This window comes from Centropristis striata, chromosome 9, assembly GCF_030273125.1.
Source record: "Centropristis striata isolate RG_2023a ecotype Rhode Island chromosome 9, C.striata_1.0, whole genome shotgun sequence".
Taxonomy (NCBI): domain Eukaryota; kingdom Metazoa; phylum Chordata; class Actinopteri; order Perciformes; family Serranidae; genus Centropristis; species Centropristis striata.
Window position 1 is genome coordinate 33,886,364 of NC_081525.1, and position 144,179 is coordinate 34,030,542.

The window sequence follows — 144,179 nt, forward strand, 5'->3', positions numbered from 1 at the left end:
TTCATCATCATTTCAGTAATGATTATCATTATCATACCACCATTAAGGTCTCTCCGACTGCATCATATTTGGCTGACTTCCTTCCCGGTCAGGAGTAAAAAAAAACTTATATGGGTATAACAGGAGGATAGATTGGGAATGGGTGGTGGTGAGGCATGTGGAAGAACATGGAAAGGTGGTTTGGAGGCCAATGGAAAAAACATTTAGCCAAGCACTGCTGTTCCCTGACTCGAATCATTTAAGGTAATGTTATGACAGAATCTGCCACCTGTAGAGTGTTAGCACTCTTTGTGCTTGCCCGTCCCTTATCATTATCAAATACATGATAATTGATTCAGCTTATTATCTGTTGTCATCATTCTCCCCACAGAGACATTACCACTGCTTATCACCAGCTGTTGCTTTGATTCCCCTTTCCTCTACCTTCTCTTATTTGTCCTTTTGGGTTTGAAGTGGTAGGCAAGGCAATTACATGCCACGACTTTTACATTATCTCATGTTTTACAAGCCCAGCCTTTGTTCAAGTAGGTAATGACCATGTTGTTTTCACAATGGGCTGCCCTGACCACTCACAATGATAGGAATGGCCACTCCATAGCAGCACTCTTATCTTGCATCAGCAATGACAGTTGGGAATGTGTTGTAGCAGTTACAAACCTACTGCATTGTTTTCATAGCCCTGCTATAAGCTAGCAAGGGGAAAGGGCTGCTATTACTTACTGATAGTTATCGTCATGGAAATAGTCATTGTTTTTCTGCACACCCTAAAGAATGGTGCAAACATAGAAATAGAGTAAGACCAGAGCGGACATTCCTAGGATTGTCAGAGTGGCAGCCATTTTTATCTGCACTGTTGCCATTGCAATCCATGTTAACGGAGTAACTTTTGGATAAACGTATGTGTCGACCGTTTTGCAGTAATGACCAAACAACCAGTGGAGCAGCAGTAAACATGGAGAGCCAGAGCCAAATGACTGAAACTTGATGCTCCACCCACAGTATTGTTACAGTGTAGGAAAACACATTGCTAGTTATTCATAAAAAGCATCTAGCAGCTTATTGGGACTGTCAGGGGGTAAAGTAAAGTATATAAGTGTGCCTTATTCCCATGCATGTTGATGAGACATCACAACATCACAGGGTCTCTCACAGCCACGTCACCAATATTCAAATTAGCATACGGCATCATCTGGTGACTTTAAGCATCTTTTGGAGCTATTGCTAGCTACTTTCATTGGACAAGATTTGGTACCACTGGTACACGCTCTATCAGGTGTGCCACCGGGGTGCCCCTCACTTTATGTTTCTTTCTTTTTTTTTTAAAGATAGTTTTTTGGCCATTTTCAAGGCTTTATTGATAGCGAGAGACAGAGTGAAGGGGGGAGACAGAGGGGAAGACATGCGAGTCGGATTCGAACCCGGGCCGCCCACTCACGAGGACGGTGCCTCTATGGTACACGCTCTAGCAGGTGTGCCACCGGGGCGCCCCTCACTTTATGTTTCTACTGGGCTGGCCGTGGCCTAGAGGTTAGAGAATCAGGCTTGTAACCTGGACTGGTAGGTCAAGCCCTTGAGCAAGGCACCTAACCCAAGGAATGTACTTCCCACTGCTCCTGTGTAAAGGATGGGTTAATTGCAGAGGACAAATTACTCCTTTGGTATGCAAAAATAATCTTAATTTCATCAGATGTGTGTCATCACACTACGTACCAGCCTAATGACCCTGGTGTACAGGGCAATGATCTACTCTTATTCTTTTTCTATGGCTGTCAAACTATTTGTATGACTAACCATTTGTTTGGCATAAAATCCAGCTACATGTGTTATCTATAAAACCCTAATCTGTATCTTGAATGAGGTCGAGCTGTGACATTGCTTCCCATGGTGAAAATGTACTGTAAGACATCTAGGACAAAAGCCAAACTGCATACATGAATGACATATGTTACATTTCAATCTGATCACTGTGACCACAGTATAAAGCAGAGGTACTCAACAGACTGTTTCCATGAACTGGCCCTGCGATCCCTGCTGAGGTCTTATGTCAACAAGACTTTGGAGATTTTAAACACTGTAAAACCTCACACCTCTCAGAGAAAACCCTGGCCTTGGAAATGACTCTTGCTCTGTGTGGTTTTTTCCTTGTTCTGTCTCATCTTGTTGATACATCTCTCCTCATCTCTTCTCAGTGTTTACTCCTTCTTCCCCAGTGATGTCTTTGATTGTTGTCATGAAAACACATATATCCCCTTCCAACACCAAATCCAAGGATGAATTAGGTCTTTACATTTCCTTTCCTTTGTTTGCACCAATTCCAGGTTCTTATCTCCTCATCTCCTCTCCCCTACCCTTGCTTCATCCCTCCCCTCTTGTTGGCTCCTGACCCCTGCTGTGTGTATGAAACTTGACTGGTCCTGGTCAGGAATTTGCCCTATATCACCAGAGTTGGGGCCCGTAGCTGTAAATCACATGACCAGTATGTGGGAATGGCCATAATGAAGATGGACGGGCTGCAGAGAGAGCTGACAGAGCTGAATGCATTCCTCAGGCTGGTCCTCCGATTACGATGATCACACAGACACACACAGACACGCACACACACACACACACCACACACTCGCCATACCATGTTATTTCAAACCTTACCATAACCTAATATAATATTCCTAAATTTAATGTAAAACATTTTAATCATTATGCAAGCCCTCAATTAAAGTCACCAACCTCTTCCAATCTCTCCTCCACACATACAAGGAGACATATAAACACTAGCTATTACCCTTTTTCAACCAAGGAAGTTCCAGAGCAGCACCAACTCTTTGCTCGTCTTAAACCACGGACTACTTACGTCAGCGGCTGGGGGTGGGATTATCGTGACCAGCAAGACCAACTAAAACGTGTATCATTTTATTTGTTTGACTATGATGTGATTGATACGGGCTAGCGTTAGCTTACAACAAAGTCTAACATTAACATCTTACGATCAGTGTATTAACAACGTAATCGCCATCCACAGCGATCAAGACGAACAGCACAAATGTTTTTTACCAGTCGTTTTTGGATGCCAATGTAGCAAAGCCATGAGCAACATTTAAAGAGATGATGTAATCTGCAACTTGCTGAGAGAGCAGAGACATATACAGATGTGTGATGCAATTACATGTTTATAGATCCTGTGGAAGAGCAAACAGGTTCTGAGACTCGTCTTGTAGACAATAATGTTTCAACTCTTTCGTTCTATTATTATTATCATATTCCCACCATATATTGTTAAATTTAACAAAGCCAAGCTTACAGACAAATATCTACTCCTTCTAAAAGACAATTTATGATTTCTTATGACTTATTGACAGACATTAATTACTTCATTCAGCTAAAAAAATCTGTATTAATTTTGGCTCTATGTAAAGAGAATAAACCTGATGTTTCCCAGATTAACTTTATCCACTCAGTTTACACAATTTTATAATTGCTGATTTATTAAATCGGAGTTACGCTGAATTTAATAGGCAAGGTTCTAATGGATGTATTAGCCGACTATCTTATAAGTAGAACACATCTGGTACCTGCACAAAGTAATGGGCAGAAACTAGCATGCCGACCTGGGTTTCATATTTCCATCAGTGCTGATTGGAGCTAGATGACGAATAACCATGACTACTGTCACTGTCATTTGTCCCGCATATTAAATGGGAACCTTTCTCACAAAAACAAAAGCCAGATGGTTTGGGGTGTTTTGTCCACTGGGACATTTTCATGGAAATTTAAAAGGGGACTTCTGCTGACAAACATGCATCATCTGCTTCACTGCTCTCCAATATCTATGCTCACATGTGGAGTCTTTAATTTATTTGGTGACACGAAATAGAGAAAAGTGTGCTAATCAAGTCAAAGACACTTTTAAACTATTCAGAGCACATTCAAACCACCAGACTTCAACTCATACCAGATGCGGAGACCATGTTATAGAAAGCCTTACACACACTTCCTCTGTGAGACCACACACCTACACAGTCACATCTCAGCTCTTTTCACTTCCAAGTAACATTACAGGAAGTCTCGGGAAATTGATGGCCAAGTTTACTCTGTATTAAGGACCCATTTTGGAAGTGTTTTTCACAGCTTTGGAGGGGCAAGAATTCAAAGAACCACAAATATGATAAACTGGCAGCTCGGCGGCCTCACAGGCTCTCTCAAGAGTTCACTGAGTCTACCACCGACTCAACCAGACACGCAAAGCAACAAATATTGACTCTGCCAGATCCTGTGTCTTTTCTTGGTGTTGGGCTGGCAGAGCAAACAGCTGGACTGCTACAGCACCGCCTTTCATCCTGACAAAAAACCCCCTCCCACCCCCAGGCCTCTGTCTGCTCGTACACCTACAGTGCTGCTTTCTCCATGTGGGGGGCCCTCGACACTTCAAAGCGCCCCGTGTGGGAGCTCCAGTGGGGTGACAAGCAGCCACAGCCCAGCTGAGCAGGATCGCACTTGTCAATGCCAAGCAAACACATGTTGGAGACTTGGTGTGAGGGACTTCTGGTTTTGACTGAGTAAGTGAAACAGACTCATGCACATTAAAAATATAGGTCTCTGTGTGTATTCAGGTTGAGGCAGGAAGTGCATCTTTGTGATGCGTTTATCAACCCCTCTAAAAAAAAAATCATCTGACATCATTATCAGCTCGAGCAGCGAGTTCACTATGTGTTCTAAGGCTCTTTTAGCTTTTTTTAGTCTCATAAATAAACAAAACAAACTCTTAATTAAATGAGTAAAATCATCCAAAATGTCCAACTTGTGATGCTCAGCTACTTTTTCCTCCCTCTAAATTTTCCTTTGTGTTGTTTAATTGATAATTGACAAAAGAAAATGTTATAGGATAATTCTCTATTCTGAGATTTTTCCATGCATACATTTACACTTAAAACTAATACATTGTTGGCCAATTAAAACAGGTATTGCCAGTGGAAATCGAGCTTTGCCTTCGGAAAGAGCCAGGCCAGCGATGTCCTTATGTTTCCAGTCTTTATGCTAAGCTAACTTAATTGGTTCCTGGTTGTCATATGTTGTCGTCTCAGCCTTTTCATTAAACTCTTGTCATGAAAGTGAATACATGTAGGTCCCAAAATGTTAAACTATTCCTTTAAAACACAGTACGTATGTAATGACAGTAATTAGCCAAGCCTACTTCATGTTTTTCCAGGAAAAGAAACACTTGATAACACGACTGGTAACAATTAAAGTGAGGAAACTATTCAGTATGAAAGACGAAGAGGCATTTGAGGAAACGTGGCTGTACGGATGCATTCGTCCTTCAGAGCAACAAGGACGCTGTGACCTAGACAGACTAAATTAGACAAATGAGCTCAAAATAATTGTGTGCATGAGTAAGAAACAGAAACGGGCGGTAGTATCACAATGCAGCAAACACAGCTGGCCACCTGATGCTTTCAACCCAAACTGACCTTCAGAAAAACCAATGTAGTAGTGACCACGCAGACTTGTTTTGCTTACGCGTGTGTGCATGCAAGCATATGTGTGGGGACCATTTGTATATATTAACAGTTGAGAGCGTGAAAATTGTCTCATCATCTCTTTAGATCTTCGCTCTTGTCACAACGTATGCTCTACCCTAAGCCTCCCCTTTTTTTGGTTTGTGTAAAACTCTTGGGTGGTCCATTGATACGCGGCTTTAATAGGCCTCAGAGCATATGCGTGTCTTACAGCAATAGAGGTCTGACCCTAAACAAATGTGTCACAGACAGTCATAGGGAACAACAGGGTCTGTTTGTGTTGATAGCGGGACATGACTTCAGTTTCCCATAAAGAGGATGAGAGAAGCATTTTCTAGATTTGTTTTATTGGATCACAGAGTATGTTTTGTTTTTGTTGTATGCAGCACAAAGTGACGATTTCTTAGAAGAATTCATCTCTTGAAATATTTTTATCCAGGGAGGCTCACAGACATTTGGTGGGGCTGTTGTTCAAACCTGAAAACAAGGCAACCGCTCCCTTCACACTAGCTTTTTCTTTTTTAGAAAAAGTCCCATTAAGTGCAAACAGCAAAGCAGCAAACATGACACAGAGAAGTTGGTTCAACTTGAGAAACCACTTCAATTCATTTTTGTTAAAAATAAATGTATGTATCTGAAATGTATCTCTACAAGAAGTACACTTAACATTATCATTGTGATGGAGGAGTTTAGGTGACCTATAATATAAGCCAATATTACAAGCTGCACATTTTGTAGAACTGTATGTAGAGATATTTATTTACAGGGCATCCTGTTGACTATCCCATTGTCATTTATAATTTTCCTCATTTCTATAACTTAAAACGTTGTGTCCCTTGAGGACCTCAGGCCCAATGCACATCAGAAAGCAATTAAAAGTTTGAATGAAATGGTTATTTAATTTAGTCTATGTTTACACTAAAATAAATGAAGCTATGCCAAAGAGGGCAAAGGGCCTTTGCTTTAGCAACTTTAGCCCATTTTTACCAGACTTTCCCTCCCCTCCCTCTTGTTTTCGCTGTCTCCACACACACTTACATCACAGATTGGTCCCTCCTGCACTTTCCTCGTCACCTCTGTGACTCCCCGTGAAAAACAGCTGCAGCCCCACAAGAAGCGAGCGTGAGATAACGGCAGGAAGGACTGGAGGGATGGATGGAAGGTGGAAGGAATGCTGATAGGCAGGTAGGTTAAGAGGATGTTCCAAGTATCTTAGCATCTGTTGCCCAAACCTCTAATGATCACAGTGCAGCAGCAGCAGGGCAGAGCGGGCAGCAGGCTGGCTGCTAGCTGGACGTCCTGTTCTCCCATTTGTCCGAAGTACACCTGCTTTACTAGAGTTTCACACTCATAAAAAGCTTTTTGTGGCTTTTCCAACCCCACACACACTGACAACACGCAGACACACACTTGTACCCCTACTTGTATGTGCACAAACACATGCAGAAGCTAACGTACATGCACACACATAAGTGAATGCACAGATGCCTGGCAGTGTGTTGTTGTGCTCTGGCAAAGCAGGATGAAGGAGGAATTTAATGGTATTCGGTTTGATTATAAATTATTGGCTTAGTGGGTTGGAACGATACTAAAAACGAGAACATGGTTCAAACTGCTTGAAGGAAATCGCATTATGTTCAATCCTTTGGCTTTGATGATCAGATTCCCCGCCGCTATCTTCACCTGTTCTGCAGACGGCGAACTAACATTTATGGGTAAACATTTATTCTTAGCTGACAGAGATGGAAACGTGTTTGTAATGGGAGACGTCCAGTATCCAGATGGAGGAAATTGGTCAGTCTCGCCTGTTCTTATTTTAAGGGTGATGTGTTTGGACCGAAATTTTACTTTGATTGAGTATTTTCTTGGGTTGAAACCTCTAAAGACATCCAGGAATTTTGCCAGTTCCCTCTTAGAGTAGTTGGATCTCCTGCACTATCGCAACTTACTCTGTCATTAACTTATTTCATGTTCCATTGTCTACATTGAGATCTACGATCCACTAAAGTACTGCGCTTAAGTAAAGTACAAGTACCTAAAAATGAACCTGAGCATTTCAAGTTTATGCAACGTCTTACTTCTACTCCAGTTTTACAAGTTGCTTTAGATTTAGACCAGTATCTGAATACTTCTTCCACCACTGGAGATGTTATGCATGCATAGAATTGGAAATTAAATACTGAATGTTGACTGTTGGTGAATTTTCTTTTTTAGTTAAAGAAAGTAAAGCAAAAATTTGCATGTGTAAGTTCAGTGGGTGCATCAGGGTGCAGGTCAGATGTGTTTATGTAAGAAATCGAGGAACAACTGGGACACATCTGTCTGTGTTGTTCATGTTAACAATTTGCACACCACTACAATCTACAAAAGTTGCACCGGGGTCTTTACAATAACACACTAGCGCAGACACTTGACATGCTGCAATTTGACAGCCAGGCATGACTCACTTTTTCTCAACTGGAAAATCTTGCAATGTTTGTCTTGCTATTACTATTGGTATTATTATTGATGTTATTGCTATGTGTTCTCACACATAGCAATCATTTGCAGTTCAATGGAACAAGTTCAGCCATGTTCTGTGGAAAGTGTCAAAAGGCATTCAGGGAAAATGTGATATATCAATACTTAACATAGCACATGAGTAAGGTATCGGGGCAAAGTTCACATCGCTAAAATGGATAAGTTACAACATTGCATGACAGAATAACATCACTGGATGAGGATATTTAATGCTTATGGTGTAAAAGGGTTATCTCTAATCCTTGTGAATGCAAAATCCTCCGTGAGTAAATCTTGAGTTTTTAAATGTTAACATAAATTTAAGCCTCTTAAACATAAGACTACTGTAAATTTCAATCCATACAGGTATATTTGTAGTTCAGCACAGGGCAAATTACAGCTCCACTGGAATGGAGATGACAAGTTTATGGCATACCAAAGTGCAAACATTTTAAGAGGAGGGGAGAAAGGAGATATCAGAGTTGTTATACTCACTTTCTGCCTGACAGATTGTTTCAAAATCCAGACGCCATTTCCTACGGTGCTGCTGCCCAACCCCCCAAACCCCTCCAAGAGTCAACGAGAGGGGGCGAAGAAGGATTAGGCTTCATTTTTCACTGTTTTCCTTTTTAACTCAGTGGCGTAAGTGATTTTAAGAGGACCACACCTCAGTATGGACTGCCTTTTGCTCACCACAAAGGCTGGAGTTGGGGAAAATTCTTGGAGGGTCTATTAGAAATGGCATAAAACATAGCTTAGTTATTGAATTTAAAGTAAAGTAGGCTACACACTGTCCTGATGCAATCCCAATGCTGCCAAATGCCATATAAGCATATACTTTCATTTCATATTGGAACCATAAGTGATGATGAATTTCTGGGCTATGAAGCATTGAATATGTTTATTTGGTAGAGAGGCAAACATGGCTTTGTGGTAAGGACACAGGGAGGTATTTTATGTTGAATACAACTGCGTCTGTCAGAGAAAATGTCTAAATTTCGGGGAAAAAAGAAACCATGTGACTCTTTCTAAAATGTTCTTGGAGCTGAGGATGGCACAAGGTTCATATGAGTGTCCGGAAAAGTCTGATAGCGATTTTTCCCCCCTTGTCATACAACAACCTCTCTTTTTGTCAGAGAATGACTCTCCATCCATCTGTCCTACATCATGTTGGGAAATGTGCTTATTTACTTTCTGGGGGGTGGAAAACACCAACTTGAGCTTTAAGTGGGTGTTTGTCCCCAATGGCAGCAAGACACCCTTTAGCGTGTTTATGAAACGTAAGTTTTCCATTGTAATGTCAACCCCTTCGCGGCAGTGTTATACGCTTTGGGTAAATTAGGTAATATAAGTAGCATGAAGCTTTGCTTAGGGCGTTAGAAAGATGGATGGTTTAAACAAATCCCAGACTTTGACCCAGGAGACCAGTGTTCGTGTCCCATGTAAAACCAAGGATTAGCATTGTATTTTGGTGTCAACTGCATCCAATAGTTAAGAGCAGAAGTTGGAATACATCAGTTTATCTTGAAAAGCGACAAAGCATGTAACTAGCGGTAAGTGAAACATTGTAACAGACATGTCCAAAATTTAAGCAAAGTTGAGAAAGCGTTGCCACACTACAAGATTTGAAAGTAATAGGACATCATGCAATACAGGATGTGATTAAAACTACCACACGTGATCTCAGAGGTGAGTAGATGTAAAGAAAATGGAGACATGGTGCAACAGCTTGCTGTCTTACTGCTTTGCTGTGAGAGAAAAAACAAAAGTAGATGGCTTAACAAGTCTGAATGAGAAAAATATTGGAGAATACGAGGACAACACAGGTTGTATATTCTACAAAAAGAACTGGAAGTGAGATTTACCTGTCAGTTGTAATATTTGTTAACAGTAGTCGACTGATTAATGTTAGCCTCGAGGGCTAGAACAACATCATCAGCTACTCCAGCTTGTCTCTCTTATTGGGTATTTTGGTCCCTGTTGGAAAGTACACTGATGTGATCATCTCCTAAATATCAAACAAGTTTGATCATCTTCAGGGCGGCCCCATTGAGTCTGTGAACTGTTCCGAGGTTTAAAACTGGATCTGTAAACCCCTCGCATTACCAGATAATCTGGGCCAAACATTGGTTCTGACCCAGGTCCCAGACTAGATTTTTCCTCTGATTGTTGGGAGGGGTTAATCAGGGATAAATCGGCTCCAAACTCCTGTCGTCTGAGCCAGGCTTTAGTTGTCAGTTGCGAGTTGCATAGAAACCAGCAGAGATTCCAGGACGTTACTGGTCCATGCCAAAAAAAGGTCCAGCACATACTCTTAAACGGTTTGGTCTTAATATGTCAGTTTTTGTACAGATGCAACAAATGAGATATAACCTGTTAGTGAGTGCTGGTAGATGATTTTTTTCATCATTAGAAACAGCAAGAATAGCTGTTTCATGCATTTGCATTCATACTTAGCTAAGCCAACCAGCTGCTGGCTGCAGGCGTATGTTTATTGGACAGATACGAGAGTACTATCGACCTTCTCATTTTTACAGTACATGTTATTGACTGAAATGACATTATAATGGTGTTATAAACTGTCTGATAAATGGAGTCGCTGGTCTGTGATGGAGCAATCATAACACATGTGACTTAGAGTGGACAGGGAAACTACAGCACCCCCCACCTCCCACCCTCTGCAGTCAACTTTACAGTTGGAGCGAGAAATGACCTCACCTCGTCCAAGTCCCAGCTCCCCCAAGGTTTGAACAGGAAATAGGGAAAACACCACCCCCGCCCAGCCCAAGCTTCGCACCCATTACCGCACTCCCAGAGAGAAAACTTTAACATCATAGAAAAGTAAAGAAATCAAAAATGAAAAAGATGAAGATTTAAAAAAAAAAAAAATTAAGCCTGTCTGTAGATGTTAAACACATAATAGTTGAAACATGAACGAACATGAGATAAACATTTAGTTCTAACCGCTGCTGTGAATTTTCAGTCTGTGAATTCCTGCCGTTGTTTGGATTCCTCTGAGAGGGAATGTTTTATGCTCCTTTGAAAATACAAAAGACGTCGCGCACATCTGAAAGCCATTAGGCCCTCAAACTGTTAGCAAGCAGTCTGAGGATTCTTTCCGCTCTCTTGGAATCTTGCTACATTTCTCTCTTTGCCTCTCTCCTCTTTTCATTTCTTTCTTTTTTTTCAGGGGCCCCAATATCTGTCTTGTGCAGTTACAAGGGTTATGGAATTTCAAAACTCTTCTCCAGAAAGTCTCACTCCATGGCCCACTAAAACCCAAGTCCTGCAAACTCCAGCGTATCATACACATCAACCTCTCTCCATCCCTCTCTCCACTGTATGTTTTAACAGTCATTTAACCGTGGCTGAGCGAGCTGTGCAGAGTTACAATGTGCTCTATCCCTGGGGAACAACATCACGTGTATACCCGCCTCTTCCTCTTCTGGTATCCCACAAAGCAGGCAGGGGACATGTGAGGCAGGTCTTCCCTCCTCCTCACCATCCTCTGCAGCCTAACCTCGCATAAATGGACCAATGTGTTTGTGTGCTGTTTTATGAGATCACATATTCTCATCCTTCCTTGAACACTGCCATTCTTTGTCTCTGCTAGTGTTTTACTTTGAAGTTCTGCATTCCTCTCCCACTGCATCACCGTGGCAGCACAGCTGCACAAGGCCAGGTCTTAACAGAGCTGAGCAGAGCAGCGCTCCGGGTAAGGTGAGGCAAGAAATGCCTGCCTGGTACGTAAATGATGGAAAGAAAGATGGAAGATGTGGTGGGGGCAATATTTACGCCTCTGTGACATTTCGTATTCAGTCTGAATGTCCCAGAGGCGTAATGGGGGGACCTAGTGATCGTGCCTCTGTACCCCCTTTGGAGGTAGTAACGGGTTGCATTGGCGAGACTGTTTGAGATGGGATCGATGTGAACCGGCAGTGCAGGCCAGATGGAAAATATGTGACGTACGTTATTTGCGTGACCAACACAACAGGTAATAAGAAAGGAAGTGGACCGTATCATCACAAACACGCCTCTCACTTGAGTCCAACAGTAATCACATCATGTTCAGCAAAATGCAGAACAACTCTGCTAGAGTCTGTAGAATCGCGACAGCAAAAAACAGCACAACGGGCAGTTCTTCCACCATTAGAGCATGAAAAGGGCCACAGGCAGAGCGGCCGAACAGAGGAAATTGGAAAAGGAGAAGGATCTATCCATCTATCCATCAATGCACAGACAGTTTGTTGCAGTTTCCCACTTTATGTGGTCTTGCGTGTGTTTGTTTATGTCTGTGTGTTTTCATGTGTCTTTATGTGTGTGGTGCAGCGATCATATTTTCATCCACCCAGGGAAAAACCGCCAGCGGACCACAGGATTCCCAGCTGGGATCATCTCTAGACCCAGTCACACTCCACCCTGACCCCACAGGCTCCAACCACAAACCCCAAGACCATGATGACACTACGAAACCAAACTCAAATCCCTCAGCCCCACCTTACCACACACACACACTATGTATGCACACACACACACACACACACACACACACCTCCACGCTCCCATGACCTTAAGGTTACCCTGCGCCAAAACATACTATGTGCTAGAGAAACCGAGAGTGAATACATGCAGTGTGGAAAATGGGAACTAGGACAGGCAGTGATGTACACAAACAAGAGGATTTCGTTTTTTTTCCACTACTTGAAGCTCCAGTAAGCCTCGTCATCATTGCCTCATTTGACTTTCTCAGCATACAAAGAATGAAAAGAAATCCTGAAAGCAATCCCCTATTTTTCCTCCAATGTGTTTTTCTTTAAAGGGGCTGTAGAAAACATTCAAATCAATATCACAGTAATCAACTTTAGCTCTGGTGTCCTGGCCAGAAAATGAAGTCACTCTCCTTGTATGTTTGGTGTCCCCACTGTTGCCATTATTAGGACTGTTCTCAGCCACCACCATGTTGAGAACCATGTAAAGGCAATCCATATGCTCTGCATTCTGTGCACAGCCACTTTAACCCCCAAAAAATCAACACAAACTTTACCTAAACACAAACATGCAGTGTCGGAAACTTGTCTGTAAAGACTCAGTATTCAGGAAATAAACACATACAAAGCACTGATGGGCTGAGGGACAAACAATATATTGTACACAGAAATGTCTCCATTTTCCCTGTCTCTCTAGAGTAGTGGTTCCCAACAGTTTCATGTCAACAGTGGTGAAAAAAGTGTTCACATCTTTTACTTAACTTAAAGTCTGCGAGCTCACTTAGCAGAGAAAAGTGAAAGTGATTTCAGAAAGCTGTATATTGATGCATTAATATGTACATTACTTTGGTTTTGCTTAATTTTTAAGTCAAACTACTGGGCATCTTGTGAATTTCACCAATAGATTTTGGTCTTTATCCATAATTATACAGCATAATTTACAAGATCATTTATATCTTGTATTATTAATCTGAATCTGCAAGTTATCAGACAAATGTAGAAGAGTAAAACGTGCAGTATTTTCCTCTGAGATGTAATGAACTTGACATATAAAGTAGAATAAAATGGAAATACTTAAGTAAAGTACAAGTACCTCATAATCATTACTTTCCACCAGTATATGTCAAGGACCCTAAATTGACCCAGATTAGGTCACAGACCCCCATGTGATATAATTTAGCTTTAGGGACCTTGATCTAAAAAGATGTTGGTTTTACGATATGATTAAGACCAGAATTCTGTAATTCTTAACTACAGAGATAGCTACAGAGGAAATTAAACTTAGCAGAATACTCTCTTATGACTCTTACTCACATGGGGCTCATTTCTATTCTGAATGAACAGTGAAACCCCTGGTTGAGAACAACTGATCCAGAGCAAGAGAGTCAGTATTCTTGTTATATACTTACCTCAGAAGTCTTAAATGATTGGCACCCGACTAGTTACAGCACTGTAACAATGGAGAATATAGCAATACATGATATTTTTTAACATTTCATGCTAATTTACTTTCACAATGTCTCACTTCAACACGTCATTATATCTCCACTGCAAATCTCAAAGATGCATAAGGTCCACTGACAGCTGATTTCCCACCATCAAGTCAAACCACAAGCTAACACTAGCCAAGCTCAAACATAGTTTCTTTGGTGCACATCCAGCTTCACCACTTGTGTAAAGACGTGTGATTTCCAAAAAAAGTCTACATGGAATATCTTGCATCAGACCTGAGGCAAGCCATTTTAGAGTTACTGCACATCTGAACACCTCATAAAAGTACAAACATTCTCTGCGTTCATATCATTTTACGTCTTTTTTTAGAGTGGTCAACCTTGTATCTTTTAATGCGCTTGTTGAAACCTTTTTTGTCAAGCTAAATTTTATGCTTATATGCCTGTGGGAACATGTACACTGAATGAATAATGACCTTTAGCTGTGTTGTATTTTACATCATGAAAGAGAATATAGCGTTGTGTATGTAATTCATGTTTGTTGCCCTTTAGGGATAACCAGAGCTGTAATACATAGAAATATAGAGACGTTAGTTATGGAAACAAATTAAATCCTTTAACATAAACTCCTCTGTCCCAGTTCTTCCTCCAATGACCCCCATATGCACCGGTTCACCCCTGAGGACAGCGGTACAGTATGACTAATTCTGGCCATGAATTTCTCCCTGCTGAGAGCCTGTCATGGAAGTGATTTGGCTCAGCGAAGGCTCTCCTGGCTGGGCTAAAGACAGTCTGAAAGCCCCATCAGGCTCTGGTGGTCTCCCCTGGTTCTTTCTTTCAACGCTGGGAGAGATCAGGCAGCGCTTCAAGAATTCCACCAATATACAAGTACAAGTGTTGAAAAAAAAAGTATCATCTTAGTTTGCACGCACTCACATGCAAATAAGACACAGTAGCATTATGTCATATAGGATCTGCATTAGGGGTGGGATTTAAAGGTTGGGCTGCTTTTATGTGTGTAAATGTGTCTAACTATGTGTTCATGTAAGGACAACGCAATCGTCATCTGGTTTCTGCACTGGCTCGTCATCTTTATACCATGTGAGATCCAAGAGGGACCCCAAGCTTGACCGAGCCCTCACATTCCTGCTCCTACTGGGCTGTACACATGCAATAATGATGCAGTCTGGGGCGCATAAGAGAAATAGCTTTAGCCTTTAACAACTTGAGCCTATGAAGTCACCACTTCACCAAGCACAAGTTTCTCTTTTTTTCATGGACTAACAAGAACAAACCTTGACATTACAACTTCTTATCTAAAATGCGCTATACACTAGGAGATTACTATAACAGTAAAAAACTTTTTATGAAAAGATATAGTGGCGTTATGGCGTCCTGAACAAAGAATTTACAGTATTAAAATGTCTTCCCAGAACCTCGAGGGAGCTTTACGATATCTGAAAAAGTAACTCTGATGATGTCTTTAGGGTTATCTTTAGTTAGGCTTGAGACTTCAAATGTGTGACTGACAACCTCTGTTATAAAATAATGAGGACGAGGAGTTGAGGGCATTTAATCGGAGTGAAGGTCTAAAGAAGCAGGCCATTGATTTGCATAATGACATGCTTGGGAATAAAAGTAAGAAAATCCCTTAAAGGTTCTATAACAGGCATTCAGAACATCAGTATAGCAGCAAACAACAATACTTTTGTAAAGGTATAGTGGGGTAATGGTCACCCTGCTGTTAGCTCTATCAACTCTGATATAGATGTTAGCACTGCTGATAATGCCACCCGAACCACGTTGGCACTACCGTGGTATCAGCCAGGTTAATTCTTTTAGCTCCGTTAGTACGGCAAGCATTACTAGCTGCCGCCATTTCGGGCATTTTGGTTTAGCCAGCTCTGTGTTTGCTGTGTCACATCAGGTGAGAGCCATGTGCAACCAGTCTCACCTCGGACTGAATTTCATTGTTAATGTCATGTGAAGCAACTTTAAAAGCTTGTGTTCTTCTTGTTCCTCTAAACATGAATCCAGTGCACAAACAAAAACTTCTCTAATAAGAGACATCACAGGCATACACTGCTCTTGGGTCGTTTAGGCAGCTGGCGTTTCAAGCCATATCTATTTATCGTAGGTCGACATATGGTGTGTCAGAGATTATATATACATGTATACAAATGTGTGCGCTGTAAAGAAAGAGATGGGAGACAAGTGAGTGAGGAGAAAAAGGGGAAAGGGAGGGCTAGTAAAAGTATTTCCCCGGGCTCTGAAAGTACAATGCACACAGACAGTGGTGTGTTTTCACTGTAGCCAGATCACTGCTTGGCGAAATGTGGTTCTATTTAGAGGTGGAGAGGGAGGGACTGCTGGAAGAGAGAGCGAGGCAAGACAGAAAAAAGGGGGGACACACATACACACACACACACACACACACACACACACACACACACACACATAAATGAGCCCAAAACTCCTTCAGGGTCCAATTCTTTGTTTCCATCTATCCTAGTCTTTCATGGTGTCAGTGTGAGACTGTGAGACTCTCTAAGAGGTTCTGCAGCCCACCACAGATCATCCTGCAGGATTCTGCTGCATGTTGAAGGCTGGTCCTACAGCACGCTACATGTTCCACAATACAACGAATCGCCATGTTCAACAGGAAGAAGTGAGCAGTGGTACAAATGTGCAGTCGTTTGTGTGCGCAAGCGTGCGTGTCTGTGTTTATGCTCAAGAAAACAATGTAACAATGCTAAAATTTGATTTCATGGGAGTTTCCCTGGTTAGTTTCAATCATGCTGTGGCAGCAAAGTCGAACAGTCATTTATCAATGAACACAATGTGGAAATGTTCAGGTTTTCAAGTAAAAATTTTAATGCTTCCCCTGATGATTAAAAGCGGTTTTACATCATCTCTTCTCCGGAAATCCGAATCCCCCACATTGACTCTGGTATATTAACGTAATGCCAGGTCCTGTCGAGACAAAAACTATTATGCACATGGTTGTAATTACTCAACTTTGTTAATTCTTATCTGGAAAACTGGCCGAAGACAGCACAACATGCATGCCCTTTAAAACTCAGCAGAGGGTGTTGATAAATAAGGTTATTTATCCAGGTAGCCTTCAGGTCTACATAAAACTCTATTGTGTAAAAAAAGTATTTATGACCCTTACGAAACCTCTGTGTGTGTGCATGTGTGCGTGTGTGTGTGTGTGTGTGTGTGTGTGTGTGCGTGTTTGTGTGTGTGTGTGTGAACAAAGAGGAGACAATTCAAGTGTCGCTGTCTCTGGCAAACAGTGTCACACAAGGTCAGTCAAACAAAGGCTCTGCACTCCGGTCCCTCTTTGCTCCAATCATTAGTTGATTCTTTTGCTATCAATCCTGATTTTTTATTGAGAACTTGTTGAGTATTTATGGTAATATAAGTGATGAACAACAACTTGTGTTGTTAAATGCACGATTGGTTTTAAAGGTTTTTTTCATATTGAAAATTTAGAGATGTTTATTATTTTTATTGGGAATATTTGTAGGGTCAAAACATGGACTGTATATGAAGATGGAGGATGAGGTTTATGCCACTGTACAAAAATGAAGCAGAAATATCTCAGATACCGACCATTTAGTGCTGTTAACATCATTTGGAGACTGACTCTGCACAGTAGTGGAGCTGCTATATAGAGGTCCGGCCCACACATCTACCGGACAAAATGCAAGTCTATCACAGCTGTCAATCATCATACCCCTGTCTCACAGCATCAGATTGCTAGCAGCAATAGCATCAGAAAAATGAAGACATGAACACACATCAGCGTTATAGTTGCAACCAAAAATGACAGAAATCATCTTTGGGAAAAATATATGTTTGCAGTGTACCGTCATTTTTTTTAGTTTGGCTGATGTCCCATCCGCTAGCATGGAGGGGAGGGACTTCTATGTGACCCGGACTGTTTGGCATCACTTTTGGGAAGCTGCTGTGTCCTCCATCTTTATATACAGTCTAGGGGTCACGGATCAAATATGCCAAGTCAGGGTCTTAAAACAGACCGACTTAACTCAAATATTTATGGTGCCTGCTCAAGCAGCATATTAAGTTTGATATTAGCTGGCAACCTCTACCTCTGTCCATAGTAGCAACTAATGATAGTAGCAGAAGGAAGTCAGGTGACATTGTATAAAGAGCAACAAACTCCATTTGGGGACAAGGTTTGGGGGGATGGATGGTCAAACAAATACAGGACTTTCACCCAGAAGACTGCTGTTCATGTCCTGTGTGAAACCAAAAGTCAACATTTTTTAAAAGTCGATTTTCAATTACATAGGTAACATTAGTACATAACCACATCCATAGTTACATCACATATGTAACTGTATCACAACTGTATTACCTTATTTTAGCCCAAACAACAGTCTTTATCTCAACTTATCCAAGTAGTTTTGGCTCCGACCCTAACCAAGTAGTTCTGTTACACCATGTCATACACCACCACTTTAAATGCTATATGTCATGGTCAAACAACCTATTCTGCCATTTAGATATGTAGTCAATGTCGCATTATTGTCAGATGTCCCTCTTCCTATATTCTCTCGTCAAATACCAAATAGTAGTGGTCCTTCTTCCAGGAAAGTAACTTAAATTTGTTGATAGATGTCACACTTAAAATGCTATAGCAACAATTTTGTGATGGATATGGTCAGATTAAGATAACTTTCATATGAAATATGAAAGTATTCATATTTCCATAGACCATAGGCATTAGCCTACGTCTTCAATGAAATAATTAATTAACCTACATTTGCTATTGTAATTGTAACAATGAATCTGCATCCAGAGCAGGCACCTTTCTTCAACCTCTGCTGTCTTGTTTAATTCAAGCTAAAGCGTCTAGAGCTTTTTGTTGAGCGTGGCGAAATCAGCACAGTGGGCAGAAACATTTGAGATGTGCTCAGCTGTCCTCACCAATATACCACCCAGATGGCCACTCTCCCAATGTTCACTTCCTATCAGCACTTGTGGCAACAAAGCACGAGGATGTGTCAATCACAAGCACCAGTGGGCTGGGGCAGTAAATAGCAGGCCTATTTGAATAGCAAGAGTAATTTTGACACACTGTGACAGATCAACATGCTCTTTAAGCTTTGTTGGTAACTCGTATTGAGCCAAATTAGACTTCACTAATAATTTCTCATAGTTAATTACCATAAAATATGACAAGTAATTACAGTGTATTTAATATATTTACTCCCAGACCATTACTACCTCTTTACCTTTCAATGGATAATGCTAGTTATCATTTTGATTTGTCATTGTTGGCTCACTTCCCACAGCCTAATGTTAATGCAAATGACACTGAGCAATTATCAGAGATAATCTGGCCTGGTGAGACCCTTATCTCATCACTGAGGGGTAGCCTGAAGGAGAGTTTTTTGTAGAGTGATGATAGTGAAGCCCTGTTAGCCGCAGTGTGAAGGTTTAGCTGCTTGGCCCCTGTTATAACAACTCTAGGAGTCTTGAGGAATGTGGGTTTGTCCTGCAGTCCGTTACTACCCCCTCTCTCTCTCTGTCTCTGCCTCACTCTTGTGTCCCCTCCCCTCTCCCAAACAGGGCATTTCCCTAACTTTTCTCTTTTTCTCACAAGGCTATAGTTCAATATTCCATTGTGGGGCACATATCCTGTCTCTAATTCCGACTGTGGGCTCCTCGACGCCAAGGCACTCCAATTGTTGCAAGGTATTGTGTGCATTAGTGATCTGTTGCCTGCAGTTCAATGGAGTTATCAATGGCTTTGATTGTGACTATTGTTTAAGAAGCCCGTTGTTTCACGGTGGATTATCTATTTATGCATGTCTGTTAGATAGACAGGGGTCAAATTATAAGAGTAAGATGCAGAAAGGTCGGATAAAAAGTTTAGCATTTGTTACTACGCGGGTAGATTTGCACTTTTTTACCGGCTTTTGAGAAGCTGCATGGAAAAAAAACCGACAGGCAAATCACGTTTTACAGTTTGATTGCTCGCCTTGATGGAGTTTTCATACTCTGGGATAAGCTTTCCTGGCAAGTAAAGTGGAATAATACGTGTGTTTCAGTGAGTAGAAGCTGATGTTGCGTTTTTCTCCATTCATAAAGTTGCGGTGACCCGCAGGGCTCGTTTCAGCGCTGCAATATTGTGAAAACCAATAGTTGTCTGTCATCTTGCAACTGCATCAGTGGCTGTTCAAAAACTTTTCATGTGTGGCAGATGGAAATGTAGAAGTGTGTTTCTCAGTGTTGCATTTTCAGGAAACTTAACATGTAGCCTAACTGGTTGTGCATCTGTCTATTCATTTAGGATTGCAAAGTTGTGATTTTTCCTTCTTAAAATCACTCTGCGATTGCAAGAAATATTTTGTCAGTCAGATTTTATGGAAATGATGCGCACCAACGACAAGCTGGTTAATGGATAATACAGACTGGATGCTTTACCTGCGTTATTTTGACAGCACGCTTGAAGAAGTCCTCAGCAGAGCTCCTTCTCTGTAATTGATCAGGCATTTCTTTTGTTCGGCATTGATCCCGCCTCCATTCACTTTACTTGCTGCAAGCAGCTAAAGCCAACTTTTTTTTTTTGTCGTGTTTGAGTGGAAAAATCTTTTGTTTTTGGAATAACCACAAGAAGCTTAATATCTATGGAGTGTCCTCCTAATAATTTACAAAAGGCCACCACAAAGTTATTGTGCCAGGCATGCACATTTAAATACTTGTTGTTTTTGCCTTAAAAATGTGAAATATGAGATAATTACATGCAATTATATTAACATTAGTATATCTTAATTTCCATCTTTTCTATTTCCTGTCTTGCCATTACTTTCCTCCCTCTTTTTTCTCTGCATGCTTGAGTGACCTCACTGCTCATCTATCTCTCATCTTCCTTTCAAATTAATCTGAGTCAGTGAGATGCATATTTATTTTCTTTCCTTTGTCAGATATAATGTGGCTGGTTGGGTCTGCTGAGGTTATATATCACCAGGGGGCCCACAGTTGACTCTTAAACCTGTGGTCTATAATGAGGTGGAGAAGAGAAAATAAACCCCATGGCTGTCCAATTCAGTTGAACTCTGAATGTTTTTCAGTTTGAGATAGACTAATGCAGTTACGACATGCTTGTAAGACTATATAAGCTATGTATGGGGTTAGAAAATCCACAATAATTAGATTTGGAAAGCCAGACTCCATAAATCAGATAATGAACAATAATGGGAGTAATTTAATTTTGTGCCTTTATATTGGTCTTTGCTAACAATTAAATATCCCCACTCTTCTCTCCAATTGTGGTATGTGTGATGGAGAGGGAACATTTTGAGTTGATTGATCATCTTCACCTCACTATTTAAATCTCTCTCTGGCTCCCTCTAGGCAAAAGGCTCTGATTTACGGCTGTAATTTCCAACCTTTTTTGCTCCTGACCTTCTAAACTGAAGCAATGTCCATTTATGACCTCTTGACACTGTATCATGTATGACATGAAAGAGATGTTCCCCTCCTGGACTTTTTTTTTCTTTTATCAAAGTTTTCACAGACCAAAGGACGTAGGGCATAGCAGTTGATTAGAATATGGTTTATTTTTTACAATCATTATTTTCATCCTATTTAACAACATTAGACAATTAATATTCAACATAACTGGATCTCTGACACTGAGCATGTCTCTCTAATCAGTTTATGACTTCTCTCTCTGTAGTGTGTAGTCACTACATACAGTATCTGGTGTCTGTGGAGTGATAAACCACTTATGAGACTGCTTTGAAGTGCAGTATAGTGAAAACAGATTGCTGGAAGTCAGGATTTAAGTGTGTCTCTCTCCTATTTCCTTGCATGCTCTTTTTTATTCACCCACCCACTCATATGTTTCCTCTTTTCTCAATATAACCACCAAGCATGTCACAAACAGAAAAATTGAATCAATTCCATTGCAAACCATTTCACAAGAGAATTGAACGGTGTCTTGTTCACAAATGTTTAAGGTTGGAAAATGTATGAGAATGATTTTCGCTGTATTGCCAGGGTAAAATTGTTTTGTTCCGTTTGATCAGTGATTTCGAACCAACCAGGGATACTTTTAGCCTAAAGGTACTTCTGCAAGAGGCATGTGAGAAGCTTAGCTTATTAGAACTACATTTGTTACAATCAGTCAGACGAAACACATTAAAATCATGTGTGGCAAATTGAGAGTGCATTAAAACTAGTTACCAAGTAAGAAGAGACGCTGAAATTGTTAGCTAGCTAAAATTAATAAATGAATAGTTGAAACTCAGCCTGGAAACCAGACTAATCTGCTGAGCTTAATTTTATTTGCTCTGGCAGATAAGTCTGGTCACTTTCCCATTCAGACTGCTTTCCAGCCGCTGTCAACAGGTTTGATAAGATCACTGACGTCAAACGCAGCTCGCTAAAATCAGATCAAACCGTCAAACTAGGCAGCGCTGGTCAAATATGTATCAAGATTCTGTTCCTGCACGGCCAATTTTGGGCCTCAAATGTTTCAGAAACACATTTAAGTGTACTGTTTACCTGTAATTTGTTTCGTTCCTCTGGTCAGTTGTAGACCTATTAAGAAAAGTAATGGATAAATAGTTGAAATAATTAGCTAAGAGTAATAAATAAATAGTTCAATTGGTTATCAAGCCTTCCTTAAAAGTTATAAACGAACCGCTGGAATAGACACCAATCATTTGCTTTGAGTAATGGATAAACAGCTGCAGTAGTTAGCGAGGTAAAAGTAATTAATTAACCGCAGAAATCGCCAGCTAGCTAAAAATAATGGCAAAACAGCTTAAGTAGCTCAATAGCTATGAGCTTCTTGGCCGGATGAAACAGTTGAAATGACGTCTGTAAGCTGCCTTGGCTAAAAAGATTCAATGGATAAACAGTTGAAATAGTTATTCAGCTTAAAGTAAAGTTACGTAATGTTGGATATGCTAGCTAAAATTAATGTGTAAACAGTAATGGATAAAAACTTGTAATAGTTATCTAATGCTTGCTAAAATTAATAATTTAACCATTAAAATAGTTAGCTAGTAGGGTTTGGTCGGTTTTAAAATGTTCCAACCTGTTTGATGATAACACCAAACACCGGAAGGGACCGGTATACTGAATTCAGAAGAAGAGGAATAAGAAGAAGAAGAAGAAGAAGAAGAAAACCAAAAGATCCAGTTTATACTTTATTTACATTTGATGAGTAGGGCTGCGAGGGTCAGAAAGAAAAGGCCGGGGACCACTGTGTCAGATTAGATGAGCTGAACCACTTTAACCTTCAGTGTAAGTTTGAAAAGTACCAATGTGTTTAAAAGTGTTTCTGAGCTCTTATCTTCTTTCTCCCTCTGCCCAGCCCCTATTGTGGAGTGCACACCAGGACTTTTGATCTGGATCCAGGTCTAGATCCCTCTGCTCAGCCTGGTTCCATACAGTGAACCAGAAGAAGAATCAGGAAGAGTGAGCGATAACACGGACATACTTCAATAGGAGGATAGTCAGACTGACCAATGGGATCAGGGAAGCTGGCCCAGGTGCTGCTGGGATGTCTTGCGGCGTTCCATGTCGCTTATGGTGAAACTGGAAATGGATCGTACCAAGCCAGTCGCTTCACTGGCACTGTGGACCAGAGAGAAGTGCAGCGCGTTCGACGTCGGGGCCAGGAGACTCTGAGAGGGTAAGGATGACAATCTGTGTGTGTGTGTCACTCACTTTGGCAAATCCCAAATGAGCAGCGTGAGACCTCTTGGCATTGATTTTTTATACTGTAGAAGCATTCATTAGAAGATAGCTTGGAGAAACTTGCATAAAGTTTGCTTTTTTGCACACAGAACTCAAGAGCATTTGTAGCTGTATCTGGAGAAAGTTTAAAATATAAATGACTTTCCCCTCTCTGCTTTCCTGGCAGCTCACTTTCAACTGCTGTGCTTTCTGGGCTAAGGCCAAGCTCGCCTTATACCAAATTATGCTGCTGAATACTACCACATTGTTTTCTCAAAAACAGCACATGTTCGACCTTAACAGGCTGCTTGCCACACTGCAATCTCCAAGTGTATTTACAGCAAATTGACATTTTCATGGGAAAGAAAAGGGAAAAGCAGCTTTCTATACATCTCATAAGGGGATGATGAATGAAAAGCATGACCCAAATTCCACTGAGTGTATTAGTTAAGCTGGAGAAAGTAGTTCAGGACTGCTGCGGGGAGATCGCTGGCCCTGGTGTCTTAAGTTGAGGCAGGAAAATGGTGTGTGTGGGTACATATGAAGATGCGAATGTATGTTTTTAAAGGTGTTGTTCATTTGGGTGTGTGTATGTGGGCCGTATCCAGTGGAATGAACTACAGGGATCCCCTCCCTCCATCCTTTCTCTCTCCTGCTGTCCAACTCTTTCACTGTGTTACCTAAACATCATGACTGACTGGGTGTGGGATGTATGTCAGTGCAGCAATGACTTTTCACTGTATATTTAGCCACTTCTTGAAAAACAAAGGATGTTTTGTTGGAGCCCCTTTTCAGTGTCTGCATCAGTTATTCCAATCAGACTCCCGTCTGTCCAAGCTTATGGTTCCCCCGGTGCCAAGCCACAGGAAATGAGGTATTCGTATCACCCGAGGGGGGTATGAAAAGGGGCATTTGTTTCACTGCTGTAGGTGACAAAGCAAAAGAGAGAATAACAGAGGGCAGGGAAAGTATGAAAGAAAGAGCGTACGTGAAGAAATGAGAGATGAGATGAAAAAGAAATAGCGATAGTTAGCGATGGTGAGAGAGATGGAGAGAAATAACTAACCCAGTGAATTGTATAAAGTGTGGCTTATTAATAGTGCAGGGCAAAGCTCACATTGAGTCCTGGAACTGGTGTTTTCTCTGAAAACATATTCAGTGACGACCCCTGCTGCGTAATAGAAATAGATTTGTCTGCCTTGTCACTCATTTTAGTTAATATGGAAGGCATTTTTCCATGTTAAATAAAGAAAATCCCCCCCTGGATTTAGACATATTTTAAAGGATACGTTTTATACCAGACTTTGAGCGAGCATGGCAGTCCTTTAACCTCTCAAAACCCACCTGCCCATACAGGATTAGACCAAATTTTTTGAGCAAAAGCTTATATTTGATATAAATATAAAATGCATTTATGAGGTGTCATTTTAAAGGTGACATCTTCTAGTTTATGAATATTTGCTGTTAAGACTGAAACACAACCTACCTTCAGTTCAAACTATAGACTGACTGTATATAAAGATGGAACGCCACTTCCTTCGACTGAACAAAAGTGAAGCCTAAATATCCCAATATGGCTGCTGCCATCTTGTGCTGGTGATCTTGTTTGGAGTATGGGCATTAATCGTGAGCTGTCAATCGTGACGTTATACCGCCATTTTATAGCTTCAAATAAAACCAATCTAATGAGAACGGTGAATGAAGAATCCAAAAAGGGAGAAAACCTGAAGAAAATGGGGCTGCATTTGACATTTGACAAGTTTTCTTCAAGAATTCAAGGTAACATGGGTAAGTAATGGATACACAAATGATCTTTTTGGGGGTGAAGAATTCCTTAAACATTTGGTCTAATGTCCATTGTACTATTTACAGCCGCCATGACAGTTATCCTCTCTGACCCATCAAGTGTTCACTGAACCACAGATGAGGTCATTGGCGTTGAACCCAAAACATTAAATATATGATGTGACTGGACAATAATTCACGTTCACAGTTTGACTAACAGACAGTGAGCAGCCAGAGGAGAGAGTCGGGAATCCAAACCTTGCACAATAGCATATTATTCCCATCAAGTTGTGTGTGATTTCATGAGAACATGTAACGAAAGCCTGCAGACTTTTTCCATTACATTGTTAAGTTCTGGAAACACTGCCGTGTTAGAAAGGAAATGCTCGTGTAGTGATAGTTTTGTGCACTAAAGTAAATTAGTGATGAGATTAAACAGCATCTCTGAAACTCAGGGTATGTCTAAAGAGCTCTCTTTGAACGCTGGGCTCCTGGCCAACATCTGTGCCACAAAGAAGAGTTATTTGACAAAGTGTTTGAGATCGTTTTGATTATTTTTATTGGATTTCTGGGTGTTGTCTGGTAACTGTCACTTGAATTACTTTGAACCTTTAAATCACCTCCCATGTGCCGTGGCAGGCTGGCCAAAGCAAATAAGTCTAATGTGTTGACTTTATTTTCATTCACTGTTTGAGTGTCGTTGGCTGAAAAAGATCACAGTTAATCTGGGGTCGGTTAAAATTAGTCATCTACATGTGAACACGTTGCATCTGACCTCTGGGCAGTAGCCATAGGGTGAAGACATCACATGGTGAGCAAGAAATGTGTGAGTAAGGAACTGTTGAACTTCACTACAACACGTTCACCCCAACAAATCCATGCAAACCCAGACTTTAATGCTTTCATCGGAGAGTTGCAGCAATCACAGTGGACTGTCAGTGACTCAGTATGGGTTTCACAGATTCTCTGTGTGGGAGACGGAGAGAGGTTGGGTTAATGATGGTCATTATGCTGGCCTTGGGCTGGGGTGCTGTGTTTATTTGCTGGCTAGAACTCCATATCCCCTGGTCTGTCTCTGGTAGCGCTGGGTCTGATGCTCACTGACTCTGATTTATTGGCTCCTACCGCACACTGCAGCCTGGCATCAGTCCACTCAAGGGCGGTATCTGATCAGACCTGAGGCTAGCTGGCTGGCCTGCGTTACTAGATTGGTGATTGACCGTCTGGTAGAATGAGAGAAGGAAAGTGTGAGACAGATTTTGCTTTTGATTTCTCTCTCCTGTTTTCAAATGCCCTACCAACTAAAACAGTTGCATATTTATAGTTTAATAAGATCTCTTGTATGTTAGAGTTGAAAAATCCAGCCAAGTTGGGTTTTTTTTGTTGCAGCCACCCAGCTTATTAACTTAGCCCAGCTTGGCCCAGCTCTGCTCAGGGGAGACGCCTTGGATGCTGGCTTACTTGGCAGACAGTCAGCCCCAAAGCAGAGAATTACTTTCAGCCACTCAAGTCCCTTCCAGGATAATGTCAATACCACCCCGATGGCCTGGATGGGGTCCTCTATTTACAGTCTGCATTGGCTTATGCCTAATTTAAAAGAGGATGGATGTCAGAGGAGAAACCTCTTTAGCTCAAACCTGCAGCGTTTTCAGGACAGAGGAAGGAACAAAAAGCCCCACAAAAAGAAGAATTTATATTTGGGACGAGTGAACAATTGCCAGTTTCCCTTTCTGTTTTATGTGCATTAGGGTTCCATTTTAGGTTTTTATGTGTCTGCATTTTTTGCGTACTGTATGTGACGGCTAAGACTGAGCTGTAAAGACAGGATTATCTGGAGCAGCTGATTGGCATGTGGTCAGTATATAAAGTGGTTTCTACTTAATGTCAGACTGTATGAAAAGATTTAGCCATTAGTTTACTTACCAGATTTGACGTCTCTGCCCACAATGTCATACACATAATAAATAACATTTTACATTGACGCTCATAAAGGCGTTGTTGGAGCCTATTTATGTACAGAGCTGATTTACGATTACTTTTAGTGAAACAACGCATCATTATAACGCAACAATAAACAAATGTCCTCTCTGGGGTTTGTGTGGTTCACCACGGTTGAAGTTATTGGGCTATACAACTGTTTCTCCTGTTGTCTGTCAATCATAAGGGTCATCATAAAGCAATAAAGTATTTAGTGATTTAGTCATTTACTGTGAGTGACTGCCAACAATCTCTCACTCATTTTGTCTTTATCTCTGTTTCTCATGTAAATTATATTTAAATTATTCAGTGAGTTTGGCAAGACAATACTGCTAAGATTACCCATCTATCTTGTCTTGTCACTCTCTTTTTCCATCCCTTAGAAGTGGAAAGTACATTTACTGGAGTACAGTTTAGATCTACTCATATGTTAATACATTCACTTTTACTTCACCATATTTCATACTGATCACACTGATTATAAATATAATATATATACACATTTATCTGATGGGTAGAGCTAGTCTTCAGATTGGGATTTTACAGTGTACTATTACCTTTTACATTTTACAACTGTTTTGAGTAAATCTCCCACCACTTATTGATATCCATTTGCTTAACCATCATCTGTAATGAGGTGATTTTCTACGTACTAATTCCTCTAAAACTGGAGGCGCGCCATCTGCCATCTACTGTAGTAATGCACAGACTATAGATAAGTAACAAAAAAGTCAGAACTATCCCTTTAACATCCCCACTCCTAGATCTGATAGGAGAGCAACAGGCCCAGGTGTTGCTAGAGGCAACAGTACGTAAGAGTTTTCCTGAGGGAGGTCAGATACCAGGCAGTTGACCTTTGACCTATGACCAGTACACTGACACACACATACACCGACATGGACACCTGACCTGGAGCCTTAGCAACTGTGAACTTCTGCTCCGTCTGAAGCAGACTGTTCGTAGTCATTCTCCATGCCTGCCCTTCCTTCTAGGTCAGCGGAGGCCGGCTGCTCTGAACTGCATTGACCTTTGACCCCTGTGGATTCTTGCATGGCAAGACAACCCTCAGGCTACAGCTGCATGACTTGTTGATTTTGCTTTTCTAATTTTATAACTCTCGATAAAACCCAAGGTAACAACAAAAAACACAAACAAATTTTAAAAATTAGCTCAAATTAACTGTTCATATTTTCATCGACCCATCAAATCCAGTTATTTTCATGATTAATTGATTAAATGTTTTGTCTTTTGACAAAAAAGTAGCAAAATATTTCTAGAATTTTCCAGAATTCATGACTTATACACCTCACTAACAGTCCAAATCCAAAAAATCCGCAAGTTCCCACATTGTAAAAGTAGAAATCAGAAGAAAGTTGGGCATATTCACTTAATAGTTATAGTAATAATAGATAAAATAGTTTATTTTAGATACATTTTCTCTATGCATTCATTGACTAATCTTTAACACTCTAAAAACAAATCTTATTAGTCAAAGTTCTCGAAGTCATATATTGTGAAACCACAGGCCAACACAGCTTGTTGGTGGAAAAAAATTTGCCTCCCCCTTTGACTTTGAAGTCAGACTACAGTATCCTTTTGCTTTCTTTCTCCATATTTCCCCTCAGATGAGCTGGCAGCCATTTTCCTTTTATTTCTATTAATGGCAGTTAACGAGCGATCCACGGGCCGGTAGGCGACTTCAAAGGCGACATGGCCGCAGAAGAGTTAATCTCCTTTAGATTGAGCCCTGAGAACAGTGGGACATTTCAATATTGAGGAAAACCCCTGGGGCTTAAACTCCTTTTTTTATGGCTGTCTTTCATTCTGTTTTACTTCAGTTCATCCTTTTAAAGCCTCTGCTCTGTGATAGGAGACCAGGCATTGACCTGGAGGAAAGACACAGAGAGAGAGAGACGTAGAGAGAGAGGGAAAGAATAACAAACTAGAGCACCTCAGGGTCAAACCCCTATAATCCTTCATATATTGACATCCCCTAGGTCTGTAACAGTGGAAAATCTTCAACGCTTTGCAGAGAACTAGATCGGGAAAGAAGTCGGGTTCACTGCTCATTAAGTGTTGGAATGCTTATGTCTCGCTCCGTGCATTTCTCAAGTTTTTTCACTTTGGTTTGTGTGTTTGCCCCAGAAATTCAACCCCCACCGAGGGTCTTGCTTTTGCTGCTCTCTCTCTTCGTTTCCATATCTCTGTTTTCCGCTCCCCACTCCTCCTCCTTCCTCGCTTCCTCCTCTTCTCAACATAAACTTGTTTTGCTTTCCCTCCCACTGATCCGCTGTTCCTTTCCCACCATCCTGTGTCTTGCCTCCTCCTAACCACCATTCCGCTCACTCTCTTCACACTTTCCCTCTGAAACCGACCCTCACGTTTCAGTTTCTGTGAATCTTCTCTCCTGTTTCTGTTTTATTTTTATCTTTGTCTGAGCACTAATTCTACCTACGTAAATATCTCTCGTCTGCTTGCCCACCTGTTTGTCTGTCGCTCTGTGTCCCTGTGCCATCTGGTAATGTGTTTGGAGGTGTGCTCTGCACTCCATCCATCAGAGATTCAAACCCCAGCTGTCATCTCCCTGGTGACAGCCGCAGGGTTACTACGGATACCGTCTGGTAAGGAGGAGAGGAAGGTCATTTGTTTCACGCAGGAGAAACTTGAGATGTTCATGAGGGCTAAAAACTTTAGCTCCAGTTTTAGACCCAATATCCAACCAAAAGCTGAACATTTCTGTTGCAGTCTGTTGGACGTGAAACATAATACATAAATGTGAACTTGTGATGAAGTTTGATGATGTCAACAGGGTTGAGAATGTTTGACAGAGACTTTCAAAGCATGCAATATAAAATTGAGACATGAAGGTATTTAACAGGCAGTGAAGGTCTAATGAAACAGGCTATTGAGTTGCAAATGTCATACTCAGTGGTGGAAGAGGTATTCAGATCCACACTGCAGAATTACTCCACTATAAGTAAAAGTCCTGCATTCAAAACTTACCTCAGTAAAAACAAAAGCATCAGTATCAAAAGTAAAAGTACTTGTTATGCAGAATGGACCCACTCAGATTGTTATATATATTCTAAACACATTATTAGAATATTTGTATTGATGCATTAATGTAAGCAGCATTTTCATTTTGTAAAGATAGGGCTCATTTTAACTGCTTAATATACTGGTATGAGGTTTAATAAAGAAAAATTGTAATCATTTTAAATTGATCATAATTTTTATGTTGAATATTTACCTCAAAATGTGGAGTAGAAGTATAAAATACATACAATGGAAATACTCAAGTAAAGTACACCTCAGATTCCACCACTGGTCATACTTCAAACAATTTTACAACGTGATTCTGTTTAGAGTAGAATCTTGCTTGTACAGCACACGTTTTTTACAATACATATAGGTGTTATAAATAAAGTTATTTGAAAGACAACGCTACAAGCGGTAGTGCTTTGAGGCTCTTTTTCTGTAATCAGTGTAGCATGAAAGCATGGTGGATTTAGCAAGCTAACTAGAAATGGAAATATAGAGCCTTTAATTTTTTAACGAAATATGGAGCACTGCTCCTCATTTGGTATCTTTGAGACACAAAGAGTAGTACAAGAAATATAATTCAGGCAGTAAACACAATAAAAAGGCAATAATTCAAAAATATCTGAAGTGCACAGTGGGTTTAGAGTTCTATGCATTGCTATATTCAGGATTTTAGGAGGATATATAAGCCTACAGGAGAAAATGTGCAAAAACTGGGATGATGAATAAATTGTGGCATTGCTATTTCAGCTAATTACCCAGATGCTAACTAAATATAATTTAACTTAATGTGACATCCACACACTCTTGTCACAGTGTAGAAAAGCACAGATGAATGACAACTTTGTGTGGGTAGTTTTCTCTAATCAGTGTATCATTAAAAAGTGCTACAGGCAGTAGAAGCAACGAAAATAAAACATGTTACATGCTGTGTACGGATCCATTTGGGAGAATAACTATATATTCTAGTATATCTATAAGCTTTAGTGTGACCATTTCAGCCAAACAACCTCCATGTTTGCTTGTGATGTCAGAGGTGAGAGCTGTCTGCAGCTAATCCTGGCCAAGACTCGTATTTCATATGGTATCTTTAAAGAATAAGTCTTCTTTAAATCTGTTTCTTAACTTTAAGAACACAGATCCCTGGTTTAAGTCTTACTTTACTTTTCCTGGTCTTGTTTAAAGCACATTTGGTAAGCTAGCGTTACTTTAAACAGTCGTAAATTATGTCCTGGGGGCAGATATTGTCTGGCCTGAAGAGATGTGATTCCTGTGGCAAATGACTTTACCATGAGCGTCTGGATCCGGCTTTACCCCAATGTACCAAACTGTGGTCCCTCAATTCTTAGTCATGCCATCGGCAAATGCAAACAACCAACCAACCACCGACACAGAGGACCACAGATATACCCATCATTATACGCTTTGGAAGGTCACTAAGGATATCATTAGTACCACCACACAGTTGGAATCCTTTCAGCTTGTTAAACAGCTTTATGCAGCGTCCTGGAGTGTTTCACTTGAGTGCACACACTGACTCACGCACACGTCTTTATAGTATATGGATTTTGGTTTTTGGATTGATGCATGTTGGGACTTTTACTCCATTTCTAAATAAACCGAGTTAAAAGTAGGTGTGTAATTATTCACGGAAGATAAAAACCGAAGTGTTCTTTGCATTAGTTTGTGAGGCAGTTGCAGACCTCAGTCCGGCTGCCTGTTTGTGTGTGTGTGTGTGTGTGTGTGTGTGTGTGTGTGTGTATGTTTGTGTGAGCGGAGGCCAGTCATCTCTAGATGTGGTTTAGCCATCTCCTCAGAGGAAATCTTTGTGGTTAACCTGTCATGCTAATCAAGTGCTCCATGAGCTGTGATGGCTCTTACATCTGTCGGTCAGGGTCAAAGGTCACTGCATGCTCTGCACCAGTAAGAATCTGAGCTGAGTGAAAGGGGCGGGCGGCGGCGGGGAGCAGCGCTGGATATTTGCCAGAGAACAGGACAGCCAGGCATGGAATTTGCGAGAAAGGAGGACTTTATACATCCTGTCCTTTCCGAGTTTAAATTCAGCCTTGAATCAAAAACAAAATGCTGCTCTTCACGCTGTAGGCCCCTCGCATTTCCTTCCTCTCCTCCTCCCTCTCCGAAAATACCTCCATCCATCTCTCAGGGAGGCTTTGTATCAAAGTTTGTTTTGTTTACTCAAAAACTGAGGCCATGCAGGTCTTGGGGAGCTCATGAAAATCACTCTTATCTGTGTCTATTTGTTTAGGAGTTTAAGTCAAATGTGTTTGGGAGGTCTGGGTGAGTAGTGAGTTTGTTTGTTCTTTCTTTTGTATCTCTCTCAGGCCCAATGTGTGTGGCTCTCGCTTCCATTCATATTGTTGTCCAGGCTGGAAGACTCTGCCGGGAGGGAACCAGTGTATTGTTCGTAAGTTCCTCCATCCTTAAATCCTCTTTAATATGATACCACAAAGCCTAGAAGAGGAGAAGATAACAAATAGGCATGGGATAAAGACTTGAAAATGAATGAACCAATGAAGTTCACTCTCCTTTCCTCACCTCTCCTCTATGTCTCTCCAGCAATTTGCAGGAACTCTTGTGGCGATGGCTTCTGTTCCAGACCCAACATGTGTACCTGTTCAAATGGCCAGCTTTCTTCCAGCTGTGGAGCAGGAGGAGGAGGTCAGTAACAGTGCTTACAGCCACCCATCACACACATACAGCAACTGAAACTTTCTCAAACAAACTCCATCATAACAATGTAACAGACGAATATAACATCATATATTCATGTGACAGTTTTATCAGAAGCGACTTACAACAAAAACAAATCATGCTTTGTGCTTGCAAAGGCACTTACAAACATAATTTTGCATAACTTTCTGATTGACTGACATGCAACACAAGTTCCATAAAACTTTTTGAGCTTAACTTTATCGAAATATAGTTTGACATAGTGACAATAAACATTAGGCTTCTTTAAGACTTTAAGTTTTTTAGTTTGGTAGCTTATAAAAATGTAGTATACTTCCTTTAATCTGTTGTTGGTGCATCCCACCACACAGCAGCTTTGAGTCATTTTTCTGTTGTTTGCTAGCTGACAGAACTGACAAGGAGGTACCTTTGTGCAATATAAAGTCAATGGGAATTGTGAATTTTTCCCCTTCTGGTGTGGGAGGGACCTAATTGCACTCGCTCTATACAAATCCCTCTATTTTCCATCGATGTAAGTCCAATATTTGAATCCTGAAGACAACTGGAGCAGCAGGATTGCAAAGAGATTAGACTGGCTTTCCTTTAACTGTGTTCCCAGATTGAAGCTTTTTGCTGCAGAGCATTTGTTCTGTTGGTCACCTTATCCTATTTCTTACTGTACACAAGGGTTTTTAAAATTAGCCAATAGATCACAAGTATAGAAATAGTATCCCCATCATTCTTCTAAATGACCTTAAGCCTGACTTCGCTTCACTGTGTGATCCTGCTAAGTGGACCAAACTACTGATGAAATGATTTTGGATGTTACACTGAGCAGTTTCAGTTCCTAATCATCCAATTGCTCGCCTATTTTCCAAATGTAATGGTTCCACCCTTCCCTCACGGGAGCCAGCATAGTACTGTAGCCAGTGTAATATTATTGTATAGAGTCCCAGGCCTGCTCTACAGCCTGCAGGTCACAGGGTTTGTCAGGATTAAAGTAGGGAGTCTGGCTGCCCCAGCTCAGTCTGCTGGGCTTAGTTACAGACCACTCAGGATGTGTGTGTGTGTGTTTGGAGCGGAGCGAGGTGTTTTACTGCACATGCAGAGTGTGTGAAATCACGTTTGTCTTAGTGAGATTAGTGCACTGTGTGCAGGGTTTAAATATGAAGTTAATATGTGCCGGACATGCACAAAACATTGTCGTTAAGCACCACTTTGGGAGCATGCAAAGTATGTGTCGATGTGTGTATTAAGTAGCGTGCAATGTGTTCAGCCTCACTGCTTTAGTCGGCCAAAGTCAGCTCGTCAGTCACGCCTGGCCCCTGCCAGACCCTTTACACATGCTCACATTCCTTTAAGCCCGCTAACACACACATTTTCACTTGCACAACTGCACACACTGACAGATATACAGACACTCATTTTCTTATATTAACAGACAGACAAAAACATACTAACACAGTGAGCATCATTTGGCTGTGACCCAGAGGTGTAAAACAGGATCTGTTCCAGCCGTAAGCAAGGACGACCCTTAGAGGAAGGGCATGGAGGGCGGGCTGGAGGAAAAACAGCCTCTGACCTGTATGGCAGGATATGCACAGATCTCCTGCAGAGTCAGTGCTTTGGCAAGAGCGATGAAGTCATGTTCCTTAGGGGCAGAAATGGCGCTCGAAAGTGAAGTGATAAATTAGAGTGAAAGCTTAGCAGAGCTGGACCGAACTGATCGTCACACTTGGTGATTCTCAGCTTTCCTCAGCAGGGATTTATGGGGGCTTTTCTACAGGTTTACAGGCAGAGGGGAGGCAGGAATGAAAGCTACTGAGATACAGTATGATCTGACTAATCAGAGACAGCTTTATTGTTCTATGATTAGTACATGGGACACAACGTAGGAGTGCTTGGCTGTGAAAGATCCTCCTCTGGCCTCTCTAGCAGCTTTCATGGAAGTCAGAGGTCAAACAGCTTTATGGCCTGAGATAAACATACATCCATCGGTGAATGCTGTGGACTGACCCCAAGTCACCATGGAGGTCGCCACATTTAGCCGTCTCTTCTCTAATAAATGCAAGCAGAAGCTATAATTCCACTAAACTATAAAAAGTAACTTTTAATTTCCTCACTGTCATGCATGTACCTACTCCCGAATTCTACTGTGTTTATTATATTTGGGGGAGTTGTTTCCAGATATCTTCGCTCCATTAATATTTAATAATAAAGCTTTGTTTTGATTTGAATTCCCACAGAGCAATACTCACTGTCTGAGGCACGTTTAACAAATTATTAAGGTGAAAACTGTTTTCACAACATTATCTGTCTCGGAGGCTTTAGTCCATGCCAAGAAAAGGCAAACACTCCTCATCGTAGATCTTGTCTTCTCCAAACGACTCCCAAATTCAGCTTTTGGAGAGATTCCACCATTTAACAGGATAATTCAGTGCAGTTGGAAACAAATTGCAGTCCTATGGAGATCCGTTTGGAAACGCCAATTTCCTCTGCCTTAATTACACAGCCTGATTCTAGCACCCTGGTTCGCTGGGTTATAGATAGCATCTTTATGTCTCACATCTTGCCTTTGGAATGCAGAGGTTTGAATAAATCAGTAACACATTTGTGATTTTCAACATGTAATCCATGTGTCTGTGCTTATTGTTGGTTCCACACAGATGGTTCTCTATGATTTCTTTTATGAGTCTTCCTGGAATCCTTGCTGTTTGCCAATGAACAAGACAAGCGTGTGTTTCTGTGGAAAGCCTGGCAGGCCTTTTCAAAATTTTAGGGCCACCCCATCTTAGTCGGCTAATTAGCCCTGTTGGTCATTGTCGACTAAGATGCCTTTAGTCAATTAGTCATTTTGTGCAGAATGACTCAATTCCAAGAAACTTTTCTGTTAAACACAAGATTTAAAGTGGCACTGCCGATTCAATCAACTTGGAATAATACTTTCTTTAGTTGAGGACAGCATTTCCAGAAATATAAAAGAAAAAAAGCTAAGCAAAGGGTGCTCCTTAACGGCATAATAACCTGCAGTTATATGTCAGTTCCCAGACAACAAGGGTTCACACTGTAAGTCACCCTTGTAATAAACACACTGACAGTTTAGGGCAGAGCAGCTGTGCGGAGGATCGTAGAGGGTCATCTTTATAACCTTGTGCTCCCATAACCATAATTACGAATTCATTACCGCGGACGTTCTTGCCCTAATGCTGAGAAACAGCTGTCTGACATACTGACAGGCTTCCATTGGCCATTGACTGGGAGCACTAGTGACTGCTGGGAATGCAGAGAGAGGCCTTCTTAATTAGAAGCCATGCCCCTTAAACGTGGGCCATCTTGACCGCAAAGTAATGCTCTGTAGGCATGATGTCTGTAAGCAAATAAATGGGTTTAATTTAAACTGAAAATTGATGATGTGTCTGAGATATTAAGTTGGAGGACTGTGAATTTCCTAGAATGGAAAGAAATCCTTGTATTTCACTCTCAACTTGCGACTGTTTCACAACATTGAATAGATTTGTCATATTTCGTAAGATATGATACAAACCCCATTCATGTGAATACATTTCCAGACACTGCCATCCCTGGTGAAACTGAAGCTGACTTGTCACTGGTCCCATGAGTGTGTGTAAATGAGGACAAAACACAGCTATAAGCTCCTCAGTTTTCCATCAGACACACACACGCACACACTCAACACACAAGCCTGGACTTCCTGTGTTTCGCAGGCTCTCGTAAAAAACACCCAGATGTGAGCAGCTCACCGACGACACTACCAGAGTACAGAGGTGCATTGTGGTGCCGCAGAGCTACACCCAACTCCCTTTGCTCAACGTCTGGAAGACACACACACACACACACACACACACATATGCACATCCCCCTACCCTGTCGCTCTGCACGTGCAGCTTTCCAGGCACGGGTCACTGGAGCAAACCATCTCTCTTCACCTGCGAGGGATGAAGTGCCATGAGGAGGGGGAGCGAGAGGCGAGGTTAAACAATGAGATCATCTCCTTCTGTCTCCAAACGTGCTTGTTTGCTTCCTCCTCCTCCTCCTCCCGTCTAGTTCCCATTGCAGAAAAAACACATGGCACCTGGTACACATGGCACCTCCAATGTCTCTCCAGCACCTGTCCCATCATCCGTCCTGAGGGCAGAGAATTTCCCACTGCAACATCTCCTTCCTTGCCAGCCCCAGCCAAAATCTCATCCCATATGTTCTTGACCTATTTAGAACAACAAGTATTCCAAACCATATGAGCGCATTGTTTGTTCCTGCTCTCTAAGCGCTCACATATGCTCAACATTAGATACGTAAACCGACAGAGCCTTCTGACCGTACTCTGTGGTCATTTCATCCGTAATGGTGCATGTTTTCTGTAAGCTATCAGACACAGATGAAATGGAACAGTGCCATTGAAAACCATGGGGGCAGCGAGCAAATAGTTCAGAATATTTTACTGAAAAAAAATGATCTGTCCACGTGTAACCATGTATTCAAAGACCCTCAACATTGCCTCCACGTTTGACTTTAAAGGTACTACAAAAGTACTTTAGGGGGTAAAACTACAGGGTAGGAATTAGGAGAAGATAGTTCAGCCTAAAATAAATGGCCACCCAAAAGTTTGACCAGTAGTTCAATTTGTGATAAAACGCATTGGTTATGCAAGGAAGTTGCACATAACTGTAACCCCTTTCAGTCTGACGTTTCAAGCCGAGATATGGAGAATTAAAGGACAAAAAATACAGTATGTGTCGTACGTTATTTGTCTCACTTGAGTCGGACAGGAATCAAACATGTTCAGCAAAATGCAGAACAACTCTTCTTGAGTTTGTAGAATCTCTTCAGCGAGAAACAGCTCGACGTGCAGTTGTTTTGAATGTACTCAACGCTGTCATCGCTTATTGTACACTGTTTCCACTGCTCTGTTACTCAGCATGACTGTCTCCTCCCACTTCATTCCTCGATGCTGGATTGCAATGTGAATGGACGCCAATATTACGCCATTGCAGAATCAGTATGAATGACTGCAGATCTTGTTATGGCACTTTTGTGGCACTATTGCAGAAACACAGTATGAAAAGGGCTTTATAATAACGACTTTTAGTTTCATACGGGACATGAACACCGGCCTCCTGGTTGAAGGAAAGATGTTACTTGTTTTTGAGTCAACCCAAGCAGCCCTCAGCTTTGGAGGGTTTTGCATTTCAGCACACTTGAACGATTTTCTCCACTGTTCGTTCCATGGCAGGGAAAATTGAAAAATCACTCACTGCGATCATTATACAAGCTTCACATCACTACTTCTATTGTCGGCCTTGAAGGAGGAAAGAGAGTCAGTACAGCGCTAACCTCATGTCTTAAGCTGAGGTTGAAACCTGAGTGGAAGACCTGACCCCGTAGGAGTGAATGAGAAGAATGAAGAGAAAGAGAGACACAGCACACTAGTACACTGACCTACAAACACAACCTTCCCCAGAGTCCCAAACTATTTGCTTTAATTTATCACCATATGTTGCTATGAGACACAATCCAGACAAAAAGTTGTGTCTGCCAAATCTGTACAAGGAGTCTGCCAAGTGTTGCACATGAGAAAGTTAACTGAAATTCCTTCAAGACTTTAGATGCATTGAATAGATTGAGCGAATTAAAGCTCTGTTGAAAAATGTCAGTAAATTACACCTCTGCCTTTGCATTTACTGAAAGTACACACATCCACATCCAAGTTTCGTTCTGTTGTGCTTTGACTCATGTCTGTCCTGTGTAATCTGCCAGTAAGGCAGGCGTGGGTGATCACAATGAAAAGCTACCTTAGAGTATATTCATTCATCATGACTCACACAAGTCATATTTAGTGTGTTTGGGTACAGTCAGAATAAGTGGGTGGATTACAGTGGCTGAAATGCCTCCTGTTGGCAAGTGTGCAAACTCAGAAAGTCTCATTAGACAAACTCAGCTACGAGGAAGCTCAGTCATTTCCCCTCTGCTGCACAGCTCTGCATGCCAGAAATGTTAAAGAGAGAGCGAGACATAAACAGACAGATGGAGAGGCAGAGAGAGGGAGGAAATTAATGTTGAACTTGCGATTAAGATATAGACAGAAGAGCATGAAAAGCGCTGGGGGAATAGTGAAGGAAGGAAGAGAAAAACGGAGGCACAGGGAGACGAAAGGACAATAAAATATCCTCTTGAGCCAGGATGAAAGAGAAAAGAGGATGCAAGGAAACATTAAGAGAATATAGCTCTCTAGCATCCACTGTAGATGTCTTTTCTCCGCTTGTGTTCGGTAAAAGGCTGGTTCAGCAGAAAGCTGCCTGTCTGCCAGGAAGACCAATTAGTTTCCCTTATGAAAGCTGCTGCTACGTGTTTGAGACTGTCAGAATTGCCTTCTCACAGTCTGGTGGCTCAGTCTGCCAGCCGGGAGGCTCCTGCTTCACATCATAACACCTGTACTGGTTTGTTTACACACTTTAGTCCCTTTCTCTCCCTTACATTTGCTCCCCTGTGCATCCTGGTGCCATTGTACAGTACTTCTCTTCCCCCCTCACCCAGTTCCCCTCGCCCCTCTCAGCAAATTCCTGACTGACTGACTGACTTACTGACTGACTGACTGACTGACTGACTGTAGCATACAGCTGGCTCGACTTATTGCCTACCCCCAGTCTGCTTGATTAGCTTTGGTTTTGTGGCCCGGGGGCCTTTGAGCCTTGTCAGTTCATCTAAAGCTGCTAAAGAAACACCAGTATTGTGCAGACCCAACTGGAGTGGAAAAAGCCTCTTAATGTGTTAAAGTGGCCATGGTTAACTCCTGGTGTTTGGAAACAGCTCCTAATGTCATTTTAACTGTGTAATAATATAATGAAACAATCTAATTACTCAATCGATTTAGTCTCCCATTTCCTAAAAGTCGGGATTTGGTTGAAATAAAACCCTTTTTTAATAAAGTAGTCATTGACTCAAAGCACATTTTTAAAGTTCCTGATCTTGTTATTTTGTGGTAGCTTGTGTTATTTGATAAACCAGGAGAGAAGGCCTGTTTATCTGTTCAAACTTGTCTTACTTTTTCCACCCCGTCACCTCTCTCTCTCTCCTCTCTCCTACAGTTCAATCCTGTAACGTCAGGTGTATGAATGGAGGCAGCTGTGCCGAGGACTCCTGCTCCTGTACCAAGGGCTTCACCGGCAGCCACTGTGGACAGCGTGAGTGAAATCTGCTGCACAGTCAGCACACCTGGGTGTTAATGAGTGTGTGGGGGTAGTTGCTCAGCGTCACCTGCGAAGCCCTGTTCACACCTGGCATTAACATGCGTGGGGACATATTGAGATCTGATTGCTCTGACCATATTTGGTGTTCAACCCAAAATAAAAAATGCATATATTCCCTCTCACCTAGTGCTATTAATCTATCTAGGCTGCTTTGGTGTGAGTTGCAGAGTGTTGGAGATAGTGGCCATAGTCAATAATCCACAGACCTTATTGTGGGCAGTTTTATGTTGAAACTGTACTAGAAAGAAAGTAGATCCTATGAAACCAAACCTATAGATCATTTTGAGGTACCAGGTTAGGATTTCTGGAAAGAGGCATTAATCGTGTTTCCATCAACACATTTCTACGCACATTTTAAAGATTTGCTAAGAAAAGCTTGATGGAAAACACCAAAATTTGACAAAACTTCTAGAAAATTCACATTAATTTTTTTATGCCCACTTGAGGTGGTTTTTATCCTCTATGAAAAAAAGTTAATGGGTTAAACAGGAGATGGAAAAGTTCAAATGCTGAAATTTAGCTCAAATGACTGATAAGCTGTTTCTGGTTTCCGGAAAACCCAAAAGAAGAAGAATAAGCTGTTTCACACTTTCAGGGTCTTCTCTCCATTTTCTCTTGTGGTTGGCCAAATTTGGGCAACCTCCTTTTCATTGTTATTTTTTCTCTTTCATGCAATCTCTAGCAACACATTACACTCCCATATTCTGATGAAAGTATGTTCATGCAGCTTTGTTTATTCGCTATGAACCAGTTAATGGAAACATCATTAGTTTGTGTTTTCTTTCATGCAACACTTAAAAATTGGCTTCAACTTTAATGGAAACATGACTATTGTGTATTTTTTTTGTGCCTTTTGAAAACCACAAGTAAAATGAAGTAAATCTTGTTTGCCTCCAACACATGGCATCTCACACCAAAACAAGCAAGATTGATAAATAGCACTACAGGTAAAAGGTAAAATTTGAATTTTTGTTATTTTGGGTGAACTGTTCCTTTAAGGCTTGCATTAGGGTAAAGTTGGGTTACAGAAATCTTTAAAGTAAGGCATGAAGAGAAGAAAGTCTGGGTCATTAGCTAAAGAACTGATGTCATCAGTGAAAACCCTTACATGTGTTTGTAATACAAATAAACAATGCGCTATGTGTTTATGTGTTGGTGATGCAAGTAATTAAAAGATGAAGTCATTTGAAGCTTTAAGAAGAAATCTGTGTTTCGTGTGTGTGAGGCAGCGAGTGCTTAGTGTGTAATTCTCTGTGAATCACCCTCTTTTCATCTGTCTGCTGTAGCTGTGTGTGAGAACGGCTGCCAGAACGGTGGGCGCTGCATCGGGCCCAACAGATGTGCCTGTGTCTACGGTTTCACTGGCCCGCAGTGCGAGAGAGGTGAGTGCTCATCTTCGTTTCTGTGTTGATACAGTGTGTCATGACTCTCCGCCGTCTTCCATCTGCTCAGTTTGTATAGATGTGATAGAGGCCTGCTGGTATTGGTCAATGCTTGGTATTTGGTAGGAAAATCAAAGTGTGTCAGAATAATTTACAGTGGAACTGCATTGATTTTTTTGCTACTAAAATGTTTGTGTTATAACTGACATTTTCTGAGAACTTACTAACTTTTTCACTTCCAAATATTAGATCTATATGGCTAAAGTGAGCATTAGTATACAGCTTGAATTCCCAATCCCGTTAAGCTTGATTTATAGTTTGTATTTCAGCTCTAGACAGGGCCTACACCTACACCGGAGCCCAAATGAGTGGCCTGACCTGCTGTGACCATTCATACTCGCTGCATGGTCAATGTCACTCTGCAATTACACCAGCAAAACTCTCTTTGGCAGTGTATTTTCTATGCCTCCATGTACTTCCTGCATTTACTTCAAACATTGAAACTTGAGTGGATTATGTTGGAGTTGGAGCTAATACAGTTTAAACAACATTAGTTTTACTGAAATGACTGCAATACAGAAAAGAGAAGACATTAACAAAGAAATGTACATTTTAAAGGAACACTCCACCGTTTTTTCATATTAAAACATGTTATTCGGTCAAGTAAGACGAGTTGATACAGACCTCTTGCGTCTCAATGCGTGCACTCAATCGCCCTGGCGCGCGGCGCCACTTGGCTAGCACTTAGCTTAGCCCAGTTCATTCATTTGGATCCAAACAGATGGACAGTTAGAAGCGACCAAACTCCTCCACGTTTTCCCTATTTAAATACAGCTACACGAGTAGTTAAACGACCAAGTATGGCGACACAAAATAAAACGTGGCGCTTTTCTAAGCGGATAAAAAGGAGAACTATAATGTATGGCGGAATAGCACTTGGGAGCACTTCGACTCGGCGCAGTAATATCATCACTCCTGAAAAATCTTCTCCCCCTCCCTCTCCCTCTCACTTCCGCTCCCTCTCACTTCCGTCAACAGAACCAACGTGAGCTGCACCAGGAGTAGTAGTTCGAGCAGAGCTGACGAAGTATCAGGTTGTAGGAAGATATTTGTGAACAATCATGGTTATAACGTGCATCGTAAAGGGTTGCGATAACAAGCAGAAGGTATATAGTGCCGTCATGTTTCAGAGAGGAAGGGGGAGAAGATTTTTCAGGAGTGATGATATTACTGCGCCGAGTCGAAGAGGTCTGTATCAACTCGTCTTACTTGACCGAATAACATATTTGAATATGAAAAAACGGTGGAGTGTTCCTTTAAGGGACTTCCTTGGTTAACCTCTCCTCAGTTTGCACCATGTTTACTGTCGACACTTGCTGTGTGTTCAGGGTTTCCATCACTGATAATAATTACCACTACAACTGTAGGAAAATAAGCTTGGAAGTCAACCAACCCTGCTTTTATCAATACTCAATACACACAGTCTAATTCTAGGAAGATATCGAACCAGGAAGGCTTTGAAGAGGCCATGCAGTCATGGGCGTTGCTCCTATCAGTCCAGACAAACTGTGTTAGTTCATTACTTCAGTGCTCAGGCTCCGCTGTCACGATGACTTCACACACTTAGCTCAGACAGACAGTGGGTGTTCGTCTCCTGAGCTTTGAACAGAAGCCTGAGGTATGTGTGTGGTGGGAAGTGATGGCATGTGTTGGAAGTAGGTGGTACAGTCCCATGGCAGATGAAAAAAATACCTGAATTGATGGCTGTGCTTAATTTCTGTTCACCTCAGTTCACCTTTTGAAAGAAGAAGAGGAAGTTTCTCACAGTCTCTCACACTCTCCGTCACTAAACTCACCTTTCTGTGACCCTCACCTTCCACCTCCTCCCTCTTCCCCCTGCTGTTCCTGACACTGAAGGAGAGGAAAGTTCTCGGCCTGTGATTTAACTCACCTCATTCATCTCAGCATTTCTTCTGCATTCCTTTTTCTACCTATATGTAAAAACAGCCATTAACCTCATCCTCTGTTTTCTTCAAATACTGTCCTCCCCACTTCTGATCATAACCTTCCTTCTCCAGTGTTAGCTTGTTTTTCCTTCCCTATACTTGTAACTGAGGCTAACACATTAAATGCTATAACTTTTCTAGTCCTTCTCTTGCTCTCCATCCCAAAACATATTTCTCCATGAAAGTCTTTTGTCTTGTTTTCTTGAAAAATACAGCATTTGGGGGTTGAGTTTGTCAGAGGGAGACATCTGGCAATAAATACCCTCCCCCTCCTTCCCCCTCCTTCCCCTGACATCCCCACAGGACCGACAGAAAAGACTTTCTTTGTAGAGTGATCATGGACATTTCCTGATGAGGAGTGGAGCAAGGTGGAGGGAGAGTGGAAGGGATGGAGGGGTAGAAGAAGGGAGGGACAGAGTGAAAATGAAAATGGACTCCCCAGCTGTGTACACAAAGCCGGGTGGAGGGGAGTATAAACACTCTCCATGTTGCAGGAATGGGAGACTGCTGGGCCGGCAGGTAGTCACAGGGGAAACACTCGTAAATCTTTGTTTGTGTGTGTGTTTTTGCTGCCAGATATCTTTCAGTGAGAAAGGAGTTGGGTTAAATTTTTCAAATTAAGGGCATAATTCATAAGAAATCATATTACTGACAACAGGCTTAAAAAATAATCCTAGCTACTGTGCGCTGGATATAAAAATTGAAGTAGGACCTCAACATTTTAATCAGCTACAATATATTTATTTGGACTTAACTTGTCAGTACATCTTAAGAAAATAGACACTGAGGAAATTTAACCATTCATCATCAATTTGCCAAAAAACAGCTCAGCAGAATTCTTCTAAATTTCAGCAGCTAATTATCCTCTGAGATATTCAATAATTTTGATAAATGAGCTGGATATTCCATCAATATTGGGTTTGGCCTGAAAAAGATGGCGTGTCCCTGGTGTAACCTTCAGCGTTCTTTGTGTTGTGAATTGCGGTTTGCGAGTTTGTGCAACTCAGTTCATGAGTCAGTAGATTTACTGTGTGATTCAGTGAGAAGACTGCTGATGAACTGTGATTATAAAGGCAGTGAAAGTTAACCAGTATGGGTGAACGGGCCGCGCGGGACCGAGTCATGGGAACTCCTCTGTGTTCGCGTGTCTGGGGTGTGGGTGTGCACGTGTGGGTGTGTGTGTATAGCTTGTATGTGTGGGTGCCTGAGGCTTGCTAACTGTGGTCACCAAGAGACACTGTTCTGGTTAGTCATTCCTTCCTAAATTAAAAAAATATTTCCCACCATCAACGGCATGAGTATATGTGTTTTCACTGTTTCTTTCTGCACACTGTATGTGTGCATGCATTAATTATATCCAAACTGTTTCAGTCTTGCAGTCTAACTTATACTACATGCAACATTAAGCCAATGACGCCATTGTTCTTGTGTGTGCAGGGCTCAGCACTTACTTTAAAAGCCAGGCTGCAACCAGGCATTAACTTTTGGTTGCCAAAGTTGAAAATGTCATCACCTTCTCTTTGCAGACACAATGCATTTATATGTCTGCTTGATAATGCAAATGTAACAGAAAATAATTCAAATTTTCATGACAATAACTGAACAAAATTCTTGTGTTTTATCTGAAATTTACAGAATTTAAATCTTTAAATCATTGACAGCCTTCCCCCTCCGTTTCTGGTGTGTAAAATACCAGCACAGTATTTTTTTCTTACTGTAACTCATATTTAAATAAAACTAATGCAACAAATGTAGAAAATGTTTTTTATTTTGGAATGCAGGCTGAGTCCTTGTTGCAGCCGACCTGGGTTCGAACCAGCCCGGAGTCCCTTTGCTCCATGTCTTCCCCTTTATCCCCCACTTATATTCTTGATGTGACTGTCAGCAATAACAATAAAGCATGAAAGAGCAAGAATTGGCTGCCAATTTCTCAAAAGTTTTGCAAATGCCAGCCTGGCAACTATGAAACCTTTTTCCCAATCCCGCTCGGAAACCGCATAGACTCATACCCCTACAGCCATGATCAAAACAGATTTCCCTCTGCCTCCTTCCCCTCATTCAAATGACCGGAGGCAGCAATTTACCAAGCGACGGTCTAAAAGCCCCTTTTACTGTCGAGCCCTGGTGTGCTAATGTTTGTTTTCACATTATTTCACCTGCTTGTACACTGAGAGGGAGTGGTGTTGATGTGTGTCCGCAGAGCTTTGGCTCCTTCATCTCTTTGCTCCAGCACGACTCAGTCCACTCCTGTCTCAGTGGACCTGCAGCACACAGGCTCTGTGGTCAGTCCCAATTCCAGCCTGCAGCCCAGTCCAAAGCAAATAAACCAAAATCGCAGAGGAGCAATTTTGCCCCCCAGCAGACGGTGACATCAACAGCATTTTGAGCTGCTGGAAGGAGTAGGAACCTGTGCTATTTCTGCTCTATTGACTCTGGATAAGAGCGGACAGAACACGGCTGGACAGGATGGCTGCGCTGGTGGATGGGCGGGACTCGGGGGCAGACAAAGGTCACTCTGTGGAAAATATTTCCAATGACAATTTAGTTTCGAGTCAGCCAGTTCGGAGCCGTGCTAAATTTGATTTACAGCAAGTCTATAAATTATATGCTAATGCAGCATGACGTTGCCTCTTAATGTAGACCCCATATGTGTGTATTCAAAAAGCAGAAATTTCTGCTGCAAGACACACAACACAGCCACAAAGGAGCAAACATCAACTTCAGAGTGTTTTAAAACTCTGCGACACTATGTTTTAATTCCATGTCTGGAAATGTGTCTCACAAGGGCTAACATAATGAGCCCTGTGCGTCATCCATTTATTATGTATGATTATATGCTTCTAATGAAATAATCATGTTATATATTATGTCTAATTAGGAACGCCACATTTCACAAGCTGTTTTTAGTGTCTGCACAATAAATTTTGATGATCCGTCTCATAAACAAAAAGTAGAGGAAATTATTCACCGCTGCCCTGGCCAAATTTAGTGGCTCTGGTTTGTTCAAATCAATACTCGAGCAGCCTCACGGGACGGCGATGAAGGCCGTCTTTGATCTAGCCTGATGAAAAATGGGCCGCTTTACTCTCTCTGGCGTTAAGAAAGCACTACAAAGACTTCCCCTCTCACTGAATAAGTTACACGTCCTGTGAGTGGTAGTTGTTGATGGAGCCTGGAGCCCACTAGCCCGACTGTGTTTTTCCCTGGCGGTGTCACAGTCTGCATTATTGTTCCGCTGCTGGATAGTATTGTGACGGGAAGTTTCCCAAAACAGACAAAAAAAGGTGAAGAGGTCGAGACAGACTTTACAGTACAATGGCTGAGATGTAGAAACAATCACAGAGGAAAGACTTGATGCCACAAGATTAGAAATCAAGGACCCAACAAGTAAAGTTCTTATGTTAAAAATTCCAGATTTTTGCTTTTTTCAATACCTGTTTTGTGTAGATTGGTCCATGGATTCTGTACAGTGTAGTTACTGTCACACACAGCAGTTAGGTTCAGACTTTCAGATCTCTGTAGATTACAGCGGGCTTATCTCTCCCCATTTCCTTTCTCCCACAGTTGTTATACCCTGTATGTGTGTGTGTGCTGTGTGAAGTATTTAGTCACGTTTGGGTGGCTGCTTTTGGTGTGTAAGAAATGAAAGGAGCAGACTCCTTGAGGAATGATAAGGGATAAAGGAAAAGAGTGATTTCAAGCTTGTTGATAATGGCGCTGATAAGACTAACAGAGACTGCTATGGTTGGCTGTAATGAGGATAAACCTCTGCACACACACACACACACACACACACACACACACACACACACACACACACACATTTTGTGTTAACATCACTTTAGAGGACATTCCATTGACTTACATTTATTTCTTGTAGGCTTTCCCAAACCCTATCCATAACCACTACTTCCCTTTACTGTCTTTACCCTAAAATGAAATGATTTAAGTCATATTTTGTCCCTATAAGGAAGGCAATTACCCGTAACATAACTGTAGCCACACACACACACACACACACACACACATGTGCACACACACAAACAAGCCCACACATTTGAATCATTTATTTATATTCACATCAGGAGAGGACACACGGACACAAACAATGAGTTGCAATCAGAAATTCCACAAGAGCCGCCAGACGTGTGCTCAGTCTGCACACACCAACCAAACACGAACACACGCAAACACACACACATGCACACACACACAAGCACACATGCTTGCATAGATGATAATTAGAAAATGTCTCTATTTTTCAACAGGTGAGTAATGGCATGACGTTTAGGCTCAGAGCAAATCCTCCAGCTGTATAAAGTCTAGAGAGGACATCCGGTTTGAAAACACATGCACACACACAAACACACACACACCCAGAGGCATGTGTGTATATAGTAGATACATATTTCTTCCCTTAATTCATTTGACCTGTTGACCTCTCTTTCATAGGAAAGTAAATGATAACAGCTTCATTTCCATGTGATCAACTCATATTTCAGCTTTCTAATCTTCCCAGACCTTCTCTCCTGGGACTTTTATAAATACTTCAGCAGTTATTAATGAATCTGAAATGGGAATTTTCCTCTTCTCTCGTGCCATTTCTCCTTTTTTTCCCTTCCCTTCTGGCGCTCAGGTCAATAACCCCGTCCCATCTCCCGATCCCGCAGCTGGATAAGGTCGATGATGGGAAAATGTTTTCCCAGAAGGGTTTGCGTTCCAGACAGGATTAAATATTTTCTCACCTTAGCCTTTATAGTATTTTATCTTCCTTTAATCCAACTTCCATCAGAGTAAAGGCTTTGATGTTTTTTTTAGATATGAGAATATGAAGTGAATGGCTTCACTGCAAAAACATCATTGTATGTGAAGGGTCTGATCCCATTAACGTCGTCTAATATGACTGGGTCTGGGTCATCTGTCTGAATTTATGTAGGTAAAAGGTTACAAGTGCTTTAAGCAAACTCTGGGCTGAGTTACAACTGGCAGGAATTCCTGGAAACTTTTATTAGAAGTGCTGATGTTTATAAAATAAAAGCATTATAACCTTGGAAGAATGAGAAGACTTTTAGGTCTAACACAAAGAGGATAAGCTCTCATTATCAAAGAAAAAGGACTTGATTCATAGTGATATATGCTGGTTATGAAGGAAACCGGAGCCATTTGGATGGGAGACAGAGGTTGCAAACTGCGGGTTTAGGAGCAGAGAGAGAGGATAGGAAGAGAGGATCTGGCGAATGTTTTTGATCTATTGAGCAATTCGAACACTAATTAGGCAAAATTACTTCCGAATGTTGTCAGCGGGACGGAGTCAGGATGTTGGATTGCTCCCTTGTCCTGACCTGCCCGAGCCCATGCTCACACGTGTCTGCAGACTTTACATGTATGACATACAGATGTGCACGCCGCACACAAATTTATGCACAAGGCAAATAAAAAGCCTGAACACATGGAGGGCACTTTGTTGATTGAGACAGTGTGAGAAAAGCAGCATTTCTTTACTGTTTGTTATTTTGTGCTTTTAAAGAGCGTTGGAACTGCAGCTCCAGTCTTTTGTTTGGCTCGATGCTGCGGCTCAGACGGATGCCGTGTTTTCCTTCAGGCATGTGTATTTACACAGACATGTGTGTGTTCGAGAGAGAAGAGTGGGGTAGTGTTTGAGAAAGCATGTGTATGCATATATATTTAATTTAGCACACATGCAAACGCTGCTGAACTTGGCTGCTGTGTGCGACTGTCTATCACAGTGTGGTGAGTCCGGTCTCCTCTAAGAGGGAACAAATCAAAGACTAAAGGGTTGGAAGCATCATTTAATTTATTTGGTTTTCCTTTCTCTTTTTCTTCTTTACTGTCCATTTGTTTGCTGTTTAATTATTTGATCAAGTAGTCCTATAATAAGAATATACAGTATTATAGGATTTACAAGATCAAGCTAGCAAGATTTTATATTTCGCTTATAGTCAAAACACCAAAACCAACAATTAATTGGGTTAGAGTTAGGGTAAGGGTTAGGGTTAGAAGATAATAAAACAAAGGAATGTCAAAGGAATAAAACAAAGGAATGTCATTTTATCATTGTGTAGAGCATCAAAGATGTACTGATGTGCAGCTGAAAATGCACGATTGACCTCTGTTAGAGTAATGTATGTTAATATCGATCCTACCCAGCTGTTTTTGGGGAAACTTCAAAGAAACAACCTGTTATGTCCTCAGTAGGAGCGATCAGCTTGGAGAGCACCAGACAGTGAATTTAAGATCTGTTAAATTAAGTTAAAAGGTGCTAAGAGATGTATAGCATTGTTGTTTTAGGTCATTTTATGGCATTAACTATCAGAATAAGAAAGAATATAACAACAGCAGCTTCCTTCTTTCTGCTTCATCTACTATTAAATGTAAACTTGTATCAGGGTAAGCAGGGACTGTTTTGCTCGCAGATCATTTTTGTATTATTACTCAGAACATGAGTAAACACATGTGCCAACCAGGCCACATGTAGACCAAAGATCAAATAGCGGCTGATAGGCGGCAAGGCGAGAGTATAAGACAGACAGACAGGAAGACCTAAAGCGGGCAAAGAGAAATAAAGACAGATGGAGGAGAACTGGCGTGAGCCCCAACCTGCACTCTGCATGCTCAGTTTGACCTACTTTACTTTCCTCTCTCTTTCTCCTTTTTTTTTCTTTCTTTCTGCGTCTCCTACTCTTTGCCCCATTCTCTCTGATCCCCTTTCATGTAGCACAAGGAACCAATAAGTCTGAAGAAGGACTCCCACCAGACACCACCACTGATTCCTATCTTTTCATGCCATTCTGTCCTTCTCTTTCTCCACATCTCGCTGTCACAGCCTTGGCTAGCCAACCGTAGAGTGTGTCTTTCATCTCCCCTGTGACAATCTTAACAATCTACTTTTTTTTTAATGAAGGCTATATTAAGTTTGGCGCCACTGCAGAGAACTTAATAAGGGTTTCTCCCACAAAGTAAGCCATCATTAGGCCGTATGTGATTGAAAAAGACGAGCATCGTATTGCCGAAATGGTTTCAGCATGAGGTCATTGTGCCTGATTTGTGAAGTGCATTTAACGAGATTATGCCATAGTTTTCTTGCCAAACGGCGGTACACCGTGAACTCAAGGTGATCACTGAAGCCATTTTGTTCTCACAATGTGTTTACTTGCAACATCTGTTTGAATACTGTGTACTGTTGTTACCATCCTTTCCCAAAACATAGGGTGTCCCGTGTCGACACAAGTGTCTGACTTCCAAGAGATATTTGTGGTTCTTTGGTGTTATTGGCAACATGTGTTTTTTGGACATACTGAAGTGCATTGTCCTGAAGATGGCACACAGATGCGTCAAAATGTTACATATTCAAGGGGGATGATTGTCACTGGGGGATTGTTACTGACCACCACACTGCTTCTACTGTCATATCGATGGAAACAGAAACCAGCACTGTTTCGCCCACCACTAACTGTTAGTTAAAGTCTTGGAATGTGCGTTAGTACGTCAATCCGACGGGTTAACTTATTATCACAGAGACCTAATACACGGTAGTCATTCAAATCCTATTGCTAAATTCCTGCGGAAAGAAAGAAACAATCTGGATGTGTTTTACGGTTTAATCTGAGCAGGTTTAGTAACAAAATGCCTGACATCACGTGCGCTGCAGTTATGTTGCTACCAGCTCTCATATGCTTCTTCTTACATCCTGGTAAAATGTGCTACTTGTAAATGCTCCTCTTTGAGAGCTTATTCAAAGACTAAACACTTGAAGCAATTAAACCGCAAGGATGTGTTTAAAGGTCCAGTGAGTCATGTCTCTAAAACCATCCTCTAATGTTGTGCCAGGTTATTTTCCACGTCCTTGCCTCCATTAGTTGTTTTGAGTAAAATTAAGAAAGAAAGAATGAACTGACTCAGTTAGTTTGATATTACAGGAAATATGCCTTCCCCATAAAGGAGAAAATTCTCAGCTATGTACTGAATCTGGTTTCATTTAACGGTGCGCCAGATGTGTTGGAGGAAATGAATCACCGTTATATCGTTTAATCAATCAAATGTTAAATCGGTCACAAACTAACAAAGGGTTCCTGCCTCTTTCACCCCACAGACTACAGGACTGGGCCATGTTTCACCCAGGTGAACAACCAGATGTGCCAGGGCCAGCTCAGTGGAATCGTCTGCACTAAAACCCTCTGCTGCGCTACCATTGGTCGGGCGTGGGGCCACCCCTGTGAGCAGTGCCCCGCCCAGCCACACCCCTGCAGGCGAGGCTTCATCCCCAACATCCGCACCGGAGCCTGCCAAGGTCAGTCAGACTGGAGCACATGCAGCCACATACATCTTTCTCTCTCTTGTGCACACACCTGGCAGATCTTCTTTTTAACAGTGATGAAGGACACATGTAACACACACGAGCAGCCACGCAACCGTTACTTTATCCGTCATCATCTCAGCTGCAATTCCTGCCCACAACATCCTCAAGGTAGTGTTAACAACACCGAGGGTGTTTATATGTACACAGCTACATGGAGGCCAGACATTTCCCTGTTAAGGTTTTATTCAGGACAAGCTGTGAACGTGCATCTCCACACACCTGTAAACAGAAGATAGCTTTAGGTGTTATTTATCCATGAGGAGTTCCCAGCTGTCACATTCGCCTTTCTTTTAATGGGTACTGTGTAATTCCTGGCTACATGCCCCTGTGCAAGAATTACATAATTTAATAATTGCAGTGATGAGATTGTGCACAGTTGGACATGCATTAAGCCTTGCAATGTCTTTAAAAATATAAAGATAGTAGATAGTAGATAGTGTCATCTTCTAGCTCCATGATGAAGCTAAGTTGGGAATGTTTTCATGCAGCCGTGTCTCTTAAATGGAGAATCTCAGTTTTTGTGTATCTTTTTTATCTTCATTTTAGTTTCAGTTGTAAACTGAAGCTGCTAACTGCGGTACAGCTAGCGGTGTAGCTGCATCTACTTCTTCGTCCTCTCTGACGCTGACTGGACGCTGCAGTGACTCACTATCACCTCTAGAGGGACAAGTAGTATTCATTTATACAGTCTATGGTGGTATTACAAGATAGGACGGGCCGGGGCTAGCTAGTTAGCATGTGTCTTTCAGGAGATATCTCTACAAGAAAATACATAGATCTCTGTCAGTTCTTTACATTCCGTTCATAATATTTCATTTCAGTTCATTTTAGAATGTTTAGAAAGTAAAAATCACCTTAAAGTCAAAATGTGAGCTTGTCAGTGGTTTGCTGCAATAATATCAGAGTAATAGCTGAATATTGTTGCAAAGATACTAGTAGTGTTAATTTGATAAAGTCATTCTCGCTCAAAAAGAACCACAGCAGATGTTGTACAGACATAACAGTATGAAGCAGCTCAGGCTACATGAGTCCAAACGTGTTAGACATGGAGATTATAAATGAGGGAAATATGAACTGAGATTCACCTTCTTTCATCAACATTCCTGCCGCTGGTGTCCCAGAACCCCCTCAGACCAGAGCCGATTTTTTCTGCATGCCTCTCTAATAACCTCTGGCCCCGGCCAGACTAAGCAATAAGACCGCATCAATATATGACACATGTGGAGGTTGTGTCCCTTGTTAGACGAGCCCCGCCAGGCTCTTTGTTGCCTCAGTCCAGCTCATCTCACATGGACACACCCAGCACCACCCTGGGCAGTGATGGTTGACGTCTGTCCCAGAGGGAGACTGTGTTATTGTGTTGATACTCGTAGCACCTGGCCTCACTTCAACCATAGAGACAGAGCTTGGGACAGGGCTAAAGACATAAGGTTTATGTATTAATACTGGGAAATTGGGGATTATAACAAAGTTGCATGGTGGGTTTATACCCATATTTGTTATCAGCAGATATGTTGACAGAGCTCCAGGCATCTAAAAGTCTGTGATTCAAATAAGGAATGCATGAAGTAAAACAAAAAGCCCATTCAGTCTGTTAATCAGTCTATTATGTCTGTTTTCATGCAGGCACAATGCTAATCGACAAATTGCTATTTATTTTTGTCTGGAGCAAGTCCATCTTTGTGTGCATGGGGCTGTTTGCTAGCTTTGTTGCGCCACAACAACTTCTGCAGAACTGTGAGCGCTGTAATCAAATGTTGGTCCATTTTGGCTTGATTTTGTGCAGGCCAGTCATTTTGACAGCTCTAGTTATATCAAAGAGAAGACACTGACCTGTTCGAAACCAAATTAGCCTTTTTGTCAACTGCTCCTGGTTGCCATGGATTAAGAGACAATGGGCCCCTGGGCATAGAAATGTAAAAGGCCCTGCCATCCTTCCTACACAAGAGCAAACACAGACTTTTTTTTTTAAATGTCCCTTTCGAAGCATTATGTGTCTTTTGTGGTAATACTATGTCTTTTTGTATGTTTTAAGAGCATTTTGTGTCTATTTGTGTCTGTCATTAAGTGTCTTTTTTTGGGTGTTTCTTTGTTCTTTCTTTGTCTCTTTGTGGTAAATGTGCATCTTTACATGTTCATTTTGAGTCTTTTTTTGGTTGATTTGTATCTTTGGGGTCAGTTTGTGTCTCTTTGGGGTCCTTTTATGTCTTTTTTGATTATTTTGCGTGTCTTCGCATTCATTTAATGTCTCTTCTATTCTTTTTGTGTCTCTTGTAGTCAGTGAGCTTCTCTTTAAGTGCCATTTTCCAGGTGAAAGCTAGGGGAATGGAATGGCTGGAAAATTAACTATATATACCAACAATTATTCATGCACATATGCCTGGCAAATATTTCGACATGTGTTAAAACATATCAAAGGTATGCAACACAGTCTTCCATAAGATATAGTAATACCACAGTCAGCCTAGCTGTATGAATAAGTCCGTATACATTATTTATGAGGGTAATTCAAAAAGGTAACACATCTGGGATCAGTAACTGGTTTGTATTTAGCTCCACAACTTCCTCTCTTTTGGACGAGTCGGCCAGGCTGCTCATGTGTTAGAGATTTGCCAGTGTGAGACATTCACTCATCTTTCTGTGACTCTCTTTCTGTCTTTCACTGTCCATCTGTATTTCCTTCTCTCCCTGAATCTCTGTTTCTATCTTTTCTCCCCATACACTCATTTTCTCTCTCACACACACGCAGCAAAAACACTTTATCGCCAGAGAGCCTCGAGCAACGTCTCTCTGGCAGAAGTACAAAGCACACCTGACCATGAACCCAAATGTAAGGATTGCACTCCAGGCTCCACATCAGGATGTTGGCTGGTAGATGCTTTTCTTTCTTTTTCTCTTTTAGCCTTTTGGCAGAAAGAGTTCCTCAACACTCAACGGCATTCTCAGCGTTTCTTAAAAAAGAAGATCCAGTGTATTCAAATTAATAGAAACAGGCTGTTGAAGCTGCATATTTACAATGCCTGGGCTCTGCACAATGGCAATGTGGTGAATATAATCCCACTGTATGTGTGTGTGTGCCTGTGTCAGGTATCAGACATCTCTTACAGGAATACGCCCTCTGACATATCCCCAATACCGGGGAAAGTGACTCACATTGAATGCTGGGAAAACTTACATTTAAAAAGCCATTTCCTGTGAAAACAAGAGCTGGAGTGGGTCTTTCTGGAAGTGGTCTTAGACATCACAGGCGGTGCCAAGTTACTTCTCACTTTTACATAAATCCTTTGCTGAGAGATGTAGAACAGAAGAAGAACAGTGTTGTAGCAACAGAAAATGTGCCAGAAACATGCTCTAAAATATGCTTTGAACCATGGTTAACTAATATAAACATATATTTTTTACAGAAAGCACATTGTTTCATGTTAGTCTGAATCCTTTTTTGTGGTTTTTGATGTATTAGAAACATCACATAAGATGCGGCATCTCTTAAATCTGCCGTTCAGATGCCCGTAATTATTAGAATGTTTGTTCTTTTCCGCTTTTGCCTCTCCTCACCAATTTCTGTGTCTTTCTTCCCGTCTCTTAGATGTGGACGAGTGCCAGGCGGTGCCAGGTCTTTGTGCCGGAGGTAACTGCATCAACACTGTGGGATCCTACGAGTGTAAATGTCCCGCCGGACATCGTCAAAGTGAAACCAGCCACAAATGCGAAGGTAAGTCTGATTTTAAAAAGTGGACGAGTGGATTTAACATAAAGACATATTCAACAAACCAAAGCCATTAAAAATGGATGACCATCAGGCCTGCTTAACCCTTAATAAAAAAAATGCAACGACTTGCGGCCAACTTTGATGTGCTGCCATTATTGTGTAAATTGCCAGATGATGAGTGACAGGGGAAATATCTGGGTAGATAAAACAGTGCAGTGTGAGCCGTTAAAGTAAGTGTCCTTGAGAGAGACATTGATTTTGTTGGCTTCATGTATGCTGATCATAACAGTAGTCGTGTTTTCATTGACAAATGTTTTACGATGGGAAAAGCTTGATGGAAACACCAAAATTTGGTAAAAGTATGTTTATGCAGCTTTGTTTATTTGCTCTTGATGGAAACGGCCTTAATTCACATTTTCCTTAATGCAACATTTCAATAATTTGCTTCAGATTTGCTTCGCGATTAATGGAAACACAGATACTGTCTTGATAGAGAAGGGAAAAAAGAGAAATAAGAGTCTGTTTCACTAACTAGTTCATCATTTAGTCTATTAAACATGATGACAAATACCCATCATTTTGTTTTGTTTTTTAAATAAAATGTTTCAAAGTCTGATCCAAAAGGAAAAAAACAGCTGATGTTACTGTTTTAAAGGGTTATTATTAACTTAGATAACGACTTATAACTACAAACTGAATATTTTCAAGTTTAACGATCACAAGCATCACAAAGTATATCGGCTTTATTTGAACACAAAAGAGTCCAGGATGTCAACTTATCACCAATCAAAAAAAAAATCCAGCTGAACTCAAATGATGCTTTTTTAAGTTGGCGGTGAGACAGTCATGGACGGTGCACTTTATGATAACTGTGTGTTTCCTGGGATCAGTTAACTAATCTCTACGGGCGTTTAAAAAGTGACGACATGTTCACAGTTAAAGAAGTCTGGACGTGCGCACATAAACACACACACTTGGTCTTGGAAACACACACACGCACACAGAGTGGATTCACATTACAATGTGTTGATTGGCTGGAATTTAAACAATGCCCCGGCTAAACAGTCTGATATTTAGCCAGGCAGGGGTTGTGTCTGTTGGGCTGAAGCCGATGTGTTCTCAGTCTTTAGGGGGGATTACAGAAAGCTCGTAAACTGTTTAAGCCAGATGACATCTATTCTACTGAACGAGACCAAGGCCAGTGTATCTGTGTATGAATTACTATCTAAACTCTCCTTTTATTAACTTGTAGCACGGCTGAGAGCTGCACCAGAAATACACAGACATAAAGAAAACTAGTGTCTCCACTTCAGATTCATGGGGAGTAATTACACACACAAAAAGTGATTTATATCACAGTGAATAAAGAAGGAAATGGGGAGGATGACTTCACTAAATTCACCGGAGTCCCAGTTCTACTTGTGGTTTTGGGTGAACGCCACCAACAGTTCAGGAGTTACAGTAAGGCCTTCTACAGAGATGCTGATCGCTGCTTAAAGACATTTGGGCGTGGAGGTTGTAGACACATTCCAGCACAGTAGAGAGCTGAGCAGTTATACTACAATACACTCCGAGACCGAGACAGAGGAGAAATAAAGCAGGAGTTTAGGATTAGAAAGTCTGCCCCCTCTGTGCTCATTTTTACCTTAAATTACGCACACTTTCCACCACCTTTGGTTTTTATGGCTTTATTTTCTGCAGCAAAGGTGATTGTACTCACTTCAAGACTAGAGCTGCAACTAAATATTATTTCCATGCTTCATTGGGAATGGATGCAAGGAAAATTTTTCATTTTATTTCGGGGGTGAAGTATTCCTTTAATCTCAGTAACATTTCAGTGAACGTGTTTAATCCTTATAGACCTCTTATCGGAATTAGGCTAAATTCATGAGGAAACTTTAATCACAGCGTTGATAACAGAGTTTTAATATCACAGTCGTAATCTGTTTTGAACCTGTCGTACCAAAAAGGTACTATTATTAGTCTTCCTTTTAATACATATGCATTACATTATTATTTTATACATTTACATATGCAATTTTTATACTTGCCTATCCCTGAATGACAATTTGTTATAATATCGAACAGCATATCAACCAGAAAATAAAAAAATTAGAAAGTAATTTTTTCTCACTAATTTTCTTCAGTGGCATGCACGCATGTTGCCAATTTTTGCATACAAATAATTGGTCTATATGATGATGTTGAGACTTGATATATTAATTTTGTCTAAAAAACAATGACCTAATTCGGCAAATGGATTTTGTCAAAATGATATTAAACATTTGCATCAGTAACGCTGTTACAACAGAAAGCATGTTCTTTTTTTTTGTTTTTCTGTTGCAAACAGTTGAACTGACGTCAGCTCTGATGTTGGTCTGTATATTTTAGGATTTATCTAAAGGTATCTAAGGTAACTTCATGGTTTGGCCCATGCAGAGTGAGAGGAAAAATAGTTGAGTGTTTGTAAAGCTTGTAAAAACAAAAGAACTGTTGTGACGTGTATCTTGAGTCATGGATCGGCAGGAAACTCATGTTTAGCGAAATCTCGGAAACAATCAGTCGAGCTCCTTTGGGGAAGTTTTATTGAAATGCCCTTCTAGCTAATGCACAAACGAGCCTCAGTTAGAGCTCTCACAGTGAAATTACTGAGGTTTTGGAGCAGTTAAGATAAAGTGCAGTTAAGTGTCATAGGTGTCTGATGGTTTTGGGCACAACAAGGCACCTGGTTTTACAGCCTGCTTTTAGTTCAGACTGTGCTAAACAGTCTCTCCTTTTTCCCTTCCTCCTCCTTTTTCAGCTTTTTTCAGCTTCTCCTTCCATTTTCCTTCCATAAATATAGTCCTTTGGCTCAAAACCAGCTGTTAGTGCCGAACAAAGAAACACTTACGACATCTGGGAGACTTTCTCATTACACACTCGGACCTCCCCGTCGCTCTGACACTCGCGGATTCTCACGCACTCATTCAGAACAAACACACACACACACACACACAACTAGAGTCGAGATCAGGAAAAACAATGGATAAACTACACACATACTTTCGCTAAGTTTATCACATATATTATAGACTTGTGCACACAGGCAGACTTGATGGCTCAGTTGTAGACATTTATCCAGGTGACACACATTTCTCCTCCACACTCAACGGTCAGTCCCAGAGCGCTGCGTCTGTGTGGAGCGTAATGTCTGGCGTACAGTTGTTGCTGCTGACACAAGGTTTATTTGGCCCGGCTTTTACAGCCTCACCTAGGCCTTGTGCCACCGCTGTCAGACAGGAGTCAGCAGGGGAAGAACAGCTCCTTAGCTTCCCACGGCAGCCGTTACTCCACACATCCACACTGAATCACAGAAAAACACACATGGATATAAGTTACAGGCTCCTTACTCCTAGAAAGACAAACACACCCTTCCAACCAAACACACACACACACACATATTACCGCACACACCACGTCTGCACTAATGCTGTAATTATGCCCCGCAGCGGTGCAGTAATTACGTATGCGTATAAATAAGCGTGACACATCATAAAAACCCAATACCTTCTGGAACTTCACTTTGGGTCCCCCTGTCATGGAGCAATGAGGCCCCCCTCCCACTAATAATACAACTTAATGCCATCATAAAGTGTCCCAACCCAAGGTGGGCCCTGCCAAGCACCGTGCCCAGGTACTCCCAGACATCCTACACATTTCTGAGTGAAATCATGGCATGTTTAAATTAGGTCAGCTTGCTCACTGGAACTTCAGGAGTTTCTTTGAGTACGGCCATTTCTTTCAGTTCAGTTGCCATTTGTAGGATGCAAGAAATTGTAGATATAATCAAGCGTAAAGCTGAATGGTGTTCATACATATGTTTTGTTTTGAAGCTTGGCAGGGTTTCTGGAATAACTGTCCTCACACATATTTTTCGTTTTTGTCCATATAATGGTACGACATCGCTGAGTATTGTGTCTATGGTCTGATTTTGTTTTCTTATTCCCATTCATAAGGCTGGGTACCATTTAATCAATTTATTCAAATTCCTGGTTGCCCATTAAGTTGGAATAATTTTGTTTTCAGACACAATCCACTGTTAATTGTGGTTTCTTTTTTATTGTTATATGTTTGGAAGAGATTGATTAATAAAGTTTTGAAAAGATATACACTTTATCCGTCAAGAATAAAGCACATTCCCGCAATCATTTCATGGAAAGAAAAAAAAAATTTGATTCCAACTTTATGGGCGACCCTGTATTTATTTCATGATACTTTTTAAAAATGTTTATAAACCAAAGAATATAGACAAAAGAATCCTCAGTAGCAAGGAGTAGACCAAAAAGTTTGGCTGAATAAAATACCATGTAAAATTAACTAAATGAGCTATAAGTCCAAGTAAAGAAGACTATAAATCTGACAAGGCATCAAATACCAGGTGTCAATATTTGAAAACAGGAAATAACATTTTAAAAAATGGAAATACACAGGTAAACACACATTATGCACATTGTCTTTTTATCTTCTTGATTTATATGTACTTTAATTGCTTCTTGTATTGTGACAAAATACATAATGCATTGAGTTATTTTAGCGTTGTTTGGTCAGAATCCCACTTTAACTCTTCTCTCACAGAGATTTTATACTGTTGGATTGTTTCTGTCATATACATGTCACGGCTCACAAGCTTAAGTTATAGCCCGAACCAAACACAGCAGACGCGAATCAATTCCACTTTTGCTGAGATTCATTCGATTTGCTTCATCTTTCCTCAGGGAGAAACTCTCGCTCCAGTGCAATAAACTTTTTACAGCATTGTGCTACTGCATCTTTCCAAACAAAGACAATGAAACATTTAAAAAAAATGTCCTGGGCTGGCGTGAGGCGTGCTCAACTCGACGTGTCCCGTAATGTGATGAGGTATTTAATGATGTAACTGTGTGTTGCAGACATCGATGAATGCAGCAGCATCCCTGGTGTGTGTGATGGAGGAGAATGCACAAACACTGCTGGTAGTTACGTCTGCACCTGTCCACGAGGTTACGTCTCCAGCACAGACGGCTCCAGATGTGTGGGTGAGTCTCACAAACACACACATTTCCAACATTTCTCTCTCTCTCATTTGTGCATTTCTTCACCCCCCCGGCTAGCTAAAAGCTTCACATCTGGCCGCTAACTTCCCTCCCTCCATCACTGCTTCCTGAGAGTGGAGTTCTGATGAGTCAAGCTGGCCTGTGGTCACCATGTGCAGACAAACACACTTGCACGCACTATTTGGCCTTGACAGCATTAATCGACTCCTATGTTAGTGCTCCTCTGAGTCATTCACACACACGCTTACACACATACAGTGCATACTTTACTGACATGTCCCATGAAACACTACCAGGTGTTAATGTATTCCTGCAATCCTCACCAATCATGGCGGCCACAGTGAAACACAACCAGGTGTTAATACATTACTTCAAGATTAAGCCCCAAAACGGACAGCTCAGGGTCGGCCTGCTTCATCCTATCAGCATCACAGGCTCGGCTCAACTCTCCTCCAATTAAAAAGCTCCTGAAACAAAGTGAAACCTCTGGATTTCTGTAATTGGAAATACATGTTTCCTCACAGTGATTGTCAAGTTTTTATGTAGTTCAACCTCCATCATTTGTTGAGCTTTTATTTGTGGAGAAAATTAAAGAGGAAATGGGTAGAAAATACCAAGAAGAACAACGCCTGGAGTCTCAAATGTGCCCGCACATACGTACCGCAGAGGGGCACTGTGAGAGGGTAGACCCCCGCCAAGGCACAATGCCTCATCTCACAGTGTCAATAAAAGTGATTCAGATCCGCTCCAACCCATTTTATGGGTTCTTTCTTGGCCCATGCTACACCATACCAAGTTTCAAGAAACAAAACAAAACACAAACAAAATAATAAACAAACAAACTAAACTCCTTAGAGGTAATTAAATGGGTGGGGTTGATCCTGCAGGTAGTGTGTTGTTTAGCGAGCATATGTTGTTGTCTAAAGGAAAACTAAATGAGGAGCAAGGAAAAACATAGCAACAATAACATCAGCTTGATGGAACCATAGACTTTATAAAAGCAGTGGACATAGTATGACGTCGCTCATTGGCTTGTGAACTATGAAGCCTCCAGTATGGCATTTTTTATAACCAGAAGTGACCATATTTGGATGAGAGGGTGGAGCTGCGGAGGAGGCAATAAGTTATGAAGTTACAATCAAACACTGAACAAGACTATTTTTTTTTGTGATTTACATTTTTTAATTAATTAATTTATTTTATTTTATTTTATTATTGTCATTCTTCAGCAAACAAAGTCCATAATATAAAATAAAAATAAGAAGTAGAAAAAAAGAAAAAAAAACTGACAAACAAACAAAAAGAAAAGAAAAATAAACATTACAAAACCACATTTTTTAGACGTTCGAAATGTTGCAATGAACTGAATAAAAAGGTTAAAGCCACACCCTAAAGCATACCCTGCTTGATTGTCTCTTTTACTCTGAATGGGACCACAATGCACCAAATGAGCATTATGCTGTATGGAAGAAGACTTGAAACTAGCGATTGAGACCATAAACTATTTAGGAATGATTTTTATGGAGTCGTTAAGGCATTTCCACATTGACTTCACTTTTGAGACCCGTTAGTTGCTGCTTGGGTGGAACCAACACATTCAGCCAAAATACATGGACACCAGAATGTTAATCCACTTAAGCAGGTGAAGATACTCCTAAATAGGGGCATTACAAATATAATGCTAATTGGCAGCCTGGTGTGTCTGTGTCTTTGTGTGAGAAAGTGGATTTCACATTGACACAGCGCTCAAATCACCTAAACCCTTAAGTTCTCCATCTGTCTGCAGTTATGCGTGTCCATTTTTTTTTCTTTTTTCTTCTTTCCACTGTCATCCCTTTTCTTCTTCTTTGTCTTTCCAAGTGATATGTTACTCACACTCTATATTTCTCTCTTTTTTTTCTGAGTATAGTGTGGATCTCACCAAATCTCATTCTCCCCGCTAACAGTCAAGTGATTTACAGTAGATAGTCTCCCTGTTTACTCTGGAACTGTGCACATTTCCATTCTCTTCTTCCGTCTTCTGGCTTTTGTGAGGGTTTTTTTTACACTTCACGCGCTTTTTTTATACTTTATCTCCAAAACTGAAGAATTCTCGCACCCTCATCCTCTTCTATCTATATCACCATTTCCTCTTGGACCCATTTTTTCCCCTCTCATCCTCTGACATCTGGATCCTGCACCTCGTTTCTTTTAGTTGTGGTTTCCAGTTGCTCTTCTGCAGCCTGCTGAAAGGGGAGAGGGGAAAAAAATGAGAGAGCAAATAAAACAGGTGCCAGACACAACCCCCATATATCCTTCCCCCGTCTCTGTCACACTTCCAAAATGGACAAGACTAGATTGGAAGACAGGCAGAGATACGTAAACCCAAACAAAACTAGACTAGACCACGTCAGGTCCAAACCATCTATCCAAAGTCACACTGAGACACAAACCCAGACTCTGCAAGACAGAAACCAGCTTGCTTTGATACCATTTCCCATACTGTCTGATGTTTTTGTGGTCAGAACATAAAGTGAATTAAAGAGAGTAAATTGTTTTTATAACACTGATCTCCTGCTCGCCTGCCCTCGTGGTTTAGAAGCAATATGTATGCTCTGGTCCTGGAGGCTATACTGTGTGGCTATTGGCCTGTGCTTTGTGGGATGTACTGTACCGTGGTAAAGTAGGCCAGTGGGAGCTGTTGGGGGGGCCTGACAGTAATCAGAGCCTAATGCCCTGTCACACGGTGGAAGCTCGAAAAAAAAAAAAGACCTGTCCAGTCAGTCAGTCTGTAAAAACACCTCAACAAATGAAAGCATATGCTAGTGTAGTGGAGCAACACTAGCGAGCAAACCACGGTCTGGATCCAATTTAAGTCATCATCATCCTCATCAGCAGCCCCCCCCCCCCCTCCCCCCTCCACCCAGCCTCCAGCTCGGCCATTCCTATGGGATGTTTTTTAGATTGCGTTTGTGTGTATCTATTTACCTTGATATGTGTGTGTATTTCTGCATGTTGTGTGCCTGTGGATATGTATGGGAATGCATATCTGTGTGTGTAATTGCATGTAAATGTGTGTGTGTACTGTACAATGTGTGCTCCCAGACACAGCGCAGCCCCTCATGTTCTATCTAATTGGCAAGAATTGCTCCACATGGAACTGATTAATTCCAGACTGCTGGCTCATTAGTGAGTTAATCGACTTGTGCTCCTCCCTCTACTCCCCCCTTCATTCTGCTTTTCCCCCTTTTTTCTTCCACTTTTTCCTTAAAATTCTCTTTATGTTGTTCGCTTTCCAAAATAAAACCTTTGCATTCTCTCCCTCTCGCTCTGCCTTTTCTCCTTTCTTGGTATTTTCCTTAAATACCCAGAAACCCCGTCTTCCTCCTCTCCATTTACTCCTTACACACACTCTTTGAACCGCAGCCCCCTCTCCTGCCCCATTGACCCTGACCTGGAAAACTGTAACAAATAAGACCCCCTTTTGGAGGCCCTTCAGATGCCTGCAGTTAGTCGAGACCCCAGGCAACCTTTCCCACTGCCAGCCCATAAAGAAGCTTCCTAGGGCAGGCCAGCCCGCTGACTCACAGCACTGCTGTTTTGAGATTAACTGTAACCTTTTCCCACATATAAAGCAGTGTCAGTTGTGGTAATGGTACTGAAATCCTGCATTTAAAGAGTAACTTCACACCAGAAGCTAAAAAGCAGTGTTTCACTGCCCTCTCTGGTTCAAGTCAGTTGTACTTTTTATCACTGATGGGAGTTGTTTATTCTGTAACAATACCTAACTGAAGCTTACAGTGATGTCAGCGTACTGCCACAACTTGGAGTGGACTAAGACATCACTACTGCAAGATAAGAGTTAAAACCATCGACTGAGGAGCTGCCATCCTGTTAAGGTTCTTCCTGTCCACCCACTGGACAAATCAGGAGTCAACACAGCTCATCATGATGTTACGCCTCCTTCTTATAGCCTCCTATAACTTATCGATGCCAACCTTATCAGAAAAATTCACCTTTAACATTCACCAGCATAATGAATACTACTACTATTAATATTTGACATGTACTTTGACTATTTTTTTTAAAGTTTTGCTCATGTCCCACTCCCGTCTACGATCAAAGTGTTTTGGCTTCAATTTAAGGAAGCTGTCAAGCAATCCATCTTCATACAGTCTTTGTTTAAAACTGCTGCAGGTCAGAAAAAACAAAAAGTTTCAGCTACTGTTAAGTTGCTCTTACAAATTTCATTCAGTAAATGACTCACTTTGAAGAATTTTGTGCTGAGTGTTGAATTATCATCCATTACCTGTTAAGTGGTTGATCTAATACACATCTGATTGTAAGTTATGTCATCAAGATCATGCAAAAATGTACGGTGTTAAGTTCTTCTCTGCATATTTATTTTTGTAAAAGAAAACTGAAATATTACAGAGGAGACATACCATGGAACCCAATAATATTAATTTAAACACATCAGCCCTTTTTTTAGTTTACTCCAGTTGAGCTTCACTGTATCTCACTGCCTGTTCATTTGTCTAATTCTGTTGCATCTCCTCCTTCAGATCAGCGTGTCGGCACCTGTTTCTCTGCGCTGGCTAACGGCCGCTGTGCTGCCGAGCTGAGCGGCTCGTACACCAAGATGCAGTGTTGCTGTGACACGGGACGCTGCTGGGCTTTGGGACAGATCCCTGAGATGTGTCCTGTCAGAGGGTCTGGTGAGTACACATGAAAACAAACTAGACAGAACAGAGGATTCATATGCCAGCTGATCCCCAAACAAAGGGACAGACCATCCGTAGCCTTCTTCCTCTGTTGACAAAAAACTGTCAGTATCCACGATAGATAGTCTATGACTTGGCATGAGCACAGGCAGCAAATAAAGCCATGGCAACATCGATGTTCCACAAACCAATTTTGTTTATCACATTCATATTAAACTAGACAAGATTTTGAGAGCTTTGAATTTGTGTGTGACCACTCAAACTGATGAGCATGATGTCATGAGCACAAACTAAAGAGAAAAAGATGGAAAAGATTTGTGCAAAGATAATGACCCATCATCTCCTCAGTCAAGCTGGAATGCTGCTCCCTCTGCGTGAGACCGTGTGATCCAAAACTGATCTGTAACAGAATGTTCTGTTGCTTTTCACTGGCACCACCTAAATATGATGTGTGTGTTTGATTTGTTGTTTCTGTCAAACTAAGTGAAGAACAGACAAACATACAATATTGTGTGTGTAAACAGTACACACATAGATATATAAATACAATCCTGATTCCAAAACAGTTGGGATGTTGTGTATAAAGTAAACAGAATGCAGCAAATTCAGAATTTAGTGTATTAGTGTAGTGTAGTGTATATTGTGAATAAACGATTATTTGCAAATTATTACATTCTTTTATTACAACTGCAACCTTTCTAGAATTGGAGTTTTAAACAAATAGATAAAGTAGACGTTTACAGTTGTTTTGTGTTGTTGTTTATTTTGTTCACAATTTGGATTTAAGAATATGAGACAGAATTGACTGAGGTTTCTTCATGCAAAACAAAGTCAATGGAAAGTCAATTAACTTACTGTAACTATATGCAGAAAAAGCAGAGAAAATTATCATACATAAACATTTTTCTCTTGTTACTTGTTCAAGCTTGGCTCCTTTCAAAGCATTTGTAAAACCAGTTAAACCGTTAGAGGGTCAACTTTCTAACTAACCTTAACAAAAGGAAATTAAATGTAATGCAAAGTGCATTGGCCTTTGTGAATTCTGCAATTCCAGGAAACTGTGAGTACACTTCAAGTGTAAATACTGTCGGCCTTTGAGTGATCCAAAGTGCTTATGAGGCCAAATTACTATAATAATCCACATAAACTGTTTGAAAACAAAATCTTTGTTGGCACAACTTGAAAGCATATGAATGTGTCCTTCCTCTGCTTCATCTGGCTGGAAACAAATGAAAAGTAACCTGCAGTTAAATGCATCCACTCACATGTTCCCTGTGATCTCTGTCTCTCTTGTAGACGAGTACAGGCGTCTGTGTATTGTGGGTGTTCCCCAAGGCCACGGTCTGCCTAATGGCTACCCCAACTACCCCCACACTAACGGCCACGGGTTCAACTATGGTTTCAAGTTCCCTAACGGTAACGGTAATGGAGGCGGCATCGGTGGAAATGGTGGAGGTACGTTTGGAGGGAACGGTGGTAACGGAGGAACCTTAAATGGCAATGGAGTAGGATACCAACAAATAGGTGAGGACTAGATTAAAGGGCTCTCTGCTCAGTTGTATTTATGTTTGTCTGCTGTGTTTTGTTGATGTGTCTGTCTTGTATTCTCAGGCACGGTTACAGTGAATGAGACCATTGACGTGTGCAAACATTTCACCAACTTGTGTCTGAATGGACGCTGCATTCCCACACCCATGAGCTACCGCTGTGAGTGCAACATGGGCTACAGACAGGATGTTCGTGGGGAGTGTATCGGTAAGAAAAATGCTCTCACACACCGTATGCTGTATAAGTGCACATGCAATGTTATTCAGTCAGTTGTCAGTAACCTCCCTGAGCCATATAGGCAGTGACTATAACAGTGCCACAGCTAATTGCATGCACTGCACTGCCATCTTCTGCTGATTTAAGGAACTTAATACAAGTGTTGGTTAATGGTTGGAGGAGAAATCTGCTGACGTTTGACCAGTTTTCCTTTTTGTCCAATATTTAAATCCTTTCACTCTGACAGTCAAGATCGTTTTTTGTTCACTTTATGCTTTTTTTTTTTTTAAATCCCAAGATGTGGATGAGTGTGTGAGTAATCCATGTATCAATGGAGACTGCGCCAACACAGCTGGAGGGTACCACTGCAAGTGCCATGAGGGCTACAAAGGAACCCCGACCAAACAAGCCTGCATGGGTATGTCTGAGTGTGCTGTCAAATTAAATCACTGTAACAATTCCAAAGATGATTCTGTAATATATGTATTCTACATATGTTTGACTAGATTAAACATATTTTCCCAAAGCTTTGTTGCACTGATTAGGATGGTTAATATTCAATAAACTAACTTCCTAGTAGGGGATTGCAAATGCTTGAAAGGTATTGAGGTCGTCTTGATTTTAAGGGGTGCAGCAGAACTTTTTTCCCCCTTTTTTTGGAAAAATGTACAGTTGGCCAATATCAGCATTTTATGAATTTCTTTGATCTCTAAAGTGCTAATAGAAGTTGTCAAAAAAAAGCCCATTTGTTATATATGGCTGTTAAAAAAATACATAATATATAGCTTTTTTTTTTTTTTAAGTTTCTAAAAATAACAGAAAAACTAATTCCTGATTCAAAATTCACATAAACAATCTTCTTAAAATTAATCCAAATCGCCTGTTTTACACAAACATCCTGCAGTTCACTATTTAACAAATTATTTCACTATTAACGTTAATTGTACAGTTTATCAGGTTTTCTGCACTGCTATAGGCTTGCATTGAATATGATATGAAATATTACAAAATGGTGTAAAACAAGTCTTTCGAGGAAAAAGGTTGGGAACCACTGATCTAAGCCAGATCCGTCGTCCTCCTCTCTTTAGATATCGATGAGTGTATTGTGAATGGGGTGATGTGCCGCAACGGCCGCTGTGTCAACACAGAGGGAAGCTTTCAGTGCATCTGCAACGCTGGCTTCGAGCTCACCTCTGATGGAAAGAACTGCATCGGTAAGGACACAGAAACAGGTTGAACTTCATGTGAACTTTCACCTTTACAGACCTCAACTGAACTCTCCTCTTGTTTCCCTCCAGATCACGACGAGTGCGCAACCACCAACATGTGTCACAACGGCATGTGCATCAACGAAGACGGCAGCTTCAAGTGTATCTGCAAGCCCGGCTTTTCTTTAGCGTCTAACGGCCGCTACTGCACCGGTATGAATGATTTATGAAGTACAAACACAGACCTCATGCTCTGGTCCAAACAGCCAGCTGTGTTGACAGATTAGGTGTTCTTTGATATCCTGCAGATGCCTTTTTAAACCTGTTTGTGCACAGATTTGTTTTAGAAGTCAAACATTTTTTAAAACAATCCAGAAAGTCCAGAAATAGAACAGATAGATGGATGAGTCTCTGCTGAGAGGCTGTAATTTTATTGCAGTCACCGACAGCACAGCTGCATAGTCTAAATACAACAAATAGGTCAGTGGTCTTAAATCACCATTTCAGCTGCTTATGCAATCATTTCAGCTAACTATTTTTATCTGTTTATCTATAACTTTTAGCTGAACATTTATACTGTTTATCCATTACTTTTAGCTTACTGTTACTTGTTTAAACAGCAGAAGATCTCCCTATTGGGGTACACAACCTCCAGGTTGCCAGAACCCAACATGTGACCTATAAGATGAGATGAGATGAGTTAAGATAAGATAAGATAAGATAAGATAAGATAAGATAAGATAAGATAAGATAAGATAAGATAAGATATATTTTTTTTCATAATATAGGACAAACTGGGTGATAAATAAAAATGGGTTACAAAATCGTGGGATAAAAAAAAAAGATAAGATAAGATATTCCTTTATTAGTCCCACAATGGGGAAATTCACAGTGTTAAAGCAATAAAATAACAGAAATATAAAAAGTATTAGCACTTTAAAAAATTACAAATATGAAATTATGGATAATACAATATAGAGAGACTCAACAGTTAAACTTGTATGATCAAACAGAGATCTATATATCACAAAATTAAATAATATATATACCTGATCAAGGTAGGGATACATTAAAGTTCAGATTATACATTATATTTCCTCTCCCCACCAGACATCGATGAGTGTCAGACTCCTGGTATTTGTATGAACGGCCGCTGCATCAACTCTGAGGGCTCCTTCCGCTGCGAGTGCCCTCCAGGCCTGGCTATTGATGTAGATGGGAGAGTGTGTGTGGACACACACATGAGGACCACTTGCTACGGTGCCATAAAGATGGGCACATGCTCGCGACCGTTCCCCGGTGCAGTGACCAAGTCTGAGTGCTGCTGTGCCAATGCTGAACATGGCTTTGGAGAACCGTGCCATCCCTGCCCCTCCAGGAACTCAGGTAGAAGCTTTGATTAGCTTTACACTGTTTATTTCAGTTCTTGGAAATCTACAGTTGCAAAAAGAATAAGAAAAATTAATATCTGGACTATCTGATTTGTTTCTTTCAGCTGAGTTCCAGGCTGTATGCAGCAGTGGTATTGGCATCACAGCTGATGGCAGAGGTGAGTGTGTTGTTCATAAATGTGACAGTTCCCACAGTGCTGTTTAAAAGCACCCATATCATTCTTCATCTACATAATACCTCTCTTCTTCCAGACATCAATGAGTGTGCCCTGGACCCGGACATTTGTCAGAACGGCATCTGTGAGAACCTGAGAGGAAGTTATCGCTGCATCTGTAACATCGGTTACGAGTCTGACACCAGTGGCAAAAACTGTGTTGGTAAGTTGGAGTGAAATAGATTATTTTTAATGAAACAGAACTGCTGTAGCTAGAAAAGTTAGCCATGTTTCTGTCTTGAAGGGAAGCTCTGAACTGTTATGTGAATAACAGTCTCTGTGGCAACAAGTCAATGAAACCACTGGCTTATTGAGTGAATGTTTTTGCTGTTATCCTGCCAGGTTCAGTTTCTGTTTGCAGTGTCTTTGGCTGACATTAGTCATTAGTGTTAGGATCCATTCATTGTTCCACTACCACAACTTTAGCCTGTCCGTATCCAAATGTTGCCACAATTTTGAAAATGTAAAATCTTTTGACTAAACTAGTAGTTTTCTGTACTCCAACACAACAAACTCTGAAAACCTTCACATTTACACTATCACAAGCCACATCTTGTGAGCTTTCAGAATGAGACTTCTTCATCTTTTCATATTGTTGTCACTAATGTGGACACTTACAATAACAATCTGAGCTAATAGGTGCCAAAAACTAGCACTTTTCGTGGACATAAATTGACTGGCCCAGTTTCAAACACTGTTGTCCTTTACTCTGTCACTTAGACACAAAAAACAAGAGAAAGTACCAAAGTACCCTTTAAGATACAATACTTGTGGTTTGCATGATAGCCCTCTATATAGAAATGTCATAAGATTTACATTACTGTTCTCTATTTTCTTACCATCTCTTTGTTTTTCTCCCTGCAGACATCAATGAGTGTCTGGTGAACCGTCTGCTTTGTGACAACGGTCTGTGCAGGAACACTCCCGGCTCCTACACCTGCTCCTGTCCTAAAGGATTTGTCTTCAAACCCGACTCAGAGACCTGTGAAGGTGAGCCCTCACACACACACATTCTCTCTGACACACTCATCTGTGTGTGCTGCCTCACCTCACTTGTTGTGTTGTTCAAACCAACAATTTAGGTCATTATGAGGTGACATTATTACCAGATGTGTTTTATTTAGTTTCCAGTAAACATGTGGCTCATGGAAAGAAGACACACACACACATTACAACTGCCAAATGGTGATGATGATCCATTTGAATCAGCCTTGACCTCAGGTGTGTTTTTGCACGTTTCAGATATCAACGAATGCGATTCCAGTCCATGCATCAATGGAGCGTGTCGCAACGTGGCCGGGTCCTTCAACTGTGAGTGCACCCACGGCAGCAAGCTGGACTCCACCAACACCATCTGCGTGGGTAAGACATCCAACCTCCAAAATACCTGATGTAAACTGGAGCAGCACCGAAGGGTCCCGAAGCTGCTCGAGATAATGATTACACACTGATACCTGAGTGTCAACAGGAAATAACTGTTTTTGTCTAATCAATCTAATCGAGATTTGCTTTCCGCTTTTGTAAACAAACGTTGAGGAGGTTCGGGGTTTCCAGGAACCACCCAGAGACATTATCATCCTCAGATGTTGGGCAAAATGGCACACAGAGAGGATTCATTAGAAAAATACTTACATGCATGGCCTTGGTTCACATGGAGATTGCTTTACTTCATAGAGATCTGCCACAGATTCAGTTTGACATGTGGTATGTCAGACTTCTCTGCTGAGGTTAAATATTCCACTTGTTTGGAGGTTCATTACTTTTGGGAAATCATTCTGAGTAAGCTACATGCTAATACAGAATACAGATGTTATTGTAACTGGAGGGAGAATGAGTCATTAAATAAATACTCATACATATTGCATGTGCTGGCTCAGTCAGAGGTCTTCACATTCTTCTGGTTTCTGTTTTATGTTTTAGAGCCCATCACTCAGTGGGGAGGAGAAAGGGAGAGTAAATTGTGGTTTTGTGTTTGGGTGGCCTTGTGGTTTTGGAGAAAAGGTGTCACTGTTATGACTGAACTCTTTCAGTTCATTAGGATTGGAATAGCATAGGATTAAATGTAATGATGCATGGGCTATACTCAGCTCAGCATGTAGCCAAAGACACAAGTTTTATGGCAGCAAGGAAAGATGACATTTTGTGGTGTATTCTTGCCATAGTTAAAGGTACCCCGTGGAGATTTTGACCACTTGTGGTGCTGTGGAGTGATGTTTTCGTGAACTTTTTTGTCTGTATCTTCTGCTCTACTACCACATGCACAAGGAAAGTGTTTTTAAAAATGTCTTTGAAAATGTTTTATGATGAAGGAAGTGCACTCAACACATTTGTTAGGCCCACAGGGTACACATAGTTAACATTGGAACCACCCGTACAAACAGATTAGTTCTGAAGCGGCTTGTGCAAGTGATTCATCAATCCCAAATTTATCTCATTCATGTAATCTCTCATGTGCAGTTTTTCACTAATTGATTTTTTTAAGGTCATTTTGAGTTTGGAGATCCTGTTATAAACAAGAGAAAGATAAGATAAGAATATAAAAATGTTCTTGCATAAGGCACAATGTTGTTGTTTTTTTTGTTTTTTTTACAAGAAAACCCCTCAAGATATCTATGTCTTATCTGTTGTATCTCCGGCTCCACAGACAGCATGAAGAGTACGTGCTGGCTGACGGTACAAGACGGCCGCTGTGAGGTCAACATCAACGGAGCTACACTGAAGTCTGAGTGCTGCTCCACACTGGGAGCGGCCTGGGGCAGCCCCTGTGAAACCTGCGAGATCGGTCAGTTCAAGTCACACATAGATGCTGTTAAAAAAATTGTGCCATATGTTTGTAATTTAGAACATTTTCATGCTAAAACTTTAAAAGGTATCAATTCTCCAGGTCTTGGATTTGTTAAAAGTGGTTTTGTATCCACACAACTCTACATACAGCACTCATAAAATATCTTTATTACATCTCTTAATCTTTGCATGTCCCCTCAGACACCGCCTGCTCTCGAGGGTTCGCTCGTATGAAGGGCCTCGTCTGTGAAGGTAAGAACATTTTATTGCTTAATGAACGGAAACTCCTTCATCCAACACTGACGACCATGAAATCATCTTTCTGTCCTTGAGATGTGCCTTAATGTTCTCCCTGTAGATTTCTTCAGTGTTCATGTTTGTTTCACCTTGTAACCACGATTCTTAAAATGTCCTGCTCCCTTTAGACATTAATGAGTGTGAGGTGTTCCCTGGAGTGTGCACCAATGGCCGGTGTGTGAACACTCAGGGCTCGTTCCGCTGCGAGTGCGCCGAGGGTCTCACCTTGGACAGTAGTGGACGCACATGTGTGGGTAAGAAGACAAAGAAAACAATGAAGCTTTTATTCCCAGAGGCTGTGACACCGCACTGTTAGGAGAAAACTGAGAAACAGGGGTGACTTTGTCTGACTTTTTTATTTTATAACCAACTTTTCTAGATACACGCAGTGAACAGTGCTACATGAAGTGGCATGAGGATGAGTGTGGCGCGCCGCTGCCAGGGAGATACCGTGTGGACATGTGCTGCTGCTCCGTGGGAGCGGCCTGGGGTATCGACTGTGAGGAGTGCCCCAAACCAAGCACACCTGAGTACAGAGCCATCTGTCCCAGAGGGCCCGGCTTCGCTAACAGAGGAGAAATTCTGACTGGCAGGGCGTTTTACAAAGGTACCAACATTTTTTAAGTCACTTAAAGTGGACACCTTTATCCAAAGTGCTCTGTGGCACCATGAGTGTGTACATTTAATAGAAGAACCCTGCATCACTAAAGTGACCACATCAGACTGTCATGCTATTCAAAGTGAAAAAATGGTCTGAGAATAAGAATATTTATCAAGTAAATTGTATTATTTTGACCAAATGAGAGGAGATTTTTGTAGCCTCGACCCGTTTCCCAACCTGGGGGTCCTGACCCCCACTAGGGGTCCCCAAAGCTTCACTGGGGTAGAGAGGCCTGCTCCTTACACTCCTTAAAATCAATTTAAGGATTGTAAAGCAGGTTAAAGGGCTTTGGGAAGACCTGAACACAAATTATAGTCAGAGCCTTCCCTCTCTGTTACAGACTCTTCCTGCATTAGAAAAGTACATAGTTAAAACAACCAAAGAGCTAATAAATTACAACATAATGTGACAAAAAACACAGAATTTCTCAAAAAAGAAGGCTATAAAGTGTGTATGATTGTTAAATGTTACAAAAATACATCATGCATACAGAGATTTTTTTTAGAAACAGGAAATCTAATGCAACATTCATAGAAAAAGTCTGCTCAAAATTCATCCAAATTGCTCATTTAACACAAACTTCAACATTTTTGTTTAATTTACAGTTTTTCATTTGTTCTGTATTTGTATATAATTATGCATTAAATACAATTTAAAACATCCATAGAATGTGTCACTTAGTCATCATCAGTTTACTCAATGATAGAAAAGACCATTTTAACTGTATGCCTTCCTCTCCAGATGTAAACGAGTGTAAGGTGTTCAACAGTCTGTGTACTCATGGAACTTGCCGGAACACCATCGGCAGTTTCAAGTGTCGCTGCAACAGCGGCTTCGCTCTGACTGCAGAAGAGAGGAACTGCACAGGTAAGAGAGAGGAAGTCCACTATAATCAATTTGAATTAAACATTTATATTACAGAAAGTAAGTGAATTTTAACGTGTTTGTGTTTCAGATATTGACGAGTGCCGCATCTCCCCCGACCTGTGTGGTCACGGCACCTGCGTCAACACACCCGGCAGCTTTGAGTGTGAATGTTTCGAGGGCTACGAGAGCGGCTTCATGATGATGAAGAACTGCATGGGTAAACACAAATTCACACCCTGTTTGAAATCATGTCCACAGTGTGAAGTCACTGTCGTGTTTGGAAACTTACCAGATCTTTTCTCGTCTTCCTCCCTCCTTCACTGTCTTCCTCTCCGCTGACAGACATTGATGAGTGTGAGAGAAACCCCCTGTTGTGTCGCGGAGGAAGCTGCCTGAACACAGAAGGGAGTTATGAGTGTGAATGTCCCCCTGGACACGCGCTCAGCAACGATGGATCAGCCTGCGAAGGTGGGTCATACATCATACAGAACACACACACACATACACACACACACAAACAAACACACACACACACATACACATGCATCCACACACTTATACATCATACTCAGCACATCCAGGGAGTGCACTTAAAACCTCAGTGAAGCTCTGCAAAACTAGCAGAACTTTTCTCCTTTGGAACTTCTGGTTTCTGTAAACTAGTTTTATCAGTATTTTTTATTATAACCCTGAAATACAGTACACCAGATTATATACAGGTGCATCTCAGTAAATAAGAATATCATAGAAAAGTTTATTTTTGTCAGTAATTCAATTCAAAAAGTGGAAATAAAACATTATATAGATCCATTACACACATAATATAACATTTCATGTCTTAATTTATTTAGTTTCTTCAAATTATAATGAGTATGGCTTACATTTAATAAAGACCTAAAATTCATTGTCTCAAAAAATTTGAATACTACAAAAGACCAATTTTAAAAAGTATGTTTAATATGGAAAGTATGTCCACTTATAGGCACTCAATACTTGGTTGGGGCTATTTGACTTAAACTACTGGAAATTGACTTTTCCATGATATTCTAATGTATTGAGATGCACCTGTATAATGTCCAACTTGTTTCTTGTCCTGTCAGATGTGAATGAGTGCCAGCTGAGTGACAACTTGTGTAAGCATGGCCAGTGTGTCAACATGGCGGGAACCTACCAGTGCTCCTGTGACACCGGTTACCAGGGCACACCGGACCGACAGGGCTGTGTTGGTGAGTGAAACATGCTGACCTATTTGCACACACTTAACCTATATCATTAAAATCTACTGAGACCTGCAGGTAAACTCTAACTGGATCCTGTCTTTGCAGATATTGATGAATGCACCATTATGAACGGAGGCTGTGAAACCCACTGCACCAACTCGGAGGGCAGCTATGAGTGCAGCTGTGGTGAAGGCTACGCTCTCATGCCTGACCTCAGGACCTGCGCAGGTAATAAAACACAGGATATGTTCAGTATATCTGTATTTACATCACTCTTTTTCTGGAAGCTAAAACTATAAAGAAATTCAACATCGAGATGTGATAGTTTCTATTGTGTCCCCTGGAATTAAAAAGACCTCTGTGTGTCCTCTACACGGTGATGCCATTTATAGCACTCTGAAATGTATTTTCTGCTGTTTCTATTAGATATTGATGAGTGTGAGGAGACTCCAGACATCTGTGACGGAGGCCAGTGCACCAACATTCCCGGGGAATACCGCTGCCTGTGTTATGATGGCTTCATGGCCTCTATGGACATGAGGACGTGTATCGGTGAGAGGAGAACTTACTTTTACATACTTTTAAAAAATAGTATGATATGGTTTATTTTCCTTATTTATTGTTTTTTTTAATGATTTACACGGTCGCCCATAAAGTTGGAGTGAAATATATTTTTTACCTCTTTCCATGAAATGATTGCGACAATGTGATTTATTCTTGACAGATAAAGTGTAAATCTTCTCAAAACTTTATTACTCAATCTCTTCCAAACATATCACAATGAAAATGAAACCACAAATAACAGAGGTTTGCGTCTGAAAACAAAATGATTTCAACTTTATGGGCAACCATGTATTTACTTACTATTAAGATTATATTCCAATTGTTATTTTAAATATGTTTAATAAAAATATTTATATTGGACTACTATAAGATGCCTACGTTGTGCTACCTTGTCTTGTTTTACTTAAGTCATACGATGAAATGTATAGGATTTTATTATGGGAAACAAAGTAAATGTAAGAGTCAACAAATTAAACGTAATAAATAATATGAATGTAACATGGGGAACTCTCTACCTCACTTACCTGATCTGGGAATTCTGTCAGTCTCATTATATGTCACTCAAATCTCTAAAGGCCAAAACTCACATATTTTTTGTCTATCCATCAATGTCTACCCAGATGTGAACGAGTGTGACTTAAACCCAAACATCTGTCTCCACGGCGAGTGCGAGAACACCAAAGGATCCTTCATCTGCCACTGTCAGCTGGGATACTTTGTCAAAAAAGGATCTACAGGCTGCACAGGTACACACACACACACACACACACAAGGGGCTAAGAGGTCTGAGCCCCTGTGTCCACATCTGAGATGAGTGTTGAGACAGTTCACTCATGCATACAGAAGCTGCAGGTCTACAGTTTTTAAAATGATCATTTATTAATGTTTCTCTACTTATAGAATTAAAAACTATCCGCTAAGCAAAAAGGAAAATGTTCACATCTCTTTGCATGCTATAAATCGACTTTCACAACAAACATCTAAGTCTACATTATTCTTTATATTCTTTACTGTCATTTTGTTTAATTTCTGAAGGGAATAAATCTGTATTTATTGGCTAATTGATCTCTCCAGATGTCGATGAGTGTGAGATCGGGGCTCACAACTGCGACATGCACGCTGCCTGTATCAACGTGCCCGGAAGCTTTAAATGTCGCTGTCGGGACGGCTGGATTGGAGACGGCCTCAAGTGTATCGGTGAGTGCATATTCAGACCACATCCTTTTAGATGTTGCAAAATTAGTTTTTAAGACAATAAAATGTTCCCCTGTAGTAAAAAATATTCAAGTTTCAATCAAGTTTGTTTTTTTTCTGACACTTTTTGCTGTCTCTTCCTGCAGATCAGGACGAGTGCTCCGCAGAGGACCACAACTGCAACCCCAATGCAGACTGTGTCAACACACCGGGATCCTACAGGTGTACATGCAAGGAGGGCTTCAATGGAGACGGATTCTCCTGCTCTGGTAAGACTCTTTAAAACTTTCTTAATAAATCCTAGTGGGTACTAGCTACTTTGTGTGTGCAATGAGTTTCTAATGCATCGATGTTGCTTTTCAGACATGGATGAGTGTGCAGACAACGTGAACCTGTGTGAGAACGGCCAGTGTCTGAATGCTCCTGGCGGCTACCGCTGCGAGTGTGAGATGGGCTTCACTCCGACAGAAGACAGCAAGGCCTGTCAAGGTGCTGCCTGCCTCCTATCGCAGTTTATTCTCTGTCTTCATTTACATACTGTGATTAACATTTTCTTTATCTCTCTGTCATCTTTGCCTCAGATATCGATGAGTGTAATTTCCAGAATATCTGCGTGTTCGGAACGTGCCAGAACCTTCCTGGGATGTTCCGCTGCGTGTGTGATGACGGCTACGAGCTGGACCGCAGCGGAGGAAACTGCACTGGTCAGTGTTGCACTTTAGTAACAATACAGACTCAGATATATTTATATCTACATGAAAAGATATGTGCAAAAACTGTTTTATATGGGAAAGATTCACAGATTACCAATATGGCGGGCAATTATTTGAAATTCTGAAGCTCTGTATTTCAAAGATGCACTCCTCAAGAAAAATGTCCATTTGTTATTGCTGATCTTAGTTTTGTACTTCTGTTGTTGTAGCTCAAGCATCGTAAGAAATTAGCCATTAGTTTTGGTCATTCCTAACAAAACATGTTACAAATTGAAGTTCAAGACTTCAACTTTGACTTACTTTGCTTGATTGGGCATACGTATTCCTCAAAGGTTGTTTGTTAATTAATTAAAAAAGCATCTGTGTAATCTAATTAGTACTGTAAAGTCCCAGTTCCGAGACCGTACAATGGCTCTCCACATGGCTTTTTGCTGGAGTTATCAACTAATATGTTCATACATTTTAGTGTTTTGCTGAGCGTGTATGTCTCACTTTGTACTGCAGACATCAACGAGTGTGCCGACCCTGTGAACTGCATCAACGGCCTGTGTGTGAACACTCCAGGAAGCTACATGTGTAACTGCCCAGCTGACTTTGAGCTCAACCCCACCGGAGTGGGCTGCGTGGGTGAGTCGCACTTAAAGCTGGCAGGTTGAAATACAATAAACCCTTTTTATGAAGAAGACCATGTTATTCTCCTCCATCAGGTAATCCTTTATGATGAGCTAAATCTAATATGTGGAATAAGAGAAACAGTTAAAAACCTAAATAAACAAAAAAAATGCAGAAAAAGCACAGACAGATTCTGCATCATTTGTTATTTATTAAGTGCTAATTTATATACATCTTTTACAGTTCGGTTAAAATTTGTGCTGTGCTGCTGTTACAGCCTATTGATTTTTTTTCAAATACGAGAACCCAGTGACAAGATGCAGCATCCCTCCTTATTTATCTTCATACACTCACACATCGACCTGCTACATTAAAGTTTTAAAAAATGTATGTATTCATAAGTGAATATGTGTCTTTTTTAGATACCCGTGTTGGTAACTGCTTCCTGGACACCCTTCCACGTGGTGACGGAGGAATCTCCTGCAAGTCAGAGATCGGCGTGGGCGTGACCCGAGCGTCCTGTTGCTGCTCCCTGGGAGGAGCCTGGGGAAACCCCTGTGAACTGTGCCCTGCTGCCAACTCCAGTATGTACCTCAGGACCGCCACTGATTCTACAGCTGTAACATTTACTGCAAATTGCACATGACAGTTACTCATATTTGATGGTGAACCTATGTCTTAGCCAAAGCTATTTTTAACTTACTTTTTGTTGCACTAACTTGCTGTCCCTCTCTGTTTTACCTGTAGCGGAATATAAGACTCTTTGTCCAGGAGGAGAGGGATTCAGACCCAACCCCATCACTGTTATTCTGGAAGGTAAACTCTTTACAGTCCTGTATTGAAAAAACAACAGCTATAAACTGAATACTATAAACATAAACTCAATACTGGAGTGACATCTATGTATCTATCACTTTGAATTATTTTTAGATATTGATGAGTGCCAGGAGCTGCCAGGCCTCTGCCAGGGTGGAAACTGCATCAACACCTTTGGCAGTTTCCAGTGTGAGTGCCCAGCAGGCTACTATCTCAGCGAGACGACTCGCATCTGTGAGGGTAAGTGACACTGAATTAGTTTATTGACTGAAAGACATGATCACCTATAAAGGGAAGATTAACAACCCGCTCTCACCTCTTTACTCACCTTTTTATTATCTGTCATCATATCTTTATGTGCAGATATCGACGAGTGCGTGACCCACATTGGGATCTGTGGACCTGGTACCTGCTACAACACTCTGGGCAACTACACCTGTGTGTGTCCCCCTGAGTACATGCAGGTCAATGGAGGAAACAACTGCATGGGTGAGTAAAAACTATTGACTCTCCTCTTGTCAAAATGTATTTTTCTCATGTTGTTGTCCCCTTTATAGTCTGACCATGACTCTTCTGATTTGTATCCATTCAAAGTCATTAGAGAGGTCGGCATGTCACAACTTTGAAAGCCATTCAAAAGGCGTAAAGGCAACATGAAACCTCCAGCAGAAAGGACCAGAGATTATTCTATGTCTTAAGCAACTAATACTGTGCCAATACCAGTTACAGGCAGTGGTGGAATGTAACTAAGTACATTTACTCAAGTACTGTACTTAAATACAATTTTGAGGTACTTGTACTTAACTTGAGTATTTCCATTTTAAGTGACTTTATGCTGTTTACTCCACTACATTAATCAGCCAGCTTTAGTTAGTTTTCAGGTCGAGATTTAACATGAAAAACATGAATAATTTAAAGTGATTAGACTTTTTTTTTAAAAATGAAACATTTTTAATTTTTTAATAATGAAACATTATACAACAGTATATTAAGTAGATAAAATGAGTCTTACCTTGAGAAAATGAAAATGCTTACATAAATGCATCAAAAATAATCATAATCCTATAATATATTTGGAACATATATAGCAATCTGCATAATTAAAACTTACGTTTTGAATGCAGGACTTTTACTTGTAGTGGAGTAATTTCACAGTGTGTAATTAGTACTTTTACTTAAGTAAGGGATCTGAATACCTTTCCCGACACTGGTTACAAGCTATCAAACAACATAAAGATGCTGACTACATTTACCATTTGGATACATCTGCTAGTCTCCTATTTTGGTGCACAATAGACTCCTCATCTGAGTCTGGAGGCTCAAGCTTGTATGTGAATCTCTCTCCGATGTTCCCTCAGACCAAAAATAGGCTAGTGTTGGGCAGGGCGAAGGCCAGAATCAGAATGTCTCCATGAGGGAGAAAGAGTAGATGTGCTTAGTTTTTCTGTTCCTTAAAGCATGTTTCTACTTTAAGAAGTATTCACAGTTTGAAAAGGCAAACATTTTAATTAACTGCTGGCTTTGAGCTTTTGGATTAAAATATTCCTCCCTGTCACGCAGACATGAGGAAGAGTGTGTGTTACCGTAACTTCAACGACACGTGTGAGAACGAGCTGTCCTTCAACATGACCAAGAAGATGTGCTGCTGTGCTTACAACGTGGGAAAAGCCTGGAACAAGCCATGTGAGGCCTGTCCAACTCCTGCTACCAGTGAGTGTCAATGAGTACACTGAAACATACTCTGAAACAACTGTGTCGCTGTATGAGTACATTCTGAGTGTCTGCTGTCCGTTCTGTTCCAGCTGAGTACCAGTTACTGTGTGGTAACCAGGCTCCTGGTTTCATCATTGATATTCACACTGGCAAGCCAATCGGTAAGGTCATTACAAGTTTAACACTAGTAAAGTGCAGTAAGAAGTGATGCTGACAAGGTTACAGTTTGTGGAATAATGTTGTGTGCTGTTGTTTTGTACAGATATTGATGAGTGCAGAGAGATCCCTGGTATCTGTGCCAATGGTGTGTGCATCAATCAGATCGGGAGCTTCCGCTGTGAATGTCCAATGGGTTTCAGCTACAACAACATACTGCTCATTTGTGAAGGTAAAACTCTTTTCCCCATGTAATATTTGCATTCTGTGTCAAACTAATCATGACAAAAACAGCTGTACAAAAAATATACCTCTGTGAATTAATCCTTGTGTGTAAAGACTTTAACCACTGACCCAAAATTCTGCTATTTTTTATTGGTCTTTAGTCTGAAATATGGCCTAAATTAGGAACACACACAAACCATGTCTGAGCCTTCAAACAGGCCTTTGAAGTCAGGAGGATAGGCCAAAAATGTCCTCACTTTCCAAAAATGTCCTCACTCTGTCTGTCTAACACTTAAATTGGTCCTCACAAAGCTGGATGTGAACACACACTCACACACACAAATATAGTTACACTCACTCACTGGCTGAGAGGCACTTTTACAAGCAGTCCACTCAGCGGAGTTAATGCTGCCTTTTCCCACATGAGTTATGTCCTTGTAAAAACATGTTGGCTCTGAATGAGAGCACCTGCCTGGACCTTCAATCATCCAGAACCTGCCAGCGACTGTCTGAACCCGACCAGAGCCAGAATGGAGCTGTTGTGTTTTCTCTCCTGCTGTCCACGAGCTGACTGGCTGCTCCTAACAGACAGTTATGGAGCCTGTGATTGATGTCCACTGTGTCTCTCTTTCTTCCCCCGCGTAGATATTGATGAGTGTAACAGCGGGGACAACCTGTGCCAACGCAACGCCGCCTGTATCAACATTCCAGGCAGCTACCGCTGCGAGTGCTCGCCAGGCTTCAAACTGTCCCCCAGCGGGGCCTGCATCGGTGAGTCTTGCATGTCGACAGACCTTACTGGGGTTCCCCGTCTTATCATAACAGGGAGGTGATTATGTGGGTGATGTGAGGGAAATGTGAAACATGGACATCCCTTGTTGAGGGAAAATGATCGTCATTTGGAATACCGGCCAGTGGAAAATCTGCTGAGCTATGTTACATTTGCACCAGCCTTTGACTAAACACAACATGAGTTCAAAGGGTTTCTGTTGGTCCTTAAAAAGTCTGAAATCCAATAATCTAAATGTTTGGCCTCAACAGAATTATTGGGAAAAATGCATTTTGATCACAGTAACAAAACAAAGTGAAACCAGAATGGAACCAATAACTACTAATGCAAACTGTGCAGCCCTGTCAAATTCAGTTGAATGTTCATGTTGAATGTGAATACATTTCTTAACCCATTTTCCTTTATATCATTCAAACTTTTTTTTACTACTGTGGACATTAAATAAGTCCTAAACTGCATTTATATTGGTCTTAAAAGTTTTACAAAGTTCTACAAAGTTCTAAATTTAAAACCTGAAACCTGCAGAAATCCTGAGTTAGTGCCTGGCTTGGTATTTTACAGTCAACAACCTACATATAACACACAAATCCAAAGAAAGGAGAAAACAAAAACAAAAGACAGAAGTTAAGGCCAGCATGGCAACTGGACTTGAAGAAAGAGATTAAATAAAGTAAACATACTATAAATAGCATACATATACGGACAGTAAATAAATTGTGATGTTAGAGCTTATGAGCTGCAGCCCTCAATGATATGTTTACATTTTTTATATTTCTGTTTCTCCTTCAGACCGTAATGAGTGCCAGGAGATTCCAAATATCTGCAGCCACGGACAGTGTATTGACACGCAGGGAAGCTACCGCTGTCTCTGCCACAACGGCTTCAAGGCTACTGCTGACCAGACCATGTGCATGGGTGAGAAGCACAATCTGAAACTATACTTATACACACAACACTGAGTTGCATATACAGTGATGTACACGTGATATATAAGCATGCCTTTAATGTCCAACCCACTCTAAACCTTTCTGTGTGTCATAGACATCGATGAGTGTGACAGACAGCCGTGTGGTAACGGCACCTGTAAGAACACAGTGGGATCCTACAACTGCCTCTGCTTCCCCGGCTTTGAGCTCACACACAACAACGACTGCATGGGTATGTGTCATTTTCTGTTCTGCTCTACAAAGCGTTTAGTTACACTTAAAATGACCCCCAAGACATGCCTTTTTCTGCAGCAGTTTCACATTTTAGGCATGAAATCTGACTGTGTTTTGAGTTTTGAGTCAAGGAAAAAAAGCCCTTTAAAAAAAAAAAAGCCCTTGATGCCAGGAAAAACATGATTGTGTTTGTCGATGGATATCCAAACTCAGATGAATGTTTAGAGACTCCTAATCCTCTCAATGTTTACTCTACAGACATAGATGAGTGCAGCGCTCTGCAGGGCCAGGTGTGCAGGAACGGACAGTGCATAAATGGACTTGGGTCCTTCCAGTGTCTCTGCCACGAAGGTTATGAAAATACTCAAGATGGGAAAAACTGTGTTGGTAAGTCAGTAAATAAACAGACAAGAACAGTAAAAGCATATTTATAGATTTTCATACTGGAAAAACACATTCTCTGATTTGTAATTTATCCCATTTTTCACAGATTTTAACGAGTGTTTGAGCCTGCCTGGCACCTGCTCTCCTGGAACTTGTCAGAATTTGGACGGATCTTTCAGATGTATCTGCCCTCCTGGCTATGAGGTGCAGAACGACCAATGTATAGGTGAGGCACTCACACACACACACACACACAGGGACTAATGCACTACAGTACAGACTAATTGATCCACACGTACTGAGCCATCTGTTCTGACACATTCTCACAAATACACCACCACCTCCTCTCCCTTTCCAGATATCAACGAGTGTGAGGTGGAGCCCAACATCTGCCAGTTTGGCACCTGCACCAACACCCCCGGCAGCTTCCAGTGCACCTGCCAGCCGGGCTTCGTGCTCTCTGACAACAAACGCCGCTGCTACGGTGAGACAAGCTGTTAGTTAACATCTTGCATGAATGTGATGATCTGATGTATTTTATCTGTCGTACTATGCTGGTGGAGGAGCTCTTTATCTTTGTGTGTCCCTTGAATAACAGACCAATAACTGACTATTAATTTTCTTATGGCAGATACCAGAGAGAGCTTCTGTTTCACCAAATTCGAGGCGGGAAAATGCTCCGTCCCCAAAGCTTTGAACACAACCAAGGCCAAGTGCTGCTGCAGCAAGATGCCTGGAGAGGGCTGGGGACTTCCCTGTGAGCTGTGTCCAAGAGAGAGTGAAAGTGTGTATCACACACACACACACACACACACACACAAACACACAGCCTTAATTAAGACATCACATGCATGCAAAAACATTTGTAAAATAATTAATATTACCTTATTTTTGTGTGTCTCCCAGCTGCTTTTGACACTCTGTGTCCCTTCGGCCACGGAGCCCTGCCGGGACCGGACAATGCTCGTGAAGGTGAGTGCTCCATCATAGATCTACTCCCTCGAACATAGTGGCAAATAACGGCTGGGGAAATTATTTTTGCTCGAAACAAGAAAATTAAGCTATAAGAATAAGTGTTCCCCATTCTTTTTTAAGTGACGCTTATGTTCCGCTTGGAAAAGGGTTTTCAGGTGGATGTGGCAGTGCACTACATCATATTTGATCTCATTTAATTAGGTCTAATTTACTTTATTTATTATTTTTTATATATTGAATTAATGTTTTGTAGTTTTAAGTAGGTTGTGGAAAGTTTATTATTATTTATTTATATATATTTATTTTTTGTATATATAATTTATCATTTGTTTTATTTATCACATTTTTTATTTTGTTTTATTTGTTTTTCAGTTGAATTATATTTAAATTTCAAAAAGACAATAAATGCATTGTAATTGTGTTAAATTATTGTGATCTCAATGTTGATCATTTTAAATATATTTCCTGCTGCTTCCTTTAGATATGAACGAGTGTCTGGATACCCCAGGCATCTGCCAGAACGGTATCTGCATCAACACAGATGGTTCGTTCCGCTGTGAGTGCCCCTTCGGCTACAACCTGGATTACACCGGAGTCAACTGTATTGGTGAGACAGTTTTTGAAATTAAAGTTAACAACCTGCAACATTGAAATCATAGAAAATGAGTATTTTGAGTATTTATAAGCTGCTGAAACAGCTGCTATTAAGCAGACATGGAAAAATCAATGGCTTTTCAGGAACCTTATTGCCTTCTCTCACAATATATCACCAAAAGCAGCATTATCACCGAGGTGTGGCTTTTTTCTTTATCACCAGCAGCAGCTTTTTCTTACATTACAGCCGGATCTATTTTTGGACTAACATTTAAGCTGCTAATGAGTGCTTTTAAAGTGTCAGTGTAAATGTTTCATTGGTTTTAATTGCCTCCTCTATCTCCACCCCGCTCTCTGTCCTCTCCAGACACTGACGAGTGCTCGATAGGAAATCCGTGTGGAAATGGAACCTGCACCAACGTGGTGGGAGGTTTCGAGTGTTCGTGCCAGGAGGGCTTCGAACCTGGACCCATGATGACATGTGAAGGTTGGTCTTTGACACAGTAACACTCACACTGATACACTGCTAATTAGAAACAATACACCTAAATTATGCTGTATTGGAATCCACATGTAATGCCCTATTACTCCCAAAACACACATCACTGAGACATTGTTATAATTGGAAACCAATAAGGAGATTTCGGTTTATTACACACCATTTTATGAGATCATAATCTAATTAGAAATGCAATGCCATATCAGATCCAAAATATGCTACAATTCCACTCTAATCTTAAACACCTGTCTCTCTTCTTGACTCCAGACATCAACGAGTGCTCCCAGAATCCCCTGCTGTGTGCCTTCCGGTGTGTGAACACCTTTGGCTCCTATGAGTGTATGTGTCCTGCTGGCTATGTGCTGCGAGATGACCAACGCATGTGCAGAGGTGAGAAGGCACCACAGATTTCTATTTTAGTCATTTTTATCTGCTTTAATTCTGTCATTGTTACTTTTGAATTAAAACAGGACATAATAGCTTTCATTTCAACCAGCTGTTGTAGTTTAATCTATTGGTCATCTCTCATTGTCCCTCATCAGACCAGGACGAGTGCTCTGAAGGTCTGGATGACTGCGACTCTAAGGGAATGACCTGTAAGAACCTGATCGGTACCTTCATGTGTATCTGCCCTCCTGGCATGCAGCGCAGACCTGATGGAGAGGGATGTATGGGTGAGTCAAAATGTTTAATGCAATATGAGCGGTTCCCCTCAGTCCTCTATCTGCTGTTGTTGCTGGATTTATCCGCCTCCTCACTCTCTTCTTCCTCCCATCTTTTCTCTGTACACTGGCAGACCTGAATGAGTGCCGCGCCAAGCCTGGCATCTGTAAGAACGGACGCTGTGTCAACACAGTGGGAAGCTACCGCTGCGAGTGTAATGACGGCTTCGAGCCGAGCTCCACTGGAACTGAATGTATTGGTAAGATCTCTTCTGCTGAACATCATGTTGTCGCACACTGTGGGGGTGAAGGCATGGATGGATTACTGAATGGGTTCTTAGCCCAGGGGCCTGAGAAGTAAAGGGGTTCTGATTCACAAAATGTCACTAAAAGAAACACAGATGGATCAGAAACAGACACCAAATGAACACAGACATAAACAGAACCATTGGAAATGACACAAATTGAGTACAGGGATGCAGTCAAGTTGCATGACTTAAAATAGGTAAAACGATTTAAAACATACACATACCAATGACAAACAACCCAATATGACTACAAAGAGACAACCAATGACCACACAAGAATATAAAACAACAAAAATAGAATAGAATATAGAATATATAGATATATAATAAAGAATATAAACAACAAAAAAAGATGCAAATCAACTACAAAGAAGCGCAAAATGAACACAAACATACACAAAACAACTATAAATAACACAAATGGCCACAAGGTGACTTAAAATAGAAAAAAAGACCAAAATCAAACACATACCAAATGAAAAACATCCCAAGATGACCTAAAAGTGACAAAAAACAACCACTTAGAAACATAAAACTACGAAAAAAACATGCAAAATGACTACAAAAAGACCCCAAATTACTATAAAACCAACATAAATAACAAAAAAATACATCACAAAGAGATGCAAAAAGTCGAAAATTGGTTGCAACATTACCTAAAATAGATGCAAAACAATAACAAAGGGACCCTAAATGACTGAAAGCGGATTTTTTGAGACTCTTCAGGTGTCTTGACTCAAACCCCGAAACACTCCTCACGTGTGTGTTGTCATCTTTTCCTTCAGACAACCGAAAGGGCTATTGTTACACAGAGGTTCTGCAGACGATGTGCCAGCAGTCGTCCACCAACAGAAACAGTGTGACCAAGTCAGAGTGCTGCTGCAACACGGGCCGAGGCTGGGGGTCACAGTGTGAGCTCTGCCCGCTGCCAGGCACCGTGCAGTACAAGAAGATGTGCCCTCTCGGACCTGGCTACACCACAGATGGCAGAGGTGAGTAGAGCAATAACACTGATTGATTTTATGAAGTAAAACAAACAATAGGAAACTGTCTTTATATTGTATGTACCATAAAACAACCACATGTTGGGACAAAAACGCCTAAATTACATACTATATGTGGAAAGAACAAGATTTGTGGAGTTAATGGTTGTTAGAGCATTGATAAATTGAGCTATAGTACCAGGAAATGTGTTTCAACAGTTAAGAAAAGCTGCAATTTAATTTATTCACCACAATATTTATAACAATAACTCTAATGGAAAACAGGGGGAGGTAGATCAAGTTCATGCAGCTGCAAGAAAGAAAGCTCTGACTGTCATAAAGACGCGTAATGAGGCTGAGAGCTCTTTGTTGAATTATGTGTTTGGCACCGTCAGCATGTGTCTCATCCAGATCACTTTTTAAAATGTCTCCATACTTCCAGACATCAACGAGTGCCAGGTGATGCCAGATCTGTGTCAGAACGGTCAGTGCATCAACACCATCGGATCGTTCCGCTGTCACTGTAATGTGGGCTACAAAACAGACTTCACTGCCACCTCCTGTATCGGTACGGCTGATCTCTGTCATGCTATTACTCACTTTTTATAGATACTGAATATTGCTGCAGAATTTCAGCTGTTTGTTTTGCCCCCCTGCCTGCATATTCCAGATATGGATGAGTGCGCTCTGTCTCCGAAGCCGTGTAACTTCCTGTGTAAAAACACAGAGGGCAGCTACCTCTGCTCCTGCCCCAGAGGATACAGCCTGCAGCCAGATGGAAAGACCTGCAAAGGTGGGTGGACTCTTGATTTATGCTTGTTGCTTATTGCTCAGCTTTATAAAAGTCATTAGATGCCATTTAATGATATTTTTGATAGATAAGGCAAAAACCACATCCTTTTTTCTCATGCATTAAAATGTGCTATGTCCACCTACTGTATGTGAATATTAGTGCATACTGGGGTCCCTAAACAGGCTTTGAATGACATGAATTGGGTGTCACTGGAAAGCTGAAACTCTTGTGGATTCAATGATCCCACTTTATTAATGTGGGATGATGTTAGTCCCTGTTTAGCCAGTTCATTGCAGTGAAGAGCATTTCTTGAAACTTGACCTCACACACAAACAATGAATTGCTGTGACTTCACAGCCTCTTGAAACTTTACAGCCACCAACTAGAGACCTAGATCATTCGGACTGTGAGTGGCTTTCCCAGCAGTTTAGAGAACAGAATTGCTTGTAAAAAATACAGAAATCTCCAAAAAGGTTTTGGTGTATTTGTGTGTAACAAATGGTATCCACCCAAAAGTTTGCTGAAACAATTTATGGGACATAGTTGAACATGGAAATGGACTTCAGAAAGAAAAATATTAATGTTCTAGAGATTTTTGAACAGAACAACTTGACACAGAGTGCTGAGCTGATCATCTCAAACTAATCTTCACATCTCCAGCTTTCAGATGATGTAAACCACTTATATGTGGCACTTCATTTTGACCTGCTATCTCCCCCTAAAAATCCACTGCCAACAACTCTGATTCTCAATTAAAGGAGGACGATTAATAAGGGGTTGACCATACCTGTAGAATTGTTTATTGTGTTTTATAAATGACATATTGTGCTAATATCATTTGGAGCTCCTCTTTGTAATTTGGTTCACGCTAACTGCTTTTTCTCTCCTCTAAGATCTGGATGAATGTTCGACCAAGCAGCATAACTGCCAGTTCCTCTGTGTGAACACCATCGGAGGCTTCACCTGCAAGTGTCCTCCCGGCTTCACACAGCACCAGACTGCCTGTATCGGTGAGTACAACACAGGGGATCAGTGTTACCCTGCACCAGGAAAAAAATGTTGGAAGTAAGACCAAAAAAAACCATATTTATTTACTCCTTTAAGACAATAACTCTGCTCTAAGCTATCAGGACTCCATCTCCCACTTCTCACAATGGTGCATAAACAATTACCTCAAACTCAAAGCCAAGAAAACAATATAACTGATCTTCAACACCTCCAGCACCCACAGCTCAGCACACGACTTCACCCAGAACCCCACTGTGATTAACGGTGAATCCGTGGAAATCGTGGAGTCGATCAGATACCTCGGACTCATCCTGGACAATAAACTGAACTTTGATCATCACACCACAGACACACACAAACGCTGCCAACAAAGACTCTCTGCCATCCGCAAACTCAAAGCACTCTCTGTAGCATCCCACCTTGCTACTTTAACATGTTAACCACCTCAAACAGGAACATGCTAGCACGCTTCACACATCACGCCTCCAAAATCATTGGTCTCCCTACCCCCAACCTCTCTGACCTCAACAACACAGCCATCGCACACAGAGCTTTTAGCATAGCACACGACCCCAGCCACCCCCTAAACTCATTATTTGTGCGGTTACCATCTGGCCTCAGATACAGGACCCTGGCCTGTGAACGTGCTCGCTATAGCAGAAGTTCTGTACCTTCTGCTGTATCAGCTTTAAACAAAGCACCCCGGTAACCACCGGAGGGGGCGCTATGCTAGGGGGTTAAATGTGGTGGATTAATTGTATATTTTTGTTGTGCCGTGGTGTCTTTATGTATCCTGTGTCTATGTGTGTGTATATATGTTGAAGTACATGTACAGGTTGCGAAAACAAATTTCCTGAAAAGGACAATAAAGTATCTATCTATCTATCTATCTATCTATCTATCTATCTATCTATCTATCTATCTATCTATCTATCTATCTATCTATCTATCTATCTATCTATCTTATAATTCATATAAAATCTGTTTCTCCTCTATTGCAGACAACAATGAGTGTTCGGCTCAGAACACTGCGTGTGGTTCCCGAGCTTCTTGTGTCAACACGCCTGGCAGCTTCAACTGTGAATGCTCTAAAGGTTTCTCTTTGGACTCCACGGGCATTGAGTGTGAAGGTGAGCAGACACATAGGCCTTTACATTTAGTAAGAGAGAAAGACACAGGGTATTTTAATTCCAAGATCTTGCCAACATGGGAAGAGTTCTCTTGACGTGATGGTGATGGAAGATGGGAGAAAAAAGTGGTGACACGACCTGGTCACAAGCCTCACAATCAACTCTAAAACCACTTTTATTACAGTATAACCAGATGATAGTAATTACGAACATAAAAAACACAAACTAACCAGTGTAACTTCTGAACATGAGAAACTAAAGGTCTATTTTGTAACATTTTCCTCAGATGTGGATGAGTGTGGCAGTAACCACCGCTGTCAGCACGGCTGTCAGAACATGATGGGAGGTTTCCGCTGTGGCTGTCCTCAGGGCTACGTGCAGCACTACCAGTGGAACCAGTGTGTGGGTGAGTGACACTGACTTAGACTGTGACTTTGTCATGTTGACAGTAATAAACAACAAAGGCTCCAGTACACAAACAGTAGAATAGAAAGGGACTTTAAGTATTTTAAGGTTTATTGTAAAACAGCAACAATATCTTAATCTGAAGTATAATTTCAATCCCTGTATCATGTGCACAGAAATCACTGTGTTATTGTGTTCTCCTTACATTATTAGTGATGAAAATGATCATAGAATCATCATAATAATGACACAAAAAAGTTTTGCAAAAAGAGATGTGTTTCTGCTTATTCTTAATCATACCATATCGGGATAAAACAAATTGCAATCATGTGCCAAAAATAATAATAAATTGATACTCCTCTGAAGCACTGTGCATAACAACATGAAACAGCATCAAATTATACTGAAGTGTTTGAAATTGAGGTCCACTGATTTTTAAAGGCTGATATAATAACAAGAGTTTGGAGCAGGAAATAAATTATCTGCATTACAAATTGGATAACTTTTGACCCAAGTCTAAGTCAAAGTAATAAATAACTACTGTAAATATATATATAAATCCAGAACTAAACATAAAAACTCAAGGTTATGAATTAAATAGATTAAAAATATAGCTATATTTCATCTATTCAATATATAAAGCTGAATCATTATCCTTCAACATTATCATCAAATGTCATTGAGCGAGTACTGAATCATCTCCTAACTCACCTTCTGCACATTTTCTCTTCCCTCTGCAGATGAAAACGAGTGCCAGGCCACAGCAGTGTGTGGTTCTGCCTCCTGCTACAACACACTGGGCAGCTTCAAGTGTGTGTGTCCCTCTGGCTTTGACTTTGAGCAGGGCGCTGGTGGCTGTCAAGATGTGAATGAATGTAGCACGGGCAGCAACCCCTGCATCTACGGCTGCTCCAACACCGACGGAGGCTACCTGTGTGGCTGTCCTGGAGGTTTCTACAGAGCCGGACAGGGGTGAGGGATCATATTTTTACCTGGTGGCATCTACAGCCCGACAGATATGGGATTTTTGCGACCAGTGCCGATACTGATTTAAAAGGGGTAAAATTAATCGATAACCGATATGGCGGCTGATATAATAATTTTTGAGCTGGAACGAAAATAGACCTTTTTCATAAAGATTGTGCAGCGATTTTTCACCACTTTGCAAATGCTGTACACACACAGTGTTCATGATTTACTGGAATTTGCCCTAAAAAAGATCAGGAACAAAAAAAAGCAATTCACTATTAAGCACATAATACATTAAACATAGTATAAAACACATACTCAAACATAAAATGATGAAAAAGATATTTAACAGTGTTATACCTTGTTATACATTATCCAAACAATGAGTTACGTTGTCAGCCAATTCTATAAATGATAACCGAGAAAATAAAGAATAAATAGGAATAAAATAAATAGATAAATATATCAATATCATAACTATTTTTTAAACAATTAAAAAACTGAACAAATTAAATCCCACCAAGCAACATTTCCTACATTATATATTGTGTAAAAGAAGTTTCTCATAAAGGCACAAATCAGACAGCATATACACGGATACAGATAGGCCAAAATCGTCTGATAATATCTATCAACCGATATATCTGTCAGGCTCAACATCTCACCATTAGGAAACATTTAATTATGCTTCTTGTGCTTCCCTCTTACTCAGCTTACTAAACGTTCTTGTTGCTTTCCATCCAGTCACTGCATGTCAGGCTCAGGTTTCCCAGGCCAGTTTGTGGAGGGTGATGACGAGGACAGTCTGTCTCCTGAGGCCTGCTACGAGTGTAAGATCAACGGAGCAGGACCAAAGAACAAACGACACAGACGTAATGCTGATGAAAATGAGCTCAACGAGGTACATGTGTTGACAAACTGCTTCTTGTTTCACTTTGTGATTTAAAAAGTAATTCAAAATAAGTAAACTGAACTGTTTGGGTCTATATCTCAGTTTTACATCTCCTTCTTCTGTCCTGACCATCACTACAGGAGCACCCAGTGAGCATGGCCAGCATAGACACCCAGGAATCCATCCCCATGAACCTTTCTCTGTCCTCGCTGCTCAACAAGGAGCCTCTGCTGGAGCTCCTGCCTGCCCTGCAGCCCCTGGAGCACCACGTACGCTACGTCATCACCCACGGCAATGCTAATGAACACTTCCGCCTGCTGGAACGACGCGACGGAAAAAGCGTGCTCCGGCTCGGAAAGAGACCGCCTCCAGCGGGATCCTACCGGCTAGAGATCGCCAGCCTGCGGCTGTTTGGGCCCCGAAGACTACACCAGCTGGAGGAGCAGCACGACAGTGACTACCTACAAGGGGAAATAGGAGACGCCCTGCGCATCAAGCTCCAAATCCACCTGCACTGAGCTCAGAGTGCACTCTCAATCCTGTCCTGGACTGATTCCTGAAGCCTTTGAGTTTTAACCTTCCCTTTTATCCCATAACCCCCCCCCCCCCAGCTCCCCCCTGCAGGACCATCCCCACCAACAGGGGTAATCAAGGGCTATGAAAGACTGAGTCAATCAGCCCAACTCTGCCACCACTTTGTTACTGTTTATGTTATTATATGTTCATGTTTTGTGTCTTTTTTTTTTTTTTTTAATTACCCTGACTACACTTCCTCCACTTGTACCCGACCCAGCACTCATTCTCCACTGAGAGAGCCAGTGGAGGAGATGGCAGAGAGGTGTCCTAGTGCTTGGACCATAACCCCCTAAGAAAGACAACATGGCAGACAACTGGTTCACAAGTCCATGAAGCACTTTTGTAGACAAGCAAAACAAGAAATTACACAGAAATGAAGTGCTGAGAGTGGCCCAAACTGTCTTAATGCAACACGTGTGGTAGTATTTAAATCACATGCAGGATCTAAAGCTTAGTGTTGTAAAGAAGTGATGTTATGGCTGAATATAAGGGGTTGGGTGTCGTCATGTTGGTCCAAGGACTCTCTCACCTCTCTGTGGTCTCGTTTAAAAATCACAACACTGGGGAACAAAGTTTGTCACGTCTGCCCCTCTCAGTATTATAGTGTGTCATTTAATGTATTTGTGCTGTTTGAAAAATGTTAACAAGAAGGACTGCAACATTTACACAGCATTTCAGGTTCTTTAGTCCATAGCAGTCTATTTTTGTTTTTTTACAGCTGGATGACAACCAATTTTCAGAGGTGAAAACAGCAAGCTGTGTTCTACTCTGATCTAACTGACTTTTGCTCGGCCGGCGGGCAGCGGCAGGCAGGGATTAGTGTGTTTGCGTGTGTGTGCTATCATGTTTGGTTACCTCAGTACTTTTCACCGAGTATGTGGGCACCATGCTGTGATGCTGACTTTAAAACAAAAGAGGGTGCTAGTGTCGCTCAGCATCGATCATGAGCAGGGATTACACCAGCTAGTAGCTCGTAGACTTAAAAGAAGATAGATCAGGTTTATTTATCCTTGTAGGGATTAAGACTTCAGGTGCACTGATTCTGGACCTGAGAGCCAGCTGTTTCATTAAGTCCAAAGTCTTTTTCCCTTGTCGGCTGACAGAGGCCCTTTGCTTCTCCTGATTATGCAATTTTCAAACTAAACTAAAGGAGAACGGAGCTGCAGCTGACCGGGAGGTTGAACTTGACTATCAGTTGACTTTATCTTTGAGCTTGACGTCGGAGGTCTGAGCCTCGTTTACAACACAAAGAGACACACAGCTGACTGCGGTCTCAATGGTACATGACATGTTAACCTAAGCTGTAACTAAAGGTAGTGTTTACAGTGTAAGGGCACACACAGGTGAACACAAAAAACCTCTCACACACACACAAAAAACAAATATCCGTCAGGTCATCTTTCATTTCTCATGAGTTTTTTTTCTCTTAAAGAGAACAAAGGTGCTAGATAATACCATCTCTAACTGCTAGCTGTACAAAGAAAGTGCAGTCTTGAATCTGGATTGCAATTTTTTTTTCTTTTTTCTTTTTTTTTTTGCTAGGATTTATTGTTGTTGTGTATGTCTGTCTTTTGTATTGTCTCAGTGCTGAAAAACCAATATTATCAAACTTGCTTCTTGAAAATTAAATTGTATATTTTTAAGTGAAATGTAGATGTTTTTTTGTTTTTTTTATGTCAAGGCTGCCAAAACAATAACTCACAGTAAACCCAAGACTGAAGGCCTTTAAGTGCTGTTGACTTTGTTTTGTTGAGGAGGATGAAAAAAAGCAAAACCAACAAAATGCAGAATTGTATTCGTTGATCACTGACTGTATTGTTTGAAACCACTGTCACCAGTCAAAACAGCCATAAAAAAAGAAAGAAATCCAAACACATCAGACTTTAAGATAATTAACATTCCCATCATCTATTATCTCATACATGCTTACACTGTCTGTACAATACCATAAGGATCAATGACCAATTCCAGCTTTAGGATCTACGGTGCTAAAAGATCATGTTTTTCTCCTAAAAGCCAAGGTTGCTGCACTGTCTCACAGCCTATAATGTTTATAATACATAACCATTTTTCTAACCTGGGAATCTTTGTATACTTTGTATCTTTATTGTCAGTTTGTAATTTTTCTTTTATTTGCCACTATGTTTAAAAAAAGGCAGTGTCTTGAGTGTGCTTACTGTATCTCAGCTTCAGTGTAAAACTTGAAACAATACTGTCATCATCATCATCTTGCATTGAAATGTGTGTTTTATGCTTAAAATAAGTTTCAGTTCTAATGTTCACCATGAGCCCGACACGCGTTGATACCAAGCTGAAAGCTGAAATGACAATCATCCAGTCACGCCACATCTCTGAGCTGTCGATCCATAAATCAATCAGCCATCATGGAACATCTTTTAATATCCTGAATGTGTGCAAAGACAAAAACCAAAGATTTATAACACCAAATGGCAGTCTGTAAAATTAGAGTGATTCACATAATATTGTAAACTTTTGTCCACTGACATTAACGGCAATAAAGTATTGTGGGTTATATTTTTAAGTCTTGTGTCTTAAGTCTTTTTCTTGGCTTGTGTGTGAGTGTCCATGTTGGGAGGATTACTTTTCACACCAGTACAGATGACTGAATTCATGCCCTAAAAAAAGTGGTTCACAACTTTTTTCCTTGGGATTTCAAATCTTATATAGTCATAGTAAATGCCTCTTTTCTACTATACACTATACATTTTTTTTTTACTATAAACAACCCAGCATAGTAAGCCTTTAGATACATCCTTACTAATGAAAACGATTCATAATCAGCTAAATAAACAGGATTGGTGGATTAAATAGTATTCAGATCCCTTACTCTAAGTAAAAGTACTAACACTACATTGAAGAAATACTCCACTACAAGTAAAAGTCCTGTATTCAAAACTTACTTAAGTAAAAGTACAAAAGTATCAGCATCAAAATATACTTAAAATATATTAAAAAAAAAGAGTACTCTTTATGCAGAATGGACTCGATCAGATTTTTTTATATATTCTAAATATATTATAAATTGCATTTATGTAGGCAGCATTTTATTTTGTAGAGATATGGCTCATTTTAACTACTAAAGATACTGTTATGAGGTTTAATTAAATAAAATGTTCACTTTAAATATCATCATCATGTTGTTATCATGTTGTTCTTGTTAAACGTAAAAAGTACAATATTTGCCTAAAAATGTAGTGAAGTAGGAGTAAATTGTTACATAAAAATGGAAATACTCAAGTAAAGTACAAGTACCTCAAATTTGTACAGTACTTGAATAAATGTACTTTGTTACATTCCACCACTGCATATGATTTTTATTAGTTAGCTTCTCTCCACAAATAATACAGTCTTGCTTAGACTTGACTTCAATAATGTAAAGGAAACGTTTGTCATATAGTCTCACTTTCTTTTATCAGCACTACAATTATAAATACTTTGGATTATTTGTATTCCATTACTCTCCAACCCTGGTAAATGTCCACAGCTAACAAAAGCGACACAATGTGACAAATAATTAATAATAAGTTTATTTGTTAATTTCCAACTTGAACAATGTGGACCTTCCACACAATCCAGCTATCAGTGGAAATAAGGAAAAAGAAGAAAATATTTTTTTATTTTCACTGATTCAACCCAGTGTATCAAAAACAAAGCAGATAGTCAGAAAAATATGTAATTACAAAACACAAGAAAGGGAAAGCTACCTGCTTTGCCTCCTTCTAAGACGTGGCTGCATGACTACCTCAAAAATCCACAGTCTAAAGATTGATACAGTAAGAGGAAGAGGACAGAAAGATAGCAAAAAGGAGACTCCCAAACTTGAGTCAAGAATAGAAAAATAAAGCTTTTTTTGCCTAAAGGTTGCTGTTTGCTTCATCACCACACTTGGCAGGCTGACTAAAGCAAAGGACACAACCAGTGAACACAAACTCTACTCGCAGTAATAAGAGATTATAGTTTTCAATATGGCTTCTCAGTTATAGACATAGTAACACACAAAACATACACAGACAAAAGTTTATGGAGACACACAACTACCTGCTTAAAAAGCATCTGAAACTGCAGTGCTGCTCCAGGATCAGTGTCCAAAAAAAAAGGGAGGATTTGTGCTCCTTGATCAGCACTTAACACTTGGATGCTTTACAACGGACATTGGTTCATTAAAGGGGCATCTGCTTAAGTGTAAACGCCTTCATTTAAAGGGGACCTATTATGTTCTTCCTTATTGTATGTCATAAATATAGTGGTACAATCTGGGGTTCTGTTCTTTCCTAAGAAACAAGTAATTTTGCAGGTGCTGTGATGCTCAAAAACAAGACTCTACAGACATATCTTTAATGTCTATGGGACAATGTATTTGTAAAGAATTTGTAATTAAAGGTTTGACCACTATCTCAAATTGGCTCCAAAGCCCGGCACTGTTCCTGGGGGCTTGGAGAGCACAGATACAGTGATAACACAGACTAAACAGAGCATACTGGACTTTTTCCAATGGGGGGTTTACAGAGTGAGGTTCTCAGACAGAGGGGGAATAGAGGTGCAGCAGCCATGGGCAGATTGAGAAATAGTGTTTCTTGTTAAAGCATGTTCACATGTTCTGGTGGATACCCAAAATACAAGTATGAACCTGAAAATAAGCATAAAAAGGTCCCCTTTAAGTTCTGCTTGTGTTCAGCATGTTGCGTGTTCTCATCAAAAATGTAGCTTTGAGGTTATAAACTATGTCACGAGTGAAGGTGATCTTCCCAAAATCATGTTGTGTTTTTATACTGGCAAGCTTGGAGTTTGAGAAACCTAGCCCTAAGGTGATGTTGTAGCATGTTTGAAGGGTACAGTAGGTCAGGTTAAGGCAGCTGTGCAGCACATTATTTCTGTCCTTCATCGGCCAACATCTGGGTGTTTGGCTCGCAGCGATTCCAGTGGTCTGTGTGTCAGACTTGTGATGTGTCCTGCAGCCTCATATTTACACCAGTACACAGGCTGCAATACAGGAATATAAACCAGGCATACACCAACATTAAGTAAACCCTCCTTACAGTGCATTCACATCATTATGCATTGGTACAGTCCATTTCCACATCTAAATTGCTCTGTGTGCAATGAAATATTCCCCTTTCCACACCCTCTTTTACACTACACCAGTGCGTAATCAAACTGGCCCCTCTCCAGCCCCTCCTTGTGGTCAGTCCAGGATGATGCAGGCATGCGGCTGTAGGGGTCCAGCAGGATCCTGAAGCACCTGACCAGCAGGAAGACCAGGAAGAGCATGAGGAGACCTACAAAGGCCAAGGCAGTGCGCTGCTCAGTGTCCACCCCAACCAAGGCCAGAGGGGGGCTGCTGCTGCCACCGCCAGGACTGCCCGGGAGGGAGGTGCTGGCCGGGGACAGCAGCAACTCGTAGTCAAGTGTGGGCACATCGTTCATCCTCCACGGGGCCCGTAGGCAGGGCTTACACACTGACTGGATGGTTGGTGTATTGGGAGGAGTTGCCGAGAAGGAAGGGAAGGTGTTCATGAGGGGTGGTGCAGGAGGGAAAGCCAAACTGGAGACTGGGAGTTTGATTACAGTGGTTAAGAAGAAGGGGATTTACAAGTTTTATATTATATTCTCTGGTTGTTGGTGGAAGAGCATGTGGCCTGAATAAGAAGTTAAGAAGTCAGAGTCAGCGGACAAGTAAGAAGACTGCAGAGCAATCCTCAAGGTCAGAGAGGGAGGTGTCTAATATGTGTGTTTTCTGATCACAGCAGGGTTTGCATACATATCTTCCTCTGCTAGCCAGTTTATTTCATCAAATCTAGGTCAGTCAAAGTGACATGACCCAGAAAGGCCTGGCCCTAATCTGTTCTGACAATGTGACAGGCACACATGTACACACACCCTTTTCAATTAATACAGACTACTTTTTAGTATCACTCATTTTGAGGAACTGACTAATGAAGCTCTCTTTCTTATTCCGGTGAGCGACCCTCAGGCGCTAATGTTTTTAGAGTATTTATCAGGGCCACTCTGCCACATCAGCTCTCATTCTCACTCTCAATCAGAGCCGGCAGGACGTGACACTGCCTCCCGCTAACGCAAACACACCAACACGTGTCCGATCACACTCAAGGTCAGTGTTCTCTGCGGGAGTTAATAGTGTGCAGATGGACTTCTAACACCCAATTGGGTAAAGCTGTTGAAGTGCGTTTGGGTGTTGTGTCACTGAAATGAGAGCCGGCCTATTTAAAGCATCTGCAGAGGCCAGCAACACCAGGTGTGTATGTGTAAGTGTGGCTAATTAGATCAGGAGGTCAGTGGATCAATGGCCCTGAATATAAAACAGTGCATCACTTTTGTTGATGTTGCCTGCTAAAAGCAATGTTTTCCCTTTTTTTTTTGCCCGGCTCTTTGGAGCGTGATAAGTGGGTCAGAGCTGACAAGCCTTCAAAAACTGCCTCTTTTGACAAGAGGAGTAGCAACAAGAGGTAGAAAATGAACGTTCTGAGAGGGTGAGTTTGTGTTTGTTAAATTGTCAATCATAAATGAAAAGTGGCTTCATCCAGTTTGATCTTCAGTCTGTTAATTGCAGATTCTGTTGATGGGGATCTTCAGCAAACATGACAGAGAGGCGTTACTAGACGTGGTGTCATCAGATGTTCCTGGTAAAGTCCTGGTCCTTTTAAGTCACAACCTGGAACAACAAGACACCAGTGGTTAGAAAAAGGCCTGAGATGACTGTCCAAAAATGTTGCAAATATAGGAAATGTCATTAAAGTCGATATAAAATAAATACATTATTAATAAATACATACATACATGTATAAGTAAATTTGCCTATGAAATAAATACATAATTTAAAAAAATGGATATGAAATAAATCCAACGAAATAAAAAAATAAATGAGGTAATATTCTAGGAATGAGAAATATGGTTAAATGAGCTCGAAAATAATGTGGCATTATAAAAAAAAAAGTTGCCGAAATAAATAAATGTGAAATTGCGAAATAAAAGTCTTCTGAAAAAAGTAAAAGCAGTCCTTTAAGAAAATAAATGTATCTATCGATTTCAGACACATCTTTTAAAGGCATATTTTAAAAAAAATTATAGCCATATTTATATATTTTATTGGCATATCTATTTCTAGGCATGTTTATTTATTTAAAATTGACTTAAATGGCATTCCATGCTATAAAAACTCTAATGAAGACAAATTTAATTTGCACAATATGACATCAGCACACAGTAAAATCCCTTCAAATAAAACTGCAGGCGTTGCACAAGTTTTCCATTAGGACTGATTGTGTCTAATGCAGACCATAAGGAGAAGATTAAGTAATTCCTTCCTGATTTCATCATACAATGTGATTATTGCCACCCTTTGCTCAAAGAGTAACTGACAGAGACATTAACCATCTGTGGGGAGAACACAGCACCAGCACCCCCTGTAATGACACTCAATTAGTAAGCTGATTATGGTGTCATTACAGCCACATTAGGAGTAATGAATGCACAATTATAAACACTGATACCGCATTACATCACCCTCATTTGTCAGTGCACAGTGTCAGTGTTGCAGAGGACCATTTGTTCACTTGTTGACCCCCTTCACTCATTCGCTCGCATGACGGAGGGAAAGACAAAGTGCTGTGGAGCCTCATTAATAATCTAAAATCACATCTCCCATGGCGGACCAGGTTTCAAATCTTTGAGGAAACGCGATACGCAAACCATTTTTACCTGCTCACCCTCCTGAACAGAGTGGTGACTGGGCTATTTGCTTAGACAAAAGAGATATGCAGAGCACTGAGTGTGTGTGTGTGTGTGTGTGTGTGTGTGTGTGTGTGTGTGTGTGTGTGTGTATGCAGGGGGGGAGATGCTTAAGAGAGACAAAGGCGAGAGGATGCAGATGGAGAGAGATGGCTGGAAACAGGAAGAGAAATTAATTGAAAGTGAATTTAATTTTCAAGTTAATGTATTAAGGAGGGGAACTGGTCAGAGGTGCAGAGATTAGGTTAGATTTTAATGTATAATAGTATCCACAGTGAGTTAGTTATTGTCCTTATGGAGAGAGCAGGTGATAAAAAAAAGAAGGCAGACTCAATGCATTAGGATAAAAATAGAAATGTAGAATGGACAGAAAACAGAGGAATATGAAAAGCAAATTATGGAGATTGATAGAGGAGGTAAAGATGGATGAATAGAGCAGAAGATCCTTTGGTGAACAGGCAGCAGTGCAGAGGAGAGAGGAGAGGTTTGCTGGCACAAACTGGCCTGACTCTCCTCTGTGTGACCATGGCAAAATGCCTTTTCATATACTCTCTCTCTCTCTCACCGTCACTTTCAGTTCAAAGGTTTTCTATCTGCTACTTCATCAGCCGGCGTCTCCAGGGTGGTTGGTGCACCAGACTCAGGCTGGCGGCAGGATGACACACCTGGGAGGTGGCCCCCACACTGTGAACGAATGTGCACTTCCGTATGAGTGTGTGGGTGTGTTTTTGTGTGTGTGTGTGTTGCTCCCTCTGACTGATGCGAGTTGCAGAACCCAAAAATAGGTCAGAAAACCTTGGGACTGTTCTCAAGGACATTATCACAACAGTGTCACACATCTGCAGCTCCGGATCAGAAAGGCTTTCCAACTGTTTTCAACTGCTGTCAGCAGTAGTGTAGTGGAGGATATACCCAGTACAGGATATACCCAGTTTTTTTTCTGGTGCTTTACAGTGTACCCACCAATCAGACAAAAAGCCACTTGAACATATAGGAGATTATACCCACTTCCTTTCTCAGGAACCTTCCTATCTGCCTGTACTGACTTTTTTCAAACCAAAAATTTCTAAGCTTATTAGGATAAATGTTGTTAAGCACTGATTCACTATTCTGATTCGCTGATTCTTATACCTTCTCAATGCATCAGTGTTTATTGTCAATACTAACACAAGCTGCAATAAATAACCAAATAATAAACCTGAATAAAAACTTCTTCAAGACGTCACAACGAAAAAATAAAGCAGCATCAAGCCCAGCGGTCAACTTCTCTCTAAATTACTGGCTTCAAACTCCATGCCATTTTTTGTTTGATGATGATAGGTCAAGTAAAACTGGAGATAAGGTCAAATATTTTTAGTACAAAAATATAGAACTGAATGTTTTCCTCATTTTACCTCTGATATGTTAGATTTACAACCTGTGTTCACAACAAATTCTTCATTGAACATGCTTTTATTTAAAAGGTTAAAAATATTAATCCAGTAAGTCAAAGTGAAAAAATTATTATCAGGTCATATAGGTGAGATGGTGCTGAAAAAATGATACCAACATGTTTTTAAGAAGCAGAATGAAAAGTATTCACAAAATAGCCCAAGACTTCAAACACAGAACAGACCCTGAACTATCACACTTCATGAACCAGATGAGTTTACATTAAGATGCATAGAATAATGTGATGTTGTGATAGAGTGTCCTGGGGGCAAAGTTATGATTTAGATCAACTGGCATTTGATTAAGAATTTCATTAAACATTTGACACTTTACTGCTTCTGATACATTAGTGCCACAGGTGTGTCTTGTATTAATATGTACACAAAAAAGTAGTGAGGTTCAGAAGCAAAACCTGCCTGGGACAGATGGTCACTGCACAGGAAAAACTCTTCTGTAACATGTAAACACACATCGACGCCGACAGACCGGTGTGATCCAGCCGATAGACTGTCGTCTACCCACTCATTCACACAGAAACATTAAACACACACACTCTTGAAATACAAGTGGGCAAAAAAGAACATTGCTGATGAAACCCCACACACTGTTATAATTTCCATTTTGAATGTAGGAGGATGTAAAAGGTACACACATAACCTCCTCATCTGATCCTATCCACCCTGCAATTATCTAGTGGCAGCGTTTCTCCATTATCTCTCACTAACACGTCACTGAGAGAGAGAGGATGATAAATAGACTGAGGGACTTAAAGGTGAGAGAGAGAACGCATTTGTTCCCTTTGAAATAGTGAAATTTATCATATTATACAATAATAGGTATACCATTACTTCTACATATTGTATATTGATTTATTTAAGCAAGAACTGAAGTCATGATTGTAAAAAATCTAAGAGAATGATCGATTTTTATAAGAAGTTTAAATGGCAAACATGCTGTATTTCCTGCCTCTGCAACAAGCCTTTGTAGAGTCAGTGGTCAGGTAGTTCAGTTGTGGGCTACCGAGGTGTGTGTGTGTGTGTGTGTGTGTGTGTGTGCGTGTGTGTGTGTGAATAAGTCATTGGGAGGTAGAGGGAGGACAGACAGAGATTGCTCAGCTTATTTTCCTCCTCGTTAAGTCTCGCGCCCACCATCACCCTCCATCAGCCTCACACGCACACACCCATACGCACAACCGCACACGCACACACGCTCACACTGTCGTCCATCAGCCTTCGTCTCGCTCGACTCGCATTAGTTCTCGCCCACTCCATTTCTCCTGCAGGACACTTCTTCCTCAAAGCACCGGCGAGACCCCTGAGATGAAGGGAAGCGAAGCGGACACTCGTCAGTCTTCATCGAAAAGCCCTTAAATGGACACTTCTCTTTCTCTCACATACACACACACACACACACAAACACACACACACACACACCCCAGGGGACTCATTCATATTCAAAAACACACATAGGCACACACACACAGGAAATGAACACACACACTAAAAGTTGCCACACTCAAGCTCACTCATGTACATATCGTTTACTAGATGGACAAAGACTCACTTCAACACACACACACACACACACACCACTTCCTCACAGTGTCATTGATCAAGCTAACGTTGACAGAACTCATCAGGGTAAATGAAATGAAGAGAGCTGAGAATAATTCAGTTACCTCTCAGGTGACCAGGGTATCACCTTTTACCCTCTCTATACACCTCCCACTACCTCTCTCTCTCTGTCTGTCACACACACACACACACACACACACACACACACTAATGAGTTCAATTAAAATATTTAAAGTGCCTATTATTGTAAAATATTTATCAATTCTTCTATTAAGACATAGCCTGGCTAACAGCAGACTATATCACAGATGATCTAGTCCGGACCACCTATTAATTTTTCCGTAGAGGAGGCGTGTTTATGATTGACGTTTATTGGGCGCTACGAATGTCTTTCATAAGGGTCTGTACGTAGCTCTTAGCCAATCGTATCAATTATACCAGAAGATGTATGTAGAGTGACAGAAAACCCCATTAGCTTAGCCACTAACGGGGTTAGTTGGTAGATTAGGCTTTTGCCAAATCCTGTTGGATGCAAGGCTAAAACATCCTTTTTGGTGGTGATAAAGGAGTGTAAAGCCAAAGGTTTTTCTTCTTTTAAAATAAACTTTCGCTCTAAACTATCTAGAACTGTCTACAGCTAGATGGAAAGAGAGCTTCGCGTCTGCTGCAGCCATGTTGGATCCGTAAGAAAACTACAAGCTTCCATCTGTCCAGTAGTACGCGTCATCGTCTTGCCGTCCCTCCGCGTTTTGTGATTGGATACCAAAATCAGGGCTAAGTAATGGCCATAGACACCATGTCACCTTGCAGTTCAAAACTAAATCGAGCACACAAGGCAGCACGGGTATACCCAGGCTAATTAAGACAGACTTAGCGCTTGCAAGATGCAAATGGAAGAAAGCTAAATTATCAGGTTAAATTTATGTATTTATAAAAGCTGAAATTCATTGAAAATTCTGCGGCTCTGATCATATTTGACATCTAAACTGGATTTGCGAAAAATCTGCAAATCTGTGGGGCCTCTGAACCCCATATCCCATCCATTTGAAAGGCATTTTTTCATTTTATTTCTGCACAAAAGACACATTTGAGGTCTCCCTACTTCTAGCCATGATCATGCTGCTTTCATAGACAGGACTTTTATACTGCAGTGAAAACCAGGCCACAAGGAGTAAAATGTGACTGGACAATAGAGCGGGGTGGAAGTTTTAGCTCTTTGGCTCTCTCTCTCTCTCTTTCTCTCTCTCTATCTATCTATCTGTCTCTCATTCACCCACACAGATACCCAAAGTGACACAAACTTTACATTAAAATGGAGGCAAGCATGATCTTTTCAACGGGGAAACCACAGACCACCACTGTCCTCACAAAGACAGCCAACCCAAGCCAGCCTCCACGGGGTTCAGTGCAGAGACAGCCTTGATTTGTCATTATTTATAGCCTGAGTAAAGCCACTCTCCAAAAGTAATTAGACTTTAGAAACAAAGAGAAAGAGAAAAGGGGGAGTAAGGGAGCAAGTGGCAAGAGCAAAAGAAAAGAGAGAGAGAGAGAGAGAGAGAGAGAGAGAGAGAGAGAGACGGTAAATGTTCCAGTCTCAGCCACTGCCTGCTGGGAATTGAATTAACCCTTTCCAATTTACTGCTTGTAAAGATAAAGTGGACCTGAAAAAAGCGAAGGGAGGGCTGCATAACAGATCCACAAGCTCAGGTGGGTATCCCCATTCTAGTAGCACAAAACCAGCATACAGGAACACATAAACTGCACATATTGTTAAGCCACTCTTGCCCACAGTGAGAATGTATTGATACCATCCATCATTAAGCCTTATTGACATGTTTGATTCTCTTTTCGCTGTGACTCGTGGGTGTTTTTCTCCGTTGGTGTTTGTCTGGGTTCATTCACCACCTCAGGGAACTGACGACTGCTGTGTATCTGTGGCTAACGAGGACGGTGGGGACCAGGTCACCTTGAGCGGTGTTCAACAACAAACGCTCTCCAGATACAGACTTTATTTACCATTAGCATGTGAAGCTTAACCTCAGTTGCTCAGCTATTTTTTAATTAGTGTACGTAGCCGGCATGATGTCACCCACTGGTTTGTGGAACAAGGGTTTTGATGAGTTTGGTATCTTGATTTCTTGCTGCCAGAAGAGACCACATTTAGTTAAGAGGTTGGGGCTGTTGAGGAGTGTGGTAGCTAGCTAAATTGAGCTGATTTCAGCAAGAAACCAGCTTTGCTAACGCACCAAAGCCTGTTGCTTGAACGTGGCTAACACGATTAAAATGATAGCAATAGGGTTAGCAAGGTGCATCCATAATACAAAATGAACTGCAGACCCCTTAGAGTATGTTATGCTAAATGCTAAACAAGACATTTAGGGTGACCAAAATGTTGCAATTAACTGTGATGAACTGAAAACTGTGAAAGGGTCAAAGTTCAAAGACAAATACACACAGTGCTTGCTGGTAACAACCTGCCAATCAAAAGTTAGCCCCAAACATCATGCTGTATTGATGAGAACTTGAAACTATAGTGATTTAGACCATAAACTCATTAGGAAAATGTTTACCGAGGTAATAAATCAAGTGAGAAGTAGGGATACTATCTCATTGACTTCTATTTAATTGGACTTCTTTATGCAAATGGAGCCACCCCCTGCTGGCCATTAGAAAGAAAGCAGTTTTAAGGCATTAGCTTCACTTTTCAGGTGTCATCTTGCTATAATCACAGACAAGCTAAATCAAGGAAATTAAGATAAAGATGATTTAATCTTTCCTGGAGGACTGAAGTATACCCAAGCCATCAGGTAAGCAGATAATTTAGGGTCGTTCTCTCATGGACTTCTATTCAATCAGACTTCAGATGGTGGAGTCGCCCCCTGCCGGCCATTAGAATGAATGCAGGTTTGAAGCACTTCAGTACTGGCTTCCTTTTTTAGGGCCGGAACTTCCTGCAAGTCCAAATACATCTTCAAGTAAGTGATTTAGACACACACACATCTTTACATATCCACACTAAAATCCCCAGACCAAAACACGCCTGTCTAATAAGTATTTTTAGCACCTGAGAGAGACAAAATGTCTGAGGAGTCATTTCTCTTTACACTTGGCTAGCAGCTCAGCTCACGACCAGCCAGCCTCTCAGATAGCCCCCGTCATAATTAGGCTGGCAGACACTCAGTAGCTACAGTAATGGTGATAAAGTTGGGCAATTAAATATTCTGCTGCTCCAACACAGCCAGTCATTCGGCTCCTCATACACACTCACTTAAAATGTGTGTATTTGTGTGTGAGAGACAGATATAAAGACACATTGAGGGAAAGAGCGCTCTGTTCTTTCACTTACATGCAAATGAGAAGGCAGAGCTGTGAGAGTGGAAAGCACTCGAGACTGCTGACCTTTTAAAACAAAAAAGGGTACATCGACACAACAGAGAGGGCAATGCACTTTATATTGATGTATTCTTCAAGCTCCTGTCTATTGTCATAAACACATGTTCTTTCTCAATGCTCACTCCTCATCAGTTTGACGTATGAGAGAAAAAGTGTCCCCGACTGTAGGAAATTGTTCACATCAGCTCACAGAGAAACTTAGATTGTAGTGAACCGGGAGAAATGAACACGGGACGGAGATATAGTGAGAAAGACAAATGCAGTTGTACACAGATGAAGGAGCAAAAGGAAAAAAACAAGCCCTTTGTGACTCTCAATGCAGCTGAGCAATTCCATCTTCCAAGCTGCCTACAATCTATCATTTTATCACTAGCCCAGATGAACACGCAGTCTATTTTCTCTATCAGCATATTTAGGGTGTTCAAGGTCACTTCTGCATCAATATTCAAAGTATTCCAGATTCTAGATCAGTATTCATTTTGTACAAGACGAGTTTTCTGTTTCACCTAAATACAATGAGGTCTGATTTAGGTACAGCTGCTGAGCAGAAAGTCTCCTGATAGGATCCCCCGCAGCTAGTTTCTCCCAAAAACGCCAAGCGGGATCAGATCTCCAGGCATCAGAGAGGAGGAGGAGGAGGAGGAGGAGGGGGCGAGCTCCCCTTCTATTTAGTCTCCAATCCGGTCCGTCCTCTCTGCTGGTTGTTTGTGTCACTCTCCCTGACAGCCTGAAGCACTGGAGTGTCTGACTGCTACCGGGGAACGCTCAAGGGAGTCAGTTCTGTATCTTTGTGGAGGAACTGGATGCTATACTTCCTGCTGCTGGTCAGATCTATCAAAACTCGCAAATGCAGTTTTAAAAATTGTCAAGAAAAGAGGGTGAACTGCAATATATGGCAGAGAAAACATATTTGCTGGCATGCACAACACCCTGGAAGACACATACACACATATGGATAGATGTGCAGATGCAACGCAACTCACATCCTGTGACTTTTCATACAGTCCTAAGTGTATCTGTACGAGCGTCCTGACTGGCTAAAGAGCAAACCGCTGACTCATAATGTGGTGGGTCCCAATTTGGCTCACAGTATTTTGCTCCGGTGCATTCTGTCCTTCACTTCGACCTTTGTTGTGTTTCTCTCCAATGAGCCAGTGTAAATTTTACTCAGCTATTTAACTTCAGAATCAGCTTTAACAACAACATATAATGTCATTTACACAGAAACTCAATCTGTAACAAGGATACAGATAGTGAAAGGGTGCGTGGGAGCGCAGAGACTGTGGAATTAAATAGTATATTGGAATGCAATAAGTGACTTTACACACATACAGCAGGTGGTTTATATACAATATATTGATGTATACACAGAAATATCAAAATCTATCTGTATCAGCGCAAATGCTGTCCAATTTGCACAGATGAAAACTTTTTTACAGATCATATAATGCAGAAAGCAATGCTTAGGGAAATTAGAAAGGGAGCTAGCTATTTATTTAATTTAATTATTTATTTATTTTTAAATCTTTATTCAAAAGTCAGCTGTTGACTTGCACTGAACATACAGTAATGATGTTTTTTAGCTATTTATTTTATTTCATTTTCTCAGTTTTTAATTTTTGAATTGGTTTACTATGTAATACTTTTTAAAATTCTTTAATAGTGTAATAGTGGTACAAAATCTGTGCAAAATCCACATAGAAAAGGTAAATTTTCATTCCAGGTAAAAAAAAAAAAAATCACTATATTATATCAATAATCTGTACATTTTTCCCCTTTAAAATCAGTATTAATCTCAAAAATCCCATATCAGTCTGGCTCTTTTATGTACACTATACAGCCTGCTTAGTTTTATATTTGACAATGATGGACAACACATGGATGAAAAGGACACAGGACACAGGACTAAAATGTGTCTTGACACACACCTAAAAGGTGTTATAAGACAAGATACAGTGTGTTGTGTATATTTTTGCATATTTGGGATACATAGAGCTTTTGTAAAATCCATAAACTGTTATTTTAATGAAAAATATAGTTCATATAATAGAAGTTGTCAAACTATAACCCCACCGCTTAATTTCTTTGCTTAACTTTGTAATGACTAAAAAAAATAGCTTTTTTATTTATATCAAATTCTGAAATAAATTGTGTTCAGATTATGTTTACAATTTCTCAGATTGTTCCTATGAGCCACAGGCTCACAAAAAGAGACCACAGAAGTAATTTCAAATTTATTTGAAACCTAAGAATATCACATCAGGTATTCACTGGGTCTGCTGCCCCAGCGCAATAAAGCAGGCATGTCATGAAAAATAATAATGGCAATAAAAATACAATAAAAAAGACTAAATGCACACACTTGCAGAGTGTGAATTTTATTTCACCAAGTCATGACTCTAAGCTGTAAATGTGTTTTTTTTTCTCCCTGTTATTGAAGAACCTCAGGGGCTGACTCAGAGGAGAGAAAGTCCTGAAACATATTTGTCGCTTCCAGCCATCTAACTCACTGATGCTGGCATGCTGACAGGCAGCAAAAGAATCCACCTTTCTCTCCTTCACCTCCACCACCTTAATCAACTCTGTCATATCTGACCATCATTTCCATCAATCCTTTGCAACGCTCGCCTCCCCTGCCGTCACTTGCTTCCTCCTTTTGAAATTGTCGCCCCACCCTCCTTCTTTCTAAAAAAAATGTCCCTGTCCCACCAGTCAGGGTGAAGAAATGTCAACCCAATCATATCCAGCTACATCCTTCATTCAACTCACAAATCAGAGGCATGAAATATTCACACAATGATGAGGACAAAGTGGTCAGGAGTGAGTGGATGAATGTGTGAATGAGTCAGTAAGATAGTGGTAAAAAAACAAAAAACTACTGAAACTGGAAAAGTTTTATGTATCAGGTTATTATCGCCGCCAGGCATAATCCTGGTAGACATCATGGGTTCAGTTGTTTTTGTGCATTTGTGTGTTCATTGCATACTATTGGACCAATTAGTCAATTTTTAAAAAAACAACAGTTTTATTTGCTGTTTTTATATCGTCATTGACTGCTGACTCCTCAGGCTTCTTGACTGGTCGGTAGTCAAGAAGCAGTTGACAGTCCGAGGCCTAGAGGTTAGAGAATCACACTTGTAAAATTTGCCAATTTGAATCCCAGGACTGATGGGTCAAGGCCATTGAGTAAGACTCCTAAACCCCCAATGCTCCCCCAGTACATGTGCTGCCCACTGATCTAACATGGTGTGTTCACTGATGTGAAAAGGATGGGTTAAATTTTGAATAGTTGTGGGACAAATAAGTCTTAATATATATATCAAAAATTCTGATCATTTATCGTAACAACAATATTTCCAGCAATTGGCAAAGCCAAAATAAGCCTTACCTTGTCTGTTGCAGGCTACATATGGCTTTTCCTGTTGCTCAAAAACTGATACAGAATTTTAGGTATTGTTACTGGAAGTTGGATTGGTGTACCCATTGGTGAATCCATGGGTTAAAAGCTGTGGGTTCCAGTATTTAGGTAGCAAGAAACAAAAAATTTGGTTGAAAAAAAATTAAAGCCTCAGAAACTTGTTGCTGGTACAGTGCCACTCTGAGCACAACACTAATTACCGACTTAATGAACTGATAAATTCATCATATTTTCTTAAACATCTTCTGTAATCCACCAAAGAGCACATGCTTAAGTATTATTTTAAATCTGCCCAGTTATTCAGCCGTCCTCTCACCAGACAACTGATTAAACTCCTCTTTGTTTGGGAGGGGAGAGGGGGACACACATGGCAGAGATCCACACTTTTCTAGTTCTGTATTATTTCACGAAAAACGGCAACACAAAGGACAAAACGGGGTGTAAGTGAGCATGAAAGCCAAACCTATAATTCACCTTGAAAGACCCCCTGCTGCTGGCACGATAGCTAACAGCGCAACACACCACCGGGAAAGACCTGGTGGTGAGGTGAGAGGATGAAAGATGAGGTAAGAGAAGACAGAGAACAGGCAGAAGGGAAGCAGAGAGAGCGAGAGAAGCGATAGAAGCAGAGGGGAAAGGTGAAGAGCAGAATGGTAATTCCTATGATTCACGTCTGCATTCAGACAGAGCAGAGGTCTGCGGCTACCCGGGGAGCACAGGGAATCGGGTGGCATCAATCAGATACATCTGGAGGTAAGAGAAAGAAAAAAGAGAGAGATGAGATTCGGGGAGGGTGGAAGTTGTGTGTGGGAGGGGTGGGGGGCAGTATGGAAATGTCAGCACTCTTAAAGTCAGAAGACAGCACTTTCCTTCCATCAAGCAGCCATTCTGTCAAGTCCACTGGGACAGAGCAGAGCTTGTGCCAGCCAGTCAACCGGCCCACGATGAAGGCCATATATATTACATGCCCTGCCCACACAACACTTGCTCAAAACCAAGGTGGCAGGGCTTTGAGTCAGCATTAAAAAAGTCTGAAACTTTGATGTAGAGGGTGAAAGGAAATGACCCGAGACGTCAGAGCGAGCATGAGCCAGGATGTAAAACAATGCCTTTCAATCAGCGATGCAAAAGTACTTGTTAAACACACCCAGGAATGTGGAAATACAAAATCAGGGTTCTGCGCCCGGTAAATCCGGCCCACCTTTTAAGAAAAAGAGGAGCTTTTAATACTCGACAATGGCAAAGTGCTGATTCAAAGCTGAAATAACTTTGCTCAGCAGGGTGCTGCTGACTGCTCTGATCCCCACTGACAATTGAAGCCACCGGTTGGACTCCTAAGCACGGATTAAACACAGAAGAAAAGTCATCACAAAGACACGGACATATCACCTTGCTGAAGTGAAGGCAGTCTGTTCAGCTGATTTGATTACTGAGCTTACAGCGAAGTGGAAAGAGAGAGAGATAGAGAGAGAGCATAAAGCCTCACAGAGCAGAAAATGGAAGGCCAAACACATCCAGGGCTGAAGAAAGGAGAGCTTATCTGCACACTTCATGGTCCATCAGCAGATTTCATTCCAATAAGTGAATTCGCCCTCTTCTAGTATTTCCAGGAGAGTTAATAGACTTGTGCTGGGTGCTGTTCTTGGATCCTGAGGGCTTTCTGGAGCAAAGACAATCATTCCTGTGCCCTGTCACAGTTATCACAGGGCTATAGATTCTGGGGTTGATGAATATTTGATGGCTGATCTCTACCAGGAAATCAAAACTGCTACATCGCAGAGGATCACCTCTTTCATACTTGTCAGGTTTCAAGACTCAAGATGACGCTGCTACAGTACGTCTTCTTTTTGTCACTTTCAAACAGACATATGACTCAGTTCTCAAGGAAATCCTAGGACTCTAGAGGCTAGGGATAGCAAAATACCACTTTTTATGTCCAATACCAACCTTAAGTGTCGGCCGATACCAATACCAATCCGATACAGTTTTTCTCCCTTAAAGAATCCACTTTGCTAAACCTGGCCAACTAGAAATATTCATGCTCAAACTGTGAAACAACTACTCCCCTAAAGGAAGAAATACATTGGCCACAACACTACCTCAATAGAACAATAATTGTTCCCCTCTCTCCAAAGTAAAGAGTCTATGTAAAAGTTTAGGCTAATGGATCTTTTTGGCCAATATCGAATGAATATCGGATCGGTGCACCACTATTAAAGACATTACAAGATGTTACCAAGATTACTCAAGAATTGCAGGATCATGTTTTCGCTCGTCTCCTGACTAGTTTCAATCAGATCTGTTGCTAGGCCGATGTTTCATCCAATCAACTGCAAGGTTTTTGAATGTGCCTGCCCTTTTTCAAACAGATGGTTTTGTGAAAAAAAAAAAAAAAAAAACATCTGGCATGTCAGTTTATCAAGCAAGTCCCAAGTATTTTTTTCATGGGCATGTCAAGTTCCAAGTCAAGTCATAAAACACAATGCAATTATTCCACTGATAACAGTCACTTAATGCAGCTTTAAATAATGGTCTAGGCTTTTAAAAAGCGATCAATGTTGAAACGCGACTCAACTAAAGGATTTGTATTCAACATATCCATGATTTGCAGAAACTTAACTTTACAACGAACGCTTGAATCTGAATGTGATGACTCCTGGCAAAGGCATCATGATAATCTGTTCTGATCCATAGATCATCAGGTATCAGCAGGAAGTGCTTGACTGACAGGGAAGTCATCCAATCAAGTCAGTGTCTCACATAGTGGGTAATGTTACACAGACAAGGCATTTGTGTCATCAAGACTTAAGCCCAGTCACAAGCCTTTAACTTCCAAGCCCAAGCCGAATCTCATGTCATTTATTACCTGTAAAGTCAAGTTGTCGACTCGAGCCCAAGTCACACCGACTCAATTCCACATCTGTTTTCCACCGAAGCCACTCCACCTTCCTGCTGCTTTCATGTTCATGTGAGCAGAAGGTTGCTCCTTATGGGACCACAAATAGCAGCTTTATGACCCCATGTGCTATGTTGTCACGTAATATACAGCCAAATTGAATCACGCTCAGTGGGACATTGCTATTATTTCAGGGGTAATACACTGAAGTGCCACAAAATGTGCAGGTGATTTCTCTTTCTACGCTCCAACGTGAAAAAGTCATTTAAGAACTGAACCGTACTGCAGCTTGAAGTTTAAATTACGGCCCTCAGAACGATGCTGCCAAGACACTTTACCTCGTCACTCAGCTGTTTCCAAATGAGGCCTGAAGAATTTAATAAAACAACCACGCTGGTGAGCGATCGAGAACAAATGATAAAAGATATGGAACCTAATAACAGAGAGAGAGAGAGAGACAGTGAGACAGCTGTGTGGTGGAGAAGCTGATTCACTAATGTGCTCCACGTATACTGTATATCCTGACAGCGTGTTAGTGGGGCTTTGTGGGTAAACCCTCCCAGGTTTTCTCTTTCCTCAACATCTCTCCTCTCATTACAGGTCATTACATGATGACACTCATGATGAGCTTCCTGCCCATCAGCGTTTCCGTAGGTGCTGTTTATTTATCAGAAGTGGTAAACACAAAGTGGTCAATAAAGTAAAGTAGCCACACAATAATGTATGCTGTCATTTTCATGATGATGCATTAACCTCTTAATGTTCTTTTCCCTTTTGTTTGTTTTTTACCCGAATGTGACACATATACAGGTTGTTTCAGAATGAAATAAACACAAGATTAGTCTATTTTTGTATACTTCACTGGGAATTAAATACTTGGCAAATGAAGAGGACTGAGTATTTTCTCATTAAATTATAAACTTTAGTGCAAAATAAACACTTTCAATAAAAAATATAGAAAAAATGCTATGCACCTGATATATTTCCATGCATGAAAACAAATATAGAGTAATCAGTTTGAGACAGGAGTTTGATTTAACTATATGCTCATAAGCAGAATTCTTGCAAGACTTTATCAATAACACTCAATGAATGAGAAAAAGCAATTATCAATTTCATTGTTAAAGAAAAATGATAAATTATCATATTGAATTATCGCCCAGCCCTATATGGAACTCTGCTTTTGCAGTGCTGTTTTAATAAAAGCTTGTGAAAATGAGAACTTACTGAGAGGATAATTAACCTAATTGAAATGTAGCCTTCAGCAGCATACTGTACTTAGGTGAGCATTCCTATTACTTTGCGTCGAAGCTCAGAGACCAGCTCTCCACTCGGGGTATCCTTTACATTTTAATCTGAAGGCTCAAACTGGTCTAAGAACAGCACTAGACCTCTGCCCTCTGCTTGGCGACCTCAATCCAGATTCTGGATACCAAAAACTCAGATTACTGGATACTGTTAACAAGAGCTGGTTAATTATTCAGCAGTTGTCATTGCAACATGACACCAAACGGATGGGAGAAGCCAGGATGGCCGCGGAGCGTCCAGCGCCTGGCACAGATTACAGCGTCCTGACTGGTGAATGACAAGGTGTAGGTGGGCCAAAGCCCACACCTCCCTGGCCAGGAGCTGGATCACATTACACAATAACTGATAGGAGTCCATCACAGATAGTGTCAACGCAGTGCTTGTAGAGCTTTTTCCTATCCGCATCAAATGTAACCCCAAAAGAGCCAAGAGGAAAATTAGATTTTACTCAGAGTGACAGTTTCAAATTGAATTCACGTGTGTGCTTCCAGCTGTTCAGAATGTATGCATCCATCCTAATGACCTATGGGGAGTTCATTCATACACCCTATCTCAGCAGGATACATTCAATCCACATTTCCTGAAGGTGCCTTGCTCAGGGCCAAAAGGAGGAGCAGGATTTCTGTCTTGGCACAAAGACATTGTCATAGTAATTTCATGGCACATTGGTCCATGATGTGGTAACCTGGTGGTGAGATGGTTTTGAAAGAATCAAGGGAAGCAGGTTTGGCACACACAAAACCTCCCAGTAGCCCTGTCAAATAGTAATATTCTCTATTTCTGAACTCATTTCTGATATAACATTGATATTACAGGCTATAACCTTTGCAACAGGTAAATAAATAGCCACTCAGATGCCTATTTTTCCTTTTCTACTGTTCTCTGCTGGCATTTTATCTTTTCAACTTTTAAGTCTCTAGCATTCTGTTTTTCCTCAAACAAAACAGAATCATTGACTGCTGCTCTTTGGCAAATGTGGCAAACTGATGGTTGTTTGACATTGAGTTAAAAACTAACAGGGTAGACAGAACAAGAAAATGCATCATCTGCAGCAAGAGGAAAACTTAAAGTTTGACACAAATAATATCGGGGTCAACGCTTTTCACGTACAACACGTAGCAGTTTCCAACACTAAAATCGCTAAAAGACATGCAAGTCATTCTCCATAGTGTTTCGAATCACAATCTCTACAAGCTCAAGCACGATGCTGATTTATCTTGCATTAATTTTTACTGTCTTTTGCACAGTAATTATTAGCAATGTGAATGCAAACAGTGGGTAGATATTGCACAAACCTGATCAGGTGTCCCGTACGTGTTTCCGCGGTGTCCGAACAGCTGCAGCCTCAAACTTTGTGATGCGCTCGGCTCTGCTGCTCTCTCCTCCTGCTGCTGCTCTCTCCTCCTGCTGCTGCTCCTGTTAGTGCTGCTGCTCCTGTTAGTGCTGCTGCTGCTGCGGAGCGGCGCTTTGCGAGGAGACAAGACGGGAAGCAGGCAGAGGCTCTTAAAGCTCCCCACCCACTCCGGACTCCCCCAGGGCGCACAGCCAATCACAGAGGTGCCCTAAACACAATAATACACAGATAAACTATACATTAAACAACTGATCATAGTCATCAAAACATCTGCACTTACCCCAAAGTGTCCTGATGAGAAAATACTACAGAAACTGTGTTATTCCCTTATTATACTGCCCTCTTTTATTGAGAATTGGGGGTAGTGGGCAGTAAACTTTTTAGGGGGAGATAGCAGGTCAACAAGAGATGCCACATAGAAGTGGGGTACATCATCTGAAAGCTAGGGGCCTGAAGATTCATTTGATGCAGCTACATGTGTGTCTAGTTATTGTACTCATATATCTGTAATAGAAATGACTTAATTTATCAAATAATGGTAAATGGACCTGCACTTATATAGCGCTTTTCTAGTCACTTTTGCGACCACTCAAAGCGCTTTACACTACAGACTGCGCTCATTCACCCTTTCACACACACATTCATACTGGTGGCAGAGGCTAACCTAAACAGTGCCACCTGCCACCATTGGGAACTCATTCATACACCAATGAACACAGCACATCGGGAGCAATTTGGGGTTCAGTATCTTGCTCAAGGATACTTCGACATGTAGGCTGCCATGGTCAGGGATCGAACCGCCAACCCTTCGGTTGGGGCCAACCAACTCTCCCAACTGAGCCATAGTAAATAGTAAACATATTAAGGTGTGTAATGGTTCAGAACATTAATGAATGGCTTTCTGAAGACCTTTGGATCTTTGTGCTAACTTTGCATTACTTTACTAACTCTGCATTATTTCACCCCTTGATGATGATATAATGACATGGTTTGTACCAATGGATTCCTCAGATCTTCTAGTTTCAGATTTATCTCATATGTATTTTCTCTTGAGCCCACTACATCCTCTGAAAGAAAAAAAAAACTGCAAACAAAGGAGATGTTCCACCAGTAGGTCAAGTGAATGCTAACAGGTTATGAAAAAATATTAAGGTCCCATTGGAATACATGTGAATATTACCCTGGCCTGCATAGATAAGCATCACAGACATACAGTTGTGCTCCTTGGGGTTTCAAGTGACAATTAATTGGCCATAACTGTGCCAACACTTTTTGTCTGTTGCACAGACCAGATCAGACTGGTGTAAAATCCAACACGCTGCAGGCATGTATCAGGGGAGAGGTTGTAACAAAGGCATTGTTTGTAGCACCACTTACACCAATAGGGGGATTGCCAGTGGCACTTTGTATCAAAATTTGAGGGCTCTAAAGCAAAACTTCAGCAAGTGTAGAGAAAAAAAAGTGTTACAACTATTCCCTGTTTCTGTAAACTGCTGTGAAAATCACACCCATTTATTTGTGCCTCTGTGAAAACCAATGAATATTAATAATAAACGCTTTTGTGTGATCTTGTTACGCAAAGCTAAATGCAGGAATAGTCCAACACCTAAATGCATCACACAGTTAATGTGACTTCACACAAATGGCCCGTCCACTTTTCTCTTCTTGTCCTCAACCGTTTAGTTGTTGAGAGCAGCTTGTTTAATCACACCCTCCTCTGCTGCTTCCCTCCAAGTCCATTAAAGGATCGACAGAAATAGCGTGGTGCACCTTAAAACTGTGTTGTGCAACTTACCAAGTGAACTCACACCTCTATTTTGAAGTTCTCTGCAGAAACAACCTCAGAAGTCTTGACTCGGGGGAGCTAGGGGGGGGCGCAGCTTCCATTACATTACATTCAGTGTCAAAGAACAGCAACAGTAAAATATGTGAAAGTCAAAACTACCTAAAACTTATTTCTGTGTTCATTAACATGACGTCAGCTGTCTCCTCTTTGTGCAGCATGACAAATATTTTCCTGTAGACTTTGTGAAAGTTATCTATCAATTCACAGCACTATTGTATAGGGCTAAAAAAACAAAAAAACAAAACCTGCGACAAACAGGACAGGATTCAGTATTCATGACTGTCCCACATTTTTCAGGATGCCTGCTCACCATACCATCCTGTCCTCCCTCCATTTTCTAAACTTCCTAATTTGCCGGGCATGCTCCGTCCTCTCCCTGCTCTTCCAGTTCATATGGCGTCCATGTGGAGGAACCAGTAGCATCTGTGCAATCTGTTGCCACCTGCTGCCGCCCCTCCATCCCACTGCCAGGTGTTAGTCACCTCACCCGTGTCCCCAGTGGAGCAGGTCAGGCCACGAGTGTTGGGGCAGGTGTGAAACGGGAGCAGGAAAGCAGTGTCAGACAGGTCGTACGTGTGGAGAGGACTAATTAGATTTATTACTGTAATTCTTTTGGTACTCACAGACTCACCTCTGCAGTAGTTATGTAATTGTTCAAGGAATTTTGCCAAACTGCTTCCTTTTTTTGCCAAGAAATAAGAGCTTTTTCGACCCTGCATTTGGAGCTATTACCGACCTGTTACCAAATCCTTGCACCTACTGTGTGACTTATTTCTACAGGTTCATCAGCAACTGGCAGAACCTGAAAATGTGCAATGTGTCCAGAAAGAACTGAAGCAAAACAATCCAAGCAGAAGTTTGATGACTTTTTCTATAATTCATTTTCCTGTGTTTTAACTCGCCGATTCCTGAGCAGACGCCAACAAAGAGCAGGAAGGACATGTTATGGAACAATGTCAGATATTCCCCACTGGTTCATCTCACAATGTCGAGAGTGTGTGGGCTGACACAGCAGAGTGTTCAAACCTTTGACAACCCAGCTGGACGTACATCTATTATCACTGTGCTAATTCTAATTAAAGCAATTTTCTCTTGGAACAAAATGGCAGCTTCACGTCAGGGGCTGAAAACGTCCATGTAGTTTAAAGTGTGTATAAGTGCGTGTGTGTTCATTTCCCGTAGAGTGGATGTGTGGGTGTGTGTAAGTACAATACGAGATGTGGAGTATGTCACTCTCCCAGGTGTGTGTGTGTGTGTGTGGGAGGCTGTGAATGGAGCTTGAGAGCTCATATCTGGCATGTTGACTAAAATCTCCCAGCTTGTTAACCTGGAAAGGATATGTGCATAATTTTGTCTGTGCATGCGTAATGCTCCTGTACGCAAGTGAAAAATTAATCTTTTCTGGTTTTGTGTCTGTGATTGTGTGTATGTGTGTCTGTGTCTGTGTGTCTGGGTCTGTGTGTGGGTGTGTGGGTGGAGGGGCAGGTGGCCATGACCAATCAATAAGCCTGATAATGAGATCTGAGGGGTGTCATTATGGTGGCCCCTCGGGCGTACAACGCCTCCTCTTCCGTAAAGAGCATCGTTGTCTCCTCTCCTCCGAGCAAACACGCACCTCATTAACCTTTCGAGCCAACACAACACCAACCAGACGCCATTTACTTTCCCGGGTTATTGGAAGTAAATAAACCTTTTTTCTTTCTTTGGAACACATACTGTAATTTAAAACTTCATCTTTTGTCTTCATCTTTCGTTCTGGTTTTAGCAGCAGTTTGGAGATTTTTCATAAGGTTGAACGTTTAGTTTTCTGAATTTATAAAATGTTATAGTGCAACATAATATCATGAACACATTTGTATGAGTTCCTACAAAATGTATTGCATGTCCTACAAAAGATGACTGATTGCTGTTTTAGACATATTAAGGTGATGAAACTGAGCAATTTTGTTTCACCATAACTACTTGTTTGAGGTTTAGAAAAAAGGGCTAAAAAGAACTTCTATAACTTTTAATAGGACAAGAACAAGACATGGTCAGGCATAGAAGTCTATGAGAATGACCCTACTACTTCTTCTTCTTCCTTATGGTCTCAAAAGCTAATTTATAGTCTTTTTCAATCCAGCATAATGTTAATTTTGTAAATCAGGACACCAGTCTAATATAATAGGAAATCTACAAAATAGTGTAATTTTCATTGGAAATCATACAAGCCGTTCATGAGAACAGTTAGTGAAGAAGTCTGTGTAGAGATTCAGCAGCATCTTCTTCCTCATCCGTTCAGAGTGTGAAATCCTCTCTAATACACTATCTGTTAACGTTACTATAGTAAAAAAAAACTGATTTATGTCATTGAGATAGCATTTTTTTTTCTGATTGACAGCAGTGAAAATTACTTTCTGAAAATATCCCATAATAATTCAAGCATTCTGATCCACCAAATAATCAAAATAAACCTAATAACACTTATATACTTAGAGTACCGACTCAATTAGGCATTACACCATATACAGACACATGTCAGTGAGCGAACTGTGCAGCTGTGATGACAAAGTATGTTTGAGGAGGGTTTTCATGCCAGGCGTGACAATTTTCTCCTCCTCCCTGAAGTCAGCTTTCCCTCATGGCAGTAATCCCTCCCATGTTGAACACCAGCACATGGATTATCACAATAATATGCAGAAAAACCCGTAGCAACTGTTTTCAAAGTGAAAGTGGAAAAGTCAACAGGGTGTCTGAAAGTCATTAAAACCTCTGGGAATCAGAGCTGTTTTGTAGCCAGTGACCTTCAGAGCCATGTCAGTTCCCCTGTGGTGTGTGTGTGTGTGTGTGTGTGTGTGTGTGTGTGTGCACTTCACTGTGGGGTTTGGCTGATTGAGTAGTACAGAGGTACCTTGCTAAATTGAGTGTAGAGAGACTGTCCTGAAACCAGAAGGGCACAAGTGTGGTCCCCTAAAAGGAGCACTGTGGGTGCTTTCACTGCCATGTGTGATGCTGAAGTGCCACTGAGCACAACACAATCTCTCTCTCAGATACCGTCAGAGCGGATCAGGAGACAGAATGATGTTTCATCAACTAACACTAGTGGTAGTTATATATAATAAAAAAAGAACAGATGACTCCTTAAAGTGTCTTTTAGTCCAACTGAGCTTTACAAAACATCAGAAATGGTTACGTTTATTAAACAAAACTACTTGGTTAAGGTTAAGAGAAATGAACAGGGTTGTGTTTACAAGAATTACTTATATAACTAGATGCAGTTGTGTTGGTGATGTACAGTACAGGCCAAAAGTTTGGACACACCTTCTCATTCAATGTGTTTCCTTTATTTTCATGACTATTTACATTGTAGATTCATCAAAACTATTAATGAACACATGTGGAATTATGTACTTAACAAAAAAGTGTGAAATAACTGAAAACATGTCTTATATTCTAGTAAGCAAAGGGTGGTTACTATGAGGAATCTAAAATACAAGACATGTTTTCAGTTATTTCACACTTTTTTGTTAAGTACATAATTCCACATGTGTTCATTCATAGTTTTGATGCCTTCAGTGAGAATCTACAATGTAAATAGTCATGAAAATAAAGAAAACGCATTGAATGACAAGGTGTGTGTCCAAACTTTTGGCCTGTACTGTAGATCAGTAGGTAGAACATGCCATATCTATGTGTGGAAGTCCATTCACAGGTTCACTTGTCTTGTTTTGGTTTCACACGAGACACAATCACTGGTATCCTGTCTGGAGATCTGAGTTTTGCACTCTTTCTATTGTTTTCTTTGCTCTGACCGTAATAATGATGCAGATTGGTTTACAGTAAAGGCTACCTTGTCCATCCATATATGACAACAAAGGCACTATATGTCAGTATCTGACAAGTTGTAAGTGAGAACGGGTTCCTGAGCAACATATTTATCCGCTTTGTGCTCATCCATCATGAGCTGTTGAATGAGAACATCAACTAAATGCACGAGTATAAATGAAATTCAGCAAAGATGCTTCACTGGCTAAAAAACAGTGCTGGATCAGCACATTTTTCCAGTATGCATGGACACGTATTGTAAACAAGAAAAGGATTAGACGTCTAATTACATGTAGCTATCAACACAGAATTTCAATCACCAATTTACAGAATAATTTAATTTCCTGTGCTCATTCGGTTTGCTGATTTTTGTGAAGTGTTTAATGTTGCAATTAACAAGAATGAGCAGTTTCACACATACACACACACGTCAAAAATGGCAGTTTGAATGTGTATATGCATGTCTTTGTGTGTCCTCTGCTGTCTGCGCTGCTGAGAGCAGAGGCTGTGTCTCCCTGGTGGGTTCCTACAGGCTTCAGGGGAGGTGATCGGCGAAAAGGGTTTAATCGTTCCCCCTCAGTCCTGGCTATGGAGCAACATTCATCATAGGTTCACGGCTTCACCCTGGATTGTCCCGGTGCCACCACTGTGCATACTCACACACCCTCCCACTCCCTGACACGCACTAGTACGCACACACACACATGCATCTATCAGTCCCCAAGCAGCTCCCCTTTGCTGCTCCACACTTCATGGTCCATTTGATATTCTATTTTTGCTTAATTACTCTAAAGTGCCTGGCCAGGTAGATCCAAGGTTTTAGCATGCTGTGTGAAAATAATGCAATGCAATTCCACCATTGTTTGCAATGCAAACAATGGTGGAATGTAACTAAGTACATTTACTCAAGTACTGTACTTAAGTTCAATTTTGAGGTACTTGTACCTTACTTGAGTATTCCAATTTATGTGACTTTATACTTCTACTCCACTACATTTAGCTGACAGCTTAAGTTACTTTTTTCCAGGTCAAGATTAGCATAAAAAAACATGATACATTTAAGTGATTAATTTTGATCAAACCTCATATATTAAGGAGTTAAAACCCATCTTGAGAAAATAAAAATTCTGCTTACATAAATGCATTATTATTATTATTATTATTATTATTAATAATAATAATAATAATAATAATAATAATAATAATAATAATAATAATAATAATAATAATAATAATAATCCAATAATATATTTTGAATATATATGTATAACAATTGATCTTTAAATAGATTTTGATGCTGATACTTTGTACTTTTCACTAAAGTAAGTTTTGAATGCAGGACTTTTACAAGATTTTCAAAAGACAAGGGTGTTGGGAGTATCAACTTTTCCACAAATATTTTATGTAGATATTTATGTCTATATGACAAAATTACAATATTTTAGAAATATAAATCATCCACTTAAAAATAAACTTTCATAACATCCTCCATTTCTGAAAACATCTGCAGACGTGTCACAACTGAAATCTGAACTTTCAGAAAATTTCCACCTTTAAGGTCATAAATACTGCAAGACCGGGGGTGTTCATGTGGGCTCACGTTTAGTTGTTGTTTTTTTCAGGTTCTCAGCAGTCAAAATTTCCCAAAGTTATATCACTTGAGGTAGTGTAATATATTTCGCACAGCTCCCCTAGACCTGTAAACAGACTTTGTTGTGTAAAGTGGGAGGACTTCCCCTTTAAGCGTAACAACTGCAGATCAATACCTTGAGGCTGTCCATCACTCCCCATTCCCTCATGATGACATGATGGGAAAATTAGTCTTTAATGAGACGTTAGGTCAACCCCTGACCTTGGTAAGAGCATTCTGAAGATTTATTTTCTGTCCCCAGCAGGAGCATTGTGGTCTTAGTTATTCATAAGAGCATTAATTATGTATGGATGTTCAACAGCAGTAAACAGTCCTTGAGTAGAGTGAGAAAACAAGTTCCTGGTGAAAGACTTTTTATCTGCATAGTGTGATTCTGAGCCTGCGGACATTTATTACTCCACAACTCAGAGCAAAATGATTGATGACCGTTTTATATCAGCTTTGGAAATTAAGTATAAAGCTGTAAAGGTCTGATCAAGCTGAAGACGTAGACAGTGATTGGAGGAGTTTGTCAGGCCAGGCTGCCAAAATCATTTTGTACCGCTACTCACGGTGTAATTTTCCTTCTCAGGGAACAAGAGAGAGTGAGGGAGAGAGAAGGAGGGAGGGAGGAATTGGGGGGCTGAATTAAATTAAAATGAGAGGACACTTGGTTCAGATAACAGAGTCTGATGGAGCCAGTTGACTGATGATGCACCGTTTCAAATTTTCTCCACACGATTAGCATCGCCAGAGGATTAATTCTGGCTAGATTTAAAGTGATTGATCATTCCTATAAATTAATGAAACAAATAGTAAATATATTAATATCAAATGAGGGATAAGCCTTGCCAGAAAGGCAACCAGCCATGGTGCTGCAATGCATCACTTTCAAATTTGTCATTTACATTTTTTTACAAGACATGCTGGTCCATGATATTACATCGCACACACATATGACTCTTCTTAACACGTAACTGTATTTTCTCATTGGGGACTCATTCAGTACTGCAGAGTGAAGGAGTCCTAGTTAACCCCTACATCTCCACTTCAAACCCAATAAGTCAATACTGTCCCTCTACCTGTGATTAAGTACAAAAGGCCAGGCATCAATCTCCTCTGATCCATGTAACACCTTGAGGTATCGGAGGTAAAATGCCCTGCAGAGTTACTCCTATACCAATGAAGATATCAGGTTTGATCACCTGAGTGACTGACCCATTGAGCCTTTTTGCCAATCGGTCAACGGATCCCCACTGGAGTGGAGTGCAGCCACACACAGAGACAGAGAGCCAGGCAATTAGATGTGCAGGTCAGCTTCAGCGCTGCCGTGCATCCAGCCAGCATGAAACATGTCCACTCATCACGTCAGCACTGGGAAAAAGCAATTACTGGACTGAGCTTGTGGTGACAGCAAAGTAATGAAAATGGAAGTTTCACATGTAATTATGACCATTTTCAAAAGTGAAGTAATGGTGGAATGGATAACATGAATAATAATGAAAGTTATTCAATATATTGTGGTTATTTCATGTCACTGATAAATAATAATAATAATTTACAAACATTTCTGAAGGGATACGATGCAGGATTTCCCCAAAAGCAATGCAGGCTGCAGAATTTATAATAAATATTCCCTCTGAATCATCACTTATGACCCACTGGAATCAGTGCTGCTGTCTGTATCTGCAGAAACTTAGTTATCTTCCTGTATTTTCTCTTTTCTTCTCATTTTGCTGTTTTTGTTTCTGTGTTACCCTTCAGGCACAAAGCTACGGAACAGCCAAACAGCCAACGGCCAAAACTTGTTCCAAAACGAGAGTGAATCTGGGGGTTTACTTTCACTTTTAAAGAGTTGTGGAGGAGCGGCCAAGTCAGAATGTTGTGTTTACAGTATAGTATTATGCAGTAAATTCCTGCATTATGTGCCTTTAAACTCAAATGTATTTAATTTCGCCTTGTTTCACAGCATGTTGTTTGAAAAAACTCTGCAACAAACTATTTAATTGATTACCCGTGTGTATGTGTGTGTGTGTGTGTGTGTGTGTGTGTGTGTGTGTGTGTGTGTGTGTGTGTGTGTGTGACTAATCTGTAGGCTGCAGTGATTCATGTCAGAAGGGAATTGAGGAAAGCCCATACTTGGTGATGAAAAGGTCTGGTTTGCACCCGGTGGTATTTAGTTCCAGCATGACGTCTTCAAGTGATTTACAGCAAGAGGAGGACAAAAGGACAGCATGAATCCCACCTAACTTAAAATTAAATATGAAACATTATAAAGTGCTAACCTCACCTGTACTCTTATAGTAATCTTACTGATAGTATGTCCAACTATGGTCACTATACAGGCTCCAAAAAAACAAGATGGCAATGCCAAAATGCCGAAGTCTAAGCTTCAAAGTGGTAGTCTAGTGGGTGATGCTATGGTGGCTACATCAGCTTCTTTTACTTTTATGGATGAGTGTGGTCTTTTTGTTGACAAGAAGATAATAACTGTCTATTATAGCTTGAATAGATTTGGAAACATGACGGTGACAGGTGAAGTTCATTTGAGTTTACTTCTATTTAAAAGCTAACGATGCACGGTAACCTATAGAAACCTGTGAAAAAAGGCACTCATTAAGAGATTTATGGGTCATGAGTACAATCTGAAATTGCCTGTAGAAGCACACCTGAACTGTGTGAAGTGAAGCAAATGCACAAAAACGCTTCTGCTGAGACTAAGGGATATACAAAGACCAGACATTGTGCTGCATGGGGCCTAAAGGGGACTCATTAAAAATTCAAAATAGCCTCTGCTCTCTTCATCATTCACAAGAAATGGAAGGTAGAGGAGGGAACATGGGGCAGTTTTGATATTTTTGTCTGGGATTTAATTTCCTCCTTTACATATTTTATCAAACCCTCTCCGCCACTTCCTTAATCCTCTCCCTTCTAACTTCCTCTCCTCCTTTCCTGCTGTCTTCTGCCCGCTATCCATCATGCGATCTGACTTTAATATGCTTTACAGAGGAATATAAGCCATTCATCACAGTGTGGTGAGGCCCAGGACACTGCCATGCTACACATTTCACAGGCCAGTAAGCCTCAGCAGTAGCATGGGCCAGCTATAGAGCTGCTAATGCCTCTATTTATTCCACCAGGCAGGCCTGATACAATCCGTCACTCCAGGCCTCACTCCCCTGACTCTGTCACACCTTTTATGCTGCTTCTTAGTAAACATCTCTCTAGTCACCTGATTGGCCTTTGTAAGGATGGATGGATGGGTAGATGGATGCAGAGAGAGAGAAATGTATGCATGGGTGTAAGAGACAGAGTGGGAGCATACAAAACAGAGGAAAATGAAGATGAAGACACACTAAGGAGCAGGGAAGTAGGTGCAATAAATAAAACTGGCATTGTCCTTAACTTTCACAAGTCAACTAATTTTCAGTCCACATTGCCTGATTTTCCACATGTGCAGAGTTTTCCCACCAGCTCCCCAGGTCAGAGGTAAATCTGTGTTTGCAGAGCGGTCATTTCCATAAGAGATGAGTGATTATTTGTGAACTGGTCAAAGACACAAGCCAAGGGGCGGAGCCGCTAGCATGACTGTAGTCCACAGAAACAGAACAAGAGTAGCAGGAACATGCACATTTAAAGCAGCATAGCAGAATGGTCAGAGTGACGTCATTTCTTTGTAAAGGTAAATGGACTGCATTTAAGGCGCTTCAACCCTACAGACTGTGCTTGTTCACACACACATTCATACTGGTGGCCGAGGCTAACCTATATGCCACCGTCAGGAAATCAATTTACATCAGGAGCAATTCAGGGTTTACCAAGTAGTTCAAGTTTATTTCTATGTTAAGTTTAGATTCTTGCTGAACATCATATAACTTTCTCAACCTAAAATTCAACTTGGCAGGCTACCCATGGGGTTAGTACTCCTGTCTCACAGGAAGAAGGTTCAAATCTGGCCTTTGGCTCTTCTGTGTGGAGTTTGCATGTTCTCTGCATGTCAGCGTGGCTTCTCTCTGGGTCCTCCGGCTTCCTCCCACAGTCCAAAGACATGCGGCTTGGGTTTAATTGTTGGTGTGAATGACAGCGTGAGTGGTTGTTTGTCTCTATGAGTCTAAAGACCTGAGTTTACCCCGCCTCTCGCCCAACACCACGACCCGAGTTTGTATAAGTGGTTAAGGGTAATGAATGAATAATTGAAGCAGCTCATGATTTACCACTCACATTAACTTACTTAATATTGGGAAAATTAGAAATAAAAACAAACAAAGAAGACTTTGCATTTAGGTGTGGCACTAAAGGACAGGACCCCAATCTCATATTAGAATAAACATTCACAAGCAATCAGCCGACCCAACAGCAGAGCCCTTGCCCCTGGCAAAAAGTAGGGTGTGGAGGATCACATGGAAATAGAAGCCTATGGGGAAAATGAACTCATATTATCAAATACCATTCACGCATTGCTTTTAAATGACTGCAATTATTCTTTGAAGCACGATTAGCCTGTGAAGGATTCTCTTGAGAACAGTTTGGTGGATTAACTATGTCAGCGTGACACTTGTGTAATTTGACAGGGGATTGCAAGGAAACAGTACAGGCTGAGCAACACACAAGTTACAGTATATTAATGTGACTTGTGTTGCAAGGTTCTCCATTATAAATCCTCAACCAATAAATTGAGTGATTAAAGTTAATCACACACAGTCACAGAATAAAGAAAGCTGTATAACCAAGAACAGACCTTTGGGCTAATTAGCAGTGTTGAATCATGATTTATCACAGGTCATCCAAGTCTCAAATCCTCACATTATCTACCATCACTAATCCTTAATGAGAAACTTGTGCCATTTAAGGTTTGATGATAAATCGCCCAAGGTGGACATGTCGAACATACTTGATTAGTGGACGCAAAATCATCCAAACAAGTGACCTCTGTCTCTGCACAAACATCTGGATTTAAGATGAAATGATCTGCATGATGATTCTGAAAATGTCAGATTCATTAATCTAAATTATTACAATATAAATTAATATTTTGAGGCTGAGTTAAACAATTATATTTTCATTTTGAACCTGAATTCATGTATTAGCACCTTCGCCTCAAAGCAAGAGGGCCACCGGTCCGCTTACAGCTCTTTTGTGTGGAGTTAGCCTTTTTGCCCATAGGAGTGAATGAGAGCGTGAATGATTGTCTGCCTCTATGTGTCTGCCCTGCTATAGTCTGCCGACCTGTCCAGGGTGTACCCCACCTTTCCCCCAGTGTCAGCTGGGATCGGCTCCAGCCCCCTGTGACCCTAGTTTGGATAAACGGTTAAGAATAACTGACGGATGGATGGAACCTAATTCTCTGATTACGTTCCAATATCACAAATCTATAACTACCAGAATCTGCAAATGAGTCAACATCACTATAAGGTGCCTTTGAGACTTCCCCATTTAAAAAAAAAAGTTGAGATTTTCCATTGAACTTTATATTTATTGCATTAAATAGATGTTATGCTGATAGAAATGCATGTGTCAAGCTCCTACAATTTTTATAAATTAACTATAGGCAGACAATGTACATGCAAAAAGCAAAATATGTCACATTTTGGGCCAATTTTAGCATTTAATTTAGCATGGATGAACCTTCAGTTAGCAACATGACTCAGTTAGCAAACTGACTGTGTACTGTTTAGCAAATGTATTTCAAATTTCAGAAATGTTTTTTAATTAATTGATATTTGACTACAACAGGGTGGACATGTTAAGCTTGTCAACATTCAACTACACACATAATGTGATGAAAATTACAAAATGTAAGTGTAAATACTTATTCTGCAACTTGCCACTGTTTCAGCCTCCATTAAAGAAAGACAAATTGACGGGAAAAATGTCACTGAGAGCGTCAGAGGGTTTCTTAAAAGGGCAGTTACCCCATAACGACAGGGTGGACTGCAATTTCAGGGACACATGAAAAATGTTTGATATGATTATGAAAATAGAATATATGCTATATTATCAAAATTACTTGTTTTATCAAATAACTTGTTGTGGACAATATAACCATGTCATTTTTGTAATTTTTCTGAATTAGTATAATTTAACCTCTCATCACACACACTGTAGTAAGCAGAGAAGTGTGTGGGACATGCTGAAAAGACGTACATCCAATGAAAAAACAGTATAAAGTGAAGGAAACACATTTCAGGAGACTTATCATTGTACTGATATGTGTGTAAATGTTTTGGCCATTTATAACAAGACCTCAGAGTTTCATTATTTTTGCTACATTTTCATGATGACTACGCAATTCTGATGAGAACACCAAAAGGCATTTTATAGTGATATAGACTCAAATACCTTTAATACATGTCTAATATCTTTTTAATACACGTCTCTTCTGTTGGCCTTTCATATAACTTTAGGGGTTTTGAAGGGTACATGCACAGGTTCACCTTGCTGAACTTGGACTATGACTATGTAAGTGTAGCTACAGTATACAAATTATCCCAAGAGACAAATATAGAGGGGGGCCCCGATTCTCTATCTTGTAAGGGTCCTTGGCTGAAACAAGATTGAGAACATCTGGCATAGAGGAACATCAAACTTTTCCCAGTGTGCTGCGTCATGTAGGTGTCTCTGCATTTTTGTCCTTGGGTCAGTCACATTGTCTGATCTCAAATGTTCCTTCCCAGGCTTTATCATATGCCCTCACCTTTCCTCACTTTCCCTCTTTCACGCTTCACCTTCTGTCTCCAGTGATAAATCACCTTACCTGTCTGTCTCTCTGACCCTGACCTTGATAACTATTGATGAGACGATGGAACTCTTTATTCACATCCTCATCCACCCGTCACGCTGACGGAGAGAGAAAAGCAAACCAACCATGGTGTGCGGACACACGCACTCAAAGGCAAAGAGTGAAGGAAGCGATACGTACAGACAGTACCTATAACTTTTACCTTCACTCATAACTGTTACAGGCGCTGTATCCTGGATTGACCTTTGATTTCACTGAGGACAGCCAGAAGCTCCTCTGTCTTTACTGGTTAACTATCTGTAATTTCGACAATGCAAATAGAAACCATTGACAAGCTAACACTGGTTTCCCTAGCTCACCAGCCTCGGTGACTGATAGGACACGGTAACAGTGTGGAAAGTTAATCTTACCGGTCTTCCATCATCATTAGAGTTATTGATAGGCTGTGGAGAGCAGCGAGGACAAGCAGACCAGCAGGGCAGTACCTGTAGCCCACTCCAGCTGTCCTTTGGCCTCAGCCCCAGACTGATTTACTCCTATAGATTAGCTGTCACGGAAGGTGAGACGATCCGTCACTAACGTCTGTCCACAGGGCCCATGAAAAAGAGTGGGTATAGAGGAAAACATATATGAGTCATGATATACTCACTGAAAATGGGTCATTTTATTATGCTCCTTGTGGATTGTCCAACATACCTCTTCTCTTCTCCTCCATTCCACTTGTTGATCTGTGCTCTGTCACCACACACTTTAATTTGAGTCCTGTCATATGATATACTGTGGCATTGCCCTCAGAGGTCTAGTACACAAGCTGCTCATTTTCCATGTTGTAAGGAGAGTGATAAATTTCTTCAGACTTGCCCTCTGTGTCGCCTGTCTGCGGGCCAGAAGTTAATGGCCATGTTGACGCTCCTCCAGACAACTTACGAAACCGCGTTCGTCTGGTAAGGAGAGCAGCCTGTATTTACAGCCACGTTTTCCTCTACTCGTCCACTGAAATTTCTCCCTACAGAGGCTAATATGCCGGCCCAGGCCACTAAATCTTATGACATATCAGACCTCTGAACAGGAACAGTAAACACAGCCGGCTGGAGGGAGGACAGAGACACTGGCTGATCAATAGAAACAGCATTTGCTTCCATTGTTTTTCCTCCTCTCAGCAGAATCACCATTCCCATAAAGAATCTGCTGCCTGCAATTAGGGTGGGCTTGCTGATGGTGTCTTGGGTGGACAGGGGATTAGATTTAAAAAGAGGGGGAGGGAGAGATAAGTGATAATGGAATTGAAATGGTTAGAAACTGGCTAATGCATGAGATTCAGAAGGACGGGAAAGCATGGAAGATGTTCAGAAAGACATGATTCAGGTATTAGTGGGTGGAAAAAATATGTACTGTTAAAGGAACAGCAATTTGTGAATGGTATCTTACCTTAGATGGAGGACAATACTGACATTGATTATTGTGCATTCATATTGTATATGTAGATTATTCTGCACTGTATATTTGGGTGCCTCTCTCTAACTGAGCAATAGAGAGAGAGTCCTTGAGATCTGCTTACATGCTAATATACCTTTTCAGTACATTGTTTATATTGCTATTCATAGATCAGACATAGCATTATTCCAGGCATTATTTTGTCCCAAAAATGCAACTCGTTTAAGCAGAGATGAGGAGGTGATGTCACTTGCATCACTTGAGGCAACAAAACTACTTGATTAGCTTTAGGAATCATCGTTATGAATGTGTTATCGAACTGGATTGCACATCGCCTTGCAGCTAATTTTTTCCAATGGCCACTCGCAGTACTGCAATGAAAAATCTTCTCCCCATAGACCACCATTATAAAAGAGACGTCTGTAAAACTGTTGACAGGACACCTAAAAGTGCAATTATGACTCTTTCTATTAGGAATTGTTGATGCATGGACGTTTATAGTTGTATCCTGAACCACAAAAAGTAATTGAAAAATCTTTTTTTTTTCATACGTGCAATATACTCCCTAAAACCTGCAAAGAAATTTTGATGTGTAAAATCTGCACATCCCCCCTTTAATTGAAGATCAAAGTGAAAGTGACAGAGAGATAGACATACACAGAACAGCAAAAGAAGAAGATTTTACATCGAGGGACTGAAGTAAATATGTGAGGAGTCTGTTTCATGACCTGGAATAACCGGTCGGTGCCTACGCTGAGTGTGACCCAGCCAGAGTGAGTATTTATCAGCACCAACGCATGCAGACACACAGGGCAGTGTCGGACACAGCCATACTGTTAGAGGCATCATCCCACGTTTCTGCTGTAATGCTGGGCCTGGGAGTTCAGGCACGTCTGCCACGTCCTGCTGGTCTCTGGACGTGCATGGTTGGGTGAGACAGGGGACTGGTTAGAGCACTCTCACCGCCTATTACTGCTGAACAGGCACACCTGACCCTCCATAAATGTGCTGCCTGCTTTGCTACTCATTTCCAATGCTAAACAAGTACTGTCTGTCTGCACATCAGTCCTTTTACCGCATCACTCCTTCTGTCTCTCTCTTTCTCACTGACCACACTTCATCTCCTCTCATTTTTATTAAAGGTAAAGTGATTCTTTCATAACACATGTTCAAATTTGGCTCCCACTCCCACGTTTGATATTGCTGCCTTATCTTAAGGGACCGAAACGATATATGAAAATGAGATAAGGATATATTGACCACTGACTTTCATGGAAGGACACAAAAGCTCCTCAATATTAGATCCTGAACACTGTTAGAGTTGTAATAACAAGGGCAGCTTTATGAAAAGATGAAGAGGATAACCTTTAAAAGAAAAATGTAATTTTAATGTGAGGCAATATCCCCAAACAAACGCATCAAAGATCTTTTATTGAACCATCCTTGGCCAAAGGTGCAAGAGCTACTCTATCTTTTTTGTGAGAAAAAAAAGAAAGAAATTAATGTTCAGGAAAAGATAAAACACTGTGTTGATTTTGGTTGGTTCATCCAAAATACTAAGAGCATACTGTATCTACCTATGCAGAAGGCTGCAATTATATTTTTTAGCTGAAATTTGACCTCCAACCCAATGCAGTGGAGGTTAAGGAAAAAGCACAGAAAATGACATTTAAAATAATATATTAAATAATAAACTGTGAGGAGGGGTCAGTAATGGATAATAAGACAAAAAGGCAATAGTAATTTGGTGAACCATTCTTTCTAGCATAATTGTTTAAATGCAAATGCATTTAAATGACCTGATTAATTTTCTGTAACAGCGAAGATGTAGAGGGCAGCTACATCCAGGGAGAAGGGATGGAAAATGTGACTGTGAAAGTGTTACAAGCCCAGACAAGAACACAACAGAGCTGTTATCTGTGGGGGTTTGCAGTTTGTCTGGATGCTGTGGAAGCAAAAGGAACAAAAGAAACAAAAAGACTTGGTAAGGAGGTAAGGTAAGGTAAGGTAAGGTAAGGTAAGGTAAGGTAAGGTAAGTTATATACATATAACTTTCAGAGAAACTATGTGTAGGTATATTCTTTATATCAAACTATACCCACCAACTGTATCACCTGGCAAAAAGAACAACACATCTGCTCATGGATGTGAGCCTTGTACTTATGACAGCACAGCATGAGATGTTAACATTAATGGTGTCCTCCTTGCTTGAGCTGTAACGACAGCTAGCTCAGTGGGCTAGGTCAGGGGTGGGCAACCTTTACTTACAAAAGAGCCATTGTTGGCCAAAAGGAAGAAAAATTGTCAGAGTGCAGCCTCAAACATTTTCTTGAGCCTTACAGTGAAGAAAGCAGCCTACTCTTTATCTCTTTGTCTAAATTACCCTTCCAATATAACAGTAATAATAGTTCTTAATGAGTATTTATTAATGTGTTTCTGTCAGAATGCAGCCAGGACCCAAGTGCAAATGGGAGGCTGGACACCGAAGAGATATTGAAAGCTAGCACCGGGTTAAGGTTAAGGCACCGGGCCGTAGACTTTCGTAAGCTATGATCCACATTGTAATTGACTAACATGTTTACAAAAGATATAATGTTGTATATATTCTACAAAATTATATTCAATAATAGTCACAGGGAGCAACTGCAGCCAGGCTGAAGAGCCATATGTGGCTTCAGAGCTGCAGGTAGCCTACCCCTGGGCTAGGTGATACCATAGGGTGATACCTGTTCCTGGTGTTGTTTGGGCACAGGCCCAGGAGAGAGGCATGGCTGTTTGAGTTTTTCAATGAGTTTTTTTTTTGTGCTTTGAGCACTACAAGCAGAGCACCATCTAACTCTAATAGCACTACAAGTAAGAGGAAAAATATGTTTTTGATTTTGAGGTGTCCCTTTAGCCTTCCAAGAGCCCTCATTTCTACTCTCTTTACAAGAGGAAAAATAATCTCACCTGTCATCTGTTCAACAATGCTCCAAAGAACTCTGTGATGCACACCACTGTCCTGCATAATCCCTCTCTCACCCTCCTGACCTCTCCCCACGATGTGCTCCGACCGCCTGTATGAATGTGAGCGTGTCATTTGTGTGTGTGTGTGCCCGTAAACTGACATGTTGGCACAGTGCCCCACTGCACTGGTGAATCTGGGTCAGAGTGAGTCCGCATACATGCAGACACACACAGACCGACTTTGGTGACCTTCAATATAGCTCTTTCCCAAAGACTTACTGTGCATCAGGCACATCAGAGAGTTGTTGTAGCAGCAGCCAGAGCTCGACTTCAGATCAAATAAGAACAATGTCATGTTGCATTAAGCCCGTCTGAAAACATCTGATGCATAAAATTGTTTTTTCCTTGCTGCTCAGAGGTGTAAGATGGTTATTATTGCTTGGCACTATATTGCTTCTACTATTTGAGATAATCAGATACAGGCAAGGATGCGGTTAACCTGTATGGTTTATAATTAGACGGAAGAAGGACTACAGAAATGGACAATTCTGGTTAAATCGCCCTTAAGGAGACTTGGTGCCAGGGGATCTCAAGGACAGCATAGTTAATGAGGCATCAGACAGATGACAGGGAAGAAGGGAAATGGGGCGGATGTTGAACAAAAGGACGTCTGACTGGCGAGGGACACATGACATGTGTTCGAAAATTTCCATTTGTGTTATAAAGATGAATATTAACCATAAGCGGTGGGGAGCTGAATACCACAGTCAGTTACTTTAATGGCATCACTCTGAAAGCTTTTACAGCCGATAATATTTGCCCTCATGCTGTTCCGTCTGTTTTTTTCTCTGTTTTCTGAATTAATTAATAAGAGGCACCTGGGAAGGCTTTTAAGACCAGACTTTAAGATGTTTGCTAAATTATTATGCGTCGCTTCGTAAATGATGATGTTTTATGACTTGTGACTTTTTTGTTGCGAGTTCCTCCTTCCTGAGCTGTTGTCACTCTCAGCTTGTTAGTCCTGCTGCAGCTGCCAACCTGGATCCCAGGCCACGACGGGATGTCAGCACTCACCCGTCAAGTCAAAGAGTCTATGTGACACTTCTGCCCCACTTCTCTGGGACTTGACCTAGCACCACTGCTGTGTGTGGGTGTGTGTGTCTGGGGAAAGGCACATACATGTGAGAGTAGCCCTCCGGATGACCAGCTGCATGGCTGTTACCTTCTTTGCTCTTCAGACAGTGACGTCGGTATTCTCTGTATATGTGAGTCAGTGGAAAATAATCCCTGCGGAGTTCACTTCACCAAACTGTTACATGTGTGTATCCCTGCAACATGTGCGGTCAGCGTTTAAGCTCAGTACAAACTAATGTGTGCAAATGAATGTACTCTTGTCTGAGGACCAAATGTTGTTAGTCAGTCAGAGGTAAACTTCCAAAAAGACGACATTTGGGTGAGTAGAGGTTATTTCTGGGGTTAGTTTTAGCTCTACAACTCCAGAATGTTTACAGTATATAGAACATTATTGAGAATAGATTTTAAGGGGACAGATTATACTCATTTTCAGGTTCATATTTGTATTTTAGGTTTTTACTTGAACATGTTTACATGCGTTGATTTTCAAAAAACACGTTATTTTCTTCATATGGTCTGTCTGAATAATCTGCAACCACCCTCTGTCTGAAACACTGTTTTTCATTTTTCTGTGGCCCAAAAGTCTGCTCTGATTGGCTGGTGAGAAAAATATGGTGCATCATTGTAAAATAATTTCTCAGGCCGTGATTGGAGACACTCTGATGGGGGGTGGTGTGTTCTAATGAGCCCTATGTGACATAGGAAGGGGAGCTAAATGTGAATAGTTTGTTCAGTCCCATATTTTGTGATCGAGGCAGCCCAAAAAGAAATGAGTGGGCTGTCTTATTTCACAGTTTGTGGCTTGGTAGGCACTCAAGATACCCAAATGCACTCAACTTGTTTTTCATAATATATATCTTAATCTTTTTTTGGGAGGGTGGTAGTTTGTAGTAGTTATTTTTGTTTGCATATTTCTATCATTAAGCCATACTTTACATTACTTCCAACCATGAATAGATTACTGAATGGGTCTACTGGGTCCAGGGACTCCCGGTCCTTCACTTACAAAATATCACTCAAAGGGACATACTGTATATGGAGAGATGCAGAATTACCACAAAGAAACAGAAAAAGGCTACAAAGAGGACCAAATCAACTGCTAAGAGACACAAAAGTAACTATGAAAAGGAGCTAAACAGCCATAAAGGGAAGTAAAAAAGACTGCATTGAGATTTGTCAACTACAAAGGGAAGCAAAACAACTAAAACAGGCAAAACAGTTATAAAATCTGTCTTGCTCCTATGTAGGAGAGGCATTTTGCATGTCAGTGGTGATGTGTTTCAGGTAGATCTAAATTTACTTGAGCATTAATGCAGCAACATTTAAAAATAAAAGATCATACCAGATTGATTGATTGATTCTTTGACAGTATCCAGCTTTAGTTATACATGTCTTCCTGTTAAAGTTTTCTGACAACATATCCTTGTGCATCACCCAGCTTCTAATGTCTCAGATGATAAAGTCTTTAAATAGAACAGTGAATGAATGGAAAGGGATCCTGCTGGAAGATGGACCAACAGGGAAATACTCTTAACTTTAACAAAAACTAAAGATGACTAAATACTAGGCATACTAGGCAAGCTAGTTTTCATACTGCTACTGCAATCTAAACTCAACTCAGTGTAAAAGGCTTTGATGCAATCTTACAATTGTATGATTTACTCTTGGTCAATAGGTGTCTGATTGCATCCAGCTGACCACATTCCTCAGTGGTGATTCTCCAGGGCGGCTCCCCTGAATACCTGTGTTGAGGGCTGTGTGAGAGTTGCGGGGGTGCATCCTGAGCGATGAGCGCTACATTGTGGAGCTGCAACCTCAGCGCAACTCAGCAACAGAGAGGATCCATCATCCAGGACAGCCTTGTAACTGTGGAGCTGCCGGTCTACATTTACAGACAGACATACAGGACAGTTCTCAAGCAGGCATACACAACATGCAAGTTTATAAGGCAACCCCCCTTTACCTTCTCATCCAAGGCTGCTGTAATCAATCTGCTGCGTGAGAGTAGACAACACTTTATGCTGCCCTGCATCCAACCATCTGTACTGAGCTGTCGGTTGTTGCCACGGACGATGAACAGCTACTGTAGTGTGAGCACATTCTCATCTGCACCCTGCAGCCAAAAGCATCTCAGACATGTGAAGCACATGTCTTGAATGAAGCACAGAGATCCTCCAGGGGATCTTATAGCTGCAGAGAAGTGTTGAATAAATGCAAAAGCAACAAAACAAATGCAAAAGCCAGAACCAGGGAAAAAAAGCAGACTTTTATGAGGGTTTGTTCGATATGAGCCAGACTTGTGAGATCACAGATGATCGCCACACAATGTATACTAGTTAGATTTGTGTTTGACCAACGATATCTTCATAAAATCAAGGTGCCGCAATTTTTTGAGCCAGGTTCCCTTAACTGGTCTCCAACAACTGCAAGACCTGAAACACCCGTCGCTGATTAGCTCTTAGATTTGACCATAAACATTATGTTTGTCAGTGTTCATTTTGGGGTCTTTCACACATGTGGGGACAAAAAAACATGTAAAAAGAGGAATAAAGGAACAAAAAAGTTGTCAGTCAGAATTTCCATCTGGCATTTGGATTTGTTAAACACTTTTTAGCCACTGTCGGATCCAACCTAGTTTTCTTTTTGCTGATTTGAGAAGACATTATAAAACAGACCAAAATCAAGTGTACAAAAACATTTTAATTGAGGTGGTGACATCTTACAGCGTGAAAACCGACAAAATGCAAGGAAGGAAAAAAATGCAGCTTGAGTTGCTGTTGGCTTTACAGAAAAAAGTCTTCATGTGATGCAGCTTTGTTTGCAATCTACAGTAAATTATAAACTGTTGTCTGCAGCAGGTCAGAGGTAAACAGCCAAGTTACTAACGTAGCAGTTACACCATTTAATCTGTGCTTAAGATAGACATGTAATGAGCTGAAATTGTCCTCGTCATGAAATCAAATTGGTTGTCAATAGAGCTACTCACACTAAAGGTGTTGCCATGAAAATATATTTGCATTTTTTAAAGACATGCAGATAGTATATAGAGGCGAGCTCTGTTAAATCTGACAGGGCTGCAAGATTACTGGTGAGATGTGGTGACATGGGTGCCATTTAGCCTTTGCAATCGCCATCGTTTTATCCGCCAAGAGAGGAGACTTTGGTTGTTGTCTGCAGGCCACATGGCTCCTGTGTGTAGGACAACGTCATGGCACATTGAACACATGTAGCAGTGATTTAAAATCCTCCATAACACTGAAGGTCAAAGCATGTCATCAGAACAGAACTGTATGATGGCATATAGTGTTAATGTCAGTACTAAAAGCTAAAAGGTACAACCTCCAGATGAAGGAAGCCGTTAAAATAATGTTCCTTTTTCGTGTGTAATTCACAACAATCTGGTTTTACAAATATACTGTAGCTAAATTTCACTCAAATTAAATGAGTGCTCTAGCTCTGCTCTGGAAATACAATGGTAAAAATTCACTCTGAAGTGGCATTTTTCCCAAAGGAAACACATTAATCCCACAGGAGGATTTAATTTAAAAAAATAATTAGTGACTGCCCTAGAAGGAATCACGTGGTATCCTTGAGATCAGTAGAGAAGCTTAACCATTTGTAGAGAAGAGTAACAATACTTGAAAGAAACTTATTTTTATAAATGTCTGTTAGTGTGAAAAACAGGGGTCATCTTTATTTTTCATAATAAATATAGACTTTCGTACATTCTTAACAATTACAGTGGATGATTATCGTACAAACAAGGATCTAGGAAAGCACTGATTGGCCACAACACCAGCAAGAGAGAGGAACAAAGAGTGTTGGGGACTGATGGACAGAGAAAGTGTGACAGAGAGGGACATCTCCAGGGCTCAGTCCTAAGTAATTTCATAATATTCATAATAAACAACAGTTGCCCTGCACCATACAGCTTCAACAAAAGGAAAGCCATTGCAATAAACGGGGCAGCCATACAGCTGATGCAAAAAAGTACGGTGAATGACAGTCGTTGGTATCTACTGCCCCCTAGTGTGAGCCAGAGGTACAGTTAGATTTATCCAGGGATTGTAGTAACTGAACCCGTAGCCAGTGTAGGAAAAAAAGAAAAGAAAAAGTGAAGCACCTAGCGTTCAGCAACACTCTTCCACAATGTTTCCATTGTGAAGTGAGCCTGTGTCGCACTTGTCTGTCCCTCATCCCTGTACCACCCCCACCCTTCTTCCAAGCCAGCTCCAGGGCCCCTTCAGGTACAGTATTCTCTCTGTCCGGGTGTTTTGTGCAAATCAAAGAGTCTCAGAGGATCTGTTCGGTGCTAGAGGCGGAGATGTCAAGTAATCTCCAGGCAGCATACGGGTTGAGCTCCTCCTGGTCTCGACACAGAGCCCACACATACATCATCCTGATCACTTTTTCCTGGAAAGAGAAAAACAGGTAGGTACATTTAGTTGTCTGTCGCCCAAGTTCTGTTATTACTGAGATATAAAAGCATCAAACATTGCTTTTTAGATGAATGAGATGTATAGACTTTGAAGTAAAATTTAAACTCACTTGCTTGCCCAACAACGTTAAATATTATGCACATGACTCAGGGGTTTTCTACCCGAAATTTATCATAAACAATTGTGATTGGTTCAATAGTCTGAAGCCGGGAACAAACAATGAGAATGATTCAGCTGCCCGGAGTGACTGCTTACATTATTTTTGATTTAGCTGTGTCCAGTCAATACCCAGATGTCCCATTTGTCTCTTGAACCAAAAAAGTTTGAAAGTGGAAAAAGATTTAAAGGTCTATGACCAGATGGGAAACAGTGAAAAGCTGAGTGTAGGAGACGCTTAATAGTGCAGCCCATAAGGAGAGAGTCTGTCATTTGATGTCCAGACATTTGGATCCAGCTGATAAAACAGTACATCCACCATTAATCCTCCTGCGGTGCTCCTTTAATCTGAACACTGGGCAGATGCCAACTGCATGGCACTGAGTGGATACCTTGACCTCTTTACCAATTACAGGTGTCCCTGAGTGGACCACACGGCTGATTTAAAACCAATAAAGCTTCAGTCTAAGGTCGTGGCCAAATTAAAAGGGCCTTAATTGTCCCATAACATTCTCATGCTACATCATTTTTTAAAAGTTCAAACACATTTGTGATTATAATAAAAATGGCAGGTAAAGCTTTGTTTTATTTCTAGGAATTAACACCACAAATGCAATTTAATTTAGGGAAGACACTTCAGGTGAATAGGGTAAAAATGACAACTAATAGAGTTCTCGATTACTTTTTGTATAACAAGTTTTCTGAACCTTTAGATTTGTAAATGAAGTGTTATCTAATGCAAACTTTTGGTGAAATTAGGAGAAAACTACAGAAACAAATAGAAACAGTGTAGTAAAATAAACACATCATTGTGTATTCTGGGTGTTTTTTCCAAGACACTGAAAGAAGGAAATTAGCCCAAAGTCTAAAATTCAGCCTGTGCCTATTGTGTGTCTGTTACTTACAGGGTCTCCCTCCACCACTTCTCCTTTGGTGTTTCGAATCACCATGACTAACTGAGCCTGGAAGGTGATGATCAGCACTGGACCCTGGTCCATCATCTTCCCCATGGCCAACTGTAGATGAGGATGCATATTTACTGAAGCAACAAATGTGACTTTAAGTATAATAAATGTTATCAAGGTGCACGACATGTTATAACATGACATCTACCTGACTTGGTTGTTAACTTTGATTTGGCATTTTTACAAACTTTTCCTTTTGTCTCTTCAAATCAAAGCAGAACAATTGTGCATTAAAGCCTAACTAGCTGTCTTATGGTGATATTTTCAATCAGTAAAACAGAGCAGGTGCAAAGCCACAAGGAAGAGAGAAGAGTGAGATAGGTGGATTACTGGGATTAAAAAAAAAACCCATGTCAATACTTATGGCTTCATTATTAATCTTGTGTAGTGTAGTCTGGAGAAACTTACATCAATATTGTCAATGTCCAGGATCTGAGAGTGGAACTGAAGTCCCATGGCCTTGGCTTGCTGAATAGGGTGTGCCAGCTGGCTGTATGTCTACACACCCAATAAGGAGAAAAACAAGATAAGATAATATTATGACTTAACATTTTATAAAGAGCTGCTGTGCCGACATGTGTACCAATGTAGAGCAGCGACATAATCGAAATGTTGTTTTTTATAGGCTAAAAGCCAATAAATATGTATTATCGCAGATTATTTTGTTTCAGCAGTTCAAGCTCAGAGTCGGCGTGTGAGAAAGGTCGTACCGCTTCATAACACCAGTCCTTCAGCACCTCTAGATCCCCTCTGATCATTGCCTGCATAGAAAGACAAAGCAAACATCATCTTAAAAAACGTCCTGGATACATCTGAAAGCGTAAATCTAGACCTGATGACTGAGGTAAACCTGTGTTTTAATATTTCTACATCCTGATCAGTGTCACATAATCAAAATGATATCCACTGTAATTCAGTGTTACATAAAAATAGCGTTTGCCCCAACTTGATTCACGCCAACTAAACAATCCTAAAGTAGTTAAAATGATTTCATTACACAAACTTTGGTGCCATCTTTGTATGCAGACCAACGTACCTCCAATATATTTGGGATGATATCTCGTTCACACTGCTTAAGAAATGAATCTTTGTCGAAGGATGGATCTGCCTTCAAAATCTCTGTTAGTACTTCAGACATCTCAGTTTTGGAAAACAGCCCACCTAAACACAAACCAACAGACAGGAAGCATGTGGCATTAGCAAACCGACTGAGGCTAAGTTGTTCCATGTATTCAAGCATTTGTGACCAAAAAGTTTGCTTCTTTTATTGCGTTTTTCTAAAACTAAACATGATGGACTCACAACATGTCCTACTGAAACTGTACAATGTGTGCCATTTACTTTCCTTTCCTTGCTTCTCAATATCTCATCTTAATTTGTAATCTAGTTAAAATGGAAATAAAATCAGCCTCACACAAAAATTAACAAAAATATTTTAGCCATAGAATATCATGCATATAAAATGAAAATATTTTCATAATTTATAGGTACTAATTTATATACACGCATGTAGGTACATGCACTCACAGCCTTTGTATTTTCTCTGCTGATTCAACTTCTCAGTGTGATTAATGCAGATTATCAAAGCAGAAGTCTCTCACCTATGAGGTCAGTCATCTTGTCAGTAACAGCACGAGATGCTCTGATCAAGGCGTTGTCGCTCTCATCGTACTTCATCTTCATCTCAAAGAACCCTGCAGTGAACAGACAATCAGAGCTTTTATACCCCCAA

General features: G+C 40.9%; 3 protein-coding genes across 3 annotated transcripts in view; 1 reads left to right on the plus strand and 2 right to left on the minus strand.

The window, feature by feature from the left end:
* Positions 1–19,581: 19,581 nt before the first annotated feature.
* On the plus strand, positions 19,582–96,755 carry fbn2b (fibrillin 2b). Its single transcript, XM_059341674.1, has 65 exons — positions 19,582–19,677; positions 23,312–23,632; positions 32,823–32,905; positions 33,058–33,159; positions 40,275–40,370; positions 41,723–41,818; positions 51,935–52,132; positions 55,788–55,913; positions 60,839–60,964; positions 65,527–65,679; positions 66,982–67,209; positions 67,297–67,440; positions 67,748–67,867; positions 68,538–68,663; positions 68,748–68,870; positions 69,768–70,043; positions 70,153–70,206; positions 70,301–70,426; positions 71,128–71,253; positions 71,506–71,625; positions 72,908–73,045; positions 73,249–73,299; positions 73,473–73,598; positions 73,724–73,951; positions 74,747–74,872; positions 74,961–75,089; positions 75,215–75,340; positions 75,973–76,098; positions 76,198–76,320; positions 76,519–76,644; positions 77,277–77,402; positions 77,731–77,853; positions 77,997–78,119; positions 78,214–78,339; positions 78,432–78,554; positions 79,068–79,190; positions 79,598–79,759; positions 79,923–79,991; positions 80,106–80,231; positions 80,355–80,480; positions 81,552–81,701; positions 81,794–81,865; positions 81,967–82,092; positions 82,731–82,856; positions 83,665–83,790; positions 83,917–84,033; positions 84,294–84,422; positions 84,526–84,645; positions 84,778–84,903; positions 85,051–85,203; positions 85,326–85,391; positions 85,876–86,001; positions 86,356–86,475; positions 86,755–86,877; positions 87,030–87,161; positions 87,284–87,409; positions 88,243–88,449; positions 88,883–89,008; positions 89,111–89,233; positions 90,127–90,243; positions 91,243–91,371; positions 91,658–91,777; positions 92,517–92,748; positions 93,490–93,646; positions 93,778–96,755. The coding sequence occupies exons 2-65, from the start codon at positions 23,466–23,468 to the stop codon at positions 94,153–94,155; spliced, it is 8,643 nt and encodes a 2,880-aa protein (XP_059197657.1). The 5' UTR covers positions 19,582–19,677; positions 23,312–23,465; the 3' UTR covers positions 94,156–96,755.
* Positions 96,756–97,821: 1,066 nt separating this feature from the next.
* LOC131977256 (cortexin-1-like) lies at positions 97,822–117,384 on the minus strand. The gene is made up of 2 exons (XM_059340464.1): positions 117,296–117,384; positions 97,822–100,904 (listed from the first exon to the last, which is right to left on the minus strand). Exon 2 carries the CDS (start codon positions 99,746–99,748, stop codon positions 99,368–99,370), a length of 381 nt encoding a protein of 126 aa, XP_059196447.1. The 5' UTR covers positions 99,749–100,904; positions 117,296–117,384; the 3' UTR covers positions 97,822–99,367.
* A 23,002-nt stretch (positions 117,385–140,386) lies between these two features.
* Positions 140,387–144,179, minus strand: part of timm44 (translocase of inner mitochondrial membrane 44 homolog (yeast)) — a 9,786-nt gene continuing 5,993 nt past the window's right edge. The window contains exons 8-13 of the mRNA XM_059340735.1: positions 144,049–144,141; positions 143,484–143,608; positions 143,158–143,208; positions 142,856–142,945; positions 142,388–142,498; positions 140,387–141,300 (exon numbers count right to left, since the gene is read on the minus strand). Coding sequence (XP_059196718.1) covers positions 141,181–141,300; positions 142,388–142,498; positions 142,856–142,945; positions 143,158–143,208; positions 143,484–143,608; positions 144,049–144,141 — 590 coding nt within the window. The 3' untranslated portion in view covers positions 140,387–141,180. The remainder of the gene's footprint in view (positions 141,301–142,387; positions 142,499–142,855; positions 142,946–143,157; positions 143,209–143,483; positions 143,609–144,048; positions 144,142–144,179) is intronic.

Bases quoted from the DNA above. Each gene is read 5' to 3' on its own strand.
- fbn2b (XM_059341674.1), top strand. From the start codon at position 23,466: ATGGGATCAGGGAAGCTGGCCCAGGTGCTGCTGGGATGTCTTGCGGCG. The intron at 70,044-70,152 runs GTAGAAGCTTTG...TGTTTCTTTCAG, and splicing joins CTGCCCCTCCAGGAACTCAG to CTGAGTTCCAGGCTGTATGC. The intron at 70,427-71,127 runs GTAAGTTGGAGT...TTCTCCCTGCAG, and splicing joins CAGTGGCAAAAACTGTGTTG to ACATCAATGAGTGTCTGGTG.
- LOC131977256 (XM_059340464.1), bottom strand. From the start codon at position 99,748: ATGAACACCTTCCCTTCCTTCTCGGCAACTCCTCCCAATACACCAACC.